The following is a 139,539-nucleotide window of genomic DNA, read 5'->3' on the forward strand; positions in this document are numbered from 1 at the left end:
CCTGATTGATCTTCTTTACCTGTGTCTGTGTGGTCTGTGCTTGGAGCTGGGTGTGGCTTCCTTATTGCTTCGTGCCAGCTCACCTGCACAGCTGGATCAGATTCCCTCATCACCTCCATCACCTGCCTGCTGTATTTAAGGACCAGCTCATTTAGCAACTCCTTGATAGATCCTGCAGCTCTGTGCTGTGGTCCTATGCCTCAAGCCAGTTTAGCCTGCATTTTCTCTCATGCCAGTTGCCTTGTAGTGACATCTTGTTTCCTAGTTTTCTCTCTTTTCCTGCTTTCTCAGCTAAAGTCGCCATCCTGTCGTCCAGTGCTCACCTCAACCTGTCTGTTCAACAGCAAACTTGCATTCAGGTTCTGCACTCCAGTCCAGACTCACTTTCAGCCTCCTGCCTCAGTAACAGTAATTCTGCAGGTTCTCTGCAGTTGTCTGTTTCTGGCTCCATCTTTACTCTGCCTCACTCACCAGCCTGTGCACAATTTCCCTCAACACCCTCAGCCAGATAAGAAGCCTTGTATTAACAAACTGCTCATCTCCTATGTGGCAATGAAGACCCAGTTTTTCCACATCCCACATAGTCTTTGTAGTTGTGTGTCCTAGAAACCTTAGCTCAAAAGCAAGACAATTTAAAGAACTAATCAATAAAGATGGCCTACCTGTGTACTTCGGATGGTGAAATACTGAGAGTTGTTGCTAATATTTTGTTCACCCTCATTGATATTTAGAAACAAAATTCAGCCTCCAAAAGGAAAGTTGAATCAATACATCTCCGAAACAGTAGAAGGTGATTTATTGCAGGGCTGTGTATTTATTTTGCATTATTGTACCCAATAAACTAGCAACTGGGTATGTGTGGTGAAACACTAGTGTCCAGCCTGTGTTAAGCACAGTTTAATGTTCATTTCTGGCAAAGAGATACACCATCTTTTCAGTGCTGAGCCAGCTGATCTCTTGTATCCTTTTCTTTTAGAGCTGAGAAGTGGAACAGCATACAACACACAGCTAGTGTCTATGAACAGCCTGAATTAACATAAATGCAAGGAAGAAACTCTTATATGGTGCGACCTTAAAGAAAATAATTTCTCCAGTTTACTTACTGTTGATTACTCAGCTGACAATAGGAATCATAAGTGAATATTGGCATTCAAGTTTAGAAGTCACAATATGTACTCTGTGCTGGAAAGGATGCTCAGTACATAGCTGAGAACCAGAGAGTGAAGAGTAACCCACAATGACCACCTATACACTGTCCCGCCAAATCATTTCAGGGATTTGTCTCATTCACACACACATCTTCAGTCTTTCACCTATAAACTGCTATTAGTGATAGTTTTCTCTGACACTATCATTATACCAATAGTCACACGAAGGGAGCAGGGATAATTCTCCCAAAGCATATCCTACAGCCTGCCCATGAGACAAGTCTATATTAAGCTAATGTAAAAACCCCCTTGTGCATAATCAAACGGCCATTGTAGAAATCAATCTAGGGATCAATCCTGCTGATCATGTCTTTTCTGAACACAGAACACCAATAAAAATCAGTCTTGATTAATCAAAGCTATGCTGAATCAGTGAAATGGACATTTCACAATTTACGCAATATTTGATTATTAAGAAAATGTAAACAATTATTGTGTCGAGTGTGTCGAGTGCTGGGGTTCAAGCAGTATCACATTGTTTGCATGAGTGAGTACAGGGTGTGAGGACGGGTAGGGGAGCAAGAAGAGATGAACAGAAGGGGGAAACTACTGCATCTAAGGAGACAGAGGGTGTTGTGCCTGAGGGGCTGTTCTGTGAGAGGGCCCAAGGGAGTGAGCGCCCACGGCCCTGTGATGATGGTGATTGATGTAGGCACAATTCAGACACCCCAGACGCTGCAGCAAATTAAAAGGCTATTTTGTAAAGTTGTAAAGGAGCAGAATGGCAAACACACACACGCGCACACACACACACGCACCTCTTCTGCTCTGTCACACCATCAGCTTCTGTTTGGTTTCCTTGGTGTCATCAGCCCCTCAGGGAGGAGAGCTATTACAAGCCTTTCACTCTCACTCATACTGCATGCACTGCCTGTGTGGCTTGTGCACATATGGGAGTGTGTATGAGAGGGTAGACTGGGGATAAATATGGATCTGAGTACAAGGGAGAGACTGTAAGGCTATCTATGAGTCAGTAGATGAAAATCAACAAGCAAATATTGATGGAGTATCCATGGGGAACTATGTATGAATATTTCCTGAAATCTCAATTGACAAACGGCAGTGCTTCCTCCCTGTTCTGAGCCTTAGTTCCTTATCTGTGCACGATTTTCAAATTATTTATCCTCAATTTGAATTTAATTGACCTGGCTGACCTGAGGATGCACCCATTGCTGGGTGTGTGTCCTGTCTGGGAGCAATGTGTGTGGGGAGAGGAGATAGAGAGACAGACTGCATCAGGCAATAGGCAGAGCAGCCTTTGGGAGGACGACTCACATGCCAGAGGTCAAACTGGTGTCAAGTGGGGAGTGAGGCCAGCTGAGCTGCCTTAGCCCACTCATTGTGCTCATCAGCGCAGCTGCTGTCAGTTATCAGGAGTGTTTGCAAGGGGAGGCACGGTGTGCTGGGGGCGGGGGTGCAGACTGTGTTGATAGAAAAGAGCGTGCTCATATGCAAGTTTGGGGGAAGTGGATTGGGGATTGCTGGAGCTTGGGGGCATATGGTCCCACAACCAAAGGAAAAGGGCTCTTTTCCAGGCAACACATGCCAAGTCTCTCACAAGCAGGTCACCTGCCTTGCATCTCTAGGGTGCTCAGAAAAAAACATTTGAAATGCTTCAAAAATGTGTTCAGCTCTTATTTTGAGTCTATATTTCAAACTAAAGGTCTAAATGGATGGACAACAACTACTACTACAATGTTTATGTTATCCTTTGATGCAGTTGTATTGTTTTATATTGTTTGTATATTGTTTATATTCTGACCAACCTGTTTCCACATTTGAAAAGTTGAAAGGAAAGTTGCTGGTGTATGATTATTTGTTATTTTAATACTAAAAAAACAACTCAATAAGTTTGTTACATTTTGTTTTGCAAATTTAGGAAAGCAATTCTTAAACACACATTAGGCAATTTCTGCTGGGGAGGGTGGGTCTCTCAATCTCAACAATATAAACAAAAGGCGTAATTTGATGATGTAGTGAAGTAATGTAGCAAAACTGGGATTTAGGGGAGTTACTTGTCAAAAAGCCACCATTGCATTCAAAATCTGCAGTATCTGTTGTGTCACACTTTATCATGTTCGCTGACTTCCTCCCTCATTCTCTGTTATAGTTAGAGTGATAGGCAACCAAATGAATCGCATTCTTGGAAACATTTATGATATCTACATAACTCAATAAAATATGTAACAAAGGTCAAGTGCTTTTCAGACATCTTAAGGTTAAGTCTAATGTCTCACACATAAAAGAATGACGCTTAGTTCTTAGTTCATTAACAACAATAATGATAACAATAATAATGATGATCTCACAGTAATAACAAGATAGGAGAAGGAAAATAAATGAAATTTGAAAAAACACAATATTTTAATTCCCTCTGTTTGCTATCTGGTCATAATCATCTCCTATGTGGCTGGTGTAATCTCAGTCAGGGGTGATATTGTTTTAGCCTGGAGTGCAGAGGCTGGATTCTCAGACATGGCAGCCCTGTGTGAGCTATAATCAGTCCTTCTGCATTAGGGTCACGACTCTTGCTGGAATGGTTTAACTGGCCTATGGCAGCTTATCACTTGCTCCCGCTCTGCCCAGCCCATCCACTACGCACACTGACAGCAAGGAGGGGGAGCCCACTGCATGAATCGATCTGCGCTCACACAGATATGTCCCACTAAGAGGTCACCACCGCTGGGTATGATGTACACTGGCGAGTCAATGGGAAAATATTAGCCAAACAGCTTAACAGAGAGGGAACAAGGGGAACACAGACATTGCATGCATGAAAGCATGGATGCCTGCATGTGTCAGACATCCCAGCCTGCTTCCCCTGCTGCATCTGTCCGTCTATGATCTCTGAGTTGTATGCAAGCAGGGGAGTCATACATGCTGCATTAGAATAAGAGTGGACTGCAGGAGTGCTGCAGACAGACTGTGTCCTGATGCTGCCGCCCACCCTTGTCTTGTCAGCTGGGCCTTCTCATACTCATCCTTTCATTTCAGCAGCTCTTTGGGACTTTGCTTGTCCCAATGCACCAAACAGATGGGCGTCTCACAAAGGGTCTGTGCTTCTTGGCAAGCTGGTGTCCTACATGGCTGATTACACTTAAATGCCAAACCCAGAATTGATACAGTGGCTGATGGTCACTTGTGCAATGGGGTTACAGGGCAGATAGAAAAAAACAAGATGATGTAGGTTGAGACCCGTTTGCATTGTTGGAAAAAATTCATAAACATTTCTACCACTACCTCAGAGAAATTAGAGATTTGGAAGATATATAATAGCATATACCATTTGCGAAGAAAAATACAGCAAGCCTAGACTTCAATAAAAGAACATTCACAATGTTATTCTTTTATTTGCTTTAGGGTTATTCTATGTTAACAAACTTGTCTCTATGTTAAAATGTAACTTCTGAGATACATTATATGTCTTTTTTAGGTGTGTGGAGCTTCTCATCCTCCACTCCCACCACAGTGCTAGTAAATGAGCAAGCATTGGCTGGACACAAGTAAACTGATGATGTTTTTGGTGCTTTCAGGCAGAACAACGGATGTTTAGAATGGCAGACACAAAAAGACACACACACACACACAAAAAACATATCAATTACCCAACAAAGTGGGATAAATCCAACTAAACTTAAGTATTAACTGTTTCTTTAAATTCAGAGAGCACATAATCAAATCATCAGTCACAAATGAAACCACAATTGCCTTCCTTTGCACTGAAGTCCCTCACTGATCTGAAATCCTTAATGTCATACCTGCCACATTCTTGTTTTGTTTGCATGGAACTCAATAATGATTTCTTACTAATTATTAAACATTTTATTTTGAATTCATCTGGTAGTCTATAATAAAGTTATTTGTTTTATATTTAAATATATACACATACAATTATGTATGTATACAGTACTGTGTAAAAGTCTTAGACCACTATGACATCTTCCCTAGTGGATGAGGAGCAGTTTTTATTTGTTAATTTTATTCCTGTTCTCCTTGACAGGATTCATTTTGTGTGTGTGTGCGCGCATGCATGTGCACGCACATGTGCATCCACATATCCTTTCTCATCTGAGGCTGTGTATGTGCACATAAGATAGAGAGGAACAGAGAGAGGGGAGTGTATACATGCCTGTAGCCAGACTATCTACATTTTCAGTCAACATATAAAAAAAAACCCCAAAACAAACTGGGCTTCTTATCAGCAGCTGTGTCCTTTCCTTCCTCTCAGACTGCCCTCCCATCCATGTCTGGCCTCCCAGATATGCTAATTGCTATGTAAGAATATCCTGTTGGGTAATTACCATACATTACCCTATGCTCATCTCTGGATTAATTCTTCATGTGCATAATCGCATTTGGGTTTCTATTCCATACCAGTGTTAAAGGTGAAACATTGGTAAATACAATTTATATCAGTTGAACATTATAGCATGGAATTTGTTGGCAGCTCTTTCCTCCAGGATATTGTCTGTAGACTGAGATGGCTGAATGAAGAGGATTATCTCTTCAGACACAAACTGTCCAGACTGCTGAATCTTAGAGAGTTGTAATACCACCAGAGGGTCTTTTCAGTGGTGGATATCCTAGCATTATCCTTTGTTATTTGATGGTCTTACATTCATTTGTATATTCATGTTTTGTATTGATCTCTTACAGTGTAGTCGTCGATGCAAAATACCTAATTATGGCACAAATAAGCTTTTGTGATTGTTTTGTATTTTTATGTTTCACAAGAGCTTTACAAGGCAGCCTAATAATCATCAATTGTTTTAATCTGCTTTAATATAGTATTTTATCAGTATAAGAATTAAAATATAATAACAAAATAACAAAAAAGCTGCAAAAACGTGGCACGTAAAATGTGTCTGGTTGGTAGACTGATCAATGCATTCTAGTCACATGAGGCTACAACTAAAACCATCCCGGTATTGATGGCCCCTCCCCTATTTTTATATCTCATTTAAATATATTGAGTGAGCCATCTGTAAGCCATTTATCTACATCAAAAAGCCGTTAGAATTTGCGTCACCTCCCCCTGGCCCTGCCTCCAGCCCTGTTGGCACGTACAAATCAACACATACAATGCATATGTTGATGCATTTGAGCAAATACACACATGCACACGTGGGCAAAATACACAGACAGATGCCTCGATCTATATCTTTTCACCATATTTCCGCATTAAGCGTTAATTTTTATCTTTAACATATTTTGCCACTCTCTTTATATCACATCTTTCACTTCTGCAACAGGGTCTGTAGCTGTCTGCCTGACATTCCACCTTCTTCATGGATATAGGAAGCTGTTTTAATGTGATCCTCCCTGATGCCTGCACCTCTGTCTGCAGGCCTTTCAACAAAGCCCTGCTGTGTGCACACATGACCCTTGTGAATGAAACATAAAATAACTATTACGAAAGTAATGATCAAATTTAACACTTTGCTTCAGCACACCTGGGTTCCAGACAAGGGCTGTATATTCCCTCTGACAGTTCCAACATCTCTGCAGCCAACCAGAACTTAACTTGTAGGGTAAATATCCCTGGAGAGAGAAGGAAAGAGGAGGGACTGCTTTAAGGACATAGTGTACTTGTGTGTTTCCATTTGTTGCTACATGTAAGCCCCAGAGAGCAGAGGGGAAGACCAATAACAGAGCTCCCTATTAATTCTTAAAATGGAATGAGATAGAAGATAGCAGAATGAAAGTGTGTCCTGCACAAGGGGAATAACCCATTTGATAAAGACCATATCAGCAGTGCATGGGGTATTCGTGGTAAATCATTTAGTGAATGTTTTTTAATGCTTTACTCAAAAACATGCATTATGTTTTCTCATGCACTATATCAGTAGTCATGACTTCTAATTAGTCATAAGGTCAAGGTTCTTATGGGTGCTCTGGACGAGTTGTAAACTAGAGGTTAACTGATTTGACTTATAATACAGTATATTATGACGACTTATACTCTTCTATACACATAAACAATCAACTGTAGTAAAGACTCATAATCTAACACTCCATTCAGTTATATGTATTTATCATTGTATGTGTTGAAGTGAAGTTCACACTGATGCAACTATAATTATACATGCATCATCATAACATTTCATAAAGTTGCATTATAATCCAGTATGAATGCAGCTGTAACAAGTATAGATTTGTCTTCATCGTCTTTGTGTACATTAAATGTATAATTCCACATTAACATGCAATAAAACCAGAGTGGAGAGAGTCTGATACTAAAACCTTTCTATTTCAGAAAAAGAGCAGAATAATTGTCAGCTGATGTCACTGAGCAGCAGTTGCTTCAACAGCCATCAGGGCCTGTGGCAGAGCCAGAAGTCCTCATTCAGCCCCTACAATGCTAATGTGCTAATCTGTTTTCTTCCAGCATGCCCTCGGGCTTTACACAGTATTATGGCCACAAAATAGTCTTTTCCTCAAATTAGTTGATTGGTCAGACAATAGGGAAGGGCAAGAACGGCAAAAGAGAGTCTTATTAGAATGGAAATTAGATTCACTATAATGTTAAATAAACAGTGTACTTTTACATACTATATTTTTGTGTCACACCCTGTAACTATCTGCTGTGAAACAATAAATGTGAAAAAGTAAACTACATAAAGCTGAAATGAAACCAGAAATCAATTAAGATCACAACATGTAATTGATTTTTCACCCAGATACACCTTGTAAATCTGAACTGATGTGCATCATTATATATTATTCTTATCTCTTGGTCACCCCTTGAGTAGCCACAGATCCAGAGTCAGAGGGGAAGTAGGTGGTGAGAGCCAGGGGAGCACAGGGACAACAGTGCTAATGGATTGACACTGTAGAAGAGCTGATCACAGCTCTGAATGTCTGCCAAGCCCAATACTTCGTGCCTCTTGAGGAAGACATGTGCTCATAACAAAACACATTCTCAGACATAGCTCTGGCACAGTCACTGCTCTTTATTCAAACCTATCCCAACCCCCACACCAAGCAGACAACTTTCCCTGCCAATACAACATTTATAGGAGATGCTGCAATATGTAACATTAACAAGGGCAGGAAAAAATAGGGTATTTTCAAACATTTCTACTTATTCACTATGATTTGGGTCATTCTCCAAAACAGTTGTCTTGGTTTATATTATATTCAACTGCAAGACCACTTTAACATAGCCAACCAAACCAATACCTTCCTGGAGTCCCCTGGCAACCCGTTAAAAAATAATTTGGCACTTAACCCCCTGTAAAAACAGGGAATTATCCTTTTTACACATATCAAGCAAGATATGATGTGTTACTTTATGTGTTTCAAGGTGCTCACAGGGGGATTTTGTTTGACCTCTGGTCAAAACCAAGCTGGCTCCTTCCCTTTTTCCACGCTTATGTAAAACTAAAAGCTATATACCGTACAGGTGTGAGAGTGGTATTAATCTCCTCATCCACTACTCAGCCAGAAAGTGAATAGACAAACACATTTCCCAAAATCTTCAAACCGTCCCTTTAACTTTATATAATTTATATAACTTGAACCTGAGAAATTTGACATGATGATCTGAACATAAAGTTTTCATGAGTGATTAAAAGCAGCTCTGTTTTCAGATGGGTTTTTAATTGTTTACTGAAGAAGTGCTGGTAACAGAATTTGGAGAGAAATGGTTTTCAGTGACCAGCAACAAGAAAACATATACATCATCACAAATTACACTGATTTCCAGTTACTTCTCGTCATATGCTGCGGACACTCCTTCAGTCTACCATGCTGATACATTGCCATGTCACTTAACTGTCCAAACTGTCTTGTCAATGCATATGTTTCCTTTGTCATGTCAATAAAGCTATTTTCAAGCAATGGATCAGCCGCAACCTCCCAGCTCCCACAAGGTTTGAGTGAGAATTAGAAAGAGAGAGGCCAACAGAAGGAGTGAGAATCACTGATTTCTCACAAGTGACCCCAGATGATATCACAGGCACTGTGATCAGCTCATCCCAGTGGCCTGGCCGTAGCACACCTACTGGCTCCTGTCTCTGGAGATAGCGAAAGATAAAAGAAGCCATGACTCTGTACTCTCCCATCAGGAGTTGTCAGTGATCAGTATCAAAACCCTGGGGAGAAGCAAGGGTCTCTGTAGAGAAACCAGTCTCTGAATGCTGCAGGGCTGAGGGCAGGGTTGAGCCACTCTTTGGAGTTTTCTCTGAAAACAATAGTTCTCGGGACTATGACTTCTCCTGGTCCTGGTCAAGCATGAGGTAAGTGATCAAGCAGATGATTGCATGCTTACCCAGAATGCTTTATGGTATTCCTACCCTGGGAAGGAAGGGAGGTATCTGCCAAAACATTCTTGTTTTTTTTCTTTTCTTTTTCTTCTTTAAGAAGCAAAATCAGTGGGTATCTCCAGTTTGTCTTATCCTCTCAATGGAGATGAGGAAACAATAACAGAATATGCTCATTTCGGGGTCACAGAGGACTTGGGGAGATGGCCTTTGCTTGTGGTGTTTGTGTTTGATCTGACTCTTGTGCTGTGTATTGATTTCTTTTTCCATTTTCTGTGTCTCCAAGAGCCTGGGCTTCTTCATACAGAGAGGAGAAAAAGCAACTCTCCATGGCTGATGTTACATGAAGAAAAAGAAAACCTAATAGATAAATTAGATGCAGTTAGAGATTGTTATTAAAATAAACAAGGAATGTCACAGTTATCACAATATACACTGCTCCTCACCAACACAGGAAAAACTATATGCACCATGGTGGATTTTGAATGATATAAGATTTCCATTTTAATTTCTACTAATCCCCTATAATATTCTTAATTCTATTTCTTACCAAGAGGATTACCTTGTTTTATACCACTGTATGTGTTGAGTACCTCCTGTGATTCACACACCTCTGCCTGCCTGCACCCAAAAATTGTTACCACCCATCATCCAATTTCCTTCCTTTTTGAATCCAGATAATCCATGATTGGCATGGTATGATCCTCCAAAGTGCTACATCACGTGGAAAAAGCTTCAAATAGATTGTCTTTGTGCAAATTATGCTTGTTCTTCAAGTAAATTCCATCTTTGTTGCAGTGCATTCAATAATATGTTCAGTGGGATCTTACTGATGTTGAACATAGTCAAGTCAAATTTCCCTGGGTAGTGAAAATACATTGACACTCGATGTATTACACACAGCTTTGCAACAGAAAGGTTGCCATCTCAGTACCTTTCCTACCACATCAGAGACCATTGGCTACTGTGCGACATGGAGCTGCTACTGGTTCGGGACCAGATATGACTACTAGGGGCAGCTGTGGCCTAGAGGTTGGAGAAGCGGCTTGTGGCCGGAGGGTCGTCGGTTTGATTCCCCCAGCGGACAGGCAGGAAAAATTTGGGGTATGGTGGAGTGATTAATGGCAAAATACAAAATTGCCCACCCATTGGCCGGCTGATGTGTCCTTGAGCAAGGCACATAATTCCCTGGTTTGCTCACTGGGCGCCTGACAGTGGCAGCCCATTTCACTGCATGTAATTTGTTGGGTGTTGCATGTATGTTCACCTAAGGATGGGTTAAATGCAGAAGAAAAATTCAGAATTAGAATCAGAATCAGACTCGGCCTCTGTGTGGAAAGGGTGTGTATGTACAAATACATATACTGCCAATAAAGCTGATTCTATTCTACTGTGTGCACAACAACTGAAAAGTAGTTTGAAGGAAAACTTTATTAAGCTGTGGAAGACTCATTATTTCCCCAATAGAGGCCAAAGAAAATGCTGACATCAGTGTCTTATCACTTTCATGTATCCTATAATAAAGACATTTTTCCATGATAACAATAATGCAGCACATTTGGGTCCCGCCAGCAGACCCACCTTTTGCACCCCAGATCATTACATCAGATGGGAAACAACCTTCGTCATCTTTCTGAAAGTAGGCATTTTATTTGGTCATTATCTTGCTGCTTGGATTTGCTAGATGGGAAATGACACGCCAAAAATCCAATCAGTCATCATGAAACTCAGCACGTATATGTTTATTTCACAAGTAAAGGTTTTCAGTGTTCTGTGTAGTGAGAAGAACTTACGCACTATCTACACACATTCATTGTTTCCATCATATAGCCTCTCTGATTGCATATTTTAGGATTAGTCCAACACTTTCAAATGCACAGATCGTTTTCTCAAGTGGTGTAGGCACCGACTTCAAGTGGAGAATCACTTGTATTGGATGCAGAGCATTAATGAGCTGAGGTTCATAGTAGAGAAAGATGGAAAATGAGAATTAGGACCATCTGTTAGTACTTGTGATGAACTGAATGGACTTCTTTCTTTTCCATTCTCAGCACTCTAGTATTCTCCATCACCTTGGATGACATTTCTCTGATCAGTCATGTTTTGTACATTTGTAGCAAATTACTCCATCAGACATTGCTAGCACCTGTCTGTCAGACAAAGGGAAAGCCTGAAGTCCCACAGACAGGTGAGTGACAAGGGCAAAGCTTGAAGAGAAAACCAACCAGAAGCAGTGGTGTGAAAGAAAAGGGAGGAAAAGTCGGGGGCTTCTTTGAACATGAATTCCCAAGGGTGCGGAAGTAATATCAGTTAATCTGGATCTGATTCATGTCAGAGTGTGTATTCCGTCTCCTTGAGAGGCCAGCAGAAGGCTGATAAAATTCAAGTGGAAATGAAGTTGATTGCACAATACTGTGAAGAAAAGGAGACAAAGATGATGATAATTAATATTCCACTAATCTTGAACCAAATTCTTTCCATCTTCTGCAAGATCCACCGACTGTAAATGTTGCACTTGCATTTAAAAAATGGGATGAAATCTAACCTTTCCTACGAGCACCCTCTATTCAGTTTGTTTCAGAAAATAATAACAATTGTTATGTCAGCTATATCCAAAAATTTCCTTCAGTCATTATTCCATCAGCACCTGAATTAAAAAATGTGATATGTCCGGTTCTTCCACATTTATTTATTTATTTTTCTGCTGCCCTCCTGAGAATGATATAGGCTTGTAATGCTAAATCAATTTTGTGATGGTATCTGCAATCTGAAAAAATAAAAAAACGAAAAAAAAAGTTTCAGTCAAGATAGACAAAATCACACAAAAATCATATCTCCAGTTTCTTAAGATGCCCTAAACAAAGATAGGTCTGAGCTCAGAATATTTTGTTCTTAAGATTTATATATCAACTTAATGGCAGCTTTTGTAAAAATGCTTTATGTTTGCTCTACAATTTCATTTCCACAATCATCCAGACCAAAGAAAGAGTCAAACAATACAGAACATGTTACTTGAACTCAACATATTCTCCAATTAGCAGTTCATGTTAATTTTCTCTGGTCAAAGTCATCCAAACCTCCGTTTGTAGAGCAAGATGTAGATAGAAAACAGAGTTGAGTGGAGGTACTTTGGGGTGTCAGTCAGAGGCAGGTTAGAAAGTAGAGCAGATGGTGAGGTTGGGTCTCTGTGTTGAGTGCATAATGTGCCCTTGGTCCTGGGGAAGCAACGTCTAAATTAATATGATTTGTCCACCTTTGATATCTAAGAGGATTATACCTCATGTTCAAACACAGGGTTGTGAATAGTCTAGGATGAAAAGTGACAGAGAGCAGAATAGAATTAGCGGCTCCTGAAGGACTTCATTCATTGTTAACTTCTTGCCTAATCCTTATTAGGATGTGCAGGTCTGAGGGAGCTGGTCCTGGCTAGGGGGACGTGTGCCCCCCATTGTGTGTCTGATGGTTAATCATGCTGTCATGGCAGGGGGAGGGCGAAAGCAAATGGGAAGAGAGAGAGGGATCAAGAAAGTACACAAAAGCCCCCTGCTCTTTATGGGTGTTACCCAGTCTGAATGAGTTCTGATCTTTCTCTAGGGCATTCAGTTTGACATGCAGAGCACAGGCAATTTCTCCCAGCATGTTCACATGAGGTATATCACATATATATCTTCACACACACAAGCCAGCAAACTGGGTTTAAGGAAAAACAGCAAGTGCTATTTGAAAATCAGTAAAATGTAGCATAAAACACTGATTCCTTTCATCAAGATCATCCAAACCTTTGATTTCATGCCCTGTCTGAGCAGATCAGGTTGCCCTCAGTTGTTCAAGTAGCGAATGTTGGAATCTTTGTTTGATGTAGACTGCCATTTCAACTTCATAAGTGGTCATTTCAGGAAAAAAAAGGAAAAGAAAACAAAGACAAGAACATTTAAAGAGAAATAAATTCACCACTGTTCCACATATAGTATAGCAGTGTTCATTTTGACAGCCTTTTTAGATTTAATGCTGGTTCATAGACAAAAATCTTTATCACTTCTCACTTACATCCCATCTCAGTCATTTTTATTCTTCATAGTTTTAGTCTACCTTCAGTCAATGATTGTTTCATATATTTCAGTTTTAGTGAACAACAGTTAAAACATTTTTGTCCAGGTTTAGTCTATGAAAAGTCATTACATTTAGTCAATGCTCAGTAAAAATGTTTTTTTTAAACCAGTTCAGTTAGGCTAATACAGGTAACTGTGGTAACAGGCTATAAACTTTACAGCATTTAGGGGGCACAGGTTTGAAAAGTCCAAATGGTTTTCCCCCATTTGTTTCACTCAAGTGAATTTGAGCATTTGGCAAAGCATTTCATATGTCTGAACAAAAAGTTTACCAAGAGAAGTTATAATGTTTATTGTCGATGTCAGCATATTCCACTCACAGGTTTTGAAGCTTGGTGATATGATGTTAAATTGGACTTTAAATGACAAAAGGCATTAAATGTTAATGCCTGGACGCCAGGTTCATTCAGTCATTATTTTGCTACTGCAAAGTGGAAAAAAAAAACTGGAGAGAAAAGACAGAATCACTGAATGTTTTTGTGTGTGGTCTTTTATTTGAGATTTTTGTTCTTCCACCCTCAGTCCAGCCAGGGGCCTCTGTCAGTTTCTCAGCAATGCTAATGAAAGGAAGATTTATTTCACTTTCATAGACCCTCATGCACTTAATCTCAGAGCAAAACATGGCTAAAAGATGCAATTAATCGCAGTTGGGATGTGGGAAAGAACTTTGACTCAATTCTTGACTCAATTCTTCTCGTGTTGTCATTTCTATTAGCAGGTGGAAGAGGGGAAAACATTTCACAGAGAATGCCAGCTGACATTTTGCAGATGCAAATAGACTGAGCTGTACTTTAAACTGAGTCAACACAATGCTAGATTCTGTGACACTGATGCAGCGATGCAGTGGACAGTAATGCTCTACAATAATATCAAATAGTATTCATTTTGTATTTGAAAAAAAATAAAAAGAAACAACAAAAACAAAAGTCATAATTAGTTTGGTCAAACCTGGACAAGACTGACATTGAGAGCCCAAAGAATTGCCTTAATATTTTAAGCTTTTGAGTTAAAGGAAAATGTTCATTGAAGCAGTGTTAAGACTTTTCCACAGACATTGTCAGAATGTTCTGAAACCTAGCAGTCATAGACATTTCAGCATAGACATGTTTCAGATTGTTCTACTCAAAAAATTGCCTGTCTTATTTTTATTAACTATTTATAAAAGGTCTACTTAACCCTTCTGAAAATTATTTAAAGGTCTTGTTTTAGTATTTCTCTAGCATTAAATATAAGCCTACATGACTAAATAAGTAATAATCAACGTTACCATTTGGGAATAAACATTGTTTTCATTTTTTTATTTTATTTTTAAGTCATACTTAGAGTCTGCTTCATCAGCACTGTGGGTGTGGCTTGATAAGACTTGAGTGACATTGGCCTGGAAATCTAAGCAAAAGGTAACTGTCACCAGATTTTTATTCAATTGTTGCTAAATTCTAATGGAACATTGAAGTATACGATCACCTTTGAGTCAAAACACAAAATCATTTGAAAGAAGTGAAACTGTTCTCACTTTTGCAGAAAATTTTCTGTTTATGTAGGGCACAATCCCTCACAGCAAGAAGCTGATTGAGAAAATGTGTTTTCAAAGATGTTAAACTGAGCAGAATGAAATATTCTATAAGAGAGATTTTCTATAAGAGTCAAAGAAGTGATGAAAAAAACGACTTCTGTCTGTGTGCTGAAACACTTCCCTTGCATTATTTAAAGAATAAACCCATGGGGTGACATTTGGTCGTACTTTCAGGTATGACAAATATGGACAACATTATCCATGTGAAGGACCTATGAATATCTCTGTTAGAGTATCCTGCATGAAGAGTGTATTAAGTAGCATAATGTTCAGCTATATTATGCCATTTGAATGTTTTCAGCGATGAAAATTACTGTGCTAAATAGCAAAAATATGCATTCATTACTATGCATCAGTAATTTCACTTATTTATCTCGTTTTCTGCCATGTATGTCACTGTGATATGACTTTGTCCAAAGACTCAAACCCTGTCATTATACAACACTGTGCATCCTATGTTCTCTTCTCACATAAGGATGCTGAGAAACACAACTGTTAAATTTGTATTCTTCAGGGTGTGCACCTTCTCTTCACCCCCACCCTCCCAAACACCAACATGGTTCCATCTAATGCCACAATGCACCGGTCTGACCCCATCATGCTCACAGAGACACCATGGCAATACTATCATGTAAATGAAGTCAGGCTCATTTTTAGTGCCTTTTGGGAGATCACTGGTTTATCAGAAACATGCCTACCACAGCAGCTCAACATTGTCCATTCACACCAGTACACAGGAGATCGTCTGGAAGTTGTATTCACAGCTCAAAGGTCAACATCAATACTAATGCAAACAGAGCCACATGCATAAAAACAATTCAGGCAGTGGCTACCTGTTGTTATTTTCATGTTTAGGGGGTCTACTTTCTAATTCTTAAAAATGACAAGAGGACATAATTTGCGCTTCAAATCCTTCACGTGTGTATTCTCTTTTGAAGAACAATTTAAGAGCTCCCTTCTCAGATTCCTTCGTTCACATTTGAAATTTCAACCACAGCATACACAGGTCATATTACAATGGAAAACAAATAGATCTGGGGGGAAAAAAAATCAACACTAGATTATGGAATTGAGTCCAGTTCAATATCTGCAGCATCTAATATACCAAACAGTGCATGACATTGACATCTACGTGGCGCTGTGTTTATTCTTATGCCTGCAGGGCACTCCATCAAAATGTAATTAAATTATGAACTGATACACATCAGGCTCGCCACACTTGTTTGTTTATCCATTATAAGAGGCAGAGTGCTTCCATCCTGTGAATATGAAACAGGGCTGACAAGAGAGCTACACGAGCCACACAAGGGCAGACCAATGAATTTAAACCATTCTGTCATAAACTGGTCTGGATGGAAAGCCCAATAATCAGAAGTAAAGTGTGTGGTTTGCACAGAGCAGGTTGTGTATCAGTGCTCCTTCAGCAAGCCAGAAGTGACAAGTGTTAACATAAACAGATATGAAGTGATTTCATGACAAATTAAGTGCTCATGAATATTTTCATAAGTTAAAATACATAAATATAAAAATTCTGACCTTTTTCAAACAAGCAACTGACACTTTAATCGTTTTAAAAATGACCCTTTGTTGAGACTCTTGCAACAATCCATGTTCCCGTTGCCGGCTTTTGTTCGCCTGCTTGTCTATCGCTTTTGTCAGGAGTGAAACACTCGCCCTACTTTTGGTTTACACACACACACACAAAATTGAAGACATGTTATGCTTTAAAGCTGAGATTTAATGCTCGTTGGATGACAATTCGGCCACATCCTTTCTTTGACAACTAATGCAAGTTATGATGAGAGCTGACGTCGTTCCCATTTAATATACTGTCTGAAAAATAAATGCCATAATTGTAGTTGTTAGAGCAAATTATGACACTTGTGGATAAACGTTCTGTAAACAGTCATTAGAGTTGAGCAGGTGGAGAGGCAACAGGGTTTGGCCACCACAATATACCATAATAACCCTTCTATTTACAAACACCTCCCATCTTCCATTCTTCTGTGTGAAAGAAGTACTTTGACAGTTTCTGCACTTAACACTAGATGGTCCACTTATGTTCTTATCTATATCTGGAACATTATTTGTGTTTAAACTTTGCAGTTTTAGCGATGCTTTTTCATCACCTGTCTATTTGTAATCTGAAATAAAAGTGATTATATTTTGCTGCAGCACTTTGTTGTAACCTACCCCTTGATTTGATTTGTGAGTATTTACCACAAATTTCATTAACTGCAACTGAAATAAAAGTCTGACATTTTAGGAAATACCCTCCTTTGTTTTGTTGCCAAGAGCAGATGAGCAAATTTATATATCTCTGTAACGGCCAGCAGCTGGCTAAATTAGCTTAGCATAAAGACTGAAAACACAGCTAATTGTCCAATTGTCCTTTGTCCAAAGATGAGAAAATTCACCTACCAGCACCTGTTAAACTAACACACTGTAACTTGGTTATTAAACTCAAAAATCTAAGTTTGAAAAAAAAAAAAAACCCTAAACAAAACAAAACAAAACAAAAAAAATAACACAATAACTGCGTGACACTTATTTGCCAGAACCAGTTGTTTGGCAACCTGCAGAGACTCCAGGACATTACCTCACCAAGAAATAATCCAGTACATAACTCCCTTGAAAATTGAGTTTTGTTTTGTTTTTTTCACCTTTAAGTATTTATACAGTGTGTTAATACGAGAGCTAACATGTAATCCAACAGCCAACTTGCTGACTGGCTGTTTTCTCGTTATGTTCGTCATATTAACACACATGGACATCTTAGCAATGGAGCAAAATATTAAAATAAGTACTCACCAAAATGCTTAATTTTCACTTTAGGTAACCCATTAAGTGGACATGTTCTGTGCACATGTACAGTATGAAATCACAGGGTGGATCTCATGCTGTTAAATTTCTCCCTAATTAACAGGAAGAGCTCTTCATTTAAAGAGCTCTCCATTTTCGTGGTCACTCCACTCAGATATGGTACAATTACAACAATTACACAAGCAAAGTGGCTTTCTGTCCTCAGTGAGAAAAAGTGTGTCATGTGACCCTCTGGGTGATTACCATCTCCACTTCATAGCCATAATGGTTAAGTGGAGTGTGTGACTTGCTGAGGTTATCAACTCTGGCCGGACTTCTGATACACTGGTATTCACTACTCTGTTGATGTTCTCCAGTGTGATAATGATCCTCTTGTTTCTGCCACAGAAACCCCTCTTCTTATCACACAAGAAACGAATGCACATGTAAATATTGAGGAATATTTAAATATAAAGTAAATATTAATATAAAGCATGCTTCCTTTTGGTTTCATTGGTGGAATTCAAATGCTAATATATAATTATAACTTTAATCAGATAAGTGTTTGATACATTAAACAAAGTATCATTATTTGTAATGTTGCATGTTGATGATATATTAATACTGAATGATATGGTTTTATTTGAAACGGATTATTTTGAAGTCACTATCTATATCTATGTGGCATAATAAAGCAAGTTAAGCTTGCCAGTCCTACTATCCCAGCATCATTCATCTCCAGCCTTGACCTTCTGCTTCCAGTGGCCTTTGTCTCTGACTCAGACTTGGTGATTCACAAGCAGCACATGCCTGGAATGTAATATGTCTTCACCCAGTATTTTGTGACAGAAACACTATGTGTTTTCCCCACACAAAACATTTCTCAGAAAATGTGACAATTGAATGAGTTAATATGGGATTAAAAAAAAAAATATGCACAGGATTTCCTAATTCTTTTTTTAAAAAAATCCTTTCTTTAGTGGTAATCAAACTGTGTACCCACCCTTTTTATTAATCAGTAAATATTTTCAAAATGTATTACAGTATCTGGAAACCTTCTCAAAAAAAAATAAAATAAAAAAGGAAAGGAATAATTGAATTTCTCGTTGACCGCTCTCACTACTCCACTCAGTGAATTCCAGACATTGTCATTCAAATGTGAGACACAAGGCAGCTGTCAAAATTTTGTGCTTGTGCACTGAGCAGCATGCTTCTGAACGGCTTAGCTGCTTTGTGAGAGAGGATGACAGCTGGCACCAAAACATGGGTTTAAAAAGAACCTGTATTTAACACTGAGCTCAGCCTGATTATAACAGAGATAAAATAAATACTTTTCATATTAAAACAAACGCCTCATGATGATGGGAGAAGACAGTATTTTGTTATTATCTTTCAGTGTTGCTCCTACTGCAGCAGTAACACTGCAGTCATCATGATGGACTTACTGCAAAAGGATCTACTCTCCTGTTATGACAATATTCATAGCAAAAAAAAAAAAAAAAATCTCCTATAAAGCAACAGAGATTTTTTTCTTTTCTTAATTATGGAAAGAACTGTGATAGGTAGTGGAGTGTGGAGGTCTAAGCCAAACCAAAGGCAGTGAAGGATCTTCATGTTTTATCATTAGGGAAATACAGTCTATTATCAAAAGCTGAGAACACTGCAATTAACTCTCCAATCATTTATTTAGGCTGTATCTGTGCTGGCCCCATACAGTGCTTAATCCCCATATATGTAGTTAAACAGGGGTGTCATTAGCTAGACATGTCAGGAATCTACTCTGGCTTATCTTCTTTACAGTCCTTTCTCCAAGCCAGCTATGGTTTATCACCATAAGTTAAATTAACCATTTCATTCAGATAGTTATATCACTGTGATCCTGAACCAGCAATCTATCCATGCCTGCATGAAACCATCCACCTGTTGTCTGTATCATCTTCTGCAGTGCAGTGTTGTGGTGGGGGTGGGGCCAATCCAAGTTTAGAAATAGAAGATTAAGCTAAAGTTAAAAAGGGCATTTCATTTTAAACAACCCCTTAAGTGGGACACCAGGACAGCAAATAAATCAGTAAATAAATAAATAAAATGAATGAGATGACTTCACATTGTTCTTAAACTAAATGATCAAAAACAAGCTTACAGTGACCAATCTAAAAGAATATGTGCAAATTATTTAACTGCATGTTAGCATATCTAAATATAAAGAATAATATTTCACTTCACTTTCACTAGATTTTTTTAAGATTAATGATAATATAGTGTGTGTGGAAAGGGTTACTTTAAAAGGAGAGAAAAATGACTATGGCAAGCAAATTGCTAATATAAACACCAGACAGACATTAGGACTAAACAAGAAAAAACCAGAGTTAAGTAATATTTAGCCTGCTAGGCTTCTTGTTTAATAGGCTGACACACTTACATAAGATTGTTGATTTACAAATGACTTTGGAAAGGCACCATGTGGAAGCTGGCATGAGGGATGCATGAGTATTCACAAACCAGGTTCCTCTTCAGGTGCTATGAATGTACCACTACCATGAAAACACTTTGAAGGATAAAACATCCAGCAGTGAGCACATATAACTGATGAATGAGAAAGTAGAGACCAAAGAGTTATGTCATTGTATATTAAAAATACAGTACAGGGAATATCAGTACTCATTTGACAGTACACTGCAGATTTGTGAGATATTTATATAATTTTAATGAAACAGTTTTGCTCAGTAAAGAATCACATTTTTTCCCTGAAAATGTTCAGATTTTCCTCATATGCCTGTAGCCACAATTGAAACAAAGGATGATTAATTATAGTATTATTTGAAAATGCATATGCTGGTAAGTGATTAATCAAGACACTTTTAAAATATAGTCCTAGAGTGCCTCCTGGTTAACATATTAAAGAACACATTAATTTTTAATGTTTAATTATAAAAAGATCTCAAATTAAATATTTATTACTTTTGATGACTCAGGTAGTAATTTTGATTCATATTTGTAGTGTGTATGCTTCCACGGGGTCCATTGAAAAACAAGGATCACAGTTTTGACAGTTTTGTTTTGTGTACCTATGGCTATGTTTTGTAATTAGAATGTCCTTTTAATAATTAAACCATCCAACAAATCTATTTTTCCATTATTACCATTAGATGATCTTGACTTCAGGTTAATCACAAAACAGATGCACAGCATCGATGAACTATATACTAATGGTTTAAGTGTTGAGTACTTGGCAAATGAGCTTGAATTTCAAATCAACAATGGAATTATTAATGTTTTAATTCCTGTTCAGCTCATCAAAAATTTTCTCTGTTTGAGATCTTTGAGATGGTTTTGTTGAAATTCAAGATGTTACTGAACGAGAAAATGTATTTTTCGATAAATAGCCACTTTATTCTGTGGCTACATTCTGGGTGTTTGTATCATTTCTTGGTTTTGAAGGCTAACAGACAGAAGCTGTATGCTAGAAGTGATCACTTTTTAAAAATCTTAACTTTTTCCCTGTTGGTTATGATTCTCTCAGTGGCTACAACAGAACAGATGAGGAAAATGTCAGTGCATGAGCTCTACATACTGAGTTTAATCATCTTGATATCTCACGCATCAGTTGAGCAGTGCGAAAGCAAACTTTACCAGGCATCCCACAAATTCCAAATCAGTAATGTCTGATAATGATGCATCACTGTGCTGAACCAAAATGCGGGAAGGAGGAGCAAGCAGAGGCTGAAATCGATAGAAACAGCACATTCTTCCCCTCCATGGCAGAAAGGGGATCTATTATGGAGAAATCATGATTTATGTCAAAGGCAGGAGGGATGTCAGGTTGAGCAAGGGATGGAGGTACAAGCCAATAATGATAAATGTCCCCCATCCGCATGCCCAACCAGCCCCCTTCTCTGTGACTGGAGGCAGAGCTCTTCAGCACTCCTCTCCATCCCTCCATTGTGTTGGTTCTCTTCAGGATTTGCACCAGACCACACCCTCATCCCACCTTGTGGTTCCACTCTCTATTTTTATCCATGTCTTTTTTATCTTATCAAATACAGTACCCTTTTCTTCTCTGTTGTTGCTGCCCATCTGTTGTTGTCTATTCCACGTGATCCGTCTATGTAGAGACCAGTGCTGCTGCTCATGATGGATTCCAATGATCCAGCGCTTTAGGGAACAAGAAGCGAGGCAGTCACCTTTAAGCTATGGCTGAGCAATCTGTCTCTGTCACACATTCCCTATACATGCAACCAGACAGTGAACAAGAGGAAGAGGAGGGGGTGAGAGAGAGAAATGGCCAAGACAGTGTACAGGAGAAGCTCAAATATACCAGATTGTGATCAAAACAAAGAAAGAACTGAGAAGGAGAAAAATAAACCTGTTCATCTGGATTAAACATGTTTAAATAATGTCATCTTTCCATCTAAACTGAGAGAAATATACTTTATGCGCTGAGGCCAATCTAAACATTTTCTGCATCAGATAGCAACGTTTGGAATTCAGCCGGGTTGACATTTGTGGAGTGGGTAATGATCACGTTTTGCCTTAATTAGTATTGAGTTCTGCATCAATAAAAAGTGATACAAATGACAGCTTCATTCATGACAAAAGTGCACTGAATCAATGAGAATAAGCATGAAACTAACCATGATGTTATTCTTTTTTTTAACTCACATAGTGATATTACACACTGAATGATTTTCTTTTAGAAGAGCTGTTTATTAAAATGTAATACCGTGGCCACCCTGACCTGTGTTAGCATGTTCTTTCAGCTGTTGCTCCCTTAATTTGTGTCTCCAAAGCACGGCAGGTAAATCTAGAACCATAAGAACAAGTCCGCAGTTGTCTGTCTGTGATAGCCCTAAGATCGACCACCCAGTATCTACTGAGATAGACTGACCTCCCAACCCAGCCCCTTTACAAATGGAACTCAATAGGAATAAGCAGATAAAGTCAATGAATGAATGGATGCATGATTGAAGTCATTGTTGTATCTTAAAGCCAACACTGCTTGTACTCCACCATAATAACTGTTCTATACACATTCAGCAGGTGTCTGGTCTGTTGTGGGTGTGTGGTAGCATCTTTTTCACTGTTTGGTAGCAGGAGGGCAAGAGACACATAGAGTGTAATTGACAGTGACAGATAGCAGTCAGATGTGATTAGTTCCGGCTAGGTAAGCCTGTCCATTGGTGGCCTGGCTGACAGACAAGAACAGAGAAGAGCAAAGGCAGCATTGAAAGAACCGGAATTTGGAAAGAATCAGTTTGGACACAGGGCGTTCACAACAGACTGACCACACTGTGCAGAGTCTATCCTCTGCAAGATTACTCTCTGATTATTAAAAGATCTTAATTTCTTGTCAATTACTACATTTCTCCAATAGTAAGTCACCTAAAATCTGCTTAAATCTGCACCTAGTAAGACATCAGCTGTGCTTTCATTTACATTTAGCTGCCACATACCCTGTACTAGTAAATACCAGCCACATGCTTTATATCAACTTTGGTAGTGACCTCCTATTAACACAGTTTCGATTATGCAAACAGATAATATTTAGATAACCATAGTTGTGAATTGACACATAAAAATGCACCAGTTGACTGACAAATAACTAAAACAAAATCTACTTAATATTCTGAGGTGCATAACAGTGGGTGGTGCTCAACTCTGAATTTGCTTTGTGGAAGTCAGATTTGCTGATTTTAAGTTACTAATAAACAGGATTGCCTGCTGCAAATTTACAGGGATAATAAGCTGTGACAACCCAGTGCACCTGCATACTGTTGAAAAGGTTAGACAAGACTGAACTGTACATTTCAAATAATAGAAAAAAATATAAAAGACAGAATAATTTACCTCATATTCCTTTTATTTCTCCATATTCTTGTTGAATAAAATGCTCAGACTCACATTTCACTGCTGTATGAAGAAAGAAAGATCAACAGCCTAATAAGTGTTTAACATTTCATACAGAAGGAATCAGAGAATCAAAAGGTAGTAAGGACACGAGTGTTATGTCACCAGTTCTGACTTCTTAATGAAAGTATAACATGACCAGCTTCTCGTTTAAGATAAAGTTAAATAATTCTTTTTAGATTATAAATAGTAATTAGAGTTAATACACTTTAGAGCTGTAAGTTTCATATATACTGGCATAGACAGAACAATAGCAGAGGTACTTTTACACAAATACCCCTCTGCCAAGCATGAACATGATCTAAATACTAATCAAACATCATTTACAGCTGGCTTTATTCGAGGCTGGTGAGACTGTCCCACCCTGCTTCTTCGCCATGGTAACCAGGGATTCATTTCAGAGGTGTCATGCTGCATTATCATCTCACCAGCACATCCACTCCCCTCCGCCTTCTGGATGGCTTGCTTTTGTCCCTCCTCTGTTCAGACCCTTCAATCTGAAACCTGCCCCGCATCCTGGATGGAAAACATCTCCGATCTTGCTCTGACTCAGATCATACACCAGTGCGATCTCTCTGCCTTACACACACAAAGACACACACAGACGCATGCAGGTGCACATGCACACGTACTGCATGCAGATTATACAGTGGACACACTTTCAGACTATTTTCACACACAAAACACTTTTGTTTTTGGCACCTAAAACATGGCACCTAATTGAAACAGACTTTCCAACAACTTTGAGTATGGTTAATTCTATTTTGATTCAATAATATATATACAAGCTTGGGAATATTGCTAGGTATTGTTACTGTATTCATATATGAATGCAAAACCTGTCAGATGAGCTGCATTTATATAGTGCTTTCTGCCAAAGCACTTCACGGTTTGCCTCTCATTAACCTGTTCACAAGTACTCAAACACACACACCAATGGCGGTAAACATCAGCTCAGTATCTTCCTAAAGAGTACTTCTACGTGAACATGAGGAGCCATGGATAAAACCACCTGTGGTTAGAGGACAACCTGCTTTACCACAGCCACTCTGATAAGCCCTCTTAAACCTGGCTAGCCACACTGTGTTGTTTGTTTTGCAGTTTCTCCATAACCATAATTCATCCCCTTACCCAGTTTTCTGCACTCCATTCATCCTTGCAGTCATCCTCTCATTCCCTCCTACATACTGCCTCCATCTCTCCTCTATGCTTCAAGTACACCATCTGGGGCAGAGTTGACGCCTCTCAGACAGATTCCCAACATTGAGTCATTTTCTTTTCGAGGTTCCACATGACCAGCCTTGTCCAACAACTTACTGCTTTATGCATCCTCACAGTCATTTATCTTTCCTCCACATCCATTCATCCTCAACACCTAAATGCTACCTTTACATCATTTAACCTTTAATCATCAAGTGGCATGCCTTTGCCCGTGAAACATATATTCTCCACTTTACATGTAAAAGTGCAAGGGGTGCTTGGCTGCATCTTACTGGTCATAGCATCTCTGGATGTGTCTGACTGTACTTGGACCGGAAGGAGTAAAGATGAACCAGGACAGTAGCCATGACAAACCAAATCTACTCTGAAATAGAAGATCTGTGCATGTGCAAATGTTTCACATGCTCAGTAACCTGTGGAGAAAGCCTCTCCCCATGAAGTCATGAAATGACACAAAGGTCATATATATTCTTCCTTTTAGATTCAAGAATCAAGACTGTTTTTATCCAGTGGGTCCTTCTCTTATAAGGGAAATTTCTGCACAAGATAAAACGTAATTTGATGTGCCATTCAAATAAATTCAAGAAATGACAATGTATTTCGCTCTCTGCTTGAGATCAGCTATACTAGTAGGGGTCTAGAGGTTGGGGATGGAAGCTTATTCAAGCACTTCTTTGTTTACATGAGTCTCAGTGATCTGAGGGCATTAAGGAAGTCCTGACCCCCTACATACGCTGGAGAGTAAGATTTGGCATCTTGCCACATCAAGCAACACCAGAGGCGTGCAAAATGTCTTCCTGAGGCTGCACTTTGTAATAACAAAGACCTTGAGCCCTGTCTGTGCAATATGACATGGCTGCCTGCCTCATCAGCCATTAGTCCCTGGGGACTGTAACAACTGTGATGGAACAATGGCAAACCAGTGTTTCCTTACATGAAAAAACTAGAAATGAAGGGATGATTATGAAGAAGAATTAAGCAATTTCATAGTGAAAGATTTAAGAGAGAGAAAAAACTTTCAGTGTGTGTCACCCTTACCTATAGCAGCAACCTGAGCAAAGTCTTGCTAAATTCAAATTGTTATGCAACTTGTGTTTCTACACATCCACATTAGTCCTCATTAATCTGAATATAATATCAATATATAATTTTAAATATCTGTGATTCCTAAACTGCAGCATAAAGCCACTCAAGGTTTGTGAAAGAGGATTAAAGTAGTGTAAAATACAAAGCACAAGTGCCTTTTTTCTTGTGCTGGTTATGGTGCACAGACAAGTCTGCTATGAAAAAAAGATGTGTGGCAGCTCATATGCACTCATGTAGGCCTATCTGAACAAAGGTCATGCTTGTGAGGGTCACACCCTCAGTGCAGCAACCAACCCTTGCACTAACCTCCATTGCTCCTGCCCCTGGTGCTACCTTAAATGAGAAGCAGCTTTAACCTGTCCTATGTTCCATTACTGACTTGGTGTGTATCCTGCTGTACTGTCTTAGTGCCAAATTAATTAGATTAATAGAATTATGCTTTAGAGAAGGAGAGCTGTCTGTCAATCTTTCAAACACATAAGTAAAAAATGAAAGACGCCCCATGCAGGGTGAACCACCAAAGCCTTCATAAATCTGATTAAATTCCAATGTAAGACTGAAACAGACATAAAGGAAGTATTTACATTTTTTCTTCAAGTTTAAAAGGGATAAGGAAAGCCACTTTGACTAATCTGTTAAATAATGAGCCCAGTGGAAGAAAATAGCTTGTAAATCAAACACTTTGATCTGACAATGGTTGTGACAGTGCATCTAAATCTTCCTGGTCCACACAGCTACTAAAAGCATTTATTTAATTCAAAAATTAATTCATTGCTATACATCCTCTTTCTATAAATATGTTCACCCATGTGTTTTACTTAGGCCACAATTCTGCTGAGTTCTACAACTTGCCAGTGCATAATGTATAGTAGAACTCTTTGAATGGGTTGTTAAACTAAAGTATCTAACATATATCCCAGAGCCCCAAGGTATGTGTATGCCAACAAAGAGAGGGAGGTCAAATTGTCTGCTGTATTAGTGGGTTAATTGCCATGTCCTGGTCTCCACTGGATTGTGAGTAGAACATTTTTTAATTGTGAACCATCCTGTCCTGTAAAGCCTCACACCAAGCAACCCAGCAGCATTAAGTGATGGAGTTGGTCTTCATGATGTGGCTTGAGTCAGCCGACCTCCCCGGTGGTAGACTGCCACCTGCTGGTATTATAATAAAACTAACCCTGTCTTTGTAGACAATGGAGCTCACACAAAACAGTCCTTCTGGGACAATAATAAACAGACTTTAATCAAATATGTGTACTACTATCACCTTTATTTTTGTTTATGAGTTACTGCCATATCCACAGTTTTTTTCACATAAAATGCATAAGGTTTGTGGGTAGTAAAATGACACGTTTGTTTTTTTGCTTCTGCATGCAGAAACAATTAATTTCCCACTGATTCCTGACCCCACTGCATTATTTGTTCATTCTTGTTATTTGTGCTTTCAGATGAATTTAATAACGATCATCTGGTTTTATCAATATCTATACTGTGATTGGCAGTTGCACAGATTTAAAGGAAAAAGTTCATGCAGCCTTACAGTTCATTAATCCTGTTTATTATTTGATCCTCTTTTGTATCTCTCAAACAAAACACAAATAAAGGGTTAAACCACAGCAATGTCAAGCCAATCTTGAAAGAATCAATGTTTTATTTTTCTGCTTATGCTCATATCTTATAGGCTATATCTTTATCACCCCTCTGTGACATTCTTCATATCAGTGACAGCAGACAGGGAGTCAGGCTGTCAGTGATTAACATGAGAACAGAAAGAGAATAAGGTGACCCATTGGTAGATTCTCACTTGTGGTCTTTTTTGTCAGCCTACATTGACTGCACAGGAAATTTACATTTAAATGGCTGAAACTGCTCAGTGGCCCCATACATTAGAGTGAAAGCTCAGCTGAAACCTTGGGTGACTGCCCACAAATGAACCAGCTTCCACATCAGCACAGACACAACAACACAATCCATGACACGGTCATAAAACCACCTAATATACTCAACTGCTTCACTAGATATTTACCATAATGTAAATTAAACCAGAGAGCCAGCATCTGTTAAAGAATAATGTATCCTATATTTGTATCCTGTATTGTGACTGTTAATGTGAACAGAAATGAGGTAAAATATAGATTATCATCCATGAATAAAACTTAAACAGTGTTGACACCCCCCCAGGCATATTTCAGTAAAAGTAAAAAAAAATATTGGTCTAAAATAATAATTTCAGAAAAACAATAGGGAAACAAATTTGGCAGATTGAGAATTGTTCAAAGACATGAATCAAAAATGGGCAGAGATGACTTGGATAAACTGCATAATATACTGCACAAATGTAAGCTGAATGAGAACTATGGTGTGAGCTCAAAAAAGGCTTGAGAATATGAATATGAAGTATCTGTAGTCCCACTTGTTACCATGTTGCCATCTAGAGGTAAACAAGTGTATGACGAATTGCTCTCTCCTGTAATCTTTGCACATTATTTGCTATGTGTGTTCACTTGAATATTAACCTGTACACCATATAGATGAAGCTATCCAGACACACTTCATGGGGCTTTTCTTCAGGGTTTGGGCTCGACCGCTCACTTCCAGTGAAGGGAAAATTGAATGCTTCAGAATAACAAGACATTATGGACAATGCTATGCTGCCAACTTTGTGGCAACAGTTTGTTGAAGGCCCTTTTCTATTCCAGCATGACTGTGTCCCAGTGTTCAAAGCAAAGTCCATAAAGACATGGTTGGACAAGTTTGATGTGGAAGAACTTGACTGGCCTGCTAAAAGCCCTGACCTCAACCCCATCCAACACCTTTGGGATGACCTGGCATGGAGATTGTGAGCCAGGCCTGCTCCATCCAACGTCAGTGCCTGACCTCACAAATGCTCTACTGCAGAAATGGGCAAAAAATCCCACGGAAACAAGCTGTTAAAGCTGCAAAGGTGTCTATATATTTAGAATTCACTAAATTAACATTAAAGTCCCTGCTGGTGTGATGGTCAGGTGTTCCAATACTGTTGTCTATGCTATGCTTCAGTTACATGACACAGAGATGATAGGTTTAAGCAACTCATGCCAAGTTTATTCATAAATATTTTTAATAACTCTAATGGATCCTATCACCCTGCTACAGCTAGGATACAAATCAGTAGTGTTAGATAATACAGGATTCCCATTAGGTGTTTTCCACAGCAGATATTTTGACCTGTCATGGTGGGAAGAACACAGGTGTTCCTTATAATGTTGATGATTGCTCAATTCAGGTGCTCCAGTAAGCCAGATCCAGGATGTACCTTAGGACCCATTAGCCAAAGCAGCTAAATGGAATTTATCATTTGAACCTGTAATTTTCCTACTGAGACACTGAATAGAATGCGGATGTGAATGTGATGCTGATTATTAATCAACCACTTACCTGCAACAGCAATTACAGCAATATAACCAACTACAGGTATACCTTCTTTTCTGAGGAAAAGGTATTTTTTTATATATAATTTGTTTATTGTAAGGATTTAACCACAAACAATGCTCAACACAATCTTGAATCAATTAATGAATGAGTCAATGACAGTACTTTAAACAACAATTTATTTTATTATTAACCAGAGTATTATAGATATTTGAAGGTGATTTGGCTTCCTGTGTGTGGTTTCACCAGCTGTGATGCTGAAAGAAAGATTTGTTAGAGAATAAATATGCACAAATGATACGAAGTCTATCTACAAATTTAACACAAGCAGATGCACCACAGTAATGTGACCCACAGTAAAAACCAGTCTGTTACATAAAGATCTCGTTTGCAGACTGTAACACTTTCAGTTTTTGGTTTGCAACACTGGAATCAATATGATCTGATACTGAATGCATCAGTAAGTACCGGTAAACTAAATCATGGTGTTACACTATGTTATCAGTGAGTCTCACTTGGTTTTATCTGAAGGTGTGCTAATGCTGAGGTGCAGCCACATTTTGGAACATATGCAAATTAATAAAATGCTACTTAACCTTTGAGGCAGCCTTGACAGTATAAGAGTTATGCATAGCTGAGGGGTCCCACATGAAATCAGGTATCTGAGAAATCGTCTGAGGCTATATGCAGTTGGAACCACACATCAGCTAGTAGGAAAATATCTGGCATCATTTGTTTTTGTGTCTTGAAGAGAAACTGTATGATGGAGTAGAATGTCAGGCCCGCAAATACAAAATTATAGTTCAACGGGAGGGTTCAGCTTTTCAGACATTTTCACATGATTTCTCAGGTTATAGTGAGTCGTGAGGCACTCATACTGGACAGGCAGTTTATTTACAAATAGCAGACCCAGACACAAAGAAAAGAAAGTAATAATGACGAATTTACAAAGAGTGTTGGATGATGGGGAATTTGTGTTCAATAGATCTCAACAATCAAAGAACCATTTCCCTCAAATCTCTAATTGCTACTGGCTTGAGGCATCAAAAAACACTCAAAAACATACAATCCCCAACAGTCGCCGGCAATTTACTTTATAAAAATATCACCATGGTGATCCACAGATTCACAGATTTGACCATGGGAAGAAAGACGTATTTACAGTAATCCACACAAAGGGAAAATGGAAAGGGATTATTCAGGAACAAAAAGGCTGGAGGAAAAGATGAGCAGTGCAGAGAAGGTCCCAAAAGGCAAAGCTTGAGCAATTCTTGCTTTAAGGTCTCTAAATGGGCACCTCTTAATCTTTTTCATTTGTCCTGTAAAGATCACACAAATTTATTAGTGGAAAAGGACTCATAATGATGGAAGATAATACAATTAATGATGCACAATGACACATTTAATATACAGTAAAACAAATGTGTTTTTATTCGCAATTGTGTCTTTCTGGTTTGACACCCATGACCTGTGTAAGTTCAAATGGAAAATGTATCTATTCTATAGTGCTGGCTTAATGATGAGTTTATCATATACACAATACTTATCAATACTTATCAATATTGCCTTGCACATTGTAATAAAACTGAAATGAGAAAACAGCATAATACCAACAATTTGGTATGAACATGATAAAAACAGAAATAACTACATCATGAGAAGAGATAATGTTGGATATGTTACTTTGTGATGACAATTATTAAATGCCATAACCATTTATTATCAAAAATGGCATCTTAACACCCTATGAATTAACTTCAGAAACTCAAATTTCCCAGCCATGATCTGCAGTCACAAGCATTATGAAAACAAATACCTTATGTGTCAGGGTTTATCTGATCCTGGTGTTGCTTTTGCCCAATTACTCCTCATCATTTCTACATTTATTGTCTTTTGGCAAATTCAGGTTCAGTAAAGTGCTGCTACTTTTAGATACAGTAATAGCAAAGTATGACCATAGTGCATGTGCTGTGGATGTTACAATTGCACATATAAATATAACTGTTATTGTACAATGAAAGTACAATACTGTCAACTTTACTGAGTTGTTAGAATGACAGTGATGCCATGGGGAAGAGAAGTGAGTTGGAAAAAGTAGCCTAAGGCCTGTAAGACTGAAAAGAAATATATATCATTTATATCAAATATTTTACTTGGTAGGAGAGCTTTCCTTCACATAACTGCTTTTGGATTCTGTATATTTGATCTATTATTTTAGACATAAACAACCATAATTTTTATTTCATGAGAATTTCAAATTCTCACCAACCCTTGGCTCTGCATTCTTAGCATGGTCTCCAAATACAAAAATTGTGGTTTTAGGCATCCAGTGTAAGTAAAAGAAAGAGCAGAATGTTTGGGTCATGTGTAGAAAATTATATCTGCAAAGTGCCAGCCGAAGCTCTACAGTGAAACCACATCAGAATGTGTGGCAGTCTGGGCAGCAAAAACCATACGGCAGAGCGTCAGGCGACAGTGAGTGAGATGTGCCCTCAGCAGCAGAAGGAGACCTCACCTCAAAGTTCTTCAGCAGTACAGCGAAGCTGGACAGACTGACAGGGTTTAGTATCTAGAATGAGACTGCCAGTGCTGAAGGAGCAAGAAAAAAAGTCGAGATGAGGCTCCAATCAATTGAGACCAGTACAGAAAAATATAACGAATGAAAAATGACTTAAGTCCATATTGTCACTTAGAAATCTCTAAGCACAATAAAAAACATTTCTTCAGTAAAATTACAGTGATAAGTCCATCCTTTTGGACAAAGTGGATTCTGCAATCACACCTTTACCAGTTAATTTCAAATAAATAACATCTATTAATGAACAATACTGTGATTTTATAACCAGAGAAGAGCTGTGCACATTTACACACCTGATGCGATTGTAGTATACAACTGATACATTTATATGACAGGGGTTAGACATCACATACCACAATGTGAATAATGCAAGTGTGACATGTAACTCTCACTCATCCAGGTGGCTAATGCATGGAAATCCAGGATTAAAAATGAGGGGACGCGAGGAAAGGTGTCCTTCCTTTATATTCTTATGAGCAACATCACCAGCTAAGACCACTGTGTCTTACTGAATGCAGTGATGAAAGATGAGGTGGAGGGTTCCCTCTGCTGGTGAGTCATGAGATGACGACAGGATGGCAGCCAGATGGGAAAGGATCAGGACAGCACACTGGTGTTCTGTGAATCCACATTTTGCATGCTCATGACATCTGTACTTACTCCACTCTCATAAACAGGGTTGTCGAAAGCTGACTCTTCTGTCATGTTGTCATACGGTGGTGAGGATGTCGGCATTCTGATAGACTTCCCTTGGAGTCTGAGTAAAGAGTAGAGAAACAGGGAACATCCTGCAAAGGCTCATTTGATTCCAAATGAAATAAAGAAAGTTTTAAATTATTACTTACTTTGCAAAGTAGACATAAATCCCAAGGACAACCACCAAGATGATAGCAGTTGGAATAAAAACAGCAAGGGCAATGTTGGTTCCCTCCATGCTATAATCTATATTAACAACTAGAAGAAGCAAAGAACAAAACAGAGGTGTTATTTCTCTGAAATATGCACAAAAGAGAAATGTCAATATATTGATACTGGAGTGTTTCAAAGCATTCCTCACCATCTAGTCTGCGTTCATTCACATAATTGGTTGAGGATGCTACAAAGACACAGTTACAGTTTGGTCAGTATTCGGATCAGAATTCATCATCTAACACAAAGCACTTCGCTACAACACTGAGGTACAAACAGCAACAAAATCAATAGAACATAATATGGTTTAGGTCAGGAATTGCAAAAACTGGAAAGTTTGCTTCTATGTGTTTGTGGCATGATTTACCTTTGCAGGCAGGTGGTGTGCTGTTCCACTGTGAAGGGTGTCCGGGGATGCAATAGATGGTGGCCTCACCCTGCAGTTCGTAGCCCGAGCGGCAGGAGAAGGTCAGTGTCTCTCCTGCTTGGTAAAAGGCCTTTTCAGAGCTCTGCACACTGGTGGAGGCAGCGCCAGGGTTCCTACACGGCTCGTACTTTTCAGCTGAGAGGCGGGACAGCATTTTATGTCACTAAATTTATTGTTATGCGTTTTTCAAATGTAGAAACACTGATACTCATATGAACACACAGAAAGGCAACAGGTACATAAAAAGGCAAGATAAAGGCAAGGCTTTATTTTATACTTCACAGTAGTAAGGTGCAGGGCCTTCAAATTTGTATGTTTAAACTACAGACGCATGATCTGGCAACCAATCAACCAAAATTATGGTTGACACCTTCCATTTGCAGTGACATGTTTAAGTCTCATATTCAAAGCACTCAGAATGGTTGTCACGACACATAATGTTGATTCTGACTTATGTGACTTACGGACACATTTGGGCAGCCTCTCGCTCCACTTGGGTTTGCCTGAGTCTCGGTTGTAGCAGGTGAGGAGGCTGTTGCCAGACAGGATGTAGCCTTTATTACAGATAAACTGTACTGTCGATCCAACGGTAAAGCGGCTGCCTGTGAGCACCTTACGACTGTGCTCCACATTTCCAGGATCCTGACATGTCATAACTGGTACGTCACAAAAACAAATGATAATAATTTGTAATAATCTTCATCGGTGGTGGTAGTTGTAGTGAAGTAATGAGAAAAAGGTTGTTTAACAAAGAAAAATGGTTATTCTGTCATACACTGCTTAAAAAAATAAAGGGAACACTAAAATAACACATCCTAGATCTGAATGAATGAAATATTCTTATTAAATACTTTATTCTTTACATAGTTGAATGTGCTTGACAACAAAATCACACAAAAATTATCAATGGAAATTCAATTTATTAACCCATGGAGATCTGGAGTCACACTCAAAATTAAAGTGGGAAAACACACTACAGGTTGATCCAACTTTGATGTAATGTCCTTAAAACAAGTCAAAATGAGGCTCAGTAGTGTGTTTGGCCTCCACGTGCCTGTATGACCTCCCTACAACACCTGGGCATGCTCATGCTGCCACTAGAGTGAAAGCACCACCAGCATTCAAAAGTGACCAAAACATCAGCCAGAAAGCATAAGAACTGAGAAGTAGTCTGTGGTCACCACCTGCAGAACCACTCCTTCATTAGGGGTGTCTTGCTAATTGCCTATAGTTTCCACCTGTTGTCTATTCCATTTGCACAACAGCATGTGAAATTGATTGTCAATCAGTGTTGCTTACTAAGTGGACAGTTTGATTTCACAGAAGTGTGGTTGATATTTATGTGAATGTAAGTACCTAATGCTTGAGGTATTTAGATAATGAAACGGTATTCCATGAAGAAATAAAATTGAAACGAGAGCTCAACCAATTTAGCTTTGCATTGACAGGGAGAATCGTTGCCATGGGGTGTGGGGGTTATTTGGTCTCCAGTGTTTAGGTGGGTGGTATGTGTCAAAAGGCATACACATGATTGCCCGAAGTTTCCCCACAGAACATTGCAGTGAAAACACATGATTAATGTGATTCACTTCACCTGTCAGTGGTGTTAATATTGTGGCTGATTGCTGTAATCTGCTGACTATGATACTCAAGCCAAAAAAAAAAAATAAATAAATAAAATATAAAACAATGCAGAAAACACTCCATCATTTCTTCTTACCTTCCTCACATCTCGGCACATCACCGCTCCAAGTGAGATCCCACTGGCACATGAGGATCTCAGAACCTACCAACTCAAATCCAGGGTAGCACTGGTAGGTGACGACAGTGCCGTGGATGAGGTCAGGGTGGGAAGTGCTCTTCCAGCCGTTGGCGATCTCGGGCAGCTCGGAGCAGGTGTCGTTCCTCGGCACCTCTGTTGACGTTGCAGCGGTTGGCGTTCCAATGTATTGGAAGCGAAGGAGAGAGTCAGAATGGGGAATGTTAAATTAAGAATCTGATATCCTACTCATGTTGACACAATGAGGAAAGATTATGCTTCAGAAAACTTCAGAATTTTCTTCTATAATGAATTGAATTTTCAGTATTTATATGGAATCACATAATGAGGTTCCTCAATGAATATCTAACATTATTATGCAGCAACCCTCTCTGTAGGCAATGAATAGAACTGTCAAAAGTACACACAGAACAGACAGTTCTGTGTGCACTAAACAGCAGCAGTTTGGGACTAGAATGTAAATAGAGGCTTGTGATGTATGCTGGAAGGAACACAGCATGTTGTTTGGTTCCTCCCTAACTGCAGCACACATGGGCAAGAACACAAAGCACTGAGTAAAATCAGCTGATGTGTACTCTGTGAAGGGTACCCTATTATTGTGTTTCTGTGTTTGTAGTTATCAAATCTTGTGCACCTGGGCCAGAAGACAGACAGAGGCACAGCAAGAGAAAGAAGCCAAGAGACAAAAGAATGAATTGACACTTTTTCTAATTGGTAACCTGCTGGGCTCTAGATAAGAGTGACATTTTATATTCCGTGTTTACTACCATTCTTTGCTTTCTTGTCCATCTTGCATTGGCAGTTTTACACTAAAAGTTATGGATTGCAGTTAAATTTCAAAGGTATTCAAACAAAAAAAAGAAAGAAAGCCACAGTCTTACCAAAGAAGTGGACCACAAAGCCATTGTTGTAGCCGTAGATGTTGGTGGCAGGATCAGACTGAAACTGAACTGTCACATCACCCATGGAGGTATAGAGCTTGAAGTGTGACCGTGTACCACTGTATTGGCCCAGAGTGTTCGCTGTCAGGTCATCACCGTCATAGAAGGTCAGCAGGTCATTCTTGCCAATATGGAGCCTAGAACACACATTAAAAGGCATTACATTTCTTACTAATGATTTGAAGGTTTTCATATGAAGTACAACTATGCATGGAGTCCCATGTCTGTTGTCATGTGCTCTGTTTGTGTGTTTTGCTGTCTTCCTTGGCTGATGAAAGCAAAAGCTGATGACACAGGGCAATGTCAGCAGTACTTGGAAAATATTAATTCTGTTTATATTGGATGGAACTGATGTGAAGTAAACACTAAATAATTCATGATGTAAGCCTCTTTGCCCCCCATGTAGCTCTCATGAATATGTACTAAAGTGTCTATTTGCAAATATATGAGCATAGTATAAAATTATCATTTGTGTCACAGTATCCACACAAAAAAGCTACAATACGTGACAAAGTGGATTCAAAATAATAGGTAAATGATTATATGATAACTAGTTTAAGCATCTGCATGTTGCGCATTAACCTGTAATGCTCATATAGAAGAGAATAGGAGACAGATGACACACTGTTTGACAGAATCTTTGCTGTCATTGATTAATTTAAGAATGCATTAACCTTTCCCATTTTGAAATTCATATGTCCTTGTCCCCTTTACAGAGCATCAGTAAAGCTTGACATTTATTCACACACAGGGGATGGAGAATGGTGGAAAAAAAAAAGAGAAGCCACAGAATTTGTAGTTCCCTGCTGATATAATAAGCAGGGAAACTAGTTGCTCTTTATGTGGATTAAGCACTGGGTGTCAAAATAGCAGTGCAGATTGGCTGTGTGATTTTGGTATGAACATTCACAAGCCCTGCTGAACGGAACTTAACAGCGATAATAGCACAATGTGATTCTTCATGCACTCCATCAGTAGGAGCAAAGTTTTTATAGCTATGAATCACCTGCATAAACTCTCTACCACCATTTCCTGCGCATGATCAAGCAATCAATCAAGAACACAAATTATTTTTTAAGAAACCATCATTTTCCTAAAATGGTAACAGAGAATCAACTTCCCAGGATTTAATGATTCCTTTGTGCTATTTACAAAAACGACGATTGCAAGGTGAAGTGACAATGAAAATCACATTTGCAGCTCCTCTTTTAGCCGCAGCTGTGATCACACCTCGTCCTCAAATCATCTGTCATTACTGCCTTTTCCCCTGCGTTTATCTGTCTATGTCGTAAGTTTACTTTGACTCTGCAAAAATATCTATGCTGTCATGTCATCTTCTATTTAACTGGGAGCCTTTTAAAGGCAAATGTGCATATACATAGCTGTGTGATTTGATTAGGTCAAATCACTTAGGTCAAGTCAGAAGAAAAAAGAAATATTTGCAGGTTCTCAGACAATTGGTTATTTTCACATTAAAGAATCACCTGGAAGGATTGTAAGTGAAGAACATAGAGCTGCACACACAATGTAGATGCAAAGTTTGTATTTCATTAATATTTGCACATGTTCCCTTATTGGAAAGTTAAAAAGGTCACACAGCACCTGAAGTATATGGGCAGGTGATTCAAATAAGTCAGGTCACAGGGCAATCAACCTGAATGTAGAACAGACTTCATAGAGGTGTCAGTCTATGTCAAGAAAACACTGAATTGTCCATATCTTGTCAATAAGTCTGCAAGCGAAGACAAAAAAAGCATCCAATTGACACATACAATGCAATATTTAAGGTTTGATAAGCAAAGAGAAACAAAATGAAAATATAAATGTACGATTCACAGCAAAAATGACTAATTACTAATTACAAAGTAAAACGAAAGCATGTGCACTATTTCCTGCTTCCTCCTTTATATTTGCACTCTATGATATTTACTCTCAGATTTTGATGTTTTGTGTTTGTCAGTTCCTGAAATCCAGACATATGGGTGTTGGTGGACATGACCGCCTAAAGAATGACCTCTCTGAGAACTCTATTTCTATGTTCATGGTGATTACCCTGTGAGCTCATGGATTTGAATCACCTGTTTCTCACATTATATAAGTCACTGAAATGGTCTGATTTTTTTCTTTTTGCAAGTTGCAAGGGGACACTTTGTGCTGAAACACTGATGCACAAACCTAGAAATGAAAAGCTTACATTGGGGCTGTGACTGTGGGTCTTTTCTGCTTTTTCTTTTTGCATTCTCAAGCTGACTATTAGACCACTGTGTAAGAGCTTTAAATAAGCACAGACCAACTGTGTTTTTGTGGCTTTGTTGGAACAAACCCAGCGCTAAGTGTCAGTGATGGGGCTGCTTTGTCTCTGATTGACACAGAGTTTTATGAAGATAGAAGGAAGCAAATGACCCGAGTCTGTTTACCTCTCCTCAGTCTCTTATTCACAACCTCCCCCACAGAAATTCCACATCACTTCTGAGTAGAAATGCAGTGCAGTTAAAATCAATGAATTGCACCCACCACAGCTTTATTCATCCAGACTAGGAACAAATCCTTTATTATTGGCATGAACCCATAATTAGACATGCAAGGTGTATACTTGGAACACTAGCAAGTTCCCAAAGACACAGTCTTAAGACATAAACGTGATCAGAATGACTGGATTACACTCTGCTTGTGCAATGTGGTGCTGAAATTTGGACCAAGCTGGATTCCAGCCTCTCCTGATGGGCACAAATAATAGGATGCCAGCTGAATGAATAGCAATGAAATGAGGTGCGGAGTGGCAAGGTACTCTCTGTGGTTAGTTGGACAGCTCTAAGGACAATTCACACCTCCATGTTCTCTAACAATCAGCGCCTGTGGATAGAAGTGACACGAATGACAATATCGGTTTCCATTTCCTAACTTCCATGAGAACGCTTCATGCATATAAAGAAATAGTATCTCTGGAGTTGACGTGTGCAAAAAATAAGGAAATCATCAAAATAAACCAGTTAAGTTTCCATACTAGACCTACATTAGCTTGATTCATACTCCACCAGCAATATGCACACACTTAATGACTGCATTGGATGGCAGACACTGGGTTTAGCAGAGCAATAGTAGTAGTGTCACAAACCTACAAACAGGGGTGGCTATCCCTAAAGTCCACAGAGGACTTCACTGATACAGCCAGTGGTGCTTGCATGTTTTTCTATTCCAAATCTCACTCTTCAGCCCTGTTCAAGCCCTATCCTCCACTTGCCCTTAATGTCAATGAGGCTATCTGCCTTATCATTGCACTGTATTCCACCATATCTCCTCCCAAAGGTCTCCCTGCATTCAGACTCTCCTAAAAGCTGGGATGTGGTATGGTCAGTGGGCAATCTTGCTTTGTGTGATTACTTCCAGTCTCTTCATTTCATTGAATTCAACACACATATAAGGCACATGCTGCTCTCTTCTGCTACATACAACACAGGATTAGCCACTCACCAGACCTGTCTAGCTCTTTCACTCCTTTTACTGTAGTGCATTCTACATCAGAGTATCTTATCAATGTGATGACTCGTATTCTTTAGCTTTTCTTCACTGAGGTGTACGGTGATATAGCTCAATAGCATTGCTTCTGATTTTCTTTCCTAGCAAAGCTGTACCACAAACATGTTTTTCTTGCCAGTGAATGGTGAAATTTGTTTTCACTTCTTTAATATCTTTCACAATTCAAAGCAATTCAAGATGAGCTTGTGCTTCTATGTGCTTCATCTTCATCATGGAGAGATCACAGAATTAAAATCTGTCTTCATACTTTTCTGCTGAGGAGTTGTCTGTTACGCAAAATACTTTGACTGTCTTCCCAACCAAATTCAACACTAAATTCTTCTTTTTCTTTGTGACTTGCTAAGACACACAAGATAACAATTTACATTTGCGACACATATTGCAACTGACCACGATTGTTTTGGCGTGATGTTGGACAAGGCAAAAACCACAGGCATTTCTGAAAGCATCCATTTGTAGTCAGTGGCATTAGCAAATCACACGCTTTCATACTTGACACATTGTAACCTTTCCTCCTGTCTGGCTTCCTAAATAGTCTCCCCTGTTTGCCTAACTCCTCAAGAATGCCGCTATCGACCTTGCTTTTAAATTTTTCCACTGACCCCATCCATTCGCGCCACTCTGTGCTTGAAGTGTTGTGAAAATCCTAACGACAACACAGAACAATGCCAAGCCCACAGTGCCTTTGGTCCAGACTTACACAGCACTCTGCGGTGAGTCGCTCAGCTGCCTTCTCTGTAGTAACCTGGCAATCACTCCACACAAATGTCATTCCACCTGGCTCCTTTAATGGTTTCCCCTCCAGACAGAAAAGCAGTTGCTGCCTGTGCTGCGCTGCTAACTGATAACTAATCTCCTGAAGACATATTTTCGCCCTGTCTCCTATGTGTCCTTTACCTTCTTTTCTTTCCTTACATTCAATCAGTCAATGTAATCACACCGTTCTGATTGCTCCAATACATTTTTTGTATACTCGATTCTTTCATTCTTGAGGACAGACTAATTAAAACTTGTTGAAACTTGGGTGGTTTGTCCCTCTACTTTACTGCTGCATGATGCTGTAAGGGCATAATATTGGAAGCTCAGTTAAACATGTATATTGATGAAACTCAACAATCATCTTAAAAAAGACAACTTTGTTCAGTTAGTCTTGTCTGTTTGATTAAGATTAAGGCAAGCATCATGGGGATGTATAAGTGTGTGAATCAAGATTAATGCTCACAGGAAAATATGCATATGCAAATAACTATTTTTAAGAAACAAACTTGTTTTGAATTGTCTTATTTGATAAAACATCTTCCCCACTGATGTGGCTTGGGTGTTTGCAAAGGTCTGTTTGAAAAAGGACTTAGGGAATTTCTGAAAACTCTCTGCATACCAATGGGACCAGCTCAATTCTGCAGATGAGGGGATGACAGCTGTGTTTTGTATGAGCCTCTAGGCATTTTGTCACCTTCACTGACCTGTCAAAGCAAGTCTAAGGAAGCTGGCAAATCTCCAGTCGCTCTAACAGAAGGGAAATTGCTTTCGGTGTCAAGCTTTCAAAAAGCAACTTTCTATATCTTCTCATAGAAGTATTTGACATTTGAATTATTCTCTTCAGTGAAAAATTAAAAAAAAATAAAATATTTTCAGTCAATCTGCATGAAGCCAGCACAAGTGGACTTACAGATGGCATGTAATATTTATAGTCTCCACAAGAGGACTCCATAAACCTAGTATGCTGTCTATAAGGTCTCGCTATACTGACACAAACATTATTATCACTATATGACTTCCTCATTGTGTTAACATGTGAAATACAATTATAGATAAGAGTAAACTCTGAATGCTAAAATCCACATGTGAACCATTTACCTTGTTGAGTTTCACAGGTGCAGATATCAGCTGGAACCTCTTGTCTCCTGCTCTTGCTCAAGCCATGCTCCATGCTAATTAGGCAAGAGCCAGCCCTCCTGTTTGGCCTAAATTAATTAATCAGTCCTCATTATGCACACTGCTTCTCAGTAATTGCCAGCACAGGCACAGTGATGAATGATAATACAGAAAACATTCTCATCAATGTGGAAAGTGTGTGCCCACCCTTATAATGAGACAGCTCTCATCAACAGAAACCTTTTGTCACTTCAACATGCATAATACGAGCACACAAACACACTTTCACACAAATTACATGTTGGCTGAACCTTTAGGAATGCCATTCTCAAAATGAGCAGGCTAGACATGAGGGTAATGGTAGGGTCTGCGGGGATCAGACAAGCTGTGGGCTTCTACTGCCATCAAGGCCATGCATGACTAACCTTGAGATAAAACTGGCCACAACACCATTAATTTACAGCGAGTGGCCTCATGTGACTTGGATTAAAACAAACTTCAGACTGGTGCAATTTATTTTAAAAGAGGTCTCTGAATGAAAATCAGTTTACCTCAAATCAAACTTGCTTACTTCTGCATGGGGAAAAAAATCCGCTCTGATCTCTTTTACCCTAGGTGCACTGGCTGACTTACAACATCAGACATTAATCACTGAGTATTCAGCTAAAGAACAGGGAGGCAAACAGGGACACAAAAACCCCTATGTGGAATTCAGACTTATTATTGGTGTCCTCTAGTGCTATTATTCTCTTTGATCTGTGGATCACATTTGAGTGATGGCTCATATCTCAGGTGCTGTAAGCCTAAGAGATAAATTTTGGGCATTATGTTCACTGTGACCAAGTTCATTGTAGATACTTGTATAATTTAACATTAATATTGTTGTGCAATACAAGATACTCTGATAATGTGTTGTCAATATGATAAATCTAATGTTGTAAATGTGTGTTTACTTGCAGTCATTAATTGTAAATCCAGGCTGATTCTATTAATACTACTAGTGAGGTAACAAAGCCAAATTTAACAACAGTAATGCCTGTGGACTGACCACCTTATGACATCTGCCCAAATTATGTCCAGACTGATGTGAAGTGGAAATGCTCAGTTTTCCGTTATGATTTTTGTTATTTGGTCATTTTATTTATGATAAATAATATATATGGTCCAATATCTATATTTTTGATTTGGAAAAATGTCATTGCTATATGACAATTGCTTTTGTCCACGTAAAGATATGTGTAATTAAAAATCTTTTAAAATCCTTGAGTTCATTCTAATGGAAAACATTTTGTACGCATGTTGTTTTACTGCCCAAAAAAGAGAGAACAAAAAAAAAAACAAAAAAAAAAAACAAACTGATGTCCTCTACCTAAGCAGAACTAAGTAGTCATTTGGTGTGCTGGACTTGGAGGTGCTGACTCAGAATTCCAATTCTGAGGTTCCAGGTTACCCTGGCTGTGCCTTGAGATCCTGTCCATGAATATTACACACAGGAGTGGAGACGAGGGGAACCCTTGGTGGAGCACCCATTGAAAACTTGTTTGATGTCGTGTTAACACACAGTACTCACTTCGGTTACCTTGCCTCTTAGCCCCAGTACCACATACTCTCGCAGTAACCCCCACAGGACTTCAAGTCCACAAAAGACATGTAGACAGGAAGAGTAAAAATACATTCATGACAGAATCTGTTTCCCTGAGATCTGAGATCCACATCCTCAAGTTATTTTATGATGGTATCACTAAATGTCATAATCAAACCTTGTAATTTCATCAACAAATATTAATTTTATTGCAAAAATGAATGAAGAATGTGAATATTCTTATGAACGTAACAATGAAAGGATGCAAATGCCTGCATATATAAATGACCAAAGCTAATAGTGTCTGCTTGAGATTTGTCAGTAACTCCATTTTGCTCCAAACCCAGGCAGTATTCCCACTGGTTTAATTTGAACCTCTCTGCTCCCTCTTGTGTGCAAGTGCTTCAGGCAATAACGCAAATCATTTATGCTGTAGTTTTGGAGCTTTGTACAGGATTCCATGTTCATGGAAATGTGGGAATCACTCAAACGAGGCAAACAGATAAATCCAAGATAAACAGACAAAGATACAGATGCACATAGTTGAAGTGTTTTTTTCATTCTTTTTTTTTTTTAAAATAGAAACATCTGGTGTAAAATGAAGAAAACAATGTGATCATTTACACTTCATTTAGAAACAATAACTTGGATGAGAAAACTGTCAGTGTGCTGTTGACATTCATGTACAGTAACAGTGATGGGAGAAATGGAGTGTATATTTGTGTGTGCATCTGTCTATTGTGACGTCTGTATGCATGTGTGTTGAATTACAGTTGGGAAGGCTGGATAAGTGGCTCAGAGTAGTTCATTGCCAGAGCGTATTCATTTCAAAGCCAAATCTGAGACACACACCAGCGAAGTGGGAGCAGGGAGGCTTACTGGCTAATCTGGTCAGAGAGCGAGCTGGAAGCAACACAGAATTCTTAATGTAGCGGATGAGAAAAAAATCTAATTAGTGACTGCAACCACAGAAACGCTTCCTCATATGCATGTCCTTCCATGTATGCGAGTGAGAGAAAAGATGGAAAAGAAGCAGTGTGTGTGTATGTGTGTGTGTCAGAAGATGGAGTATGTACCATCTCGAGGTCAATCTGACCTCCTCCATGACCTCTCTGTGTGATTTCTCAGTCTTACACCTGAGTGAAGTCTCTTACACTTGGATGTCAAGCATGATCCTCTTGTCCTCTTCCACATGGATACCCCAGATGCAGTCCTGCCCCTTGTCATAGGCCTCAGGCCAATTAGGAGACAACACCACACCGGCGGAGTCTGTGATCTCCCCGCTGCACACAGCTGCAATGCACAAACACCTCAGGTTGACACTGAGAAACAAAAACGTTTTCAATAAACAGAAAATTTAGATTACGACTAATTTAACATGGAAAGTGGGTATCAGTGTAATTTGTAAAATCCTGTAATTTCCAGTGTGCGGGTAACAAGCAAAAGAAACTAAAAATGTACATGAGTCACTCTGTGATTTCATAGGATGGAACCATAGTCCTATGCTTAATAAAACACGGCTAAAATAGAGTGTGCAGGCTTCTTGGCATGAACATTGTAGAAACTGCATACTTGCACTGAACTGCTTGGTGACCATGATCCCACAGGAGCAGAAATTAAATTTTCTCATATCCAGCTTTACCAGAGAGCTTTTCAATTTCACTGTGTGGCAGAATGACCATGCAAGCAACAAAAACGGGGAGTGAGGTCAGAGCGTCGAGGGTAGGAAGAGCGTGTGTTTGTGTGTGTGTGTGTGTGTGTGAGAGAGAGCGAGAGTAAGGGCTGGGACGGGCTCAGTATGGTGCGTAGTCTGTGTAGTGTTCATCTTAAGCCAACTATTTTGTGTCTTTTTAATCTTAAGCAGTTCTAAAATCTGCCCTGCAAGCACATATGTCAAAGTAAAATGCTCTTGCAATTTTAAGAATTTATCATGGATCAGAGGAAAGCAGCTTAGGGGAAGATAGTTAACCGCCATTGGTCTTTAATATTTGAGTAAAAAGACTTCAGTAACTCCTGCAGTGATCAAGATGACAATGAAAGCCATGGATCCTTAGGTCAGTCATATCTGCCAGTTCTGCTCCAGTGGAAGCACATTTTTAAAAAGATTTAACATCCTACAATTACACGAGTGGATGGAATCTGACTCACCCCTACAAGCTGGCTCAGTCTCATTCCACTGTGGGTTTTGTGCATCCACACACTCAATCACTACGGAGCCTTGCTCCATCGTGTAGCCAGGGTCACATGAGAATTCAACTACTGCTCCCACACTATAGGTGGAGTCACTGCTGCTGAAGTTGCCGTACTTCACAAAGGGCTCATAACACATACCTTTCGCAAAAGCTGTGGACACAAAAAATATGTGGCATCAACCGTAAGTGACAAGGCACAGTATGCTTTGAGCAAAATATGCAAACTTCTTAATCAACCTGCCTTCATATCTGACGGCTGCACCAGTGGAGGTCATTGTCCCGTCTGTGGTGAACTCTATAAACAAGTAACGTCCTGTACTGAGCACACCTTCATTGGGCAAATACTCTACCTCATAGGAATCATACACAGGGGGAGAATCTATGTTGTTGCCATTCTTAATCAGCAGCCTAAAAAGAGAGAAGGAAGATAGATTAAAATAGGTGTAAGTCTTGAAAGGTAATAGAAGCATAAAAAAAAAATAAGTTACAAGCTATCTGAGGGCTGTGCACTGTTCCAGTCGTGGCTGTAATAGCTTGTGATAACATTCTCCACCACTCAGTAATGAGGTGAATGGCCATGTGTGACAATAGCCATGTGGATTAGTGAAAAATGTAATGCAATTGCTGTTTCCTACCTCTTACTACCCTCTGTAGTCCCTTCAAATTTATTCGCTTGATGGAACACTGTTAAAGAATTATAATGATAAAAGGTCCTTTCAAATTCATCTGTGACTCCCTGAAGATTTTGGTTATTTATAGCCTTTGAGGGTTTTAATGGTCTACCCACAGGCGTAGTGTTATTCAGAAAATGAGTTTAAAGCTCTGTGCCATTTATTAGCTGGAGACCCGCATACACATACGCACATTCTACTGTTCACTCTCAATGTTTTGATTTTATCAGTGTGCATACACCACCTGTCATCGTCCTCTGCCAGAGCCACCTTCTCAAAGTGAATGTGGAGTTGGTGGCCTTCAGGGGCCTCCAGGACCCAGTGGCACGTCAGATTGTTGCTGTAGTTGCCAGGGAATCCGGGAGAGACGATACGACCATAGGTGGCATTTTTTATCATTCCTCCACAGGATGCTATGCAAGAAGAAATACAGTGAGAGAAAAGACAGGAAGGAGACAAAGAGTTTGACAGTATGACTAGATGAGAAAAGCAATGACATGGTATGGTAACTGTGGTGGTGGCGGTGGGGGGTGTTGTTTGGAGAAAAGTCCCTGTAGGAGCAAAGATTGCATCAAAATCCAGTGGACTGTGGCAGGACTACACTAGGTGCCTCACCTGGGTCTAAGAATATGTGACTGTGTGTGATGGACTTATAAAGAGAACAGCAAAACGGCAGCAGTTACACTATCAGTTCAGAGCAGCTGCAGGCAGGCACAGAGAAAGGCTGGAATTGGCAGATGAGCCTTTACCAGCAGGAGAAGGAGAGTCATGCGGCCCAGTTCTAATTAAGGCAGCCAGGTCCAATGGCCTTGTTTTGCCCCTTCTCCAAAGAATAGCTCCCTGTGCTGCTAATCACATGCAAACACACTCATTTGGCCTCAGAGTGTAACTAATCAACTCAGTAGGAGACAACGTAGTGAAAGCTTCCCGTTAATCAACATTACCTGTATTCTAGAGAAAGGCGGAAAAGGAAAGGGCTACTTGCAATGTTCAAGTTTTAAAACTATTTGCATTCAATTTTAATTTGTAAAAGTGTCTGATTAAATTCTGATCTGTCAAATTCTAAATAATCCTTAAATTTCTTGAGGAAAAGTGGACAAATTTAATTGCAAATACAAGTTAAACATTTGCCCCAGTCAGTATTCACTGCTGTAATGTAACCAAGTAAAAAATGGAAATAGAATCTTAAAAAAAAGTAGCCAATACTCCAAATAACTTGGAGGTATAAGGACCTGCAGTTATAGCAATTCAGTTTTGTGTGATTACATTTTGAGCTGCTTTCTTTTTACAGTTCAGTAATGGGCTCCCTCAATGCCCTGAACTGCTCCCAGTGTTAATTAGCTAACACGTGTCTAGAAAAGAGAGCTTGCCTTACCCACACACTGGGGCTCTTTTCCACTCCAGTAAGGTGTGGTTGCATTGCGACAAGTGAGCATTTTGGGGCCTTGCAACTTGTAGCCGGTAAAACAGCGAAAGTAGGCTTCTCCGCCAGGGTGGAGGTGCGTCACAGAAACTTCTCCACCGGCAGGCTCTTTGGGGAATGAACAGCTCAACACAAATGCTGGAGAGGAAAGAAAAAAGTCAGAGCAAGCAGACAGTTTAAGTAATTACAGTTCAAGTAAAAATATATAAATTTTTGGTTTTAACAATAAGAAATGTTAAAACCTAAATATATTATTTGATAAGTGCAATATGGATATATTTTTAGTGACCTGTTCTGATGGAGGACACATGTTACATTAACAGAAGCAAATTATCACATGTATTAAATGACTGTCACTGTCGTCTGTCCAGTGTGTAACCTGCCTTGCCCAAGATGTCAGAGAGAAGTGATTTTAAAAGTAACATGTTGATATCATTTGCTTCATAATCAGTTTGCTAATTGCTGGCTCTGCAATCAAAATGCAAAACTGAGTGCATGTCATGATACTGAAACACTTTATCAAGAGACTGGTATGGAACTAAATTTTATTAGCTTTAAATATTTGGGTTTTTTTTTTAGATGCAAAAATGGCCAACGATGCAATGTTTCACTAAACAAAGTCAAATTCCTGCCAAAACAAACAGCCAGCAACGCTAACTGGCTGCACAACATAATCTACTATGTCCTGCATTGTGTGAAATCATACTGCTGTGTTACATTGTTGACCATGTTGTCTCTCCTCCAAACTATCACTGAGCACCCATAGACAATTAGATGTTCCATAATTTGTGCAGATAAATCAGGTGAAGTGTTTCAACTTTGTCTCTTCATGTTTCTCTCTCTCACACACAAGTAGAGATGCTTTAAACCAGCCTTCAACAATGTTTATAATGACTCTTTTTCTTAATTAATTGCAGTTTACCAGTTCATGCAGTATGCAAATGTACAAAGACGTGTTTGTAGCACTCCAATAATTAACATCATTGCATGTTTGTAGAGCCACTGCAAATACTCTGACAAATGGAAATGCTGCTGATCAGTTGAACATCATAGTCGGCCTGTAATGCGATAAACTGGAAGAGGAATTGCCTCGGTAGTGGTTGTCAAAGACGTGTGATTCCAGCAGGGTAAGATCAATGTTCCCAGACTTGCTTTGTATTGTTGTTCTGTCCCTGTTTTTAAATGAATGGTGTAGGATGGGATGGAGTTCGCATGGATAATGGAGTGAGCTAACCAAGTCTGTAATGGAGGCTATTAAACAACCTTCTCTTCCTATCTAATAACCACACTGTTCTACCTCATTAGTGTAAGCACATTAACGACCAGACTAAAACTTTTAAACTTTTGGAAATGTGTTAACCACAAAATAAGCAATATGATTGGACTCACACTATGGCTTCTGTTACAATAACAGTGTGATTGTGCAATCACAAAATTACAAAAACCTTTTAAAAGCAACTTTACTCAAACTTTGCAAGTCATCTTTCAGCTTAATGGAGTTTATGCAAACCCTAAATGAGAGCTAATAAAAGGAGAAAGCAAGAGGTAAAAAGGCAAACTGGAAGACCCAGACTGTTTCCAGTCTTAAAAGCAATTAAGATAAAAAACTAAACTGTGATTTACTTATGTCAATATGTTGATTTGGTGCTTACAGAATAAAGAAGTGGACTAGAGCTATTTTCAGCTGCACAAGAGCCTTTATATAGCAATTTAAATGTTAAGTGTTTTTTTTTTTTGTTTTTTTTTTACATTTGACATCTTTATTGCGTGATTCTTGATTGAACTATATATCTTATGTCACTGCAATATGCACTTCCATTGGCACTAAACAGGTAGAACTAGAAACAGTATTTTAGTATTTAAAGTTGATGTTTACTGAAGAAACTGAGAGCTGTATCATACTGGTAATAAGGTAATAATAATTTTTTTGGTTTGTTCAAAACATGCTTGACCCAATCTAAATTGTCCCAATGAAGTCAACAGCAAATGCTAAATGAAGAAACTGCCAAAGGCCTCGCCTCTTAACATCACAAGTTTAGAGCTGAAGCAGTGGATGTGTAGAAAGCCTTGATAAACAGGCTTGTTTGGTCAACACATCTGGGTTCTGAGGTTCTTGCATGCACAGGTGCTGAGCAAGTGAAGGTTAAATGGCACTAAAAAAGATTGGACACTCTGCAGCCGGTTGGTGTTTGAACTGCTTTAATCGCAGGCAGCCATTTGTAGATGAAAAATAACACTTTAGTGATGCTTCTAACATTACCTTGAAGCTAAATTGGGTAGTCAAAAATGTTATTCTATCAATCTTTGAACTCAAACTGAAGAGAAAACAGACCTAAATGCATAATAGCCGTAAAGGCTTGTGAAACTGCCTTCGTCGGCTATGTTTTTAATCTACTGGATGGTTTTTCTTTTACACAAGTCACTGGTTTCTACCATAATGAAACAGGTCTTTCTTTTGCAGTAAATCAGTGAGCCACAGGGACGAGGTACGCTGCCCTTGGGTCATCCATTCAATTCATAGTTTATCACTAGCTCCAATGAACCTAGTTATTGCCATTATCATAGTGGCATTTACATCCCTATTGAGCATGCAGTGGGAGAGCCAGAGGCAAAAATTGTGGAGCCAATTCCTGAAGTATTAAATTACGTGCTGCCTCCATTCCAGTAGATGTGGTGCTGGGCCATAAAGTCTGATTGTTTTGCCATTACAAATAATAGATCCACAGCGCAGACAGCCAGGAAGATTAGCTGATGGTACCATAAGGCCACAGGAAACCAATGCGGAGCTTATGTATTTAGTTAGTGTTTTCTTGTAGAGCAGAGAAAATGGTCACATTGTTAATACACAGGTCAACCTTCAGTTTCACAGCGTGACTAGAATGGACTAAAGCATTTTAGATAAAATTTCAGCTTTTACAGAGAGAAATAAAAGTTGAAGAGGTGAACAATACAGACAGGAAGTTACAATGTGCACCCGTAAAATGTGTACATTTTCTGAATTAAGGAGAACTGATTAAAACAAAACGCTACTGTGGTTAGGGCCATTCTGATGAAGAATCCATACATCAGTTATAAGTAGACAGTAATTTTTACAGTCAAATATCTTGTGGAAGAACTTGATCCAGAAATGATGCATCACCTCACTATGTTTCCCATGTTTCTTTCAAAATTACACTGGTTAGATGAAGAAGGGGGAGAAAAATGGGGAGAAATTATTGGCACAAATGCTCTAATGTCAACATAATTTATATGTGGCACATGCCAGTATTTAGTTTAAAGTTTGTTTTTAAAATAGATGTCCATGAGAAAATTAAGGAAAAAATAGATTGAAACCCTTGGGATTGAAATGGCAGAGTTTGAAGTTAGAAAGATGTTTTTTTGTGTAGCTAGTCATAACCAATATATCATGACGCATCTGAACATGAGCTAAACGTTCTCTTTAAAAAAAAAAACCAAACAACTATTTTTGTCATTTCACAGTACTTATTCACAATAATTAAAAAGGCACGCATCCAGTCTTACTCTCTCTAGTGTTCTCTCTTATTTGTGCAACAGCAGTGGATTTGTCCCACCTTTTTTAAATGTATTTTCTGTCTATGTTTCTTCTTGCCCTTTCTAACTTATCTGGAAGTTATTTGTCTCAACAAATACGGAACCATGAATCTGCATTTTCAATCCAATAATGAGCTAAGATTTCTTCAGTCTTCTGTCAAAAGTTGCCAGAGATCAACTTTTGGAAATCATTTAAAGACAGAAAGCATTTCCTGAAAAAGAAATAGGTTCAGCTCCTGCATTAACTCACAGACTGCTCCCATTAATGAGCCCTACTCTGCCGTATGCATGTTTCATTTCCAGGGGTACTTCAAATTCAGAATGCTGCTCTTCAACCAATAACAGGCAATTATCGTTGACTAGAATTTTGGACAAAATAAAATGCATTTCAATTTAGGCCTAATAACTGTTGTATCTCAAATGTTCCCTGAATCCCTTCAGGTAGAGAGATGGAATAACTTGGAAAGGTGGGGGCTGGAGATAATGAAACAGGGTGCCAGGAAACAGAACCCAAATATAAATGCAGTGTCAATTGTGAAACAATTAGACAGTAAAATGTGTTTCCAAGGAATGAAAATCCTGTGCCAGTGAAATTTCATCTCTAGTAAGCTGTTGTTTTTGATGCCCTGAGATGACAGCAGTCCTGTGTGCGCGACTGTCACTGTGTCCTACCTTCATGTCCAGGCTGTGCACCAAAGCATTACCTTTTTAAAGAAAGATCAATAGTGTTGTCTCTGGGAAAATGATTCAGTTGTAGAGAGCCAGACCATAGCTCTGCCATGATATAGCCTATTGATACTTATGTGGTTGGGTTAAAAACTCAATTTTTAATGGTCATTTACTCAATAAGGGGCTATTAAAGAGAAATAACTTCGCACTGGAGGTGACATCTCATCAATGCTACTGAGAAGTTGTGGCAAACTGTGGATCAATGCCAGTGGCAGAGGTCCTCTGGCCACCTCACTTGTCAACCTAGCTTATTAGTTACAGCCGATCGATAATTCCTGTAAAACATCGCTGCCACTGGCAATGCCATTGATTGCGCTTTGTGTATTTTATACAATCCTGAAAATTCAAGCTCACCTATAGCTGTTGAAAGGTCAGAAATGATGGCAATCATTTCATCAAATAAATAACAAAGAAGCTGTGGTTGAATAGCATCATAAATTAAGTTTCATTTAAAATTCTCCCTAATTGGGAGTAAAAAGGCCTTGGGTTGACCACATTTGCATGTGCAGTATTACATTTAATTATTGGTACCCAAAGTGTTCATGCATGCAAATGATTTCCTTTTTTCCCTTTTTTTAAATGAATGACAGCATTCGGTGAACCTTCTGTTTGAGCATAGCTTTAACTGGTAGAATTATAGTTTTGGCAAAAAACTCTTTTGCATGCTGTAGCTGTAATTAACTCATCTTTATGCGTTAAGAAAAATGCATCCAGTATCCTCAACATGCTTCCATAGATTGTAGTGCACTGTTTTAATACTTTATAAAGTGTATCCAGCCCTCATTATAAAACACTAAGTACCTGTATTTTTACATACATCGCAAATTTGTTTACATAAAATCAGAATTAGTTGTGTCGACAATGAAAAGGCTGTTGTTGTAGTTTAAATTGTGTGCATTTGATTGTTTTCAAGCAGGATGCATTAATATTGTTTTGTGCATTGTTGGTTACATACATGCCTTTTTTTCCCCTCATACCAGAGCTGCAGTAGCTGTCTCTGGACATTATTGTTGGATGGACAATGGCTGCTGTATGGAAATGAGGATATGTGCGTATGTGTGTGTGTTTAGGACAAGATAAGAATGTGCAAGGGAAGTGTTTTGCGCCTCTCCGGTCCCACACTCCTACTTCCCACTCCATACATATCAAAAGTAGAACACACCTCTGATCATGTTCCAAGTGTCAGACTCACTGCTGAGGTTATAGAGGCATCCATCAGTCTGCCATCGCAGGCAGAGCCAACACTGTAGCAGATATTAATTACCCTGAGCTGAGATCCATCTCTCCACAGTTCTGTCTCCTTCTCCACGCTTGTCCAATCACATTTCTCACAGTCCATTATAAAGGACAAGGTAATACTATGCTTACCAAGAGGAGAACACAAATTGAAATATCTTCTTTGTATCCAATATGTCTAGTCTCCTTGGAATATGCTCTTTGCATTTTTTCTGATTAGTATAACTAAATTTGTCCCACTTAGCTTGTAAATCAAATCGGATGTTTAGTGGACAAGTAACTGCACACATGTGAGCACAGGGTTTTTTTTTTATTTATACAGTTGCTGGTGACAATTGCAATACGAAAAGTTGCCTATGTGAAAGTCATTTTATGAGGATTTCAGAGGGTTATAACAATTGATATTATAAAGTGGTCAGTAACATTTATTGTAGCATCAGACACAACAGGATGTAGTTGTAATTATGTGAATTGAATCCATGTTGAGATGAAGCCCTCTTTGTATCAAATAAAAACACTGATCCAGGGCTGTCTGGTCCTTTTGACGTTCTGGGCCTTACCTCTGTGAGAGGATCGATCTTTTCATAGCAAAATAATTTCATCATATTGGAGTTTGATTCCTCCTTTTTCAGCTTATCTCAACTTCTGGTCTGTGCAGTGTGTCAATGTAAATGACAATTTCTGTCCTTTCTGTACCAGGGTGTTGCTAGTGTCTGACTTTCTCCTACAGAGATTGTGTTTAATCCTCAAAATGTATTTAAATTTAAAAAGGCCACCATTAAGTTTAATACACCTATTTAGACATGTTTGACATGTGCTTTTGTTTGTGTGGCTCGGTGGTTTACCTGTTCACGAAGACACCTAAGAAACTACTTGGTTATTCATGTTCCTTGTGAGGCTGCATGAGCAAATGCTGTGTGGGTCACAAAATGAGCAGCAGCCGACAGTTTCAGTTATGAGGGGCAGCAGTAAGTACAGCGTCCTCCCTGAGTCTGCCTGCACACCACTCTCTACTGTGCAGTGGGACCACTGGCTTTATATAACATTGGATGTGGGATAGATGGGTAGCTGGATAGGTCTTTTTTAATAATGCAAACAATTCAAAGAAATGGTACACTGCCAATCTGTATACATCAACAAAGATTTCACACAAAATTATGCGGAGTAATATTAAGTGAAATGCAAAAAGAAGAAGTGAAGGAGAAAAGTACACCTACTGACAGTGTCATTTTTCAACCATTAGCCGAACATCTGTCCCCATCTATGCATCACCCTGTATAATCTGCTCTGACCCCTCACTGTCATCATTCAGCCCAACCACACACCAATACTCACACTTCCAACAGTGATGGGCTGATTTTATCCCATGTCAGCTGCACTGTGTTGATGGTTGCTTTCATTTTTTGAGCTGATGAAAGTGCTACAGTAATGTGGTGGAATGAATGTTTTGTCCACCAGCTTCCACCATCAACTCAAATCGATGGGGCATGTAATTGGTGGCCACTTTGTGTGATTGCTAAGATAAACAGACATTGATGCAGACATGGGAGATCAGTGTCACGTGCAAAACAGGAGAGGGGGAGGAATTTATGGGCCATCATATTCACCAACAACACAGTAACTACCTCTGCAGAGAGATTTTTGCTGTCACACACTCTTGTAGTTATTATTTATTACATTTAACAGTTTAGTTTTATCCTGTGCAGAGGTCAGTGGAATTTGAAACTCCTTCCTGGACATTTAATTGTAAAGCCACATCATGAAACACATGGTTATGTTTCCTTTATGTCTGTATAAACTACAGCAAGTTAATGTTTTGAAAAAGAGCATTTCATGGAAAATAGCATAGACCTTGTTACTAATTTTTTTATGTGAGCGTAAGAGTGCTTTCCTGCATTCTTACTCTTGTGATAACTGCAATATGATAAGAATTAGCAAAGGAACCACTTATATTTCTTTAAATAAATGTTGTTCCAAAACCCAAATGACACCCCCTTTATGTTTTTCATGCTGGCATGACCAAAATTATCAAGTGCTGAGAACAAATAGAGTGATCAAGAAGACATGTCAGCAGTAAAGGCTGGTTCAAGTTTTTTTTTGACACTTACACATTTAATATTACACAGAGTTTGAATCTATTGTAAGCTGAGCAGTTGCTGGATGGAAGCACAGTTTGAATGATCTAACTAAGTACTGGGTACTGGCTCACCTTGGTAATGCAGCTGGACGAATCCAGAGTTGTGTTGGTGGTCACTACGAAATCGGATGGCGATCTGGTTGCTCCAGCTGCGTAGTACGAGCCCCCTCATCAAGACTGACTCATTGGCAAGGATGAAGGGTTCTCGGCCACCGGTATCCTCCACTGTCACCCGCTCTCCTTTCAACACACTCACATTCAGCACCTAGAAAAAGAAGAGACCGTGCCATATGATTGCATGTGTGCCTTTACTGCTGCAACTGTGAGCATACGTCATACTAGCACCTGGTTCACTGGTGGAATTACCTTTGCAAAGGGTCTTTGTAGAGTGGCACATTGCACACAGAGTCATAAAAGCAAACAGTCGGTGGGCTGTATTTTTAGCACTGTTGGGATGAGCACATTTATTTTTATCCACACTGAAACTTTATGGACTTTAAACTCAAACAGTGAATACTAACAAAATCGCTTTGCACACAAACCTAGTGACTGACTTATGAAGTCTCAGTTCACACCAGATGGGATTTTAATTCAGCACCACCACTGTGTTTCCATTTTAGAGCTCAGTTTATTCTAATGATGTTGCTGTGAAAAAAATGGGTCACTTACTGTCTCACTTTGCTCAGTTGTCTATCAGTGCAGTTGCACAGGGATATGTTCAGGTTAGTCATTTCTTTGTTAACCTGCTCTGGGATTATAGACATGTTTTTGGAGTAATTGGAGAATCTACCTGGATGATTTCACTCTGTTTGTTGCATAACTGACTCGTTCCCTTTCTGTGTTCTCCATGCTTCTATAAGCCACACTGACAGCAGAGCTTTATGTCTTCAACAGGTTTGAACAGCATCTGCAGCTAAATCTGGTAAGAGAACCTCTGGAGGATTGCATATAGTTAAACTGTCTGGATAATGGAGCACTGGCACATTTTGGAGCAACATCTGATTCATTCCCCACAGAGCTATAGAAGAGGTATGTTAATCCAACAGCAGGTCATGGTTATTATTTTGTAGGATAAAAATAAAAAGCTTTGGAGTTTGATAGATTTTATTAAAGCTTTCTGACTAACATACTAAAGATAACCAAAATTCAGCAATTCAGACAGATGAATTGAATACTTGCTAAATGAATAGCTACATGTTCTGTGCATTGGCCTGTACTCATAAAAAAAGAGGAGATAAAAATCCAAATATAAAATACCACTGCTCAGAGCTCAGTGAATCCTACTCTTTTCACAGAGCTTCTATTTGCAACTGAGTGAGAATACTCAAACAGCAGCTATATGGATAGTTACATCAGGCTCACTTTTCACCACGTTTCAAGTCACATGACCTACAGTTGCAACTTGGTCAGATTTAGGCATTTAAACTACCTCATTAAGATCTTTAAAGATCATGGTTTGACTTCAAATACATTTACTTATCTGTACCTGACACAGCTTACAATAAATACATTACATGACATGCAAAAAGCAAGAAATTGGTTATGATAACATGCAAACTAACTTAAGACACTGACCTGTTATTCAAACACCCTTCGGTGAGACTAAATGTTGAAAGGCAAGGATACTATCAAAGCTAATTCAGCAACACGTATTTCAAGCTCTCAGTGAAATTCATAATGTGTTCTGAAAGCTAACACTGCAGTGGGCTCAGGTCTCAGGTATGCCATGAGGTAGAAAAAGGGTTGCCCTCCATAGGCTGATGTCCCTGAGGTAATATGTGTGCAGGAGTGTTAGTGCAGCAGCCTGGAAAAGCTCAGACAGTGGGAAGGATGAGCACATTGCACAACAGTGGCAGGAAAATGAATTTGGTCAGGTCGACTAACTGTCACTCAGTCGAAGGGGAGCTGACAATGAGTGCAGAGAGGCTAATGGACACTCTGAGACAGAGCTTAAAGGTGACTTCTTCCTGAATGATCCATAAGGTCAGTCACTTTGATTGATTTGATTTTTATCACAACCAGAATTCAACACAACACCACTCTGGAGGTTTTCAGATGATTCACAAAACGCAGAGAGCAAACAGAAGCTTTCATCAAAATAGTGAGCAGACAGCAGATATTCCTATGGTGTGTGTGTGTGTGTGTGTGTGTGTTATAAAATGACTTCTGTATGTTTTAATATAAAAACTGTGATTCTTTTCACTGTAGCTTAGGTAGTCTAGTTGTTGCACAAGCCTTAAACAACAGTGTCACAGTGAGTAATAAAGGGAATGTCACATGATTTTAGAATCCCTCTTTCCCTGTTTCTCAAGGGCAACGGCAATGACAAAGCCTTAGGCGCAGTTCTTTTTTTCACTTCTGCCTTTTTTCTCTGAGTTAATATGGAGGGCTTGGATGTTTTGCAAATCAGGTTATTTCGCCTGCTCATCTTATAACTTCATAATTCACCCCACAATGCGGCAGTAATTCCTCCACAATTGAACATTCATGGGCTCATGTTCAAGGCATAAGACTGAAATACAGACAATATGGAGCTGTGATTTCACTCAACTGTAAATTACATTCATAACTGATATTACTGTTTTCTGCAGCCTTGTATAAAGTAACATTTCAAGTTCCAACATTTTCAAGGGACAGGAAGTTTGTGTGTACTTTGTTTTACTCTAAACTTTTTAAGCACGTAGTCAGATTATATTTAATGGGAATTCGGATGAGGTAAGAGCCCTGTAATGCTGTTCATCTCTTAGTTTCATTCTCAAATATTATCGTGTAATGTGTTTGTGCCATTATGTAATGCTAGTGAATCGAGAGGTGGCTGATATTCCACATAGGTTCACACATACTTCAGACATCCATCTCTGTTTCAAAAAAAAAAAAAAAAAAAAAAAAAAAGAAAGAAAGAAAAGAAAAAGAAATCAGGCTAGAAATCAAATGTGCTTCTTGCTACAGCCCTCCATGGAGCAGGTGGAAAGCCTCTTATCCTACCTCCCCTACCCTCCCCTACAGCAAGCAGGTGGCTCCAAAGACAGTAGTGTTTTTAATTTTTCATTTTGCCTTTATTTTAGCAGGAAGGACCCAGTGAGACTGAAATCTCTTTTCCAAGGGGGCCCTGCAACTGTACACAAGAAGGCATAATATATATATATATATGTACAGTTTATATATAAACACAGCTATGCTGTACACAGTTCAAATGCATCTATATACATTCCACACATACTCAAATATAAGCCATTATTTCTCCCAGCATGTGCTCTCTTTAAAGCAGTTGCAAGTCTTTTTCTCTAGTGGCTCAGCCTGTAGCTCTTTAAAACACCATATGATACCAGAGAGGTCAGCTTAACTTTAGTCTGATTTCACATAAGTAGTACAGCAATACTGAAGGCAGGCTTCTCCCATTCAGTCCTATACGTCAGTGTTTTCAGACTCCTCTGGTCTTGAGATCTAGTTGCATGTCTCATGACATTGGTCAAATACAGAGAAAGTTTACCAATTAGTGCTCTATAAATAAAAAGAATATCATATTGCTTCCTGTGCTGTGCAAAAGAGGGCCATCCAACAGAGTCATACAGGTCACAGTAGTGAGTTTGACAGCTAGCATCTGTGATAAAATCTGGAGTAATAATATAAAAAGGGTCCAGCAGTTTCAAGACTGAGTCCAGCACATGAGTATAGAATGTATCTTCATGGTTCAAGACCCACAAGATTGTAGCATGCACACAACATTTTCTCCTAGAGATAGATAGGCAGGATTTATTTCTATAAAGAAAACTAATTCTAGGCTCAAGTTTGTTACGTAAATCTGATATGTGTCACCTCAAAGACAGATCTTGAATTAAAGTAATATGAAACAAGAAAAAATTAACTAAAAATGAACTCTTAACATTTTTTTTTCATTCATCTATGTGTCCTGCTGGAATAAAGTTGTACATGGTTTTTACTTTTTGCCTGCCTGCACTATTTTAATGCACTTTATGCTGGTATTAGAGCTTTCTCCGCTGACTCCAATTGGTGCAGAAGATTGCTGCTTCAATTATAACTGGCACCAAAAGATATGAACATTTTGCTCCTGCTCTAGCCAACTTATGTTGGCTCCTACTTCTGCAGTCATTTTAACATTTTACTGCTGACTTTCAAAGCATTTAATTACGTTTCTCTGTATACATCACTGATCTGCAGACTCCTCACATGCCTCGGTGTCATGTAGATTGATGGATTGGGCTCCTCTGATTATTTCAAGGTCTCAGCAAGTAACCAAGGGTGACCAGGCCTAAAGTCCTCAGAGAATGGAACACTTTAGCCATTGAGATTAGAGAGGCTACATCTTTAACTTAATCACTTCTAAAGACATCCAACAGTCTGAATACTTAATGTCTCTTCTGGTTGTGTTTGAATGCCCTAATTTAACTATATAATTGTTTTAATTTGTCTACTTCAGTCATTTACCTTTATTTACTATGATTTTTATTGTTTTTGGCATTTTAAATTATTTGATACATCTGTTTTATAAATGAAGATCAGACAGTTTTCCTGACTGTTTCACTGCAATATTTTGTGACAAGGCACAATTCCATCCATTCATGATGGAACAATACATTTTCAGTTGTGTTAATAATCTGTAATTATAATTAAATATTCGTACTAATCTAAACACAGATTTTGGGGGGGAAAAAAAACAATACCGCAAACTATATGAAAGGAGTTGTGTCTGTTGTTTACTTAGTAAACATCGCATTGGGTAAGTGTTTGGTAGCGTGTCCATCTACAGTGTGACCTACAATCCTGGTAGGATTGTGTGTCTCTGGTCACTTGGTTTACATATACCAGGGCAGCTCATGAAGGACAGGTGAGCAGACAGTGGACAGTGAACATTTGGACTGATAGATAGTTCAGCCCCAGAGGGCCCTATCATCTGTCATCCACCCAGGGACCTGTCAGTGCAGCCAGCAACAGCTGTCCTACCTCAATTATGAATCATTGGCCATGTCAGGAGACATCAGACTACCTTATCTTCACCGGTGCTGCAGCCAAATGCCCAGAGGGACTTCCTCCTCACACGCACACACACACACACATATACATGTATGTGTATGTGTACGTTTGTGCACATATGTACACACACATGCATGTTCCTTTGGACTGTAATGAGAGCAGGCTCATTGTAACTCCTAGCTGGAATGTCTGCCTCAGCAGACACATTTGTGATACTGGGGTTTTGGCTGACAAAGCACACTTCTGCACCAAACACAACATTATCAGAGGATGCCATCTAAACATTGTGCTGTTCCATTTTGAGAATTGTGTCTTGTGAATTGTGTCTCTTTTTTTTTTAAATCCAGTTTATAAAAGGAAAGCTCTAAACAATGCAAGAAATATAAGACTGTCCTTTAGGTAGGTGCTCTTTCCCTTCAAGCATTTCTTTTTTCCCCCAACTGTTCCAGTAAAACATTTCTTGAGCACAATCAAAATGAGAGGGCTAGAGGAGAGAGGGTCATCTCTCTCTTCTAGCCAGTCTTTTTCAATCAAACCACTATAATGAACAGACCATTCTGCAAGGCCATGGTACAATCGACAGGCCTAGAATTGCACTTGGAATACAAAAGATGGGGTAAAATCTCTAAAATAAATGTTTCAAAGGATAACAATATGTGCAGGATTGAGTACCTTGATCTTTCAGTGTTTACTGTGACCTTTGTAGAACAGGGAGCTTCCAGTGTGTTGTAGTGTTAAACTATCTGAGTGAACAGTGAGCAGAGGTGAAGCACCATCTTATCACATCCAAACAGAAAGCAGCCTTGCATGACTTTTAATCTGTAACTATAGAGTCACTGCTGGTATCTGACAGTTAGTCCCTCATGAGAGATAAACTAAATAATCACTTTCACGCAATTAGAGGGTAACTTTGTACTTAAAAAACAATAATAAAAGTGCGGTTTAGGCAGGAAGAAAATATCTCTCCTGGTGCACTGGAATAAACAGTCTGTCAAACAAATGATGCTTTTAGCACATGACATGTAATCTTTATTCACTCATTTATTAATTTTTCCGTAAGTACACAGTATGAGTTAGCTGTCCGCAGAGGCTGGCTCTCACTGATAATTTACTGTTGAAAACATCTGGTGGTGCTCTGAAATGAACATTTACACTGACTCACAGGAGCCATTGCTGCTGCAGAAATGAGCAGTATGTAATCAAAATGATCCTACTATACATGGAAATTAAATGACCGCGCTGCTGGGGGCAATAAATCAACAACCATTGGACTCACCAGCTGCATTGTCGTCATTACTATGATAGAATGCATCGGCTTATGCAGTGAAGTACACTGGTACTATACCTACTTCATCGCCCCATATCCGAGGCTGTCATTTGAATAATCGTGGTACATCCGGTCGGTGTTTTTGTGCATCTCCAGATAAATTCACACAAAAAAAGAGTTTTTCAGTGCTCATTATATAAAGAACGTTATCTTAATTGAACATTCACCTCTGTATAAGACAGCCAAGGCCTTTCCCTATTTGCCTGGCTGCTTAAAACAATGAATCCTTACCAATCAGCAAAAGCTGAATGTTAATGAGAATGTGCTGGAGCCAGCTGTCATTGTCACACATTTAAGATGGTCCGTTTTAAGCTCCAGAGATGACCAAATGCCTCGAACACATAGTGACCATCTCTTCTCGTATTATTTTTTGTTTCCTTCCAGGAGCTTCAGCACACATTAAGGCCCTCAGCACTGGAATCACGTTCATTTGATGAAAATCTTGATAAATCAGCCTCACTTTCTGAGGTGCGTCTTGGGCCTTGGCATCTCAGTTTATTTGGTGCAGTGTGCATTTTTGCATAGATTTAAATTCATCCATTACTGATTTACTCCTCATATTTTCTCGAACAGATCTTTACTCTCCTATCCTCATCATGACACTGAAAGAGTTGGAGAGAACATAGCCTTCTGCCAGACAGAGTCCTCTCCCTTTATGACAGTTGGCTGGGTGGAGGAGCAATTAGTGTCACCTGAAAGCATTCCTCTCAGGGTGGTAGGCCCCATGAAAACTCATTTCAGCAAAGCCCTGACATCCTAAAAAGCTCATCAAGATCAAACTGGCCTTCTTTATGTCCTGCCTTACTCCCTCAAGGCACAACATGATGAAGGCTTCCTTCTGCCTCATATCAAGTTGATTAAAGGCAGCAAGCCTGTCTTGGCTTCCATTACTGAGTCAGGATCAGTTTCTCTGGGACACATCCGCTATGTGTTGTGTCATTTGTGCTGCCATGAACCAGAATCACAGAATGGCCAAAACATGTGCATTGCCTTGTTAAAGCACCCCCTTCGTATGCAAACCAAGGGATGGTATGTCAGAGGTGAGGAGACAAGAAACAGAGATAATTGTATTTTAACAAGTGTTTATCATGTGTTGAGACTTGCTTCTGGTGGAAATTTCATAACATTTTTCTCCAGCCCTTTCACCTGATGAGAGCAATAGTGGCCATTGAACACCAACAAAACAAATTAAAGTCCCTCCCTCATCAGCCACACTCGGCCAGGGTCAATGCCATGTGCATTTGGCTTCTTTTGTGAGAAATACTGGAATTAAAATGAGTACAAAGATCAATACAGCAATTCACCCAGCACTGAGAGGAGCCTGTGTATCAAATGTTGGGACTGCTTATTAACATGACTATTGATTTGAGTTCAAGGAGCGTGGTCACAGAGGCAGCATCAAATACCAATCGTTAACCCTCAAGTTGAGGTGAGCTATAAACATTTGGCATGCTTTGTAACATCTCAATCCTTAAAGGGGCACTTCGCTGTTGATCCACACTGAGCGCTTCAGCTCCACCTAAGGTGTAACTCATTAGCAATGCAGCCTTGAGCCCATTAGATGTTTGGTTTTATTTTGCTTGTTTGGAATCGTCTGAAACAGTATTCACTGCTGGAGGATATAAAACTTGGGAGCTGTAATTTTCCCCACCGAGACTTGAGGCCTCCGTTTCATATTTATGAGCTTTAATTAAAAAAAAAGTAAGCAAAAGAAAAGTTTTGCTCTCTTTCACTTTCTGGACAATTTACATTTAAAAATCATCACGGCTTAGCTCGAACTGCAAAGGTGTTTGGTTGTTTTAATAGATATATTCAGTGGAATTAAGTCAAAATTCTCATGAGAAGATGAAAATCATATAGCAAGTCAAGCTTGAGTTGTGTTAATGCCCCACAAGAACTGAAACTGGTAGAGTAGGTGGACAAATACAAAAGTTGATAAATAAGAGAAGGATGGAAACACAAAAAAAGGAGAATGAAAGAGTTGGAGAGCTGGAAAAGAGAGAAAGAGAGAAAAAGAATTTTACAGTATTGACCTCAACACTTCCGCTTGTCATCTCCTTGAATGATAGTGCTTAAAGCCTGTCAGAAAATGGAGGCATTCCCCAAATCCAGCTTTTGAGTCAGTGGGAGAAATTTCTCAACGTCCGAGCTCCTAACCCCTGAAATGTATCAACTACTTTCCATCCTCCCCACACAATACATTCTCTTTCAGCACAAGTGCAAAGATGTGGCCACCATGAAACAGAGCTGGGGACGACCTTTGCAGAGCCTCCGATGGTAACTCCTTGAGACCCAGGCAGGTAGATCAGCGAGCAGAGGAGATGGAGGAATCAGAGTGGGACAGATGGCCTGGGAAGAGCTGATATCTAGCTAACCCACCGGATTTATTTAATCAAATAAAAAAAGCTCCAAAACAGATTTTAAGCACTCTAATGCCACAGCCCAGTTCTGGAAAACCTCCATCTGTCCTCTACTAAAACCTTATTGCCGAAGTAACTGCAGAAAAGAGGAGGAGACAGACTGAGAGGACAGAAATAAGATCAGCTTAAGATACTGCAAATTCACTGGTAAAAACTTTCATTTCTGCATGTGTGCACAGAGCAGCAACCGGGAAGACCCACATACAACTTCAAAGTCTACATTTCATCAGGGCTAATTCAAGTAAATATCTCTTACCCAAACTTGAGAGGGACAGCTGCTTTGACATGATCATGAAATAACAATTTTAAGTATACAAACTGAAATAGGTCTATCTTTATTAATAACAATTCATCACACCCTGACCAGCTTAAGTGGATGACAACATTGATTCTTTGTATTTAAATCTGCCAAAAGTGCATTTCAAGGACATGAAAATTGAAGGAACTGAGCCTTGAATACAGGCCATCCTCCACATTACAGTAATTCACTCAGACTTCAAAGTAATTCATCAATGCTAACCTTAACCCCCCAGCAAGGAATGCTTGCTTGCATTCTATGTATTCAGTTACCTGCACTTATTTTACATATTTGTATGTTGTACAGAAATGTTTAACAAAGTACACCTGACAGAACACCTGAAAATCCATTTTTGGCATTTATTACACTATTCGTTTATCTTTGTGCTGGTGTTACATCAGCCTTCTAATATTTGTGCAGTTATTCTGGAAATAAATTGTTGCAGCAGCCAGAATCACCAGATGGAGCAATGCATTATATGCTGTTAGTTGTGGCAGAGAGGTTGAACAATCAGGCTGAGGGCAATAAATTCTCCTGATACACTTTTTATCCTCCCTCAATTGCAAGCTGCCCAACTGGTGAAAGAAGTATTGACTTAACACAGAAAATTTCAGATTTTTCATATTTATTCCCAAACATTCTCAAATCAGATGGATTTGAGCACTGAACATGACCTATGTTCGTATAACAAACCCGTGTGTGTTAAGAGGAATAGTAAATATTTCTTAGAGAGTAAATGCATTTATCCTTTTGCTGCATTCGACTCTTCCTCAACCTGGTTATCAGAATTAAATGTTGGCACTGCACGTTTCTGTAAATCAATGATGTTAGTAACTGTTAGTAAATTTCATATATATATCACATCATATATTTCTGCAATATGTGTCATGTCCTGTTCAGATTATATGTATAAGGACCGACTCTCTAATCAGGATGTGGAGACCTTAAGTACAGTGTTGCCACTACATCAAATTGAAAAAGTTTCAATACATCTCTGTTTTCAGAAACATACGCCAACATTTACTCTACCAACTGAGTCGTTGTGCTACTCTCCCTGCTTCCTGCTTGCTCCCACGATGCACCACAGAGCGACACAGGAAATCATTCCTGCCTGTCGCCATCAAACTGTTAAACTCTGCACTGTGATGGACACACATACTTTTATATATACAATGTATATATGTTACACATGTAAATACCTGTATTTTTAGATTTTTGCTACACATGTAAATACCTGTATTTTTTTTAGATTTATACTTATCTTGTTGTGTATCCTATTTTTACATCTTTCACTTTCTTTCTTGGTCGGGAAAACTGCAAGTGCAACGTCTGTGCACAAAAGAATTTTCCCTCGGGGATAAATAAAGGAATTCTGATTCTGATTCTGATTCTGATTCTACTGTGAATTGAGGTAAAATAATGAAAAGGATTACAAAGGTGGCTGACCAAAACACCTCAGGGTGTGTGCGGATACAGGTCAGAGGATATTAGCCTGAATGCATCAGCTCTTCGGACAGCCTTCGCTCTGAATCTCAGAAACGTGGTAAAATTGCAGCTATTTTGTTCTCAGCTTTCAGATTGGAATATTAGGTTTATATGCGTATTTCCGAGTGTGTGTGTGTGTGTGTGCTCCTATGTTCCTCCTATGTTGGATGAGTCCTATCAAATGCTTCAAGAATTAGACACAGGTGAGTGAGGATGTAGCTTGTTGGGGCCTAAAAATCATCCCTGTGTAAAACATTCAAAATGTGAAGTTAAAAATGATCCTGCTTGCATAACATTTTCTCTGCACACTGCACAAGTCTAATATCTGATCTCCTTCATTCCTTTAAAACCTTTGGACCTGGAAAGCCTCCAGGCAGAGGAACTTCACACACTACTGATGAGAAGGTATGACACATACTTGACTTCAATTCCTATCTTTCCATCTTCAGTTATTTGATGTCTTCGCAGGCAACAGAGACTGTGGCTCCACATTCTGCTCAGCCGTACCAAGTAGTTTTCTGTGTAGTTTGCCATCAGATCACTATCAGTTTAGCTGTAGGAGGGGAGCGAGACTGTGACCCCATCTGTTCACATGATAATATTGAAACACATGAGTTCCTCCTGTTTCGTTATCAGGGCTGGTATATGATGATAAAATAACTATGTGTTTCCCCATACTGTATAGCTCCAAAGAAATGTTCTGCCAAATGCACTGGAGAAGCAGTAAAAGTTGAGAAGTCATACAGTAAATGTGGTGAAAAGTGTGTGTGTTTGTGTGTGTGCGCACGCGCTTGCACGCACGTGCAGGTAAGTATGGCTGTGTGTTTAAGTGGTTCAAGATTTACTTAAGTTACCCAGAGGAAGCTTTCAAAGAAAAACACATTCTCAAACATATACTCTGTCAAGACTTATCTTCGCCCTCCAGAGGCAGCAAGACAAAGCTCACATATTTTAAATTCTCCAGTGGTAAATGAGGCGTTTGAGGAATTGCAAATGCCAGGGAACACACACACTGACAGTTAATTTTTATAACCTTTTGTGAAAAGACTTACCAAGCAAACATTCAACCTGAGACAGGACCCCATCACTTGTGCCCCCATCCACCCACTCACCTCAGCAATTTGCTGCCTGTCTATCTCAGTCAACCCACACAAGACTAACAAATATTGTTACAGCTAAGACTAAACTAAAGTAAATCCATGCTTTTCAACACTAGAATGAAATTTTTATTTTTTAGAAAAAAAAATTTCTAGCAAGATTATTTTACTTGTAGAAGTGTTTTATAAAGAATTAGACAGCACAGTGTATTTCGACAATCATGAGCCAATTCTGCATTTCCTCTCAGCTCTAGTGAGCTTTAATTTCTTTCAGCTGATAATCTTGGTTTTATGATCCTCAACATTACTCTTTGGTTCAATCCTACAGCTGCCACCAGTGCCATGCCTGGAAATAATTTTCAATAAAACAGCTCTGATAAACTCACTGTATGCAACCTGTCCTGCATCAAACAGCAAACAAAGTTGGTGACCAGCTGGTCAACATGGTGGAGTATTTAGCTGTTAAAGAGGCATATTATTCCTTTTGGGTTGGTGGTAGACAAAAAACAGAGCTTAAAAGAAAGTAAATATTGGACACTGGACAGATGACCAGAAACTAAATTTAACCAAACTTAAAAAATGACACAATGTCAGTGCTTAACGTATTTACAGATTGTTTCTGCTGCAACTAAATATAGACATGTGTTTAAAGATGCAATTTCAAACTTTACCACTTGATCAGAAGTTGCATATCGTAGTTTCAAAACTGAAGGCACAGCATCATACATCAACATAGCCTTTAGCACTGACCTGAACCTCAATGCCATAACCTAGGTAGACAGTAACCAAGTAGTTACACTCCACTCCAGAGACAGGTTGCTGCAGGATTTCGATGTTTCCCTCAGGGTCAGTGAAATTCAGATTGCACGACTCTGTGGGAGACAGCAAAAAGACAAGTTATTCCCTTTTTCCTGGACGACTGATCTTTCTGACAGCCCACCTGTGTTTCTACGGCCCTGTAACCCTCTAACTATCTCTGCAGATTTCCTGTCCGACACTGCTCATCTGGGCCTTCAGCCCTCTGTGGCCAGGGGGAAGGACAGGCAGGACACATAAGGGAAAATCACATTGTTTTTGACACATGAGCAACTCTGCTATCCCTGGTGGAGAGATGAATAGCAGTGCACAGCATGCAAAATGAACAGCAGTGCTGTTCACAGTGCTTAATTTTTCTGTCCTCTTGGGATGGATGTATCAAATCTTTTGTTAGTCTCAACTTTGATGTTCCATTAGGGAAAAAAGTTATTTGGCTGCTTCTACCCATGTCTCAAAGACATTTGGATGTTCTGCTCAGTATATCATCGACATTTAGAAAAAAAACATGCCTACCTGCGGTTTGCACGGTGGTGATGGTGGTAGTTGTGGTTATGGTTGTTGATCTTGCGGTCGTACCTTCTTCTCGGGATGCTGAAGTTGGGTTGGGGAATGAATGATCTTGGCTGGTTTTGTTCTTCACTGCTGTTTCTCTGGCTTCGCCTTTATCCATCCTCACTGAAGAGGGTGCAAGGGTGGCCTCCACACGAAAAACGTCCCAACTTTGAGGTTGACTCCTCTGTATGGATAAGGGAGCCACTGGGTTATTTGCACTGGCTGAACCTTTATTGTTTGGTGTCACTTGAGTGGTCAGGGAGCCTGAGGTTGGCTCTACCTTGCCTTCCCCTCTGGTCTTATCCTTTGATGATTTCATATGAGGGAGGGATATGGGTGGCCTAGGTGTTGTGGGAGAAAATGTGGTCAGTGGGGAGGTGGCAGCTGCAGTGGCTGTAGTGGCAATGTCTGAGAAGGCTGGGGCATCCTCATGGGGCACCAGCTGAGTGACAGGGTCTTCTGCATCTGAAGCAGACACAGAGCCTGGCATGGTTGAATATGCAGCCAAGGAGCCATCCCTTTTAAAAAAGTGCTGGTCTCCCTGGAAGTCCCTTGTAAGTAGGTGCTCATGAAGCAGCAGGCCCCTGAAGACAGGCTGGTGATTGGGGATGTTCACCGGTGAGACCGTGGTGACAGCATGGATTTCACTCTCTCTGTCCAATGTTGATGAAACCCTGTCTGGCTCCAGTGTCCTCTTACTAATGTCAATGTTTTCCTTTGGACCTAAGCAAAAAAGGAATAGAGAAGATCCTTGTTTTCAGCAGAATATTACGAGCCAGTAAGATACAAAAGCAACATACAGTACACAAGGGCAGTATGTCTTCTTGACAGTTTCATTATAGAATCATCAAGTCTGCCAGCCAGACTATAATCTACCAAAAGTATGCCTAATGAGGCTGTTCTTATGTATAATTCTTACACATATATTTTGTTGCTATTTAAAACAGTTCATTGTGGATGTGTGTGTGTGTATGCGTGTCTGTGAGTATGTGTATTTGTTTGGCTTTGGGCGAAGAGGCGGTCGTATAGTAAGTATAATCCCTTATGCTAAATATGATAACCATTCCGATGGGATGACATGCTGTATGTAGGTCACTACAAGTAACAGTATGAAAGATGTCGTCATAATATCTTATGTGCTGTCAGATCACAATTTATTTTCATGTGCATCATCAGTAAAATCAGATCCTTTCTTTCAGTAACATGTACATGACACTGTACATTTCTCATTGAGCTAAATTCAGTGAGACAAACTGCACATGGACTACAAGGATGTTATTTTAAGGTTCATGTGGCCAATTAATACCTACAGTGGTGAGGAACAGCTTACAGAAAGCCAGTTTATTATCAAAGATGCATTTCACAATCACTCCCCACAGGCAGTGAAATCTCAGAGCCAAGAAACATGGAGCAGAAATCGTCTAGTAACTTGTAGGATAAAAAGGTCTAAAAACACATATTTTTGTAAGGCATTTTCCTGTAGGGTATTATTCTTATTCACTCCTTTTTCAGCCTCACACACAGCACTCAAACAAACCACAGGCATTGTTAAATGTTCCACAGGAAAAACATCCAATGAATAGTCAGTAAATAATAATAAAAAAATAAAATAAAAAATCTAAATCAGTGGATGGATCTATGCGTGTCAACTGCAAAACACTCCCTGCACTCTTACTAATCATCATGGCCCACAACAGTTGACATCATATGTGATAAATTATTGCAAATGAAACAAGTTCCAATACAGAACTTTTTATGGCAATTTACAGTGTGAAAACAAAAACAAAAGATGTTCCCTGCAGCAGCTTTTTCATGTTTGCAATGACACTGCTAATCCACTTGAAAGACAGACTGAGCTCCAATTTTAATGAACCAGCCATATAAACACAGTTAGAGTTCAGTGCCAACAAACAGATGCATGAATTTAATAACTGTATAATAATTTCAGAATTAATAAAGAAATACCTCTGCTGGAAAATAAGCAGTGCAAACCTGATTATTAAGTTAAGACTGGAAGGATTAAAGGTGTACATGTTGACTATACCTGTCTTTGTGACACCTGTCTTATCAACCATTATAACTGTGTAAATTCGCTTACAGCAAAAGAGGCCCCAATCTATCATGAAATAATACTCTGAAGACTTACGGGCACAATCTGGTTATAGCTACAGAGACTTCCTGACCTATTGAAAGTGACTAACCAAATGTAAAGGAACAGTGCAGCCCAATATACTGCAAAGCCCATTATCTGTTTACTTGTGAGCTATTTTAAACATCAGCATTTTTTTAACTGACTGTTCTGTGTGTCATATTTATCCCATTATCTGCTATATTTTCCCCTCAAATCAGTTGTTTGGGGAAATCCGATTGTGAAAGATGTACTTGTTTGTATGTGCTTAGTGGCAGACACATGTGACATGACAATTATCCTGAAATGATCAAATATTCTCCAGCTGGCTGATAGGTAACACATTCCCAGATGACAACAAAGACTTTTGCCTCATTTACAAACCTTTTTGTGGAAAGAGTTTTCTTCAGGTTTTGAAAATCTAGTGTTGACTTGCTGTTCTAGGAGTGTGTTGGCAAGATTTCTTTCTGTCATGTTATGGTACAGATAGAATTACAGTGTATTTCTCTGGGGACCGATGGACAAAAAAAAAAACAAACAAAAAGAAAAAACCCATCAATGGAAATCACTATCCTTTTAAGATTTTAAGGTGAACTGACAAAAAAATATACAGCTGACTGAGAAGTCTTGCTTTCATTCTGGCATCAGCACAATCTCCATCCTTCTTATTCCATTTAATTTTCTGTGTTTTTGTACTGTTTCACCTTCTTTCACTGTACATGTTTACACTGTGTGGCTGTATATCGCTGCACATTTTGTGTGTTTCTGTATATATATATATCGATAGAGGCTGGTGTCTACCACACCAGACAGGACCCCAGGTGCAGGCTGTGCAAAGATACCCCTGAGACAATTCATCACATAACAGCAGGGTGTAAGATGATGGCAGGAACAGCATGCACGTAACACCATAACCAAGTGGCTGGCACAGTATACAGGAACATCTGCTCTGAGTATGGGCTGGAAGTCCCAAGGTCAGAATGGAAGACGCCTCCTAAGGTGATTGAGAATGACCAAGCTAAGATCCCAAGTGACAGCAACATCAAGAAGAAGGAACACAAGACGCTCAAAAAATACCAATGCTGAAAGAGGAGCTAGAAAAGCAACTGTGGTGCCAGCAGTAATCGGGGCACAGGGGGCCGTGACCCCCAGACTGTAAAAGTGGCTCCAGCAGATTCCAGGTACGACATCGTGGTCTCTGTCCAGAAGAGCGCAGTCCCAGGACACTATGATACTGCGCAGAATCCTCAAACTCCCAGACCTCTGGCAGAGGACCTGAGCTATAAAGCTATATTATATAACATAATAAAAGAGTTCACATAATCCTCTTATTTGTCTATGTACATGAACATTTCACTACATGAAACAATTGTGTCTGCTTTGACACCTTAATTAGCTTACATTCAGGATGACAGTTTGTATAATGAGGGAGAAATGTTGCCAGCCTGCTTTTCATGCTTATAGATGAGAGAATGTTGTTGACAGGCAGCAAATGAAGAAGATATCTTCATGGTGAGCGTTTCTGTTTGCTGCAGCACTCCAGGACAGTAAAAGAGCCTCAGCTGTCAAACAGATTCAATTTAAAATGGTCAATAGAGGTCAATTTACTGGAAATACAATGTTTGTATGTTAAAATAGAACAGTGTGTCATGGGTGAAACAGTAAAACAATATATTCTCAAATGTTTCTCAAGGTCTATACCTGTTTAATCCCTATGTGATCAGGTCTTAACATCAGAATCAGAATCAGAATTCCTTTATTTATCCCTGAGGGGAAATTCTTTTTTGTACAGACATTGCACTTGCAGTTTCGCGACCAAGAAAGAAAATGAAAGATATAAAAATAGGATAAACAACAAGATAAGTATAAATCTAAAAATACAGGTATTTACATGTGCACATATTGTATATATAAAAGTATGTGTGTCTGTCACAGTGCAGAGTTCAGCAGTTTGATTTCCCGTGTCGCTCTGTGGTGCATCGTGGGAGTAAGAGTCTGTTGCTGAACGAGCTCCTGTAGCTGATCAGCACATTGTGGAGAGGGTGGGAGGGAAAGTCCAGTATAGTCCTTATTTTGGACAACATCCTCCTCTCAGACACCACCGTCAGAGAGTCCAGTTCCTCTCCCACGACATGGCTGGCCTTATTAATGAAAACATCTGATTAAATTAGAAAGCTTGTATATTCTACAACTGACTGTCTCATTTTCATTCAAGTGTCAGTTCCTTTTCCTTCTGCTCTGAAATAGAGGCTTAAATTTTCTTGCCAGGAGGCAAACCTTCACCCTGGGAAACTGACTTTGTCTTTATTGACTCTGTAAGGATTTCCATAACAGGAAACATACAGGTTTAAAATGAGATGGTGTCTGAATAAATGTGAAAATTAACCGTGCCACTGGAGAAGCTCTGCTTTGCTCATAAAACTTTGAAAGTAGCTGTAAGCCACTGTACCATTTCGCTGATGCAGAGTAGTTTTACCACGATCCAGCTAATAAAAGTTTGATCAGGCTATTCAAGAAGAAGAGTAAACAATTTTGTTACAAAGCCTCTCCCAAGCTGTCAGAATTGACACATGGTTTTACATTTTATTGGCAGACGCGACAAGACCACATTTATCTTTCTTAGTAACAGAAGCAATTCAAAGACCTTTTGATGTTCTAAGATGGAGGAGAAACATTTCCTTGTAGCCCTATTCTGTCACAACAAGAGCAGTGAAAGCTGCACTATAAAGGCAAACTAAGCATATTTGATATGACTCGCAACCAGCAAGAATAAAGAGTTTAAAGGGAGGTCTTCATGAATGATTGAAGTATGTAAGGCTGGCCCCCTCTTCATAATTGCAAAGTAAAGAGGAATCTCAAACACACCCATACTGTATGATAAAGCTTGGGAATTGTGGTTTTGCAGAATGCTGTTATTGCATTGCATTGGTCTGGCTGAGCCATGCCTCTTATATGCTTATCTTGGTCTCTCTCTCTAACTTTATCTGTGTTGGTCAGCTTCTGACCATCCGGTTGCTGCCCCTCAGAGTATTGAGTGAAAGTGGAGAGTGAGACTGGAGACCTGGGTTAAACCAGAGTTTCTCATACACAGATCAATACAGGATCAATGCGTACAGGTTGGAGACCTCACTCTGGTGATTACAGAGGAGCAGGTATGTCTTCCATACTGTTCTCTTCTCTGAGCCTTAATTGGTGTTTCAGAGAATACAGCTGAATGCTGTAACATAAATCAATAAATACAAAAGAGGAAATAATAAATTAGTCTCTTGCCAGATGCCAGTTGCATTCATTGATTTATTCGTTGGTACATCTCAGCTGCTTTAAATCCTGACAGATAAAAGATGAAATAAAGATTACATGAACTTCAATACTTACATTAATAGAAGAAATGGCATTTTTAAAAATGCAAATAGCCTGGGAAAATGCATAGTTCTCATTAAGCTCTACATTTGCAGAACAAGATGATTAAATTAGATTCCTGCCCCTACCAGATTCTGAAGATGATAGTAACAAGTACAAATTTAAACAATGAAAAGCTGAAGCACAACAGAAATAAAAATCTAGAATTTTTTTTTACTGAAATCACAAAGATAGAAAACTATAGATTAAAAAAACAATTATATGGGTAAAATGCATTTTTAAAAAAAATAAAAATTGATACACAAATAGGAAGACAATTAACTTAAACAATTAACAATTAAATGAAATGCTGGATGAACCACATCAAACTTCGTGAAAGTTAATGTTCATTCTGGGTGTGGTTTGCCTCTGTTTTCTCCATGTTCTTTCATTTGCTTCTATCTGCAGGACTAGTGCCTGAAATGGTTGCTACTCACTGGGACTGAGTACTGGCACTTATTTTTGTCCTTTCTGTCCTTATTGTGTACCAGCACCTCTTGGGGACTTTATTTGTTTTACTGAGTGCTGGACAAGGGACCAAGTTGATTCTTTCTGCAAGACAAGTGATTGGCTGATTGCGAAAGAAAAAAAAACTTGAGTGCCAGATTTGCAGAGAAACTTTAGGAGTACACTGTGGACAAGGCTTGATACTAATGACTGGATGAGGTGAGTGTGTGGTGATGCACTTTGGCTGTGAGAAGTACAAACAACAGCTAAGCCTCAGGAAAAAGAATCATTTAGCAAATATACTAACCAAATACATATTTAGGTTATCAAAATTCACACAAAAACAAATTTGAAGTGGGATATAAATAAAAATATGTACAATGTATGGCACCCGCTGACCTAGGGCATGGGTACCTTTTTAGTTTCAATTCAAGGAACTGCAAGGGATCTCCCATTTTTCAACAAGACTATGACTCACTCTATACTGCTTTTTCCCCTACTCTGCTCACTCACTGGACTATTACAGAGTGTAACCTTTGTCTCCACATTGTCACAGCAATTGTTTTTTTTGTTCCCAATTCCCAGCCTTCATACCTATCTGGAGAATGTTAAATATTCTACAATGCTGTAAAACTGGGGCACATACAAGGTTCCATGACACATAACAATAATTTAATATTGCAGCTACGGTGACATGGCACATGTTTTGAAGTCCTTAGATATAGCTGCGCATTGCTTTTTGCCAGTTGGATGGCAGGCAGCAGTTTATAGAATAATAATTACATCCATAACAGACTTGAGATTTGACTTGGACTTGTATTCAAGACTTTAGGCATGATTTGGACTTGCAAAAAACTTGTGGGCATCTCTGATTGTAACTGTTCCCGGAACACACAAAAACTCAATTCATTCAGCCAAAGACTGATAGCCGGCAATTCTCATTCATTTCTGTTGGGACAAGTATGCAATGAGACGAGACAGCCTATACACAGAAGCAAGACAAAAGAGGTTTTTCTGCAGCTATAGGTTGTTATCAGAAATGAAATATTTGTTCAGAAACAATTTGTAATGTTATGCAAATGCTGAAATTATGTGTATTTTGATTGGTTATTTAACCTTGTGTTAATGTCAAGTTGACAAAAATTACAACCTTTGTCAGACCCTCATTTTGTGTATAGAAACCCAGACAGGTCCTATTCTCACCTGTTTCTGTCTACAGTTAGAAAATCACACCCTCCTGCTAGCCAATTTAAATTTATTGTGCTTGAAGGACTCCAATCAGGTATAGATGTACTGTAATATGCTGGCATAACCAGTCTACTGTCAGAACAACGTGATTGTGATGTGCTCTGTCAGGTTCACAGAATGGGCGTTGTGCTATCACATTTAACTCTTCACACACCAGCGAGTTGCCTCAAGTCACAGGCGATGAATAAAATCACAAGGAGATGATAGATGTTAGCATTTGCAGTGGCACAGTGCTGTGTATTGCACTGTGCCACCAGTGATCAAATGTCTTTTGCTACATCCTGTGTGCAAGTGACAGCATACACTGGAGCAGATGAGAAATTAATACTGCATGTTACTGTGCACCTCAGTTTAACTTAATATACCGCAGTAGATCCAACAGCTAAAAGCAGATACCACGCTGTACACACAAGAGGTTATGCATGTAACTGCATTACATCACAGCACACTGAAGCTGGTTAATTAGAGCTAATTCATAAATTAGAGGTGGTAATTACCATGACAGAATGAGATTACTGTTATCTTATTCTGAGCAGTGGCACAAATACAATAAAATACCATTTATTGTCCTTGGAGAAATTTAGCTTGTGAAATGTTTCTTCCTCTGCATGCACATTTACTCATTTACACATTTAGGGTCTCAGAGGAAGCCAGAGGTCTTATGAGGTATTCTGGAAAACTGCCCACATGCTGCACCACATCTAGCTATAATGTCACAACATCCATACTGGTAATATTCAATACCGTTTTAAAAAGTTAAATATTGAGCTAATTTAACCAGATATCTAGTTTGCGATGTAGAAAAATCTGACTTCAAAACAAACCTGAGTGGTTAATTAAAATTAGTGTTCTGTTGTGAAAGTGAATATAGAATCTTACAGAGACACCTGGCTACATTAAAAGGTGTGGTCCTCTAAATCTTTAAAGGATTTCTTGCTGGGTGAAGCATGAATGGGATGTTATGCCATCGGTTCTAGTTTGCATGTATCCCACATGCAGTAAGTGCTCTTAATTCTAACACATTATAAATTGCCTCTTGATTCTTCACACAGCTTAGCATTTTCTTTTTCTTATCTTTATTCTTCATGTTGCTGTTCTCCTGTCTCACACAATAGGACACTCTTTATTTTATTGAATTTTATTGAATTGTGTGCATAGTACCAGCACTTTTAAAGTTTTCAATTGTCTTATTGTGTTTAATGTTTTTGCGCTGCCTTGCTGAAAAAAAGAACTTCTTCTTAAGGGACAATAAAGACATGAATTGAACTAAACTGAGGGGTCTCTACATAATGAAAGTCTTAGAGAAGGCAAGGATGATTTGCAGAAAACTTCTAAAATTATAGGGCGTGTTTGTAGCACTACGGCTCACCTGTACTGACCAGATTGTAATAACGGCTGTCCTGCCGTCCTGATTATGTGTTACATTAGAGTGGAGGTACATGTTCATGATTTTCCTTGATATTCAATGGTTCCATGACAATCTCTCGTTCTACACTGAAGATGACAGAGTGAGCAATCATGAGGGAATTCTCCTCAAGATGGCAACAGACAGCCTCCTCTCTTCAGCTGCATATCAATGGAGTCATCAGTGAACACTCAGTGCATGGAGAGAGTGCTAATAAGATGGGACAAGCTACACTTGAGGCAGGCTGCTGATTGACATCAATCTCCTTATATCCAGGGGCTTTATTTTCTTATTATTACACAGAGCCACTAGACAAGAAATCAATAAGCAGCTTCCGCTGGGTTCGGATACGAGGCCTTCAGATCACTCTACATGACTCCTTTTAGGGTCTTCAGTAGAGGTTTGCACTCATGAATTCATCCTAACACCCAAGGTGAAAATTTCCCAGCAGGGACATTTGCTGCAAATCCTGCAGTATGTGCAGATTCTACTCTTGTTTGCATAAGGCGATAAGGAAAGACTATGGGAAATAATGAGGTGAAACTGATAAATGATTCCATTAGTTAACTTAATGAATTGATAATTTAATTTAGTTTGTGGGTGTGACAGGTGCATAAAAGTGGAAAAAGGTAGCTGGAAGAAAATTAAAGTAAATTAAGTGAGTAATGGCTAGAAGAATAAGCCTTTCACAAAACAAACAAAATGTCAGAAATTCATTCCAGTTTTCATTCCAGGCTAAAGTAAGAAAAGTGCATCTATGACTGTGCAGACATTCCAGCATGAGAGCATCAAATTATCCTTTTACTGTCTGCCTGAATTTTGAGTTGTGAGGATAACAGCATATTGAGATGAGATGCACTCTTATCCTCCATCTGCCCTTTGACTTCATTGAGCAGAACCATAACTTTTCCCTTTCATTTATTACGGCCTGTCTGTGTTCCAGTTCATTGAGCATTGTCCTTCAGACAGACTTTAAACAAACTGTGCCTTAATGGTGCTAGGAAGCTCATAAGACTTGACCTTTAAGCTGGAGCAGAACAAAAACAGAGCTACCCAGCACTGCTATTTGCATAAATTCTTCAGTAAAGCACTAAAACTGCAAGGGGGGTAAATGGGCCAACCTTAACCAAATCTGAACTCTATGATTGGGTTGAAGGTGGTATAATTGCCAACAATTCTCTTTATTCTATTATTCTACTATCTGAATCAATTTGCATCATTTCCCACGCCACATCGATCCCCAACTGGTCTTCTGTCTGGTCTTTTGTTTTTTTGTTTTTTCTACCAGTGTACTAAAGAACTTGTGCATGTCTTGTTGTGCAAATGTCTGCTATTAGAATTACATCTTTTTCTGTAATCATTGCAGAATCCGTCTCATGTAGAAGCTGAATCCTTGTTGTGTTTCAATTTAGCAATGTGCTGCATCCTAGAAAATAGTGGGAAGAGTATCTCTTTTCACACTTCATTTCCTCCCATTGAAGTAATTTATCTTTTCATTTTCTTCTCATTTACTCCATGGTGAAGTCAATTAAGAATAAAGCTATGGGTGAAACAAAACGTGCAACTTTTAAATCTTTTGTAGATAATTATATTGTAAATTTGCAAAATGTGTTTTAACAGTAGTTGTGAAATATATAAAGATATGTATTTGATAAATGCAATTTCGCTCTCTTTATGCAGTGTTAGTTATAATTATCAAACTCCTGTTGTATACTTTAACACTGCAAAAATATCATAGACCAACATATAGAGGAAAGAGCATGTAATATACAAATATATACAAACATTAGAAATGAATTTAAAAGCTACCTGAACATACCTATGTATGCCACTACACTTGTACACTTGTAGAGAAACTCATGTTATCACACTGAATCAGTCACAGGCCATACAGAGAAACAAGACAGACAAGCAAGAACTCCCTTGTTTTTTTCTTGTTTTTTTTTTTTTTTTTATCAGACACCATCTGGAACTGGAAATTGAAGTGCCTGCAATGTATACCAAAGCCCATTGTCTTCATTGTTTTCCTGTTTTGCTTTTAGTAACAAATGGAGCGCTGTTGTGTTCATGCTAACAAGGCTAATTTTAAAGAAAGTGCACTCTGTCAGTGCTTTAAGCATACATGGCACGGCCAAAGAAATTACGTTTAAGGTTTGTTAGGTTGCAGTGACCTTTATTTTCAAAAGAATTATGTCATTATCTATAATGCTTTTTGTGTTGAATAAATCCAGCACTGGACAATCAAACTGTATCACTCACAGGAACATTCCTGCAAACTAGAAATCTGTTGCCTCAGTCTTACACTCTGTGGGACACTTCTCGTGTAGAGTCACCTTCTCTTGAAATAAGCCTCCTGGCATTCACAGTGAAACTGAAATAGTCCCTGTGTCCCTTAAATGCAGACTTAAGATTCAGCACAGTTTACCTGGTACCTTAGCTCTCACCTGACCACATGTTCATATTTGTCAAACTTTGCAGTACGACATACACAACCAGTCCTGTGTACCCATACACATACACAGCTGATACACACACACATGATGTACACCCTGTATAAACAACGTTACTGTGTATATCAAACCCACAGCCACATGCATATTAGACAGTATACTGAATTGTGTCTCATTCTCCACAGCATATTCTTTTGGCTGGACAAAGCAAGCCTTACCTTTTTCTGAATTTTAGGCAAGTGTGATCTGTAGCTTTTGACCAGTGCTGCTCATTTCCACATGCTTCAATGAGTAGCTTGTTAGATAATTAAAAATTATATGTAATATTTTGTCAGTAGTTTCTGATATAAATGTCAGAACCAAGGCAAATCTGTGGTTTGCAGGGAATCAGCCTTGAATTACACCTCCAACTACTTCACTTTTTCATGTACTAAAACGTGGATGTGAATGTCCATGGACAAGCAGGCAAAGGTGAGTTTACTGTAATAGCCCTGGATTGCAGAAGTGATCTTATTCAAGTGTGAACCTTGACCTTTACGCCTTTACAGGATTGGTTCAAAGGAAGAGGTGAGCAGACTCAGACAAAAATCACTTAGGCACTTACATCTTCCAGAATTATGCGAAGAGCACATTTTCTGTGCACTCTGCTGAAGCAAGGCAGCAAAATAAGGTCTAATTTTGGTCAAAGGGATTGGAAAAGAGATGAAAAGTCAGAAGGTGCAGAGAGATGATGTGTTTGAAATTGTTGTATGTTTTTGACACTTGATGGTCGAGTCTCTTTTAAGGAAAGACAGCCATGCATGTAGACATAAAGAAGGACCATTAGGTTATTATTCTTTGAGGGAGATGTTATTTTCTTCCCTCTAAACTTGACAGACACATACTGGAAAATTCCATCTAAATTGAGTGACGATATTCACCTAAACAAAGAGACTCTGAGAAGACCACTGGTTTATTTCTTACACTACAGGACTGTCAATTTTGTAGTATCCAGCTCTGTTGTTGAAGGTTGCAAATCTTTTTTTTTTTTTTTTTTCCAGTTAGCAGCTGGAAACCTGTAGAAAACAGAGTTCTGTTTATGGCACCTGACCCATGCAGATTATCAAACAGAGCTGAAAGAATACAGGGGAAAACTGTCATGAAACTTCACTTTACCTTTTTCTTCCTTTTGTACTAACCATTGTGGTGGTAGTAATAGCTGCAGTGGCATAAGACTTATCAATCTGTTTTTAACAATGAAAAACCTTTTCATGCTTTTGAAAATGTAATCGATTGCTGTAAAAGTCCAGTCATTTTCTAACTGCATCAAAACTCAGCAATTTCACAAGAACATTTTTCAAAGCAATCTTGAAGCAAGAAACAGAATCTAAAACACAAACAATAATAAACTAAAGCCTACAGGGAGGGATTTATGCGAGAGAAAGAGAAAGAGAGAGTCTTAGAGCTGAGGCATTTTAATATGCTGGCTGCATGTAATGTTGAAATTAGTTTTATACATTTTGGCAGGGGAGTGCCAGAGAGCACAGCCAGGTGAGGGCCTGTGAGTACACAAGTCTGAAAACATAAATGCTGTAAACCAAAACACAAGCTGCCTATTGGGAGGTGAGGGGAAACAATATTAACACTGACAGTGATGGATGATGCTACTTCCTGCAGAGGTCTGATAGATACAGGGCTCTTTAGAGCTGAGAAGCACCATATTCTAGACTAAAAAGGTGTATTCCACGTGTGTTACATTTTTTCCATACAAATGCAACTTATGTGTATCTACAGTATCAGTGTGCTGTTTTGCATAATGATTTGTACTTATACTTACAAGCTAGACCATTTAAGTAAATATCAAAACATATGTAAAACATATTAAAACGTACATATGTACACATGTAAATATCTGTATTTTTAGATTTATACTTATCTTGTTGTTTATCCTATTTTTATATCATTCACTTTCTTTCTTGGTCGAGAAAACTGCAAGTGCAATGTCTGTACAAAAAAAGAATTTCCCCTCGGGGATAAATAAAGGAATTCTGATTCTGGTTCTGATTCTGATTCTGATTCTGTAACCAGGGTGAAAAATGTGCCAAAAGACTATCGCAAATTGTGTGTGTGTGTGTGTGTGTGGATGAATGGTGCTCACTCTTATTAGCTTTCCTCGGTTATCAATAATGTCACAGCGATCAGTTTATTGGCCTCTCAGAAGAAGAAGAACAGCTAAAAGAGAGATCGACAGCCCCACACTCCAAAAGCAACATATTATATTATCTTCCACTGCTGCACTCAGGAGCTCAAATTGATGTTACCCTTCACCGCAACAGTTCTATTTAATATATCACTTGTGATATTTTGGCTTTGGAGCGATTCCCTTCTAATTCTCCCCACATAGAGTGTAACAGTTTTTATTATTTGTTTATTTATTTATTTTACAGCAAGGGAAAAGGTTAAAGAGAGATAAGGTTGTGGAGGGATAAAATAAAACATGAAATTGTCATTGACGATAAGAAGAGATAAGCTGTGTGTGTGTGGGGTGGGGGGTGGGGTCATGCTGTAGTACTTTTACATTTTAGTTTTAGCGGGGTGCTTTGTTTTGTTTTTTTCTGACAAATGGATTATGCAGTTTTACACACACTTCTGCAATAGTTTAGTGTTTTTTTACTGCATTTGTAAGATATGCAGTTCATATTTCCATGCTGTGACTGTACTGTAGCTTAGTAATTGTACTGTCATAGTAATACACCCAGTATTACTATATCAGACAGGTGAAATGCAAAAATGTACATAAAATTTACACTTCAAATGCTTCATATTCAAAGCCATTGGAAGAATTAAAATATCCAGAAAGACAAGCCTTATGATTACATGACAGGTAACATGTCACTGAGGTACAAAACTAAAAGATTTATTGACCATTTTCACATGGTTATTAATACATCAATCATCAACTTAAACTGTAGGAGGGAGTTTTAGCTTAGAATAGCTCTTCTAGTAGCTACTTCAAACAACTGCATATCATGGCCTCTTGAAGCATATTGCTTTATTAAACTGCCGCTGATAGAGCAGTGTACTCACCTATGATTGAGAGGCTGCAAATATTCTGCTCTGATGTTATTTAAACTTCTCACAGAAAAGGAGGACCCTGCTTCATAACGTAGGAGCAAGTTATTACGAAGTGCTACACTTTATCATACCTGGTAATTGGAGAACAACAAGTAGAACCAATATAGCTGAAGCACTGGCAGATGGTAAAAACACAACCCAGATGATGAACTAGCAAGCAGCTGTTATTCTTTGGACACAAACTTTAGATTAGTGTTGGCTGTTTTCACATGTGCTATCCCAGAAACATGTATCACTGCAGTAAAGTTGCAAAGTTGTTTTCCATTGGCGTCTGTGTAATGAGAAGAATCATCATAGTTATATACTTTTCATTTTATTTATTTATTTTTTCATGTCGTTTATGGCGTCACCAAAATTGGATTTCAAGCCTGGCTACCCTAAGAGGATCTACAAACACATGTGGTGCAGAAACAAATCTGAGTGCAGGGAGTGAAAAAATAAAAGAGTGAAAATTAAAGTGGTTTAGCCTGAATGGATCAAAGGGGTTGGAAAGTAAATTTTAGTGTCCAGTCATTCATCCATCTCACATCACTGTTAATATACATCTTTAATGGTCTGTCTGTGCCAGCTTAAGGTGTTTCACCCTCACCCTGTTTCATACACCTAAATTGTTGAGTGGGTGTCATAAAGTCGCTGCATAAATCCAGTTCTGTTAATTGTAGAGCCTTCAGGCAACAATACTCTACAGCTGATGAATGACTTAGCAAATCAAAAACAGTAATGTTTTAACAGTCAACACTATAGCAATGATTAAGCGCTTCAAAAAGCGTCTGAAACCCTCTTTCCCCCATACGTTTCTGACGTTGTACTTAGAGGGAACTGACAATCCCATAAGCATGACAGGCAAGCACACTTCACAAATGACTCATAATGTCTCGCCTCTTTCCGTGATGGAAGGCTTTTTGCTCGCCCTCATCTGTGGCCATTTGGAACAGGAAAAACACTTTTATGAAATATAAATACACAGACCTGTTTGGATGCCACTTTGTACCAGGTTAAATATATATTCTTTAAGAAATTTTCATGGCTTAAAAAATCCATGACCAATCATTTGACCTATGATCTTAAAAAGGCAGATCTGAACTCTGTAGTCTGTAACATACTGTTAGTGTACTTTCTTGTCTTCTCTAGCTATCTGGCCCTCACATTGTGAAATCCAAGCTATTATTACTGTCTGATTCTTCCATCAGAAACAGCATAGAAAATAGTTTCATAATTTGCCTACCACTGGAAAAATACCATAACAATCACAAGCAGCATAAATCGAGATCCACAGATAATCAGAGCTTTTTTAAATTAAATATAGCATATATTTGTCATATTTGTCTCTTTATTTGAAATGTCTCTCTGGTGATGTCTCTCTTGTGTATTCCAAACTGGAGCTTAAAACAATTGCTGCAGCTTCAGAAGACTGTATATTGAATTGACAAGAAGAATAAAGCAGGCCTCACTATTCTCATGCAGTTGTATGTCTTTTGATCTAAATCTGCTGTGCCTTCCATGGTAGGCATTATGTTTAGTAAGATACCCTCTGGTGTGAACCCAACTAAAAGAACTCAAGGATGAACATTAATTGGAGGGTGAGCAATAACACATACTCAGCTGACAGTGTTCCAACAATGAGAGAAACTCTATATCTCTTTCATGTATCTTTTGAATGCTCCTCTTTGAACCCTGTTGAGAATCTAGCATAGCTCCTCAAGGTTTTTAAAGACAGCAGGTGGTCACAACACCCACACCAGCACTAACCCTTGTGCCATGGCACATGTAAGAGGCATACATCAAAGCTGATCCTCACATCTGTAGCTGTTTGTTTATTCTGTAGCTACACAGCAGATGAACAGCTCTTGATTTTAACATGCTGGAAACATTAGTTCTCTTCGGCATAAACACACCGAAGTCCTACTTTCAACTGCCTGCACCGTGATCATTTGTGTTGTGTTATTGCTGCAAAATCAAATTTGTCAGCTATAAAATCACACTGTTCAATGCCATGTAATCTTTCTGTCAGCTGGACAGCCTTTTGTGAATTTCTGACAGTCTAGCATTGGAATTTCAGGTTTACGGTGATTCCTCGTAATATAATGAATCTGACCACCAAGAGCATCAGTGTTTTTCTATGATAACCTTACTGCTTGGGATGTTAGCTGCTCAAGTTGTTCTAATGTTTGTCCTGCCTTGCCCACTGCTTGTTTGCTTTTGCGAGTGAACAATGCAGTGCAACAATGCTACAGTGCAATTTCACAGTGATGAGTTATACTCAGAGGTCATCAACTGTAATTCTTTGAAACTGAAAAAAAAAACCTTCACCCAGTTTAAGCTCTGCTAGATTTCCAGGATATAGAACACATTCCAAGCCTTACTTTTATCATTTGAAGCTCAAAAGAAAGGTTCATACAGTAGCAAAGACTAAAAATCATGATATGGCTTCGTGTCCATAAATAAAAATGAAAAACCCTATCAGCACTGATCAGTATCCTCAGGCAGGTTTCACAAACATGACCCAAAAACTTCTCTCTTATCTGTTTTCAAAGTGATGTGGACTGACAGCAGCAGTATCATGCATGAAGCAGGGTGAATAATTCAATGTACTTTTTAAAAGGACAAAAGACTAGGGGAGAGTGACAACTTGTCAGTGGGAGATAAACTGGGAGAATGAATAAGATGAAGGAAATAAAAGTGTGCTGGCAGACGTAGGTAACCCACTGCCTTCCATTTTTCTGCAGCATCCTTTTATGCCTGTTTATCACTTTACCCTTCTTCTTCTTTTTTTCTCCTTTTGCTGCTGTGTGCCTCAAGAAAAGAAATGCATAGATTTCTTCCTGTAAATTCTTCTGTTGATGTATGTCAGAGCGCATAGAAGCAGGGATTTCTAGTTCAAAAGGGGTCATGGGGAGAGAGGTGAAGAGATGTTTAATGGTGACTAACATTGGCTGCTAATGCCTTTGGCCAGTATGTGACTCACATTAGCTTCCGTCAAAGTGAACTCTGACCAAGTGTGTCCAACACGGCAGCCATGCGCTGGGCTGAAGGGGAGTTACATGGACAAGACAGGAGGGAAAGGGTACAGAGCGTAACCAGGGGAGCGACCAGGAGGCAGGTTCTGCTATGGTTTGACGGTTTATGGTCACTGCATTTATCACAAATGTCATCCTTCATCATTGCTGACTTGTAACACATAACGTGCATATATGAAATACATAATAAAGGTCTGGATAAAGGCATCAGTGAAATGGAGAGTGCTGGGCATGGAGTGATGATATTTTGCTGTAGACAGAGCAACAAAGTGCAGTTCAAAAGCAATGTAATTGTCGGCGATGGAAACTAGTGAACTGTGTGACAGGAGTGCTATTATAGTATCAGCTGCATTTGTTTGTGTAGCAAGAATATTTCTGTGCAATCCATGTAGGAGAAAATCTCATGTTCACATGTGGTTTAAGTGTTGTGTGGTTTTGTTTAAAAACCCAGTAAATGTGATTAAATAAGCTCGAACTGTTTAGTGTATTTAGAAACTACATATTGTATATTTTATTTCTTTGTTTTATTATGTAGCTGTAAAGCTGCAACATTTACCATCAAGAGTTTTACCTATTTTTTTTTTTTTATAAAATCTTCAAAATAATTTTAACTTATCATAACAGATTGACATTAGCATTACTTAATGGTTCTATTATTATGGAGTAGGCTACAGCAGTACTGCACTGTGCTGTCTCTGTATTGTTTTCAAATGTATTAAAAAGTGGAAAAATTCTAACATAATGTGAGTGTTACATAGGCTATAAGATTGCAATAGTTTCTGTGAGTGGAGAGGAGAGGAGAATATATGACCAGAGGAGAGGAAAGCAGAGCAGAGCAAATGTCTCTGGTGTTTACATGGAAATATGTAAATAGAAACAACAATTTTCTTAACATTTCCACAACATTTTTACCCCTTCCCAACAGTGCATACATTTTTGTTTATACAACTATGGCAATTGGTTATGGCCTTCTTCTCTTTGCCATTATATACAATAAAAGTGATGGTAAAAAGAGGAAAAAAAACAAAGCAATGTAATACAATATACTATTAGACATTACTGTAAAAGAGGATCCATAAATAAACATAGGAATAAATTAAGAAATAAATATAAATAACATTTTCCACAGATTTTTCTCCCCCATCCCACTCCTCCATGTTGACTCCATGGTTACGAACTGATCAAACCAATTTCTTTCTTTGAACAAGGATGTAGAAAAACTGGTGCTAAGTGCAGCACAGTATTGTGCGTCTGTGCTGTGCTGTGATTCAAAAAAAGTACAAATGCCTTAAGCAGAGAATTTTTCTGGTTGTTACTACAGTGATTGTTTTCTTTTAGTCACCTTAAAATCAGTGCATGCATATTCACTCACCACATGTCTCCAACATGTTATATCCATGACCTTAGGATTTAAAAGGGCAAAAAAGTCCTGATTTTCCCTATTAGACTTTCATTAATCCAGAAACAGATTAAGATAGATATTTGTTTAATCAAATATTCTGTGTCTAAAATCCACTGCCTTGCTTATTGATTGGTTTGTAAGAGAGTGTACTAGAACCCAATGGGCAATAATACAGTGAATATTATTAACATCTAAATGCCAAGGATAGAATGAAAAGTTTGATTTGAAAAAACAATGCTGTCATGAAAGGCATGATGAGGTGCACATTATAACATTAGAGAACATAAAGCCATTATTTTGAGGATCTTGAGAATTTCTTATTGAATTATTAGTAGTAGTGATATCACTAAATTGTTTCTGTCATCCTTTTGGAATCTCAAACAATTAGTAAAAAAAAGTACTACTATTCAATTCAAGAACTGTATCATCAAGCATGTGCTTGTGACAATGTATGGACCTTGAAATAAGTGAAATTTGTCACAAACTATTACACATTTTCCAGTAGATATTTATCAGTACTGTACATACAAACATCTACCATGGAGTCCAGCAGTAAATGCCTACAGTCCCAAAGTAAATCTGGTAAATGTGTACATTTCCTGGTTAATCTGGGTGGAAAACGGTCGTCACAGTAGTGCAAGGTTAAGCGGTCTGTAGCACCGTGGAAAATACAACCCCGGCCTAATCCTTTAAATCTTGGCAGATCTACCAGCACAGGGGAAAAACATTGCAGCCAGCATTACTGGAAACAGATACTGTGTGATACACATTGTCTCATTGTTAAATGTTTGAACTCAGCCTACTGTGAAAAGAGCTTTCCCATTTGGTCACGTGATATTTGTCCTGTGTTTAGTCAGAATAAATGAAATGGGCAGATAATTGCAACCACCATTTAAATCATCTTACTGCTCCCAGTCATTTCACTGTTCTGCAGATAAGGAGGCATTTTAAGTGTATGTTATTGAATTTTTCAATTAATTTCAATGTGATTGCAAAATGGAACTGTGTTTTATATTACTTGACAAATGACATTGCAGTCAAGTATAAAAGCCAGTCTTCAAAAAGGCCTGAGGTCTTAGTGACACCAGCAGTCTGTGACTTAAATACTTAAATAGAGAGAGCCACTGTTTAGAGCTTGTTACAGCAGCAGCTGGCGTCCGCACAAACGTCAGCCAGCACCCTCACTCGGCTCCAGCTACCTGTCCGCTCTCTCCCGTAGGGAAATGAATAAGCAAGCAGTCCGACACATCAGCGTGTCAGTGCTGTGAGCAGTGCCAGCCACAAGGTTAAAAAGGACAGCAACCTTTATGTACGGCTGTTCACAGAGAGGTTATGCAAATTCCGATCTTAACTCGGGCTGAAAGAGTTGCTGTTTTTCATTTTGTAGCAGCGTATCATCATAGTTTCATCGCTTCTAATGGAGAAAAAAAAGGTAAAACTAAATCAGAGATTTGGGCTGGCTTAAAGCCTGAGAGCATCAGACCTTGTCACCCTTATTTTAATATTCTGGATCCAAAACACAAACACGTACACATTCTCCCCTTTCCCTAGGGCAATATTTTGAGGTGGATGTTTTCAGAAAAAAAAAAAACAAAAAGAAAAATAAGCATGCAAATGTGTCACACTGACTGGAGGAATGATGAATCTAAATTAAATATGAAACAGCAACGGTCTACACATATTCAAAGAAAAAAGTAAGGTTAAGTAAACCTAAAGTCTATAAGGTTTCCATATCCATTACTCAATATTCTTTAACCTTTACGTCTCAACATGAAAAATAAGTTGAAGATTGATACACCTGCAACTTTTCACACAAGATATTTTCTCCTATGAAAATATTTCTTGTTAAAAGTTGTTTTGTCCCATTGGAATTAATTAGAGCCCTTCTGGAGCTGGCCTTAGCGTATTTGCATGGTGATTTTAAGATTTTCTGTGGCACTAAGCCACACAACCAGCCACTCACTCCACTACACTGCAGCTTCTTCAGTCAATGCACCCTACCATGCCTTATCCATCAAGCTTAGCGTCAGTGGTGCTGATGGCTCCCTGGATCGAGGACTTTGGATGAAGGACGTGTCACACTGAGCCAGAGTGTTAATCAACTGCTTGTGAGAAAGTTTATCCAAGGATCAGAGGCTCTTTTTAAACATACTATACACGGATGCCTTGTGCCACCTAATACTATTTTAAATTTAAGATTGGTATTATTTTAATGTTTGTTGTTGTTCTTGTTTGCTACATTTATCTGCACCATAAACAACTGTTCAAATATATAGCTAAAGAGAAAAAGACTTGATCTTGCTAGATCTTGCTCAGGTGGACTACTGAATGTATTGTTGTTATTTATAAAACTGGGCAGGAGGAAGGCTCATTTCTGCTTTTTTACATGCTGCTGCACAGTGGGATACAGCAGCAGCCACAACCTGCCAACTTGCCTGTAAAGTGGTCCTCTTATCAGCTGGGAATTTATGTCAGCATGTGTAGTGCAATAGCTACATTCACAGATAAAACCATCTATCTCTCTCTGTCTGATGGCTGAGGACAGAGAGTTTAGGTCATGTTGCTGTTATAGTAAAGAGATAACTGATGAAGCGATGACCCTACAACATTACAGAGATTGGCACAGACATTTTTATGGTCCAGAAAAGGTCACCGAAACCATAAACATCAGGTGGCGACTGAGAGGGCAAGATTGTTGATTAAAACTCCAGAATTTTGCTCATAACTCCAGGGAAAACTTATAAATGAGACCCAGACTCATCGACCAATCGCACCATTAGTATTAAGACACAGGGTAGTTCAGTAAGGTGATAAAACAGATAGGCAGTTGACATTTGAGGCAACAAGTAGCAAAAATGGCACGAGAAAAAACATGAAGAAGCCATTTCATACCATCTGAAATGCAGTCGTGCACAGCTTGTGAGATGGTAGATTACTGTCATCAAAGATCTTTCAAAGTGCAGACTGCTGAGCTTCACTGAGTTGGCAGCATTGCCTTCTGACAGATTTAGATAAGAAACCGTGAGCTTTACAGTATTTTATGTCTCTTATTTCTTTGACTGCTGTCATTCTGAAGACATGGAGAAAACCAGTAGGGGATCACATCTACAACAAACATCTTCACTTTAGATATGAGTGTACAGAACAGGAATGAAACAAAAAGAGAGAGTCATGTTCCCCATTCAGAGGTGTAGGGCAGCAAATGGATTTCATCCATCAAACTGGAGATGAGAAACAGCACATGAAATAGCTTTATCTCACTGTAATGTGTGTTTAAGAATGGAAATGACAGTGACAATAAAAGTCAAGATGTCACTACAGTTCTTTGTCCAGCTGAACATCTAGTTGACTCTCTTTATCAGGTCAAGACACACCTTTCCCTGAGATGACCATAATGATGACAGAGCGAAAGAGACCATCCGCAGATCACACAAATGTATCTATTATTCCAGTACGGATAAGTCCAAATGGAAGGAGCTGCAAACTTGAATGTGAAAACTACAAATTATATAGCTGTTTGTCAGACAATGAAAATAGAACTCACACTGACTTTGCATACTGCTGATGCTGCAAAGAGATTCACAATGGCATTTCATCCCATTTGTGACAGAGTGGAATTGTCAGGCTATGAGCTGTAGTGTCATAAAATACATGTTTATTGAGCGAGGCAGCCAGACTCAGACAGGCATAGTTTGTCCAGACAGCATCAGCAGAAGGCCACATGACGCGATCAACGAAGAGCTATTTTCAAATAGAAAATTTGGATTAGGTTATGAAATTATTGACTATATAAACAGAAGAGCCCACATGTGGATTCAGAAAAAAACAATGCTAACCTTTCAGCAGCACAATCAGGTTGCTCTGGTAGGATTAGTATAAGGACCGAATTAGAACAGAAATCACTTCAGTGGACTTTCTGTGCCTGAACTTGTCATGTTGAGAGTTTAAATATGTCTTATCACACATCAGTTATTCTCTTCACCTTTTTTGCTTTGAATAGAAAGCAAAGAAACAATAGAGTCAGGTATGTTTTTCATTTTCAGATAATACTGTACAGTGGCATAGCCATGATCTCTGAGATAAAAAAATTTAAAGCCACAGAAGTAGATGGCTGCCATTTGCAATCTGTAATTTTATTTTCTCAAAGAGGCCCTTTGTTCTCCCTGCTTATCATCCACTTAACTGCGAAGGAGTACTGTTATCTGGCCTGAAATGTATTGTATTTGATGAAAAGTACTAAGAGGGACGAAAGGACAAAGAGAGTTAGTAAGACAGACAGACAGCGACGTTTGGGAGGGAGACGATGGCAGGAGAAACTCTGGCCATCCAGCAGAATTTTAATTACTGCAGGCAGCAGCATTTCTTGTAGACTAATCTCCTCCACAGTAGGATTTATAGGCATTACTGATGCCGACAAAGTGATTGCTAAGGGATAGATAAAGCATTATAAAATAAAGTATGAAAAGCGATATGAACAACACTTTTTCCTCAAGGCAAGGTTGTTTTATTTTTTGTTTCACTAAACTGGATTTCTTATTAGATTGCTATGGATTATTACATATTGTAAGAACATGTGTGTTTTTGTGCATGCGTGTGCTTTTAAAAGCTTACTGAAAAGAACTGATGAAATTAGAAAGAAGAAACTGCATTATACCGATCTATAATTATCGGGCAGTTTTCTTTTAAACTTGAACAAAAGTCCTTCACTGGAATTAAAGCATCACAAGTGTGACTTTCCTCAGCAGCAAAGGTTAATGCCATTTTAAAGTCGATGTGAGTGGAGAGTATCAATGATGAATTCTACACAAGATTTCTAACGCTTGCAGTTAGGACGTCCCCCTCACCCCTCCTTTCCCTTCCTCCTTCCCCTTCCTGACATTTCTATTATTGAGAAACAGCAACTCTAGGATAGCATGCTACTGCTGCCGCACTATATCCGCCCCAACTTAATCCTCCTGGCATTTCACTAGCCTGCTCTCCTTCCTCGCACACGCCAAACTATTTAATATTTAATCTACTTTGGATGGGATTACCACGCTATGGGTTAGTTGAAAATTTTGGCAGGGGACGGCCTTATCAATTGTTATGATGCATGGCAATTTTTTCTCTTATTTCCCCTTTGGCTATGAAGTGGACCGTCAGTTGATTATGCTTGTTGAGTGTGAACATGGATTGATGAGAGGTCTGAGTCTGCAGAGAGAGTTCCTAATGAACAAATAAATCAAACATCTCCAAGAGATTGAGCTTGTGTCTCATCGCCTGGATCGCAAATTCACACCACATCAGACTTGCTAAAGAAGATGATCAAGGGCACTAATAGAATTGCAGTGTACACACATACAGTGCAATGTGCCCCACCCCCGAACAACCGGAGCTATCACCTCAGTGGGTACTGCCTTTAATTTCACAGCCTGAAGTCAATTTCACAGCCTGCAATCTCCATATGTTTATCTACAGAAATTTAATTTCTGTTATTAGTGACAGTCTTTAGGCCACATGCTCAAGTGCTTTCTCTCTCTCTCTCTCTCTCACACACACACACACACACACATTCCCACACAAAACAATACTTTGTATTACCACAGTACACCCACAAGGTTGAAGTGTGAGAGCAAACCTCCTTTATACATTTACTGCAAACTACGTTGTTCCTGGGTGAATTCAGTGAGCTTTTGTAGGAAACTGCAGGCTGATATTAAAATGAACAGTCTGAGAGAAGAAAGCTATTTCTCTAAGAGAACACTGATGACTTTGCACTGACATTCAGTTTAAAACGAATACTATAAGCAAAAGGATGTCGGGACTTTGTGTTGAGCAATGATGTGGGTTGGCAGAGCACAATTGCACAGACTTTTATTTAAAGGAGACCTGATGGGTTAAAGCAAAACTCTAAAGATCATGATTAATGCTTCAAGTAAATATTTCAATATGTCTACATGGCGAGGTGTTCCCTGTAATTTGCAAAACCGAGACTAGCTGTCTTCAAGGAGTTCTGCTGCCAGTCTCGCAGATGGGGAGGATGGGGATCATTACTGGGAGAATCAGGATGCATTCTTGTGTGATCAAAATAAAAGCACGGGACCCTCTGGAGGCTTGTCTGCCTAAGAATAGAAACAAAAACATCAACTCACAAATCTTGTGAGCTAAATGAAGTGATAGAAATCCAATAGAACTGGTTTCAAAAGCTCCATAGTTAACTATCCTACCGTATGTACCATAATGGTTCCTGTAGCAAAACCTGAAACTTTACAGTAATACAGATAAAGGTAAAGGTTTTGCACTCACAAAGCCTGCTTTATTTTCTCTGAAATCTATTTAATTTTCATCATGTTCATGCACCTCTTTCAAAATAAAGTCTTTTACTTGAAGGTGTAAAAAAGGCACAGCTTAATTCACAACATTAGTGAATAGCTATGGATTCAGTCCTGGCATTTTATGATTATTTTAAATACATGTTCAGATAAGTGCTCCACTTTATTACCAGAAGTGATATAAATATTATGTTTATGCAGGAACTAGTAGGCAAAAGAGGTTTATGTTTACTTTTCTGCACACTCCCCCACAATCCAAAAGTTATCAAGTAGGATAAATTGAAGAATTTGTGCTAAGTAAGCTGATGTTATTCACCTACATGCTTTCAGACTTTTTTCTTTTCAAGGTAGCAGACTTGACTCAATCCTAAATCTTACTGTGTAAGTTTACTTGGTGGAAGCTCACCTGTGGTTGCAGACTGATCTTAGGCAAAGATAAAAGATTAGGTATTATGTCTGTCTGGTTATGCCTGTCAGCACATGGTACTCTTGTGGTTGTTTACTGCTTACACTTTTTTGTGTGTGGTTCCCAAAACACCAAGTCTCACGTGGAATTGGGAACCTGTAGGAGAGAGACTCGATGCGTCGCCAAGCAGCCTATGCGATTATTGAGAAACTGCATGAGAGCTCAGCACACCAGCATGAAGAATGAGATTTGTAGAGATGTGGGCACAACACAAATGTAAGAATTACAACTGACCTGCATCCCTAAGCTTACAAATGATAAGCTGCAACTATCATGTCTTGCCGCCAAGTTGGTGTGTAACACATCCTCATCTGGCCATGGCAGTGGGCTATGACATTTCAACCACCTGCCAAGAGGATCCTTCTTCTGTCTCTTCTTTCCAAAGCCCCTGTAGCCTCTAAGAGCACCATCAGCATGCAGCAGTCAGGTGAGGCTGATTGAATTAACACAAAATGGATTCTACTTACTCAACCTGACAGATGAATGCATCACTGACAGACTTTGAATTTCTGGTAATGTGAGAGCGTGTCTAATACAAGCTTCCGCTGGGATGTAGGGATGCAGTGGCTCAGGCAACCATTAGAATAAACACATTGTCAGTGAGAGATCAAATACAACTAGGACAATATCGACCATCAACCCAAGCATGGAATTCTTCTCTAAGGCTTTGCGAAAGGTTTCTTGTTTCTACACTGCACCAAGGGCAGCGTTGGTTGTTTGATGTAAATTTATTTGTTTCCTAGCAATGAGGCAGTGGTAGCCTAAGGTGAAAGAAACAGACTTGTTACTAGAGGTTGCTTGGGAAGTTTGGGTCGTGGAAATGAATTAGAAATACTTTCCCGTGATTGCAGTAGGCAAGCCCTCCAGCATAACTGAATGCAATTGCATATAATCCTCCTTTTCCTACAACTATAGCCCCAAGGATGTAAAATGAGTGTGAGCTATAAATCAACAATCTAGTAAAGTAAAATGTAAACTTATTGTGAAATCCACAACATACACTATTATGCCATGAATATTGTGGGGTGCATTGAGGAAAGTATGATCAAAATACTCAAGTGCTCTAATGGATTTTCAGACCAGCTGTTGTTCCATTTGTGGTACTCGAGGGCCAAGGGCAAACCTTGCATACACTTTCAGGGTTGCTTAAAGCAGGAACTCTCGAAGTATTCCAATTTCCAGTTAGTACTGTGGCACATGCTTGTGCAGATAAAATTTCTATTTAATTTAAAAAAAATGACAAAAAATAAAAAATGGACCTGTGCATATTTTGAGACATGTTTGTTTAATAAAAGGAAAAAAAATCTACTCAGTGGAAGAACAGTAGAATCAATTCACCGTTGAACCCTTAGGGAACATATAGTGCTCCCTGTAAGAAAGTTACTGCTCTGAAAGCTTCAGCTGTATGTTACTATACACACTAATCACTTCTTTTTTTCTTAATTTAGTGCTGCTGTCTCCAGGAGGAGGCATTTAGAGAAGAAACCCACATTTGGAACAACTCTGGAGAATGGGCATGGCATCAGCCCAAGGGATGGACTCATTGATTCCCTTCAGCCCTTAAGTCTGGCTTTGAGAGCCAATAGGCAGGTTTCAAGGGCTCTCATTACAGACACGTACATGTAAAGCTGTTCACTGCTGCCTGAAGCTGTCTGCAGAAGAAGCCTAAATTGAATGCTGCAGTGAGGATGATGGATAGCCATGTCGGGGATACAGATGGCTCTTGCAGGGGGTTCGGCTCCCTTTTGGGACGAATCAGCTGGGCGGAGGACCACATGTTGACAGCCAGAACCTCTTCGCAGTCACTGCAACATAAGGCACCACAGAGCCATCTATGACTGCTTGGAGACCATGTACACCTCTCTGAGGTGTTCTTCTAGTACCACACGATCAATAAAGCAGCTGAGTGTAACACTAACAGCTCCAACACGCATGTTATCCATCCCTGACTGTGCATAGTCATGTCTAATGAGCAACCCTGTCTCCTCGAGGATATGTTTACATCCAACTAATATGCAGCAAATACATTCATAAGAAAAATGTATAATAAAATGATCATAACTTGAGTTACGTACAGAGAAAAAAATGTGACTGAATCACTAGATTTATGTGCTGCACCAGATTCATAAGGGTGTGTTTGAGGTGGATAGTGGGTATACAAAGTGCAGGATTCAAGTTGAGTTTATGCAACAAAAGCACTTTGGTTAAATTTAGGAAAGCACTTTTTTTCAATTAAATCTTTCAGAAAAACATAAAAAAAACATTGGGTATGTAAATATTTTTATCTCATAAAATAGATTTTAGTTAAGGAGAACATAAAACATTTTAGCAATGGGAAATTACTAATATGATAAACAATTCGGAGTGCAATTAGAAGCAATTACTGACAAATCATTTTTAGGAATTTGTATTTATAAGTAAATTAGATAAACAAATAATTTACTAATGTAAAATTTTATAAGCACACATAATATATTGATTATGTCTGTGATGACGAATAATTTCAGAGGCTCTGGGGAATTATGTTAAGATGCATCTGATCAAGTTATTGCCACAGCAAAAATTCAAATATTAAAAAATCAAATCATAACACTAAATATGATTTGGTCATAATAACTAAACTACTTCTTCTTGCTTTCTAAGAATAACTGGTGTACCATGTCCTACTTCCACTGCCCCACGGTGACAGTGCAGGGCATCCACACGGTACTATAGACCAAGAAGATCTATGCTGTACGTCACTTTGACAGAGACTGAGTATGAAGGTAGTGGGTGATGGAGTGGACTTGTGAGTGAGGGCTCCAGGATCACATGTCTTTGTGTCCTGCCCTTTGAACAGGCCTTGCTCTCCTGGTCCTGCTGGTCCTGGCTCTCCTGTTGCTACAGGTACAGCTAATCAGAGACTGTGGCATTGGGTCCATGCAGTCAGCCCTGAATAAAACATGGAGCGAAAAATTTAATCAAGAGAGGGCATCTGCGGCTGTCTCAGGCGGCTGGTACCAACACTCCAGCTATTCACCACATGTGTCCTCATACTAATGACAAGCCTAAAAGGAGGCATAGGGCAACCTCTTTTCATAATCAAAGTGTTTTTATTCATGACATGTCTATTAATTAGTTTGGAATAGTCGGCGCCATGTGCTCAGAAGAATTTAAATTGGCTGAAGAGGATTTGCCCTTTCTCTGTTGAGCCAATGATTTCTTGGCAAGTCTTTATAAGCAGGGAGGGACGAAGATGAGGGGGGCAAGGAGATAGAAAGCGTGTGTGTATCTGTCTGACTGTCCCTGCGTGTGTGTGTGTGTGTGACTCATAGAGCTTATAAATCACAGGGGACAGCGAAATTGAAACTGTCAGCGGTGTTTCACCTATTACAATGTATCCAAGCTAGGCGTGTACATTAGTGAGAATACAAACACACTTGAATTCAGTAAAAACAATAAATCTCCCCATGAACCATCTCTGTGGTGTTTAAGAAAAAAGCAATGCTATTTTAAATTCTTAAAGAGTTCCTCAAGTGGCTTAAGGAGAGAAAAATGTAATTTTCTTCAATGAATGCATTATATGTAAGGCTTAAAGTAAAAGACTTCAAATAAAACATATAAGGGTTGTGCGACAACTACCTGACAAATCTTAATTTTAATATTGCATGATATCCCTTTAAAATCTGCCACAGGCGGATTCCATGTATTCTTTTCCGTAACAACTAGCACGACTTAGATAATTAAATGTCTCCTCTCTATCCATTTGCGTCTCCCCTCCAAAGATAAGAAGCTATTAACATCTGTTTATGTCTTCTGTCATCAAGGCTGGTCATTAAGGCTGCACTTCAACTTCTTTTTCAAATTCTATGGCAATGCAATCTGTCACAATAGCATATATTGTCTGCTTTCATTCAAACCGTAAATCAATAACACTCCACAATTGAAAACCACAATAGTAGAACCATACGCAGCCTGTCTTTGGTACAGTTAACAAGCAGGCGTGCACTATTGACACTTGTCAAGACATAATCAGCAGTGATGTTTTAGTCATGGTGAAGGATGGAACAGGAGGCAAATTGTTTGCTAATTCTCATTTCACACTCCCAATGTGAAATCAGTCAGGCACACAGAGCACCAGTTCCTCTACATGCACAATGGTCTGGCTCGGTGCGTAACACCAAATTATCTTTCCCTTGGCTTAATTATTCATTAGGCAAACATAATTAATTTAAGAAGCTTCTCTCACAGGAAGTGTTTCAAATAAAGGCCAGAAGGACAGCTTTCTGCTTAATCATTAACTGAACACAGAACACAGCCAAGAACCTGCAAGGGTCTGACTGCTTTATTCAGTATAATCTCAATCTGTGCCAGTAGTTTTTCACAGTGCTGAAAAGTTAAGACCTTGTGTGAAAATGTGTGTAATTTAATTTCCACAATAACATGAGCAAGAAACAAAACTACTCCTTCTGACCTTAACTCCCACACATTAATTTGTCTCACCGCATCTGACGGGACCATGATGCATGTGTGACTGAGGGGAAGTGAGACCCAGACAGAGGAAATTTTCTTCTTCTTCAGTCCATATGCCACCCTACGCATTTACCAGAAAACTACTTAATTACACACACGTAGTACACAGGCACAAGCGCACAAACTTTGCCCTCTCTTCTCCTCCTTTATGTTCCTTCCATTCGCATAATGTTCCCGACTCTAACGGAAACATCTCAGAGACAAGACGGAGGCTTTGATCTATCTTCTCCATGATTCTGAGCTTTCAGATCAAGGGCCGGTTTGTCTTCAAGCTCACCAAATCCTCAGACGGCCTGAGACAGAGCAAACATACTGAAGGGCCTTTCAAGAGCCATTTGCGTAATGGTGGAGCTGTGTGTGTGTGTGTGTGTGTGTGTGAGTGTTCATGCCTTGACCTTTTTCTATTGTACTCGCTTGTGCCACTCCATTCCAACAATCATTACAGGGTTCTTCCTTTTTTTTCCTTGGTGTGGTGGTGGTGGTGATTGGGGTGGGGGAGGGGGGTTATTATTATTACTCCACTCCATTATTCACACACAATGACATGTCTAAATTGAAGGACTGTGGCTTCCCTACTGTTTTTGCCATCGTCTTCACCTTATTTCAAGTAAAGTTTCTTCGTGGGATTACTCTCTGCAAACGAACAAACCTCACTCATATTACCATGGAAACAACCGGATGATTTTCCCTGAGGATCTATTAAAACATTTCTATTCTGAGGATCTATTCATGAGTCAATGAAAAGGGTGAATATGACACCTCTGTGCCTCTTCTGTCAATTTTTGTCTCTTGGTTAGTAATTTTTGTTTTAAAAGCTCTAAATCAAGCAGTAACCAGAGGTGAGAGATGATCATAATACATTCATAAAATTTAAACAATATGAAAAAAATATATGGACTCAACTGTTTTCTGTACTTTTGTACAGCGAGAGACTCTTAACATTTTTGTTTGCTGAGTTCAAGTTACATTTTGTATGTTGAACATTTCATTTAAAGCAGAGAAAATGGAAAAAACCATGGATCATTTTTACTATCATCATTTTTAACGATAATGTTTGAAAATCCATCCATCCATCCATCTTCTTCCGCTTTATCCGGGACCGGGTCGCGGGGGCAGCAGCTTGAGCAGGGATACCCAGACTTCCCTCTCCCCAGACACTTCCTCCAGCTCTTCCGGGTGGACCCCAAGGCGTTCCCAGGCCAGCTGAGTGACATAGTCCCTCCAGCGTGTCCTGGGTCTTCCTCGGGGCCTCCTCCCGGTGGGGCATGCCCGGAACACCTCCCCGGGAAGGCGTCCAGGGGGCATTCGGAACAAATGCCCGAGCCACCTCAACTGGCTCCTTTCGATGTGGAGGAGCAGCGGCTCTACTCCGAGCTCCTCCCGGGTGACAGAGCTCCTCACCCTATCTCTAAGGGAGCGCCCCGCCACCCTGCGGAGAAAGCTCATTTCAGCCGCTTGTATCCGAGATCTCGTTCTTTCGGTCATGACCCAAAGTTCATGACCATAGGTGAGGGTAGGAACGTAGATTGACTGGTAAATTGAGAGCTTCACCTTGCGGCTCAGCTCTCTCTTCACCACGACGGGCCGGTACAACGACCCCATTACTGCTGTCGCTGCACCAATCCGCCTGTCAATCTCACGCTCCCATCTTCCCTCACTCGTGAACAAGACCCCGAGATACTTAAACTCCTCCACTTGAGGCAGGAACTCTCCTCCAACCTGAAGGGGACAGACCACCTTTTTCCGGTTGAGAACCATGGCCTCGGATTTAGAGGTGCTGATTCTCATCCCAGCTGCTTCGCACTCGGCTGCGAACCTCCCCAGCGCACGCTGAAGGTCCTGGACTGAAGAAGCCAACAGGACAACATCATCCGCAAAAAGCAGAGATGAAATCCTGTGGTTCCCAAACCAGACACCCTCCGGCCCCTGGCTGCGCCTAGAAATCCTGTCCATAAAAATAATGAACAGGACCGGTGACAAAGGGCAGCCCTGCCGGAGGCCAGTATGCACTGGGAACAGGTCCGACTTACTGCCGGCAATGCGGACCAAGCTCCTGCTCCGAGAGTACAGAGACCGCACAGCCCTTAGCAAAGGACCCCGGACCCCATACTCCCAGAGCACCTCCCACAGGATGCCACGGGGAACACGGTCGAATGCCTTCTCCAAGTCCACAAAACACATGTGGACCGGTTGGGCAAACTCCCATGAACCCTCAAGCACCCTGCGGAGGGTATAGAGCTGGTCCAGTGTTCCACGACCAGGACGAAAACCGCATTGTTCCTCTTGGATCCGAGGTTCGACTATCGGCCGGATTCTCCTCTCCAGTACCCTGGCATAGACTTTCCCGGGGAGGCTGAGGAGTGTGATCCCTCTGTAATTGGAGCACACCCTCCGGTCCCCCTTCTTAAAAAGAGGGACCACCACCCCAGTCTGCCAGTCCAAGGGCACTGTCCCTGACTGCCATGCGATGTTGCAGAGTCGTGTCAGCCAAGACAGCCCCACAACATCCAGAGCCTTAAGGTACCCAGGACGAATCTCATCCACACCCGGAGCTCTGCCACCGAGGAGCTTCCCAACTACCTCAGTGACTTCAGCTTGGGCAATGTATGGACCCGCCTCAAGGTCCTCAGCCTCTGCTTCCATAACGGAAGACACGTCAGCAGGATTGAGGAGGTCCTCGAAGTATTCCTTCCACCTTCCGACAATATCCCCAGTCGAAGTCAGCAGCTCCCCACTTCCACTGTAAACAGTATTAGCAGGGCACTGCTTCCCCCTCCTGAGGCGCCGGATGGTTTGCCAGAATTTCCTCGAGGCCGACCAATAGTCCTCCTCCATGGCCTCCCCAAACTCTTCCCAGACCCGAGTTTTTGCTTCCGCAACCGCTCGGGCTGTCGCACGCTTGGCCCTCCGATACCCGTCAGCTGCCTCAGGAGTCCCACAAGCCAACCATGCTCGATAGGACTCCTTCTTCAGCCTGACGGCATCCCTTACTTCCGGTGTCCACCACCGGGTTCGGGGATTGCCGCCACGACAGGCACCAGAGACCTTACGGCCACAGCTCCGAGCAGCAGCTTCCACAATGGAGGTGGAAAACATGGTCCACTCGGACTCAATGTCCCCAGCCTCCCTCGGAATCTGGTCAAAGTTCTCCCGGAGGTGTGAGTTGAAAACCCCTCTGACAGAGGGTTCCGCCAGACGTTCCCAGCAGACCCTCACAACACGTTTGGGTCTGCCAAGTCTGTCCGGCTTCCTCCTCCACCAGCGGATCCAACTCACCACCAGGTGGTGATCGGTGGACAGCTCAGCCCCTCTCTTCACCCGAGTGTCCAAGACATATGGCCGAAGGCCAGATGACACAACCACAAAGTCGATCATTGACCTCCGGCCCAGGGTGTCCTGGTGCCATGTGCACCGATGGACATCCTTATGCTTGAACATAGTGTTCGTTATGGACAAACTGTGACTAGCACAGAAGTCCAACAACAGAACACCACTCGGATTCAGATCAGGGAGGCCGTTCCTCCCAATCACGCCCCTCCAGGTATCACTGTCGTCGCCCACGTGGGCATTGAAGTCCCCCAGTAGAACTATGGCGTCCCCGGTCGGAGCACATTCCAGTACCCTTCCCAGGGACTCCAAGAAAGCCGGGTACTCTGCACTGCTGTTTGGCCCATAGGCCGAAACAACAGTGAGAGACCTATCCCCAACCTGAAGGCGTAGGGAAACGACTCTCTCGTTCACCGGGGAGAACTCCAACACATGGCGGCTAAGCTGGGGGGCTATGAGCAAGCCCACACCAGCTCGCCGCCTCATACCATGGGCAACTCCAGAGTAGAAGAGAGTCCAGCCTCTCTCCAGGAGTTGGGTTCCAGAGCCCAGGCTGTGCGTGGAAGTGAGCCCGACTATCTCTAGCCGGTACCGCTCAATTTCCTGCACAAGCTCGGGCTCTTTCCCCCCCAGTGAGGTGACATTCCATGTCCCCATAGCTAGAGTTTTTGTCCGGGGTTTGGGTCGCTGGGATCCCCGTCCACAGCTGCCGCCCAAACCACATTGCACCGGCCCCTTCTGAACCCTCTCGCGGGTGGTGGGCCTACGAGAGAGCGGGCCCACGTCGCTTCTTCGGGCTGTACCCGACCGGGTCCCGTGGGCGGAGACCCGGCCACCAGACGCTCGCCTGCGAGCCCCAACCCCAGGCCTGGCTCCAGGGTGAGGCCCCGGTAACGCCAATCCGGGCGACGTACACATCCTTGCTGTTTTTTCTTTCATCTGGGGCTTCTGAACCGCTCTTTGTCTGACCTGTCACCTAGAACCTGTTTGCCTTGGGAGACCCTACCAGGGGCTTAAGCCCCCGACAACATAGCCCCTAGGATCACTCAGGTACTCAAACCCCTCCACCACGTTAAGGTGGCGGTTCAAGGAGGAGATGTTTGAAAATATTACTCAAATTTTGAAGTCATTTATTAACAGCAGGCTAGATTATTATGCATGTTCAGCTGCTCAAGAAAGCTAAGTTTGTCTCCATCACCTCTCCTCTGTTTCCTCTCAGCAAAGAAAAAAGGTCACTCAGTGGCTATGAGGATAAAATGCCAAACGTCAACTTTATATTCACAGTTGTTTTAGAAGTTGAACCATCACTGATAAGTAAATATATTTCAAAATAAGGCTGAAATCTTAACAAAATACAGTGTGAGTCTTTTTGTATCTTTTGTTATCTAAGGCAAACAAATAGAGGGGCATATTAAAGTCAAAAGACAAATATTTTTCTTGTGATAAGATCAAATAAAAGTGCTACAGTAATTTAATAGTGTTCATTACACCCAAATTAGAGTACATTTCAGTTTGCTAGTTGCATGTCAGTTTTAAAATGTAAAAAAGACTGAAAAAATGTTAAACCTTAACAGTCTTTGCTTTGTGCTGTGAAATGAAATGTGAGCTTGCAACACCCACTGGATTATATGGTGACAAATCAGTTATATCTCATCTCTACTTTTATTTACAGTTGAATGCAGCTCAGTGGGGGATGGGGAAGGCACAAAGCACCCTTACTAATGGCAAGTGATACTGAGAAAGAGAGTGCACGTACAGACAATAAAAGAAAAGGCAGCAGTATAAAATGACTTCAAAATGACAGCAGATGTTTAATCCAATTTCCTTGGTAGCTGAAGCTGTGTAAAGATCATATAGTGGTTGTCCCCTTTAAAAGCCATAGGGATGGCTGTGTGCCATCCAAATAAGCAGTCCCAAAACAACACAACTGATCAACAGTCTAACAAGAAGAAAAAGACTCGGAGAGAATCTATTGCGGGCCAATAGACTGAAGAAGAAATCAACGTGCCCAGTAAATAAACAGTGCTGACTGTTTTGAAGTCGACTGAATGAAGCAGTCTTCCTCAGTTTTCAACATGTGTAGATTTTTTCTTTCTCATTTTTGTGTAGTATATTGAAAGGAAATCCCTCAGTATCTAAAATTATAATTCTGGCTGGGGCAAAATTACAGATACAGAAAATATCACATGGACCATAGAATCAATCTGCTAAAGCTCCCTGAAAGTCAAACCACGCCTTATCTCATGTTCTCTCCATGCTACTAAAGTATAAAACATGCTAAAAGCTGAAATCCGCTGTTTAAACGATGTTTCTGGAAGCTTCCTCCCGCCACTTGTCTCTGCATTACCTTTCATCTCTACTTCAAATGTGCATCCACATGCAGAGCCCATGCTCCTGGAGGGGGGGCAGCGAGCGTCCCTACAGCATCTCAGCAGAAACAGCTTTGTCAAACTCGGTTAGCCGCCTCCGAGGGGAAACACCTCTTTCCACAGTAATACTCCAACTATTCACATCATGCCCCTGCCTCTGCCTCAGCCACCTCATCAATCCACACAGCAACAAAGGTAAACAGCCTCACACCTTCCAAACAGAGAGCCGTGCTGCTTTGTTGACACAGTGTATGTGCAAACCGCCTGCACAGAGCGTGAGCGACTCACAGGACAGACTGAGCTTCATTTACAGAAAGTAATTGCGCTGGAGCCAAGTGGTGCACTTTGTGATGGGAATTTTTTTTCCAGCTTTGCTAAAACCTTGTCTATATTTGTTGACTCTCTTGAGGGAACTGCTTTGACGGGGACACACAATAAGCTCAGACAAACACAAACATGTCAGCTCCGAGCAGAAACGGCCAGTGACACTGGCATGCTACTTAGCCACTGTCCTTCTTATTGTCACACACCTTGGCATGAAATAACATGACACTTGTCCGGTCAGGATCCATTAAGATACTATGAATGAAAACACTGATGAATCAGGGTTGGGATTTTGGGCCCTGATGGACAGATGGACACTCTGGATTCAAGTAACAATTTAATGATGTATCTAATGTTTTCCCTAATTTAAAAAAGATGGGGAGAAGTTTCCCCACTACTTTGCTTTCACTTCCCTCCCTGTCTCTGGAACTCTGCTCACACTTTTGTACCCACCTAGTCAAATTGTTTATAACATGCTACCTTGTTGAGGCACAATTCTTGCTATGAAAACACAGGATATACCCTCACAGCTGTAATGTCACTGAAGATTTTTGACTCCTCTCAATGTGAAATGTGCGATTTTTATGCTATGCTGTGTACATGTTCTTCAGTCTTACTCTGAATGTAGTGCAGGGAAAAATCAGAAACATATTTTTGAAAACAACCAGTACAAAAGAAATCAGTGTCTCCCTGTGTGTGGAGATAATAAGAGGCAGACACTGTGCAAGACAGACTGTTTGAGTCTAACCCAGTCATTATTTCAACAGCTGTCCTCACACACACAAATTCGTTTTATTCATTTCATTCTGATGAAAAACACCAGATGTGGGAGAACATTTCATACAAAACACAAAAATAGAATTGGGAAAAACTCAAGAAGCGTAAGAGTGGTTGGTAGCAACATGGACACTCGCACAAAAATGCCAACAGATGATCTCTCACTGAATATTTTCCCTCCTTTTCCCATGCTGGTTTCGGAGAAACATCTGGGTTTTTCTGTTCCTGAGGACTCCAGGCTCCACTAAAAGAGCAGAAAATGTGTTTACGATGCTGCTCATGTTGAGAGTGAAAAAAAAAACAGGAGGAGAGCTTAGAGCTTGTCTTCTAAAAAAGATAAATCAGAGGCATTTTCTTTGGTTCTATTCACATAGTCTCTTAAAACCTGTAATCATTACAATATACACACTATGAGGGGCAGACACATGGGGTTTCTCAGGGCAAGGGAATTGTGCTATTTAAGTGTTGTCTATTATCCTTGATATAAGAACAGAGAGAAAACCATCAACTTGTGCATGTCAAGGCAGCACAGCATGGCACTGTGGTTAGCAATGTTGCCTCACAGCAAGTAGGTTCTGGGTTTATTTCTCTTTGTAGATTCTATCCTGGGGTTCAAAAGCATTAGATAGATTGAGATATACTCTTGTTCGAGAACTGGCCTGTTCCAATTGTGTTTCTGCCCTGCTGCAGTAAAGAGAATGGCCCGAAAGTGACAGCATCCTCTCTTGTTGAACCAAAGTTACACTAGTTTATTGTTGTCTGATGAGAAATTAATAAATACTTAGTTGGGCTAAGTGATTAAACATGGTTTCAGATGAAGCATTAACTTATCTTCAGTTTACCTCACGTCTACAAATCACCGATGTGATTAGCTATTACCCGTTAACTTGGACACAAATATCACCATTAAGTTTGTTGATGCATGTTTAGAATATTTGCAGCGAAGAGAGTAATTGATGTTTACAGTTCAGTTAGCCAGCATTTCACATAATGTTTTGTTGATGTCTGCCTGTTTCCTCTCTTTCTTTCTCTGTGCTTCTGTCTCTGTGTGCAAACTCGTATTAATCATGTTGGGACCAAAAATTCACTTCACACAGTCAAATAATGAGGATTCATCTCCCATTTGGGGGCAAAAAAATCTGTTCCCTACAAGACAAACCATGGAATTTTAGACTCGGTCCATTGTTAGTTTTTGGGAGATCTGCTTATTAGCTTTCTTGATGAGAATATCTATGCCACTTTTTTTGTTTGTATACTAAATACAAAACTGGTGGCAAAAGGGCTGACTTGGCTTAGCACAACAGAACATAATATTAAAAAAAAACAAACAAACCATTTTTTGCAATTTTTACACATTTATGCACAGATAAAACTGAGATATATTATGTCAGTTGGAGAGTATCAGAGGGGGGCATTTGATGTAATTATTTTTAAATTTTGATTAAACTTGTCTAGCTGTTAACCCTGGTTCCCATCTTTTTGCTTACATAAGCTAACTATCTGACTATCTAACTATCCAGATGGTAGATTCAAATTTTTTACATGCATACAAACATTAGATTGGTATCAACCCTCTTACATGTACCCAAAAAATGTTAAATTATTTCTTTAAGGTTAGGGTTAGTGTCAGGCTTGGGTTTTAGTAAAGTTGCAGTGAGGTGAGGGAAATATTTAGTGTCCAGGGAACTAATGGAAGCAACAGGCTTGTTTCACATTTTAACTTGTAGGAAAAGCACAGGTGTTACAAATAAATCTCACAATGGCTCTGCTCTATGTGTCCCAGTGAGCCATATCAGTGTGACAGTGACCCAACATGCATAATAACAGGACCCAGAAACTGAAGCAGCTAAATGGAATTTAACCATCATTAATATAAAGGGACAGGCTTGCCCTGGTTTGAGTCATCATTGTTATTATTTATGTTTTGGGGTTTTTTGGGGTTTTTGGTTTTTTTTGCTTTTCCCACTTACATTTCAAAAAGGCCCATTCCTCACCTGTGCACCACATGTCATCAGTGTGTTCCTCTGTCCTGCACACCTGCAGCTCGTGCCCTCATCAGCCTTGGTGACCTGCTGCCTGCCTCACCAGCTGCTCCTCATTACAGCCCTTTTTTATCAGCTCACCTTAGTTGTTCCAGTTCTCTTGTTTGCTTCTGTCTACCTGTTTGTTTTCTGTCATTACCTTTTGACTAACTGTGTATTTCTGTTGGGGTTTTTTTTTTTTCTTTCTTTGCAAGTTCACAGTGAAGTTTGTGTCACTTCAAGTTCTGTACGTCAGCTGCCTGCTTGGTGCAAAATTGGGTTCAAAAGTGTGACAACTGCTTTTCTGCTTTTTCACGTCTGTGGAGATGTGTCATGTATTTTCTTTTTCTTTCTTTTTTCTTGCCTTGGCCATAAATGTGGATGATGTAAGATGCAGTTATGATTCCCCAAAGCAGCTGAGTGATTTCACTTCCTAGGCCTGATCCTACATACTGTCTGTTTACATCATTTACACTGAATCATGTATGAAGAGAATGTAGTAAGGCAATATAAAATTGCTTCAGTATGTTTTTATCGCTTAATCACATGAACCATTCAAAAATTGAAAGTTACCTTTCTGTGATGCAAGGGATTACATCCCTGAGGAGCAAATGGACATGCTGATCTGATCAGGGCAATAATTGTGCAGCTGTAACACCTGCAGTCCATGCTTAGGTTAAGGTGTTAACATATCTGACTGTAATAATGCATAGCATAATCACATTAACGTAATATTGCAGTACGATTCTCCCAGACTTACTATTGATGGAAGGCTATTCTCATATTTCCTTTAAAGGAATGACAACACTTGTGTAAAGAGATCCCCTACAGTGGCATTATAATATAAATAAATAAGCCTATTTCCCCTCTCTGAATACTTCATTTTACCATGTACATACTGTGTCAAAGTCCAGGATCATCCCCCGCTGTCAGAATTTCTTTCCTCTGTTTGCCCTCATAATTCAGATTTAATCCTTTGTAGCACACACACACACAGTCAGGCATCTTGGACTGAAATACATCCTCTCCCTCTTGTTTGAGAACTGATTTCTGGGTTAAATGAGAAGTCAGATAAGGATTTATTTTAACATTTTTTTTATTTTGTCTATGTGTTGTGGATTCAGAGGAAGTGATAAACACTTTCAATCAATTACAGGAAGACAGAAGAGTGTTGAGAAATGAGCAGTGATCATGAATGCAGTGATCATTTGATGAAGAACTGATTACAGTTATCAATGAAGTGTAAAGCTCGAGTAATAATCTGCTTAATTGCTTCCACAAATCAGCCAAACACAACCAGAAAGCAACCAGGAAGTGCGGTTTAACAATAGACAATATACACATACACACATGCCTTTAAATACAGACTGCAGACATCTGTTTCCAGGCAATTCTACTGGCCTTACATTAAAGTAAGATAACAGATACAAACCACAAACATAAACAGTTAAACAAAAGACTGGAGAAATCGGTATTGGTGATGGTGGTTTAATGCTCATCTATCCAAACGCTTTCAACAGATTTCACTCAAAACCACAAATGTAAACCTCATGGTGGCACCAGAGGAAAATCAGAGGAAGTCAGCAGGTGGATTTCATGACAATCCACCTCACAGAGATATTTAATTCTTTATTTTACAACATTTTCATGTCCCTGTCAAAGGTACTCTATTTGCTTTCCATTATTAGGAGGTTACTAAATATTGCTTCACCATCTATTTCACATACTGTCTTGAAGAATTGTGAGAAATCCAGAGACCTGGAAAAGCTATAGCCCAGCAGTCAGTGACGTGGTCCAACAGAGCTCCAGCTGCTCTCCGCTAAATAATCCATTCTTAAGGGTGTAAATTCCTTTTACAGGCTGTACAGTTCTTTGACAGATGAGAATGGCCACAATGAGCTGGCTCTCCATCACCGGGAGAGAAGCGGAGGCAGAGGGTTGCATTATAACTGACAGACAATTGCCTGACCACCCGCCATTTGCTTGGACTGACAATGTTCAATATTTTGAAGATGGTGGTCGATGTTAGAACCTCTAAATTATACAAAAGGTCCTCTGGGACACCACTTTAATATATCTCACTACAGAGAACAAGGCTCACGGTCACATTGCGGCTCTCTGCTCTATGTCTGTATTGTCTGGACTAAAGACATCAGCCATACAAAATGCTTAGAAATGGATAAAATGCTTCATTTTAGCCAGTGATTCAAACTGAGTTCAGTCGGGTGTTTGTTTCACTGCAAGAAGTCAGTGTTTTAGGCGATCTTGTGGTCAGCTTGTCATTTGTAGTATTTGCACTTCAAATCATATGTCTTTGGGAATCAAATCAAGACATTTGTAGAAGCACAGTGGAGTGAAAAGCAGACAAGCTGGAGCTGTACAGTAAATGCAATGACTTTCCCCAGCATCGTACACACTTTCTTTGTGTTTGTCTTCGACCATTTTCAATTACTGGTGGAGCTACTATCCCCTTCCTTGATCTATCCACAACATTGTTATCTTTCACTGCTACTTATAATATGTTTACTCATCCTGATGAATTCAATTACATCTTTTCAGAGGAAATTACTGTGGGGGTGGTTCAGCCTGCCAGAGGTCAGTACTAACTGTGAATACTAAAACTACTCCTCCAAACACATTACACAGCCTATTACCTGCTGCTTTTCACACTGCTCTCTACAACCCCACATAAGCCTTTCCACTGCCACAGATGAAATGCTTTCTAGATGGGATGTGGCATGGAGAAGAGGGGAAGAGAGCTGGAGCTGTCCCCAGGCCTAATCGTTTCAGAGAGCCATCCCCACTGCAGCCGCAAAACACGCCAGTCCTGATTAGGGAGCTGTGTACATGCACAGGTAGAGCGTGAAAGGTGTGGAAAGGAGGCTTGGCCTTGGGGGAAAGCTAACCATGTCGACTCTTTTTTCAGTGGATCGATAAAGAGCGAGGCCAAAGGCAAAGCAGGTAGAGGTAAACTACAGATGCACTGCCTTGACAAAGTAGACATCTCTTCATTTAGGGTTATGCTAGAGGGGTACTCGTCACTTGGAATAAATTAAATGCGTATGGCGACACCCTATTTGGCGTGGCACAGAGTTCATTGCCTTCCCTGTTGGAAATTTTGCCTCAGTCTTTTGCTTTGAGAGGGAGATTTCATAAGTGCAGCAGTTATGGGTTTTCTCCTTTGCTGAGGATACATGTTGACAATTTCATTGCAAACCTTTTACTTTAAACCTCTCAAGAAATTACTGTTGAGACAAAACACAGGCTGTTGAGAAAACCTCTGATGTCATTATCCAAATGCAATAAGCCATTTCAGATCCATCCAAACTGTCAAACCTAAATAGGACAGGAAAAGGGCCAGTTTCATTTTTCTCTCTCTCTCTCTGCACATACTGCTCTTATATTTCTAATGCTTTAGTGTAACTTTGTATTTTTCATTCCCCCCAAGTAAAGCATGCTAATACAAAACTAATATTTACCTACAGAGTTTTAATTTATGTTTGCTTCCTTTATAGCAAACCACACACAGCAGATTCTCTTTTTTAAAATTGTCATATACATGGCACATATACATTAATATTCCACAAGTCAATAAGTCATACAGTATACTGTACAAATAGGATAGAGACTAAGATCTATGATTATGACTAAGAAGTATATGATGGTATATTGTTATACCTGCATTTCTTATTTAAGATTAGTTTAAGAATAGTTAATAAAGCTAAAGCTGAAGTTGATTCAAACTGAAGCTAAATCTACCCAAGATGCCTTGCTTCTTTTTTAACTGTAAATGAACACATTAGAACTGGACGAGTAACTGAGGAAAACAAGAGGAGAAACGTGTGGTGTCAACACCGTGCCTCAATCTCAACTGTCCCCCAGCAACAGTTCAGCCCCACTTAGTTCAACAAACATGCATGCAAAGTCCAAAAAAGCACACACTAAAATATAAGCTTCATTAATCAACTGTTATAGTTGGTCAGTGTCGAGATGTGTGAGCGATGGATCCGAAGCTTTAACTAGCTACCATGTAGTGCTCCTGTGTTGTGTAGTCCCACCAAATAGACATTTCAACTGGATAGGTTACAGCAGATTCGGTCACTTGCGCAAATCATAGTCCATTATTATGCTATTGGACAGCAACATGACACTCAAAACCTCAAGCCAACAGGAGGCATCTGTTGTCAAAAGGTAAACAAACTCCTGAAGCACATAATTTGTTGCTCATTTAATACCAGCCTTTCCAGGTTTACTCCTGATACCTGACTAATAACTTTACTCATTAATTGCTGCACATTGATTGACGCATACAAACACTAGCACACTAACTGTCCAACAAGAGCTGGTCAGTCAAGTATAGTATGCACATGGAGAAAACAGTTAGCCTTTCTGCTAGCAGCAAACATGCTAAAGCAAGACTGTACATGAGGATCTGCTCATATGACGTGATGCTAACAGTCATTTATAGGCTAGTCATACTTTCATCAGTCCTGGAACTACAGAGATGTGATGCAGTTCTTCCTGGAATAAAACTTTGTGTCTTTTGGCCTTGAGGTGCATTAAAATGTTTGTGATTTTTTTCTGTCTGGTGCGGTTAAGACTTTACTGTTGTGCTCCAATACTGGTGCATGTCATGAAAGCAGTTTGGACTGAATTCTCATGAAAAAAGGATTACTAACTTACATATTTTAAAATAAAGTTACTATATCCTTACAAATATGTCACATATGCAACCTGCCTTTGCACATTTCCACATATTATTAGTAATATTTATTCATTGTTATTATTCTTATTATTATCATTGTTATTAGTAGTAGTACCGATATTAGTAGAAGTAATTAATGAACATATTGATGAGAATATATACATGTTAAATTTACATTTTCACATTACGGACATTGATATGTGATTGGCAGTTACAGTTTCGACATGGGATATTTTTTTTCACATACTGTTTGCAACACCACAATCATTTACCTTGTATTGGAGCATAAGCAAAATACATGAGTTTATTCATAAGTTTGAAGTTTATTAAATCAGTTCGTTTACCCCAAAAGAAATGTTCAGCTCCTATGGTTCAAATGAATGCCAACCAAAGTCATCTGAGTCTGCTTTAACATAACCTGAAATGTTAAATAAAAGTGAAAAGTGAAAGAAAACCTTACAAACAAAGTGGTATTAAAAATACTTATTTCAGAATTCATATAACAGGGCTGCTTGCCCTATTTTTTGAACTGAAGCTGCATTTTGACCACACAGAGAGGATATGGGGGGTGTGAAACCATTTGTCCAACCACTTTTTGTTCTATATCTGAATTTTCATAATGAACTGCAAATTTAGCTGAAGTACAGCCTTGATTTAGTGTGAACACCAGGCTTTATGTTCAATAGGGTAAAACCAGCTGTTGGAGAACCATGCCAAGCAAAACAGTGATGCAATCCAAAAGGAAAGGAAAATTATTCTTTTCTTTCTACAAATAACAGCCCACACTTTTGAGGAAGAAAATATATGAGGCAATGACTCAAATTAGGATGCATAGAACATTCTCACAGAGCGTGAGAGGCATTTGCACATGAAGAGTTGAAAATGAGTCGCATTCAGCCAAGCTGTGAGCTCCACCTAGGAGGCAGTGAAAGAGACCGAGACGGGCACAGAGAGGGGCTGAGGCAGGCAGGCGCCAAGCCTTGAAGAGGGGCATTCTGGCATAATGACTCTCATTTACCATTGACAGGCCTTGGGAAAGTTAAACTAATTATGACAGCCCACAGATGCTGAATAGCCCTTGATGAAGTTAATCACTGGCAATCCAACAAACAGGTGTTGAATGATTTCTGTTACCTCCCCTGGAATTATAGGATGTTCAGATTTTTCCAGTGCCCGTCTCAAAGCGACAGCCTACACTAAAAATGTAGCTTTATTCCAATGATCCTGGCAATTTTCTTGAACATTTGTGAATATGAAAAGCATCTCCTATGCCGGAAAACAGAAAACTGATGCTTTGACCTGTAATGTTAGCGAGACAAACAGGGAGACTTACTTTGAGCTGAATTACTGCACGCAAAATGCTTTTATGAAACATGAAATGAATGAACTTCATTCCACTGTGGTAACAGGTGTCAATACAAAAGCAAGCCCACAGAAATCACCCTCTGTGAGTTCAGCACCTCTATTGCTGTCAGTGGTGCAGCTTTAATATGCACCTCATCCAGTAATAACCTGAAATCAACCCTAAAACAGCATATTAGTGGAATGTTTTAGTTTGTTTCATCTTGACTTAAACAGGATGAGTAAAGTGTTTCTCTTTGTGTGGATGGATGCTGAATTGCTGCCAAATTGTTAGTTCATACAATCTAAATTGCCATGATAATAAATACCATTTGTCAGATACTGATCCAAAATGGGCTTATCCAAAATGAGATATGACAAATAACTTTGTTCTGGAGCAATGAAGACTTACAAAATTCACAATACCGAAACTGACAGTGGCAGGTCAGTGAGAAAAGTGTCAACGAGAAGGAGGATCATAACTCATTTAATGAGCTTTAGGATATATAAAACATCCCTTTCTCCAACTCCCAGATCATTACAATTAATTGTTAACAGTTAGAGATAATGTGTAAGCATAAAGATAATAGGCTCAGTTGAATGCCATTAAATTGTGTAAGACTTCATGTGCAGCAGTAGGGCCAACAAAAAACTCTCCAAAATGAATGGAAGCATGATTGGCTATTAAGTATCTGTCAGGGTTTTATTAGATGTTCTAATTCGAATACAGAATTCAATTATTATTGAGCTGCTTTGTAAAGACCGAAAATGAAGCACACATTCATAGAACAGTGAAGATGTTGGGAATGCTTCAACATATGTATCCCCTGAGAAACTGGGATGATAGACGAGATGTATACAGTGTATGTTCCTTTGACATTGGTACAAAATCTGATTTGACCCAACGCTGTGAAAGTGATATCTGATAACATATTGTATATTAGAGTGTTAATTGGATTGATACTTCTTAAGATAGGTTCAAGCTGTTGCCTTCAGGTTGTCTATCCAGGTTAATGTTCATAACAAGTTGCTTCACTTTGGCCCTTGGAGATTTGTACTGAGATAATTAAAGGCCTGTGGCGTTCTCACTCAGTACTACTGTAGGACTTGTTGCACTCTGCTGGTTGCTGCCGCTTCATTTATCACACTGCACATCCCTCACCTATTCACAAACATTCATTTGATCCTCATTGAATGAGAGTTTTTATTTTATATCAGTGAATGTATTCATTTTATTTACCCATTTATGGAGTTAGATAGACTCTAGTTTTATTATTTGATTTCTAATGGACTAACACAGAGAGATAAATAACTAGTAGTAACTTCAGAATCACAAACCATTTGACTTAAATGTCTTTTGGATGTCAAAACACAGCAAACTCCACATAGAAGTAGTCATTTCCAAAACACAACTGCCTCATTGAAAGAATGGTGCAGATTTAGCAGCTGTCCATTTTATTTTTATTTTTGTTTATGCAGTTAAATGTGTAGGCTATAGTAAGATTTTTACTGATAGTCCTTCAAGAACTCATGACATGTTTTTATTAACATGAAAAATTAAAGTGATAGAAAGCATGCAGCAACAATTATTTTTTATTTGATCAGTGGGTATTTATTTCTTGCATCATCTCAGTCTGTCATTTGAATGGTTTTCTGTCTGTCTGAGAAATACAATACAAAATATCAGACTCTTAAAATGTTGTCCAAGATACACACTGCAAGAAAGGCTCTCTGTAATGTGTAAAAGGTCTTAAATCTGTGTGCTCGCACATTTTTGACACAGTATTAATTAAACCACAAAAATCAAGAAATATTAAAAAGAAAGAACAAAAAAGACACTGAGCAATTATTTTTGTTCATGTTGACTGAATTTTTTAAATGCTTGGTGTGAAACAGTCCTGGCGACTACAGAGACAACATCACAGTACAGGCTATTGTCTCTTCACTGTGCCTAAATACTTCATTATATTGCACGTACTGTACAATAATACATGATCAACTATTAGAAATTTGCCACCATTTACAAAAGCAACCCGAATTTGCAATCTGCAAATAGAAAATAAAAGAAGCAATGCAAATTGGAATGAAAGGAAAAAATAACCCAATAGTTCAGGACAACATTTGCACAATTCACTTTTAAAAACAGGTAAACACAATTTATAAAATGCATAAACCAACACCAGTTTGATCGATATTCTCTAGAATAAACATGATTTAGGGAAATAAATTAAAACCGAGATAACCGTTTTTGCAAATGAACCCTTAAGCTTCATTTATTACCGAAACGATTAAGTGAAAATGACCGAATGAATGTGCACACTGCAAATGGGAAAATAATGGCAAAGTTCCCTAAATTAAGTGTCTCCGTTCCCTGTGGTCTTGACAGTGAAATAGATGGATGGGTGTTTGTATTCCCTGCCAGGTAACAGACAGAAGCAAGTTCACAACAACAGGCTGTGCCACAAATGAAGGATTAGGACATTTGTGAAACAAAACCTCACTCATTCCCATACATGTTTACACATTCAGAACTTCTCACAGTGCCAAAACATCACAACCAGGAGGATTAAAAATTGAACTGGCCCACCTTGGGGAATTCGCTAAGATGTGAACATTTGCTGGTGAAGCAACAGCAGAGAAGTTGCTAATGGAAGCTGTTAAATTGTATTTTGCTCAAAAAATAGTGCACTGTACAATTTTTTTTTTCTTTCCCAGCAGTTTTGAGCAGTGAGTGAAAAGTGCAGGTGTGTTCTTGGTGTGTGTGCAATTGTGACACTGAAAACGTTCATGAATTCATAAATCAACAATAAGCACTAATGTACTGCGCTCCATCCCTGAGTGTGTGTTTACTGAAACAAGTTAATTAAACATTTAAGCAATATAAATATCGTCTGATGGTGTAACACTGTACCACAAATAAATGTATTTGCAGTTTGTTGCAGATTCTGACACTCAGCACTGAAGCGACACACCACCTTTCCTCCACTATATTCAATCAGGAGATGTTTTGTTGATTGTGTAAAATATTGTTTCAGGCGCCCGTCCAGAATTGCGCCTCGGTCGTTTTATGGACTGAGATGTAATGACTCAAACAGCCCAGGCGAAGTGAATTCATTTTCACAATTATTACGTTGTTTAGTCATCACTCGTCCCACATAAACATAAACACAGTTGAATGTGTTGCCATAAAAGGCTTCATCAAAACAGGATGTGGAAAAGCATTTACTTTATTGCACTTTAGTCGACCTAATGCTAAAGGGCTGCGTTACAGTACGATTCTTGTATCAACTAAGACACACGTCCTGTTCATAGAAAAAAAAGGATGAAAATTCTTATTTCTAATTTACATTCCACATTTAATCCGACATATTTTGTTCACCTTAGTCACAAGTCATCTCTCACACCCTGCACACAGGACAAACTGTATCTACATGCACTGCCTTGGAGGTAGCTTGTGTCTGCTGCATGTCCAGTAGCTTGACAAAGAAGGGATAAAAAAAAAAATCACAAAAAAAAAAAGATGTGACAGCAAAACCGTGCAGACACTTGGTTGAAACACAGCCCAACATAGTTATAATGATAAAGACAGGGTAGATGCACAATAGTGAAATAATTAGGACAAGGCCACTGTGCATAAATCCTTCCACAAGCACTCAACTGTGTCAAACAGCTTGGTCAATAATCTTCAGCAATTCCTGAGGATTAGAGTCTGATTACCGAGCACCGTCTGTCACACAGAACTCACTACCCAAATGAGTACTTCCTGACTGTTTACTAACATGTCACTGGAAAATTCATCCCATTAGTTTGAATATGGTTCAAAATAGTGTTAAGTTTGTCTGTGTCTCATTAAGTTCTTTTTTTCTGCATGGGTTGTCTTCATGCATTGTGGCCAAATGTGAGTGTGTGTTCTGTGATATGTGATCCACAGCGAACCGTTATGTAAATGACTGTTACATACACATTTTACCCAATGGGAAAAATGGGAAAATCTTTAACTTGTAATTAGGAGTCAAATGGGATTTTAATTTATTTGGTGCCTGCTTCTAATTCAACATTTTAATTTCCCCTGAGATTAAAGAAAAACTTTGTTTGATTGTTAAGATTTTAAACAGCTAACAGTAAAGTTACTATCAAATCAATCTTTATGTTACACGGTCACACCTAAATGAAGACACTTGTAGATCTGACAGTGGTGAACCTGCTTCCATTGCCCAGCAGTCTACCTCTACCCTCGCTTCGTACAGTTTGACAGAAAGAAGTCCACGGAACAATCCCCACAAAAGTACGTATGAGACCCAAGTTCTTACCTTGTCCGTGTATTTGGCCCACGGCAGCAGCCAGAACCAGAATCGCGAAGAGGTTCATAAACTGACAGTCTTGTCTCACGCACATGTCTACTAAAGTCGAGCTCGCTCTTCGCGTAGCTACAGAACACGTCCTTGTGTTGAAAAAGAATTACTTCCAAGGCTAAAAGAAAACAACAGCAAGCAAAGCGAGAATTTTAACGTCTGTGGAGGGTGGAGGGAAGAGAAGAAGAAGAAAAAAAAAGCGAAACCCAGCCGTGCGCCTTTCTGTTGCGCTTCCTATGTGTATTGGCGGAGGGACGCTAGTCGAGAATAATCAAGTGAAATGCGGAGGTCTCGTTTTAATTTGGACGCTCAGTACGCGGATTCCTGGCTGTGTGAGCAGGCGGCAGCCGAGGCTTCAGCACCGCGGACAGCTCCTAGCGTCAGCTGCTGGAACAGCCTCCTCAAAGTTCCGTGTGTGTGTGGAGGCGGAGGGGTGGGAGCACTGTACTCTCTGCACTCCCTTTGGATTGCCTGTACATCCTTTGGCTCGACACAGCCATCTGTCAGATCTATAGGTTTTTGTCACTATTTTTTTTATTTATTTATTTTATCAACAAAATAGTCCTAATCAGGCTCACGTGGAAAGAAAATGGGTGCTGCTGTTATGGCTCGCTGATGATAAGCACCAACAAACTGAGTGGTCTTGCCTGTTTTTCAAGACGGACCTGTGCACAGGAGAGCATGAAGGAAAAAACGCAGGGCTCATTCACAGCACACTTTCTACGTACACATCAAGATCGACAGTTTTCAGTTCCGTATTTGAACATGCAGCTTGATTTCAGGTACAACTACCTCAAATCATCAGTGTATTCAAATGTGATCAGAGAGCAGCCATACTTAGAGATTTAAAAAAAAAATGCACAGTGCTACTCTTCTCTGTCAAGAGGATCAGCCCACCTTTTCATGGAAGAGACAATGATGAGTGAGCAGTTGATCATTTGTGATAAAGTGCAGTGCATTGTAATACAAGAGTCAAGACGGAGAGCCATGCATTTATACAACATCATTATAAAAGACTATTTAAAAAGTTATATCATTGGTTTCTGTTTCAGGTTTGGACCTTAAAAGCAAATCTTAAATATTTGTAATATTTGTATGCTGTTGTCCACACCACTACAAGATTTCATTGCTTTTGATTTCTTACCCTAAATTTAGCATTCATCATTGTGACCAGCTTTTGCCCCATATGAGTCAGAATTGCAGCTGAGTGGATTTTTTTTAGTCCCATTCTCAGCAAAGCTCAGACCCTGCTGTGCATGACGAGCCCTGAGGTGAGACAATCCTCAGGTGTTGGAACAAATCATGCCATGCTCTTAGGTCACTTTTCCCCCCTTTTTTAAGTTCAGTTTATGTCTCAGGGCTGTATCTCAGTTTGCCACAAATGTGTGCCTGTGCTTTGCCGAAGAACTCTATTTCAATAAATAAAGTGAGGATCTTAAATGTGTTACTGCACGGCTAAAGTATAACCAGTGGCCACAGTATTTGGACATTGTAGCAGCACTAGCCAAAACTGTGACAAATATGTAGCGAACAATGAAACGAACCCTTCAGGAAGACCTGGGTTTAGTCTCCTGTATGGGCAAAAAGTTACCAAACTGAAGCAATGAGCACAAACTCTTACAAGCTTTAAGGGCTGCTGTCGTGTGGCTGGGGCCGACCTCTGACCTCCCTGCACAGCCTGAGTCAGTGAAAAGATCAATAAAGTATTACGTAGTTGTTCTTGTAACAGCAGTTAATCAGACGAAGTTTGACCATCAAATAGTCCCTACAAACTATTCATTTCATTAATTAATGATCTCATCATCAACTCAGAGAATGACAAAACTGATTATTCAGAAATAACTGCCAAGATAAGTTGGATGAAATATGCTCTCCCCTTATCTACTCTGCTTATCTTTACACCCTATTTAGTTATCTAGGTCACATTAGCCTGTCATATCAAAAGAGGCTTAATAGGCACTAAAATAATTGCTGTGTGCCCACATTACGTTGATCCATTCAGTAACTTTTGCGTAAGTGATGCATGAACAATAACGGGTAAAATTCTGAGATTGTTCACAGTCTCGAAAAAGAAATAAGCACAAAAAAAAAGCATCTTCTTTTTCAGGTGATTTTCAAGGCTGTTGTGTTGCAATCTGTTACCTGAATAGAAGAAGATACAGCAGGCTGATTTGCATTCACCTGCAGTCTGTAGTGTGAGACGGAGCAAAACAGTATATCAGAATAAAAGCAATTAGAAGGTGTGAATAGAGATGGAGATGGGAGTGGGCAATAAAGGTACTGGAGGAGAATCAGATTCTTCATTGAAGACAGTGAAATAGTATGTGTAAGCAAATTCTATTTCCAAATTCATTCTAAAAATAAAAGGGGTATAGTAGAGTAGTAAAAATGTTCTACAGTGTGACTGATGTGTTACCATCAGTGGATGGATGAATCTCCCACTTTTCTGTCACACTTCTGGCCCTTAAGACCCGACTGCCTAGTGAGTTTTATTTCAGAAATATCATGCACGTCATTGCACACAGACTCATTTCGTTCTCAACTTTATTCTCCTTTATTTGTTCTTTATTACGCTGACATTTCTTCCTGGTTTGATTTGACTTTGTCTCACTTTGCCTCTGTCCATCGCCCTCTGTCACTGCACCAATTTCTCCTTTTTCTTCTAAATTTATCTTATCTCTGTTTCCCTCCACGTCCCCAAGCATGGGACACTTCTTGCGTCCCGTACTCCCCCTTGGCAGATTCAGAAAAGGCTCTAATAGTGCAACTTTCCCTTTAGTGAAGCTCGGTGGAGCCATAAAGCAGCCCTGAGGTCTAGTTGGCAGCCAGATGGTTGCAGCCGAGCTTTCATTCTGCTAATGGGTAGGGGGGCAGAGCAGTTAATGAAAATCAGACCCTTGAAATGAAATGACCAATGTACCAAGGTAATGAGGCACACATCGGCAGCAAGCCTTTACAAGCATTAAGGTAATCTAAGATGGCAGGATTATGTAAAAAATGTCTTATGATGAATGTTCATTAGATAGCTAAGGACTGATTATTACACAGTATGTTCAGCTAACAAACACACTCCTAGTGACTCAGAGCACTGTGATATTTAGATTGACTGGCCCGGCTAAGTGCTTCATCCAAGCAAGGCTGTGTGCCAAATGCTATCAGTGGGTCCCTACCCACATAGCATTACAACCTACAAATTACAGCCCATATTACAGTCACAGACAGTGACAATATCACAGTCACAGGACTCACAAATGCATGCGGGGCTAATCATTGTGCATTACATTCACAGTGCGGAAACCGCGACCCCTTTCAGCTAACAATTAAAGCACTGTCCCAAAATCTGTTCACTGTTCACTGTGATTTACTACTGTTTGTCTTGCATTAGGCTACACCAATTAGATTGTTAGAGGAAAGGAGGAAGCTAGAGATTCAGGCTCGGAAACTGAGGGATATTATCAGAGGATGCAGTAGAAATGAACACATATTGTAATGGGTACAGTTAGTAATAATTTTTCTTGTCAGGTTTGAAGTAAGTGGTTTCCTGTTTTATTTTGTAATTTTTCTCCCCTTGTGTCTGGTTTAGCTTGTCATTTCCTGTCTTTGTCTGTTTTTCCTCCTTTTCTGGTTGTTTGCCCCACCTTGATTGTGTTCACCTGGACTCCCAGGTGCCTTTTGTTTGCACCTGTTTCTTTTTGAGTAAGTTATTTAAGTCTCCTTGTTCACCTTCTCCCTCGTGTTGGTGTCTGCATTTTGGATCCTCCATTTTGCAACTCCTAATATTTCTTTATTTGATGCAACTCAAAAGTCCTAATTATTTACATTAACATTCAAAGAAGTGTGATCAATCAAAATATAATACTTGGTTTTACTGTGCACGATTTTATGTGCAAGATTATCAAGGATGTGTACTGATTTCTTCCAAGGTTTTTTTTTTTAAAGCAATTTTCTTCAACAAAACATCATTCAAAGACATGCATTACACATTTTTTACAACTGTAAAATGTTTTATTTCATACACACGTGCTCTCAGGTTGGATTTATTCTTTTAATGTTTATATTATTTAAATGCCAGCAAGAAGCTTTTTGATGTTCATGCTTGTGTCATTACAGTTTTGTTCTTCTCATTTAACCACAAGCACAAGGCTTCATTTCACAGAGTATTGCAGTGAAATATGTCAAATTTTATCAAGCCTGGAGCAGATAAAAGGAAGCAGATTTTTTTTTTTTTCACTTATTTTAGTATGCAATTGCTAACAGACATGTGTATCTGGTATATAATGCAATCATTTGTCAGTACTGATTATGGTTGTTTGGATGATTTAGTTGTTGACACAACGGTAAAAAAAACAAACAAACAAAACCCAAAACATTATTTCACTTTAACGATACACTTTCATCACAACCTGTGAAACTTTCACCCTGCAAGACAAAACAGGGTTCTGTTCACACTTCATATCTTAACTGGAACTGACATTTTAAGATTAGAATATTTTTCTCCTCGCAGCTTTCACTTATTTAATTGACAATAATAGCAAAATGATGATAATGCTCCATTTAAAAAGTAACCTAATTCCTTACTCTGATATGCTGTTTTTAACATATCAGAGCATAGTTGTTAATTGCTGTTTGCTTTAGCAAAAAATGCACTTGTGTCCCATTTTCAGAGAAAGTAATCAGGACCAAGAGAGTCACTGGCTGACTGCTGTGTGAAATCCAAAAAAAAAACAAAATGAAAATGAAAACTAGATAAACTGTCGTATGTGGAAAACAATACCATTATCCGTTTTCCAACTAATTCAAAATCAGCTATTTTAACTTATTTCTTTGATCACATTATGGTCTTGCCATACCTGACATACACTATAATGATTCATATGTTACCTACAGTGTATATACTTACTCTATAGGTGAATCTGTAGGTGAAGATCCGTGTTTATTTAAGAGCTCCAAACATATGTATTGTATTTGTGTGGTCTCTTTTCTTGTGGTATTATCCACTCTACATCCTGGTCTTTGCTACAGCAATGACCCAATTTCCCTATAAATATTGAGTTTCTTTTTACCTCACCCATGCCTGTGTAGCATAAATAGTTCAGTGTAGCATTGGACTGTCTTCCTTCTGCTCCCCCACCCCCTTTGTTGTGCACTTCCTACTGCTACAGCCCAGTTAATTGCACATTCCTCATTACCATGTATTGGAAAAGAGCTCCCTCTGAGCAAGTCATCTGCACAGTAGACAGTTTTTCAAAGCTTTCAAAGCTCTGCAGGAGAAAAACGAAGAAGGGGGTACAAGCTCCACCCGACCTTTGACCTCAAACTATGAATTTCACAAAGTGCCTCATGGATTTGTAACTGTCGAGCACAACAGCGTTGGGGAAAAAGTCTGTAACAGGAAACATTTCTCTTAGCAGCACATTTTCTTGTTTCCACAGCAAATTGTGTGAGAACAGCGTGGATGTTGTTGTGCTCAGTTTGAGTCCCAACAGTGGGAATAGAGTGGATGTGACCTCAAACACTGAGCAGCATCTGTTAACCCCCTGATCATTGCTTCTATCTGACGACTAGGATGAAGCAGCGTCTGCCCAGTCATGCGGGACTCCGCCAATACATTCAGCAGCCTATGTTAATGAGCCCGAAAGGATCCTCAAGCTCAGTGCTGTCACTTTGATGACTCCAAAATTAACACCGCACCAAAAATTCTCAAGCAGTAATAACATTCAAAGATAGAAGGAACATGTCTGTAATATAGGTACAAGAAAAGGAATGTAACCCCTCTTGTCAAATGTAATTAGAACCACAGGGGCACAGATAAGGCACAATGAATGTTTTTAAAAAAGGGAAGCAAAAAAATTATTGCTGCAGTGACAAACTCTATTTCGCCCTAATAATAATAGGCTGATCCTTGGCCGAGGCATGTTAAGATGGAGCTTTCTGTTGGTGAATATAATAGAGTTCTCAGCAAGAGAGGTTTGCCTACAACAAAACCCTCAACCTTTCCCTTAGACAGTAACACACACAATCCCACCATGCAAGGTGTTACGTAGGGAAAACCGAAAATTAAGACACACACACACATACACATCTTTCATGGAGTGTGTGACATGTTGTCCTATACTTTTACATCCACATCTCTTTTCATCGTTTCTCCCCTTCAGCTAGCTGTGCGCCCCTCCCTCTCCTTGACCTTCTCTTTTCATTAGTCAGAGTGCGTCTCATGCCCCTGAGCATGCTGATAGTGCACTGCTCCAAGGCTGCATTTATCAAGATGATAAAGCACTCTCAGACAACAGCCAAGTATCTCAAGGCTAGTGGCCACGGTACCTGACAAGTGACAACAAGTCACACAAACAGCCCCACCTCCAATCTTCCCAGTCTCCCCCTCCCACTCTCGTTGGATATATACCATGTCTAGCTGGTCACAGGTTGTTGCCTTATGTCACATGAGCCCCTAATGAGAAATTAAATGCAGGGGGCGGCGGGTGAGTGCACAAGACAACAGTTCTGCTCCTTCCTACGCATGCACACATACTTTCCCTCCACACAGACTTCTCACAGCACACAGATGTCCATAGCACTGTCTGGGTTCAGCAACATCCTGTTAAACCATGCAGGCCTTGAGTCACAAAAATGCAAGTCTTGCCACTTCAGCTTCAGCTTTCATCTTCGCGTGCTGCTTGTCACCTTTTCCTCAATTCGATGGCTGTTTTCTACTCTCAGCCATAAAGGCTGCTGCCTGCTACAAAAGAGCAGGGGCTCCAGTCAGCAATCATTGTTCACCTCTTTGACTCAAACTGACAACTGAGATGATGGGGAAATTATGTTATTCTCTTCAAAAAGGTATTAGCAATTGCTCTAATGGGAGGCACTGGGTGAATTTGACAGTTGTTTTTTTGTCTCATTGTTCCCTCCACCATTAAATTTCATTTGGACATCATCTTTACAGTATCTTTGCAGTAAAGCACAATGTACAGTTGGAATTAAACAGTATGTTGCTCATGGAGAGTTATTTTTTAATGAAAAGACCCAAAAAGGCAATTTTACTTTTTTGCCACAGAGAATGATTTCTTTTGTTCCCTCCTCCTAAAATGTGCTTCCTTTCTCTCTCCTGTGCTGTCTCCCCTTCACGCTCACATACACACACACACACACATGCATACACACACTCATTTCACTGAAGTGACAGTGTGACTTAACCCTGTCAATATGCATAGAAAATTCTACATGCTAAGAATAAGCTATTCAGCATATCAGCCTTGTTGCATTTGACATTGCCATTGGTTGCCTTTTGTGCCTTTTATCAAATTGTCTCTACTTTTTACACGTATGAAATTGCAAACCAACTGTGACATTCTTGCTGCACTGTTATATTTGTATTAGATTTTAGCACGGAAGTCACAGACTGAAATGCAATTTCCCTTCTCTTATACAGTGAAGCATAGTTTATATTTTTAAATGAATATCAAGTGAAATGAATGAAAGTTTGTCAAGAAAGAGCACGCGTGATGCTCTGAGGAGTCATTCTGAAATGCCGTAATAATAGCTCTCTACAGTAATTACTGCGCAATTGAAGGCAATTGCTTGGGATATTAAGAGTTTTCAGATGGCTCAGTCTTCCATGTGTCTTGTTGCAGAGGAACAGCAGTACACTCTGCTGAAGGATGTGATCAGAGCTGCACAGAGGTAATAGAGGACCTCTTTGAAGTGTTGCTGAAAAATCAGATGTCAAGGAGGATGGACTGTCATTCTATTACGTTTTTCCATTTTCCTGAAGCTGCACAGATTAACCAACCATTTTTAAAATGTGCTTCTGTTTGATTGTCACTTATTTTGTACATCATTATACAGTTTTTTGTCAGGAGATTGACTTTAGATTTTAAAACAGACAACACATTTGTGACCTGACGCTTCTGAGGCTTTTGTTGTCTTGATTCAACCAAAGATCCTCCACTTTTGTGAGAGCCCACTTTTGTGTGACAGTTGCACGCCTACACTGAACAGTGTTGTAGTGTTTGACTTCAATCTCTTCATTCTGGCTCTGAAAACAGGTTTCATATCTGTACTGTTGCCATATTTATGTGAACGCTTCCTATAAATCATTTGCTGGATCAGTCCCATAAAAGGATCTTTATGGCCACTTTGAATAGAAAAAAAAAAAAAAAAAAAATCAATCATTAAAGCAAAATATTAAATAACATCAGAATCAGATCTCTACACTATAACTAAATGCAACTTTATCTTTTACTGTCCACAAGTTGTGCCTTCTGTATTTTTATGCTTCAGTTCATGTATGCTACATCACCTCCGCTGACAGACAGACAAGGTTGTTTCTGTATTCCAGATCATATCTCTCTGTCGATGCTTAACTCTCACCTTTGTCAGTCCTGCTGCATGTGAACTGTCTGCTGAATCAGAGACTACAGAAACTCTCAGGAGCTTCACAGTAATATCTCAGGGACCATTGCAGTGTTAGCTTTATATACTCAGCTTTAACCCCAGTGCATATTTTCAGAGTTATGACTGATAATACTGTATATTTTACAATCCGAACTCTTTGTTAAGTTCACTCTGAGAAGAAATTAACTCAGCCTGTGTGGTGGTGTTGTGCACTTGCACTGCCAGCTGCATTTATTTGTTTCATGCTTCACTATTTCCTTTAATGTTTCTTCACCGTGTGAGGACTTGGATTCTTAATGGCCTCCTTATGTTAGGCTCCATGTACCAGTCAACAAAAGCATGATCTGGACTTGTTTTTATGTATTCCTCATCCTGCACTCTTCTTTTTCCCCTTCTTCTCATTTTAAACATAAAGCACTGTTCAGTTGGCTACCATGACATTATTGGTCTCATTCCTTGTACTGTGCTCAAGACAGTGACATGATGGTAAGATTCACAACATGACTGAGTAAACATCATTAAAGAAAGTCTTTCTTCCAAATTGCAGCAGCCAGTTTTAAAAAGCTGAGGCATCATCAGAAACAACAACAACAACAAGAAAAAAGCAAAGTTTTGGCTGATGAAATATTGCAATAAAGAGTTTTCTCTAACTGGTATATAGCCTTCCCTCCTTCTGTCTCAGATTAAGTAACCTTTTTATCATTTACACAGCTATAATGAACATCACATGTCAACATAGGAAATTTAATTCCATATCAACCATAGATTAAGATTTCTTTGCTAAATTTTATTCACTTTTTTGTGTTCCCTTCCCCCTAAAGGACACAAAATAAACGTGATCAATTTGCTTTAGTGTCTGCTTTTACCCTGTGTAAACTCCTGGCTGCATAAACACTATTAACAATAACCTCAAAGACAAAATACAGCAAAAGAGCCCACCACTGTGACTTGGAGCCGTGACATTTCCAGTGATTGATTTATTTTTAGTTCTGCCTTGTTGATTTCCTGAGAGGTCTGAGTGTCATTGCTGGATATATGACATTACACAGATCACTTGTTAGTGATTATTGTCTGGAAATGATAACAGGCACGTTGGTCTGAGTCTGAACCCGCACTCCACCCACAACAGTCAATATCTATGTGCCCTTGAGCAAACAACTTCACACCCAGCCCCTCTAGCAAAGAAGTGGAATGATTGTTGTTGGAGCTCCCAGGTGTGATTGTGTATGAATCTTGATGCTGTTAAAAAAAACAAAAGAAAAAAAAAAACAGCAGGGCTCTGTAAATTTTACCTACAAAAAACGGCTGCTCCTCTATTCTGAGCTTTGCCTGTATCTAACTGATGGTTTCTGGCTGAGGCCGTGACTTTGCGCAGGTTCACTTTGACCTCGCTGAATGGCCTCAGCTGTGCAGCGATGATCAGCACCGTTTGGCCAAGGGAAGATGCTTACGAGCAACTACTCTGCTCTTGCCTGGCCTCACTTCTGCTATAAGGGCTGGAGCTTATGGAGCTTTGACCTTACTGGACTTTGGCAAGATTTGTTCATGAAGAATTTATCAATATTTGCCTTTACCTGCTCTCAGATAGGTCGGAAGCAAAAAGAATGCTGTGATTGTTCTTTCTCAAACGTTCACTCTTTTAGAAGAATATTACTCAAGGAAACTTAAAATGGGGCACAGGAGAAGCCAGTAATCAAGTCACCTGCCCTGTTATTTACGGTCAAGCAGATGGCTGCCATTGAGCATGCGTACAGAGATCCCGCCATGGATGACAATCTTTCAAAATCCAATTCAAATCTGACACAAATGATCTGTTATTGTTAAATGATTCTTCAGTGAGATTGGGATAAGTTTCATTTCAGTATTACCTTAATGGGGTTGAGGGATCAAAGGAAAATCATTTACTGCAAGTGGACTTTTGCTGAAAATTAAAAATGATTTTGTAATGTCGCTGTTTATGCAGTCAAGCAGTGTAACAACTCTCTAAGTGCAACATGGTGGTGCTCAGTGGATTATGTCATATTATTAAGTGAAATGCTTTGTTATGTTATATGTTGCAGCTGAGTGCTCAGCTGTTACTGAAGAACCTCCTGCACAGCTCTGTTTGTGTCTCTCAGCGCTCTATTCCACCATCGGCCTCACAGTTAAAGGACAAAACCGAAACGAATCTAATCCGCACACACATTTCTACAAACATACAAAGCAACCGCTATACATGCTTACAGGGCAACTAAACAAATTCAGATTTAAGTATGTTGATTAATATATTGATTAAATGCAAACATGTATTCTGTATTCCAAGGAAACTCTGTTTGACCCAGCGACCGAAAAGAATAAACCAATGAGAATTTAGCGGGACGGTGGCATTTTGAGCTCGAGTCTCAACACTGGGTGGCTGTGCAAGGTGCAGCCAGAAGCTGAGAGGTGAGTGTGATGCAGCAGGTGGAATATAGTGACCTGGGGGCTAGAGAAGAGGTGGGGGCGATAATAAGGAATCCATGTGACTGACTCAGAGTGATGGGCTTACCTGGCCATGAATATTTCAAACAGCACTGAGGTGTGTTATTACAGCTCAGCAGGAGCACTCACAACATGGGGCAAGACATGTGCCATCACAAGATAGGACTGAGCACAAACACACACACACACACGAAAATTTTTTCTATCATTCAGAACGAACACATTTGAAATTGCTTATTCATGTTGAATAGCTGAATGGCAAAGGGTTTTTTGTCAACAAACTAACAACACCATCTTCTACTGACATGCTCCCCTAAATCAATATACCAACTAATCAATAAGCACAAAAAGGTTTGCACACTATAGCAAGCAAGCTCGGTGAGAGGAGAGGAGTAAAATAAATCCATGTGCAGCATTTTATTCGAGTTGGAACAGTTCCTCACGCCAAGAAGACGATTAAATAAATATTCTGTTTACATGGACTGTCTGCCCAGGGGTCTGCAAACTAGCACAGCAAAGCAGCTTCGCTCAGCCAGCTAACAATCTAGAGCCTCTGGCCATTCTCATGTATTCCCTCCATTATTTCACCAACATCTGCCTCTCAAGCCACCACCTCTTCTACAAAACAGTGTCTGGAGATTAGACTGTCACATAGTAGTATGATACGTGCTGGTTTAGAATACCTGAAAAGCTGTTGAAAATGCACTTTAAAAATATGCAGGATATAGGGAGCATTGTTGTGCATATATCATATATATGGCATATATATATATATATATATCATAAACATAAATACTGTGTAATACATAGCTATGGATGGAGCTTATGGGAATGAAAGTAATAGCTATACACAGTTTATATGGCTAAATTCTGGTCTTGGATTTCATTGGTCAAATCTGTATCATGACTATAAAATTATAAGTGGTTACTTCATAGCAGCAAACTAAAAATTAGATGAATATGTTATAGAATGACATTGAAAAAATGGCATTGCAGGATATTAGACATTCTTCAACAATTCCAATGTTAACTTCCAACACCTTCCAACATGGACACTTGAGACAACAGTGCGTCCCCGAGCAGGGAACAGTCATTCTTATGCATTAAACATTATCCCTTAGTTATTCATCAGAAAGGACGTGCATTAACCTGTGCGCAACCTGAAAACCATTAATATTCAGTAGATAGCGTTGCTTGAACCAGTCCAAAAATAAACGGTATGACTCATACATGGATTTGACTGGTAATTGAGACGTGTGGTCCTGCAGCCACACATATGATCACAAAAGAATACACATAGTGCATTCCTGCCTTTAATTTGCATCTGTGTTTGAAACCTGTCACCAAAAGCATAATCACTTCTAGATTTTTACACAAAGCACTATGGGGTACATCTATTTCTGGATGAATATAGAGAACATGTTTTATTTATATTAACATAACTTTATTTGTATATCATGCAGAGATAATCTGAGAAAACCAGCTGATCACACAGTATCTCATTTTAAAATCTTTGAATTCTTTATATTTTTAGCAACTTTATTTATTTATTTTTTTAAATGGTCACTTTACATATAAACAGACTCTCATTCTAGTTTTATTTCTTACAAGTCTACGCCTTTGCAACCGGCAATAGTAATGATAGGCTGTTCATCCTTTCGTCCTATCCTAGTGAGCTCATAGTCTCAAGAACACGTTGAGGAAATTTCTTCATATTTGGCACAAATGTCCTCTTGGACTCAAGGATCAACTGAAGTGAAGAATTCATGCACTGATTATGACAAAGTTTCTGACAAATGTCAGAAGGAGGATAAAATAAGTGTATTTTATATCCAAAAAGTCAAAGGTAAAAAAAAGGTCACCTTAACTGCAACCTCATAATGTTTTCTGTCCATTATTCAAAACCATGACTCAGGAGGATGTGACCATATTTCACATTTGGTCAGAGACTGAACTGGTGACACTGTTCTTGAGTGCCCACCTTGAAACTATGTTGATTGTATAGATCCCATGTACTGCTGGGGTGAAGATGTGTGTGACGCATCCACAGTTAAACTTTTTGCAGTAACATTCATATTTGAAGCATTGTAGTATTGAGCTTCAGGTCTTTGCACCAAGTGAACATAGCAATAATTTTGGCAATTTGATGATAAGCAAAGACAAATCAATGCATAGAATTTTTAATGTATTATGTACACATTTTATAGTAAATGAACATTCACTGCATTTTAACACAACCCATGGTTTGCAGTCCAATTTAGATAACCATCATCTTCTGTTGAAGCTGATGCAATAGGGGGTTAAGTGCTGTTTGAGAGTGTCTGGTGTGGTATTTGTTGAGGGATGAAGGATGGTTAGATCCCAGTCAGTCCAGGGATTCAGATTAATTATCCTCTGCTTTAGACTTTGGGGCACTTCTGCCCCCCATTTAGCATGTAATACATTCCTGTGGTCAGCTCTGTCACACATGCACATGAAGTGATACTAGTGAGATGATAAACTAACTGATAAATTCAAGCCTATATTGCTGCAGCAGCTATTTGTGTTCTCATAGATGTTACAGAAATATTTATAAGTCTCTGGAAAGTCCAAACTCAATATTTTACTCAGCCAATTTAATTATTTACTGCATTTCAGGGAGAGCAAAATGATAGTAAGAATCCAGTCAGTGCAACAGAACTGGAACAAAGTTAATGAGGCTCACCTGTCTGGTAGAAATACAATTCTGTGGCTGATTTGGTTAGCTTTTGAATCATGCTGCCAGGCGCAGAACTCGTCACTTTGAGGCTGGGGAGAGATCCTCAGAGGAAACTGCCGTCTTTGCTAGCATGAATAGCATCTGTAAAATAGCCAAGCAGGTGTACAATCAACTTGTGTGGAGTGTGCTCACAGAGCAAATTTTTACACCTGCTAGAATGTAATTTAGGAGGAGCAGCAGGACGCCTTCCACTTTATACACAAATCACACTGGCTTTGTGTGTGGGCAGGTGTATGTGCATGACTCGGGGGTGCATGAGACTTTTCATTCCCTTTTCTCTAATGAAGAAAGCAAATATCTTGAAACTGAGCTGTCTTTACATATAAATGAATGAAGGTTTTATAAAATAGTTTAATTTGATTAAGATAGTGTAATTAATTCATTTTTAATTCAAATTTGTCAGCATATTCACAGGAGTGGTCAAAGTCCATAGGGATCCACAAACTCCATTCATTCTCAACTTTCCTGGCTGCCAGCTGTTCTCTTCTGCATAACCCTGACACTCAACTTACACTGAAAGGTTCACCGAGTTAAAACAAAATCATTATCAAATCATGTTTTACATCAGCCTTCTCTCATTACCTAGACAAAAAGCAGGAGGTCATGTTCTCAGTCAGGGTCATTTGTATAAATACAGGCCTTTTATGACTGAGGGAGAGTGAAGGCAGACAAAATTACCACAAATAAAACAGCATTGCAAATTGAATGTTAGGTGAATTGAAAGAAAAAAAAGTATTTGTTTCACTGCTGATGGACTTACAGCAATTGTGAATAGTGCTGTCTTTCACATACAAATGATTCACATCTATATGGAATGTTAATATATACTGTATATATATATGGATATAAGGTGAGCAAAGAAGTGTGGTCATAGTGATTTAGTAGCTCATTTTTATAAAGCTGGGAACTCACAACAGCCAGCAAGACAAAGACTCTGCAGCTGCCAGGCTGCAGTCAGGTTTAATATGTTAGCATGGTAAGTTGCAGAACATCTAGAAAGATATTTCACACGACAGGCATGTTTGACCTGCTGCTAGCTGTTCTGAAAAGATCATCATCTCTGGGGTTCATCCTCTGTTCACTAAGAATGTCTTGTACCAAATTTCATTGCACTTCACAGAATAGTTTTCCATGCCCATAGCTATATTTTTATGTTTTTTTAAAAAAAACAACTTTAAAAGCTCCCTCCAGACCCATAAAAGATGCAACAGATGCAACTGTTTTCACAGGCTGATTAATTCTCCTAATGACAAACAAGGTGACCTTCATGTGTAAAATTGGTGGTATGGCCCTTTAAACAGCTCAGCAATGATGGCGATGGTGAAGATGATTATTATGAAAATTATTTGTGGATAATGATGTCAGCGTGTATTTCTATCACACTCAAATTTTCAGGTTCACTGAATTTTCTCTGCTTCTCAGTGTGCATCTGGTTTATAACGTTTTAGTTGCCTGAGGTTTAAAAATGGCAGCTGAAATGTCAACCTTTGTACACAGCCTATGTCAACCAAAAACAGAAAAAGTCAAATTAATAGAGCAATTTAAATTACTTAATAGAGATTATATATATATATAGTATCTAAAGATAAAAAAAAGACATTTCATTCATTTATTTAATCAGGAAGACAATCAGTGTTATTCTATACAATCCACACAGTACAAACAAAGCCATTGAGGTGGAACTGTGGAAACCACAAATGTCAGATGTCAAAGCTTCCCTTTGGGTTTTGTCTTGACAAGAGGATTCGCCGGCTCACATCTGTAGCATTAATGAATCAGGGTTTTGGTCAGTGACCAGTGGAGTGAAATTATTAACAGTTTCATCTTTAGAATTTTAAATGGACTTAGGTCTCTTATGTGTGTTGTTTGGAGAGCAACACCTCAGTAATAATGTGTTAAATGGCTGGGTCCTTCCCTTCACTGTTGCCAAGGGAGCTGCAGTGGACATACATGAACACTCTAGAAAAGCTGTGACGTTATCCTCCAGCAAGGCCACCAGCTCTGGGCAAAGTTAGAGGTGAAGCTAATGCCAGTGAAAAGTGCTCGAGCAGTGGAGCAAAAAGAGGCAGCAGCTCCTCCATCATTAAATTACTGACAACTAACTACAGCTTTAACACCTCTGCTTGCCGTACTGTTTTCCATTTTTATTGCTCAACCAGAGTAATGCGATAAAAAAAAGAAAATCTGCTGAAATCAATCATTTTGATTCCAAAGGTTGTATATGCAGTAGAAGTGTAAGGCTTCAAAACAGTCACAAGTCAAGGATGAAATTGTAATGACATCCTTAGATGTTTTCTAATTAGTGAGTGAGATTTTTATTCATTTATTGGTAAATTTTTTTTCATTCTTCTGTCATCTTCTGCTTTCAAAGATTCAAAGAAGTCAAAGGAAATGGTCAAATCTGCTCGACACTGGAGCATTTGAGGTGAACTGTTTATTTTGAGCTAAAAACAAAACAAATAAAAAACATTGCAGTCGCAAAGTTGCAGATCCCCAGGGGGAGAGTTGAATGACCTGCCAAATCTAATTTCTCAATGTGTGTATTTACCAGAGTAGCTATAGTGGGGAAAAATGTATTGTGTCAGCGCCTGGCAGGTCCCTCTGTTATGGAAGTTCAGTGACCCATTATTTAGTGATATGGTGCACACTGAGGATGGCAGCAAAAGTGAGAATCAAAGAATAATTTGATGGCATTCTGAGCTATTACATATTTCACTCCAGTGCTGCACATTCTAAGGATTTGTTTTCTAACAGACCTGAACATTCATAGCAGAAAAATATCTAATTGTCCTACACCTATTACACCCCAAGTTAAATATGTGAATTTGTTCAATAGTCAAATAGTGTTAATTGCTATTTTCTCAAAGAGAAACTTTGGCTACATTTCATTAACTCAAAAGCTGTGGATCAGCCATGCATCCAGGAAATATTCAAACAATAATATATAAATAAATCCTGGTCAATAATTACTGTCAGTCATCTTAGTGCAGAAATGAATATTCACAAATATCAAATCCATTATGAAGAATAAACGATTACGCCTGTCTTCGATCTCTTTATCCTGTAAAGCCGAGCGCGTTCAAACTGTGCCTAACACTGAGACCTGTGCAACACCAATTCTGCATTACATCCTGCTGAATTCTGTCATTCACTGAGCAAATGTAAACACAGTGAATCTCACCTCTACAGCAGTGTGTGCCTAAGTACAAAGGCTGCTGCAATGAGCCCAGGAGAATCTGATTTCCGTCTTGCAGACCATGAGGCCCATCACTCAGCATCTGCCATGTAGCAGTATGGATTATATTTGCACCCAGACACATCAGGGCTCCAGGGATGCAATGGGGCTGCACAGGAAGCGGAGGTCACTTGACCAGATACAACCCATACAGGCCTGTGGGAAGAAAGCAGCAGCCATACATCATGCCAGAGGCCATCTGTCACCCAGACTGCTTGATTTGAGGCAGCCACTTTGAGATTTGTTGCAGCCTCTGGCCCTTGAGAGATGAGCTGGTGACAGAGTCTCTTACAAATACACTCTATATCTCTCAAAAGCTGGACATTCTATACACAGGTCACAAGTGTCAGGAAGTAAACCATCATTACACACAATTAACATCAATTTTGGCTCTCATTGTTGATCTTATTATTGTACAGGCTTTTCTTAACAATATAGAGATGGTATAACCGGAAAATGACAGTACTGGAATTTTTTCCACCAAGCCAACATAATACACTTCCTTGCACAAAAAGGTTACTCCTTGTATTCTTACAGATGGAAAGATATTGGTATTTTTTGGTTGAGAGAAAACCATATCTAAATAGTGTCTGCAGCAGTGATTCACTGGCGCTGTATGCAGGCTGAGCCTAGCACAGCAAATCGTCTTTTTATGGTGCAATCAGAAAGGATCTGGCAGTGGTTATAGAAGTGTAGTCTGGCTGAACAATAACTAGAGTATTTTTGGATGAATAGAAATCAATCCATGTGAAAAAGTGAAACGCCTTATGCTGAAAGCCAGGAGACATTCTCCTCTGTGCCAACACTGAAGGTGCTCATGTTTATTTTAAACACCATGGTTTCATTTCTAATGATACTTTAGTACTGATTTCTAGCTCCTATTTTGTGGCCATGATATTGTTAGTGCCACAAGAAGGATTTTGCCAGAAACTCTGAATGCTTTATGTTTGTTCAACAGCAGCCATTTTTCTATTTTATGTTGTAAAACAAGGATGCAGATTTCCTGCCACACAATGTAAAATCCTGCCAATTGTCTCCACAATGATGTCATTTGTTTAGTTTAAATTTGCCAGTATCTCAGAATGTTTCTGGTAATGATTTATTGAGCATGTATCAGCCATGTTGAACACCTTAGAATACAATGTGATATTCAATTTATTCAGCCCTGTGGATGGATGATATTGAATCCAAAATATTCACTGAATAAATTTTGGGTACAACCAACAAAACCAGAGACAAATCTTCCCAGTCTTTTCAAGGAAATGATCTAATACAATGCACCAGCAAATGCAGATCTAAATCAGTTTAAATCAGCCTAATGGTCACCCAGTGCTGATGTTAGGCACAAATTATTGGAGACATGCTGTCCAGGTTCCCGTGTTGAGTGATGGTCCCTAATGGGTCTGGATTAAAAGGCCTATTGCTGTCCCCCAAAATCCAGTGTATATTCCTGATTGTTTTATGATTCCATGTCAGCTATGTTTGGTTTATCTAAGAAAATAATAATAAACATATTTGACTGAATCCATCATTTATTTTCTATTCTGCAGTGTGTTAAATCATTTTGAAGTAAATAAATGGTGCTGTTGTGTTGGAGTTCTGGATGGGTCGAATGCATGTTTGTCACTGATTCAATGATGGTCAATAGGAAAGTGGAGCGAGGCAATCAAGTGTTTTAGCTGTATTAATAGCATGTCATTTGTGACACCTCTCAAACAAATACAGTGTAGTGCAGAGCACGTTCACCACTTATTTGTCCGTACATGCTGTAGCTGTCTGAACATAATAAGGACGTTGAGACTGAACCTCAGAGAAGCCCTTAGGGTGTTTTTTTCGACATGTATGCCATCTGTTATTTTCCTGAAAAGCAATTTTCTTTTAGGTCCTATTTACAGAAGCGGCAGCAAGTGTTTCTTCACAGCCAGCACTGCACAACAGTCAGTTAGGTAGTGCTGCTAGAAGAGTAAAGAAGCAAATACATACAGTACCTGCCACGGTCATCAATGGGAGCTTTGTAAATTATTTATTTCTAATGGCAGAGATTTATGATCCCATTCTTCATGTCTTTGGGAAACCGGCCTTCTTCATCCTGGGAAGGCATAAATAGTGAGAGCTTACCTCTCATTGAAATGCTGCACTGTTTAGCCAGCAAACCTGTAGATAGCGAGAGACGACAGCACTAAATTATATGTGTCTGTGTATTTGGCCCTGCAGGAAGAAGTGAAATAAATGCATGTGCCCTTGTGCTGTATGAGGTCTGTTGCAGGTGGACAGACGGTGTGGATTAATTTCTGCCACCAGCATGAGAAGGTTCCATCCACGTGCAGTACATCGTACGTCGCACATCGCGCATCGAGAGAGAAAACAGAGTAGCACTCCGTACTGCATGCCCTTCAATGAGCACTGTAAAGGATGAAGGCGAGGAAATATTATATATAAATGGATCCATTTGAACTTTAAGTGATGCAACCTATTTTTTACTCTTGCAAAGGTCTTGGGAAGAAAGAAGGCCCTCTATGCTGGTATAACCTTTTCTTAACAGCATCACCTCAAGTACTGATACTGAATAATTCAGTGCCTATTAGTCTACCATTTGCCTGGACATAAAGTCTCCTAGCAACATTGCTAGACTTTGTGATCAGGTAGGTGTTTTGTCACAGAGAACACTGCTATTGCAAGGATGCTGAGGTAGTGCTGCACATTGAACATTAACATATAGTATAGTTCCAGATTTAAGGAGATGGATTATGCAGAAAGGGTATAATTACCTCATTACATTTTTTTTTGAAATAGTGCCTGTGGGTTCCATTTTCAAAAAATAGTTCCTACTCCCTTATTACAAATATTTTTAATTTCACAAGAGAAAATCTACACTTTCAGCAATGAATATGAAACCAGCCTTAGTGTGTGTTGGGCTCTACACTTGTCGAACATTAAACTGTAAGAACAAGAAGAAAAACACATTTTCAACAATGGGGGACTTAAGGCAGATTGTGTATGTCTGCCAACAGGACACTTCAAAACCTGTTGTGCAATTGAAAAAACATGAATAAGCTATAAAACTTTTAGTAGTTTATTTCAAAGTTCCACCATTATTTTTCCCACATATACTTTGTTGCATTTCCCAGAGTATGCTTAAAGGCCCAAGTACTTAAAATAACTGTGTGCTAGTTTATAGCCCAATAACAGCTAGATGGAGAACTATTTAGGTCTCTTTTTATTTATTTTGTTTAATCTTTATGAGACAAAAATGCTGTCGACCTTGTGCTCAAAATCAATCCAACCATAAACTCAAAGCAGGCGGAACCAAAAGTCAAACAGAGTTCACACACACTATCAACAGAGAATAATGAGCAAGCAGTAATATAATGAAGCAGGTCCGTGATATACAAAATTCACTAATGATGACTCAGACCATCCACAGCAATCACATTTTGATACAGACATGCTTGCCCACACTTTGAGACTGGGAGATTGTAAATGTCAGTGGCTTGTCAATCAGACTCAGTCCCACATGGGCAGCGAGATGGAGCCCGCAAAAGGAGAAGACCGAATGACAGATCGGACATTAGTATCCTGTCTGACTCACTCAGTGTCCGGCTGTCAATCTTTGGAAATTTCTGAGGCACTACATTACCTCTTTTTGCATTTTCAAACGTCTATTCAGTGCCTGAATATCTCCATTCAATACCTCGCTGGTGGGTGTTGACTGGCTCTCCTTGAATAACTGTTTAAGGTCTTCCAATTGGCTGTGGCCTCAAATTACTTACCCCAATTTCAGTGGGGTTAAGTTGAAATGGAAAAGAAATTATGTCTTAGATTCAAGGATCAGTTGTGAGTGACTATCTTTCTTTCATCACAACAGAAATGAAAACTTAAGCCTTTGAAATAAACATCAGACATCCTGATAGATAGAAGATTTATTTGAAAACAAGCACACAATACAGTTGACGACTGATCTAGAAAATGATCTCATTTTTTAAGCTTTCACACTTTTTTCACAGCTTTTTTCATTCAACTTCTATGAATATTTTTTTTAGAATCATCATAATTTAGTCGATATTAGAATCTCAGTTTGATGATATTAAATTCACTGTTCACCAAATAGAAATAATTTGTCATGCTCGGTTCTCTGTTATGCAGAACGTCACAATGTCTTTTGACCACAGAAACAGTTGAGGGTATCAGATAAAAACATCTGAATCACGAAAGGTAATTTTTTATGTTAAACTTTAATTATACAGCACTATAGGTTGTCTCTACCACCTGACAAGAGTGATACACATATGGTCTATGACAACCATCCAGATCTGGCTTCCAGCAGTCATTTTGACTCTGCATTTGCCAAGACTCCATGACACAACACCAGTCCAGAGCCAAATGGCTACTAGGCTTTTGTATTAGTTTAAGTAAATCCCACTTTGGAGAGGAATACGCTCCTCTGGACATTCACGCACTGCAATATCCTGGGGTTTGAGTAAAATGACTCCAAACACACCATTACTTCCATCTGCTCAGTGAGTTATGCTTGTAAATTCTGCAATTAGATGCATAGTTAATTTCTGCTATCTATCAGTTTATAGCTTCTGAGTTTGGTGGGAAAGACTACCAAGCTGTCAAGTGCTGGCACCAAGTCGAGAACATTTTATCTGTCAGTGCAATGACTCGTGCAGTGACTGAGCTGAAGAATTTATTAAGTGTCTGGTACTGTGATATATGTTTTCACTTTTATTTTCAAACTTCCCTCATTTTCTTTGTGGTTGAAGACTTCTGCATTCTTAAGAATGAATTAGTTTGATCAAGAAGAATATACTTGCTGTGACTAAGATTGCCAAGAGAATGTCTAAAATAATTAGTAATGGTCACTGGAGGTATCTCTGGGACATGCACAAGCTCCCGGGCAGAATGAGAGTGACCACGAAGTGGAACTGGACAGCTTGGCTGCAGCTCTCAGGAAGCAATACGGTCTCCTGGGTGGAAACTGAATCTGGAGATTCAAGGATGATTAGAAATGGACCTTAATAATTTCCCTCCAGGGATTAATAAAGGAATTCTGATTCTGATTCTGATTCTAATACATGAATGAGGCTGTAGAGAAAATGGTACGATAATCTAGAAGCACCTCAGTCATCATCATCGTAAAAAAATCGGAATTCGCAGAAGTGCAAGTACAGCAGCAGCCTGCCACACAAGTCTCTATCACTACCCCCACCCATGACAACCCTCCCATCTGTCTGGCCACTATTTAATATGGACCATAAAGTTGCATTTTCACAATAGTGACAGGCAAATGAGAACTGAAATCCAAGAGATGCAAAACACTGTTGCAATAAAATTGCTTTGTCATGGTCCATTTGAGCTTGAAAATAAAGCTATATAGTGACAGAAATGTGACACACATACTCTCCCTCTCGCAGCACTGTTCTCCATCACTCAGCAGCTG

At 39.4% G+C, this 139,539-nt stretch overlaps 1 protein-coding gene across 4 annotated transcripts; it reads right to left on the reverse strand.

The window, feature by feature from the left end:
- Nucleotides 1–29,800: 29,800 nt before the first annotated feature.
- On the reverse strand, nt 29,801–117,620 carry LOC124070843 (seizure protein 6 homolog). Of its 4 annotated transcripts, XM_046411121.1 has the most exons (18): nt 117,208–117,620; nt 68,096–68,857; nt 67,517–67,638; nt 55,220–55,412; nt 47,446–47,631; nt 46,315–46,483; nt 45,641–45,807; nt 45,356–45,550; nt 44,362–44,500; nt 36,154–36,350; nt 35,213–35,407; nt 33,957–34,148; nt 33,433–33,627; nt 33,214–33,252; nt 33,002–33,110; nt 32,817–32,913; nt 32,094–32,167; nt 29,801–30,897 (listed from the first exon to the last, which is right to left on the reverse strand). In XM_046411121.1, the coding sequence occupies exons 1-17, from the start codon at nt 117,290–117,292 to the stop codon at nt 32,141–32,143; spliced, it is 3,069 nt and encodes a 1,022-aa protein (XP_046267077.1). In that variant the 5' UTR covers nt 117,293–117,620; the 3' UTR covers nt 29,801–30,897; nt 32,094–32,140. The 4 variants fall into 4 exon arrangements, with proteins under 4 accessions (XP_046267077.1, XP_046267078.1, XP_046267075.1 ...); XM_046411122.1 differs by lacking the exon at nt 32,094–32,167; XM_046411119.1 differs by lacking the exon at nt 29,801–30,897 and having other exon boundaries at nt 31,835–32,167.
- Between the last annotated feature and the right edge of the window lie 21,919 nt (nt 117,621–139,539).

The sequence above is a fragment of the Scatophagus argus genome, chromosome 14 (genome assembly GCF_020382885.2).
Source record: "Scatophagus argus isolate fScaArg1 chromosome 14, fScaArg1.pri, whole genome shotgun sequence".
Classification (NCBI taxonomy): domain Eukaryota; kingdom Metazoa; phylum Chordata; class Actinopteri; family Scatophagidae; genus Scatophagus; species Scatophagus argus.

Bases quoted from the DNA above. Each gene is read 5' to 3' on its own strand.
- LOC124070843 (XM_046411118.1), bottom strand. From the start codon at position 117,292: ATGTGCGTGAGACAAGACTGTCAGTTTATGAACCTCTTCGCGATTCTG. The intron at 67,639-68,095 runs GTAGGCATGTTT...TGTCTCCCACAG, and splicing joins CACCACCGTGCAAACCGCAG to AGTCGTGCAATCTGAATTTC. The intron at 47,632-55,219 runs GTGAGCCAGTAC...TTTCCTCTCCAG, and splicing joins CGTCCAGCTGCATTACCAAG to CATTTGTGTTGAGCTGTTCA.